This window comes from Amblyomma americanum, chromosome 4, assembly GCF_052857255.1.
Source record: "Amblyomma americanum isolate KBUSLIRL-KWMA chromosome 4, ASM5285725v1, whole genome shotgun sequence".
Classification (NCBI taxonomy): domain Eukaryota; kingdom Metazoa; phylum Arthropoda; class Arachnida; order Ixodida; family Ixodidae; genus Amblyomma; species Amblyomma americanum.
The window spans coordinates 206,377,914-206,489,725 of NC_135500.1; the positions used below are offsets into that span (position 1 = coordinate 206,377,914).

Here is a 111,812-nt window from a genome sequence, read left to right on the forward strand (position 1 = left end):
GTAATGCCGCGTCTTCAACAATAGCCGCTCGGCGGCTTCTCGTCACGAAGCTCTTACGCCACGCTGGTGTCCGACGCTCCCTTCTGACCTATTCTCGGTCCCGTGTTGTTGGCATTCTGCTGCCGTCTAGGCCACACCTGTTAAAAAAGCCTTCTGTTCCTAACAAAAACTGCAACGTGACAATATTATGCACATGTTTATGGAGTGTATTCGCGTTTATATCCTGGTCAGAGCCCGCGTAACTTGTAGTGCACATTTCTCTTTTATGGAATTCTGTAAAAAAACATTCACTCGCGCAGCAAAAGTGACATTGGAAGTCAGGGAGCACACACTATACCCCTCCTAAATCAGCTTTTCAAAAAGTGTGAAACTTTAGAGGCTCTCTGAGTAGCCTTCCAAGTTAGTTTATTTTTCTAAACCAGATTTATGCTCCCAGTGGCCATAGAGCTCCCAAGTCTCTCACGCTTATGAGATTTCTTGTAATTTTGATTTCAATAGGCATTATGTCGTGCATGTATTTAAATAAATAAGCGCCTTAGGATGTTGAATATTTATGTAGGCCCAGAGGCCCGTAGCAGAAAGCATGGAGAAAACTCCTACGGGTAGAACTGTTATACTTACGGCTGCCAGATTTCGTGCTACATTCAAGGGACCATCGACGCTTGAGGCACTTAGTTGGATCAGCGCTGATAGACAAAAAAAAAGAATAGAAAAGGTCGAACGCTTGCTCGGGTCTGACGAGGAGGATACGACAGGTATAGCAAGCTTTTATACGTGTGCTTTATTCTGACGCGGCAAAAAAAAAAAAAGAAAACAGGAAAGCCGAGCAGCCCAAGAGGAAATAAAACCACCAAATTACGCATATGATACAGGAAGGTGCAGGCTTTGTTGGTTGAACAACCGGATAGGATCGGATTGGATTGGATTGGATGTTGGGGCCGATCCGAAAGCCCGTGCCTGATCCGGTTTGCGGGTCATGTTCGTGTTTCTTTTAGATGCCCTCTGATTCGGGATTTGCATTGAATGTATTCGTCTCAGAAGGGCTGGGTCCCGTCCATAGCCCGAACTGAGCTCGGTACACAAACCTTATATGAATAATGCTACCGCGCGCAATGCATCTCCGTGCAAAGGAGGAAAAGCTTCAGCGTTATAGCACCGTCAACGACGGGAAGCATGAGGAAAGGACGAATACTTAGAAAACGCAGGCAAGCGTGACCTGGGAGATCTTTTCCGGCTCTGTCGACAAAGCAGGAAAAGTCCATTGTCGCTGGCTCGTATTGGGGAAGAGGAGGAGGAAAGCGTTTGCACTGCCCACGTGGGGTAGCCTTTGCGAGGGAGATGAATTAGTACAGTAACATTGCCTCCGAGATGAACGGTTAAATAAAAAAATGTAGGAATATCGCCCGCGTACTGCGGCTTTTATAATTGAGCTCATCGCCGCGTCAAATGTCACAGTCCTGGCGACTCGCGCAGTAGTGAGTGTTCTGTTGTTTCATTCAGCATACCCGACCCTGAACACACCGTGGCGCAACGGCAATTTGTTCGTTACATCTTGCGTATGTTCCAAGGCTTTATGTTTCTGACCGCACCCTTTGTGGTTAGCGTTCATAGTTGCTGTATGTGCCACAACTTGCAGGACCAGCAGGTCTCTGCCATTCTTTTCGTATATAAAAGTTTTACTCCTTTAGTACATGGTGAGTTTAAGAAAGCACGGCTTCTGACATGACCACCTGTGTTACAACTGTTGTAAGCTTGTTTCTGAATATGTTGCTTGAAGGGCTGCAGGTGTTGAACAAATTTGCCTTCTCATAGTTGACGGCGCCACGTATTTATGTGCAGCGGAAGTTCTGTAAGACGCTGCTTAGGTACGCGTCTTTAAAAATAAGAGCATCGCGCGCGCACACACACACACGCACACACACACACGCACACACACACGCACACACACACACACACACACACACACACACACACACACACACACACACACACACACACACACACACACACACACACACACACACACACACACACACACACACACGCACACGCACGCACACACACGCACACGCACACGCACACGCACACGCACGCACGCACGCACGCAAGCGGGCGGGCGGGCGAGCGGGTGGGCAGGCAGGCAGGCGGGCAGGCAGGCAGGCAGGCAGGCAGGCAGGCAGGCAGGCAGGGCAGGGCAGGGCAGGGCAGGGCAGGGCAGGGCAGGCAGGCAGGCAGGCAGGCAGGCAGGCAGGGCAGGGCAGGGCAGGGCAGGGCAGGGCAGGGCAGGCACAGAAAAAATCCGTGCCTGGACCTATTCAGCGGGTAGAGGGATCGCTACCAGGAACCTGACTCCTAGCTGGCCAAATACTTAAACGCCAAATCGGAATAGTGCTCCCATTATAAAATTATTGAATTTTGGAGAACAAAAGAGGCCGGATATCCGGAGCTTGCGTATGCCCAGCCCCACAGATATGCTTGTGCTGCTGTCAATCACGCCAACACCCCTTTTCTTGGAGCGTCCTTCACGGCACAGGATCCGGCGGCCGCAGAAGCAATTGCCATAGTCATCACCATCAAAATGAGCGACACGAACACCACGGCACTCAAATTTTTACCGACTCCCAAGCCGCCTGTATAGAGCCTGTACGAGTGGACGTGCCTCGCGCACAGCTCTCCGCGTACTGGGCGGCCATCTCCAGTATGATCACGTCATCACCTGGGCACCTGGACACGCAGGTCTCGATGGCAATATTAGGGGCAGACGCCCTAGCTCGAAATTACGCCAACCGAGCGGGCACACTGACTCTACTCTCTAACACCTCTCAACCCATTTTTCAACCCTCCTAGAGACCCTACGCCTAAATAGGCATCTCTAACCCCCCCCCCCCCCCCCTCCCCCGCCACATAAGACTTAACTTTCCCCGGAGGACTCCTACCACCTAAGACGCATCCAAACACTTACTTTCCCCAATCTTCACCACCTACACCGCATTCACACAACATTATACGCAGATACATGTCCTTGGTGTGGAAAAATTCCCACATTCATTTCCATTACATAGACATGCTCAGATAAACCGAACCACTTAAAGCCGCACAATGCAGCGCTGGAGCAGTGGGAGGTGGCGCTGGCCAGCGGCACCTTGGAAGACCAGGAGGTGCTGGTCGCCATCGCCAAATCGTCGGCGGAAGCCACTGGAGTCTTGGACTGGGGACACCACCCACAATCCGGTCCGGTCTTCTTTTTACAATTAAATGTTTATTCTTTCTCTCTCCAGTGGTGACAAAACTAGACCCACAAGAGCGTCATTTTAACTCAGCACCTATTTTTATATATTGCTAACAGCCTTCGGTGAAGCACCCTGCAGTTCTCTGGATGCCCATGATGGCTCCATTTCTTTCACGTTTATTGTTTTAACTACAGCCAGCCGCGCAGGCATGCTGTTTATTTTTTGCTCATTTTGCTTTGTGGCCAGAGCAATTCCAGGCACAGCACTGTCGAGCGTCATGACGCCAGTCTCGCCGAATGAAGGCTGTAGCGAAGACGGATCAGCACCCTTTGCAAATAATGCTATGTTTATAAGTAGAAGAAGAAGCTAGTACAGTTGAAGCTCGTTATAATGAATTTGACGGGTCCGGCGATTACTTCGTCATAGTCGTAACTTCATTACAGCTCATGATGATGAAGCTTCCAAGTAGAATCGTCATTCCTTCGTTATATCCAGTATTTCGTGATAAACCGCTTCGTTACAACGAGGATCGACTGTATTATATTTCCAAACAGCTCGTACCTTACCTGTCAGATCTCATTTTTTCTTGTGTGGCTGAGACATTAGTGTCTCGGCTTTGACAGCACACAAACTTACACAGTGACAGCTTAATAAGATATTGATCTATTATGTAATCAGAGAAGGGCATGACCCACAGCTCTGGTAATTACTCACCGCTACCCGACTCTTCAACCGTTTGCCATCATCTTTTCTATTAGGGCGAGGCCAACGAGTTCTTGCTGCCACAATATTCATAGGCAGCATTGGGCGCTGTACCATCCGGGCTATCAAACTCATGCGTCACCGCGCCAAGAGCGAGAATGAGAGAGAAAGAGACAGAGATAAAAGTTTTTATTTGTTCAACTGATAATCGTGCAGTCACTTTTATCTTCAACAGGAGGCACCATGCACCATCCGGCATATGCGGAACAGCTAAATGAAAGCAAATGGTCACTTCAGTGCTCTTCGCCTCCCGTGCGTGAGGTGCGGGGTTCGATCCCCAGTGCCACCGGGTACCCTATGGTGATAAAATGGGTACAAGCTTTCCCCTGGCCAGATGCTCGGCTTCTTTAGGGCGAAATGCTTGGTAAAGGGGCCTTTGACCCCACCTTGTGCTATGAAAACTACCTTGTGCCATGGCGCTCTTTGGCCGAATCTGCCATTGTGCCATATTGTCATCATCATCACTTGCTCTTAAGTGGGTGGAGGTAGCTACCCGGGGAACGAGGGTGATGAGAGATTGAAAATATGCGACATAGTTGTGAAGTTCGGACAGGGACCAAAGGCGGGACTGAAGGATGTGAGGTGTATTGGTTGTAGTTAGGACTTCTGGGCGGGGCTTGCACGCGCAATGTGTTTCAAGTGTAGTCGTGCGCAGTCTGTGCACATCGGATGTGCCGGAAATTATGGGTTTTCGGGAAGGTGGTGGAAGCGCGGTACGGTTAGCGCTAAGCGTTCAAGCACATTTGTGCGCTCTTCACGCAGTTATTTACATCAGCACACTTATATGCTCAGAACATTTCTTGGCAATCCGGCACGCATGTTTAGCATAGAAAGGCACCCAGAAAGAATCAGAGTGCAGGGAAGCTTTCGAAGAACTCTAGCCTCGCGAAAAAATTGTGGTCTCATCAATTGATAGAGCGACTTTTTTCAGTGGCCGTCTTTCTTGGTGAAATTCGATTTTGGTCATGAATCATTCCTCATAGTTTTTTTCATCTTTATTGCAGATAGACCTTCAGCAGAGCACATTTCGTATTCGTTGAGGCCTCTGAGATCACTGTTCGCGTTTCTAGTGGTCACAGAGGTCACAAGGCGAGCAACGCCTCGTATAATCCTATGAGGACCGTCTTTCCAGAGTAGCCCAGCTCCCACGCTGTCTCTGTCATCAGCAGCGGCGACACCAGAATGAGCGGGAGAAACTTCAAGGACAGGTGCACTGCGTAGAGCCTGCGGAAAATAAGAGGAAACTTCTGTGGCCTGGTTTTGGCGTACTTAATTGACTATCAGCTTGACCTGATTGGTTCATTTTCCGTCCTGAATGCGCAGAGGTTTTTCTTCTCTAGGCTTTTTATGCATTGACTTCTTTGTGCAGTACTTGAGAATTTCTATGCTTGGCGCGCAATGAAAAATGTTTTCTTGCCGTGCTAGGCCGGTTCTCGGAGCCGTGCCGCGTAAACTAACGGAGGCGTCAATTTCCTTTGACCCGCTATCCGTTCTGGACAATAGACGACATCTTGTGCGGGCAAGAATAACCGATCAGAAAGTTTGTGGAGTATTAAACCTGTAATTACCAGGCATTGAAAACATCGAATAAAAGACATGAACTTCCGGGATTTCATCACTACTGCTCCGTTCATCGCATAAACGTAAAAAAATGATATTTATAAAGAAAGAAGGCTATTACGGCGGGATTTAATTTAGCTAATTGTTATGGTATCTAACTGTCTAAGGACGATTGCAGAACATCTTAGGTGAAACACCCTGTATACGAAAGGAAATTCAGTCAGAGTTGCAGCGCATTCATCGCCTGAGATAAGTCCTTTTGAAATTAATTCACGCCATTGCCGATTGTGAAAGGAATTTAGTGTAGCGTGTCGCCTGGATCTAAGTCCAGTTTTGCAGGCTTTCAGGCGGTCAGGCAGTCTATAAATTCTATACGCTTGAAAAATGGAAGCAATATAAAGTTCTGAACTCCTTGGCAAATGCGTCTCGATCGCTTTCTAGCGATATTCCGTGTCGAAAGGCTTGACCACATCTGCCTCACCCTGCATCTAACCACCCGTTTTAGAGGCGACTATTTTGTGACACATAGTAACGTTGTTAACGATCGACCTACTCGAAGGGTAAGCTTTACGATGTCAGAAACCGTCTTGAAATGTGGTGAGAGGTCACTTTAGGGGTGGTCAACTAAGGGAGGAGTGCCTGCACGGAGCATGTGTAGCCGCTTGGTGTCTAGGGACACCATGCACACAGTCGCACACCTGCGGACCGGGCCCGCACACACACTAGCCATTGCATGGCTCAGCCGTATCTCGTGAGCTGCTTCCGTAGGCCGATCTGCCATTCACGAAAAATGGATTCCCCTTTTCTCTCCGATTTTCTTTTCTTGTCTGATAGTTCCAGGTGTGAACAGCTTTATCTTCACAGAGTACAACACACACATGAAGTCGAGAGAAACAGTGATTAACGTGAGCGAAAGGTCTTTCACTGCGGATATACGACTGACGTCACGCCTCAGATGATAATGTCGAGGCACACCGTGGTACACCCGTCCGCAAGTTGCACGCACGGGCCCAAGAGTGTTCGCGGGGTGTGCATGAATGAATCTTGTGTCTCCTCTCAGAGGAAGGCAGGGAAGCTCATTTACAAAGAAAGACAGAGCCCGTGTCAGCACTCGTGTTGTATCAGTGTCTCCTTACGTCCTGTCTTCGCGCCGCTTTCTCAGCATAATCCCGCAGAAACGTCATCAACGCCTTCGTTGCACGCAACGAGCAGGAACTGCACCCTCGAGGCCCAGGAGTACTGCCCCGGATCAGAACAATCTTGAGGGACATCCGTGTCGACGCAAAACCGCCGCATATGTAAACGGTTTGTTTGAGGTGCACACCCACAGTGTGCGCCGGTGCAACGGAGCCATCAACTGGCCAATTTTTAAAAACTGAGTGGTTATATTATAACCACAACTCGAAAAAAATAAATTTGTGAAGACGAATTCGCTCACATCGGTCGATGCCAGGCGAAGCACGGAAGCCATATAGTTTGGATCATAACAGTGAAAGGGCCGGTATAGTTTGAGCGCCACGCCACAGCAGAATACGCTTCATCTATAATTAAGGGCACGGGGTTAACTTCGGGTGAGCTTCTGTGTGCCGTTGTAGCTCCATTGACAGTGCAGATATCACCCAGGATGCCACTGTGATCCGAGTATCTCCCTCTACAGTACAGTGGCGCGGCTCAGCTTACAGATTTAGATGCCAAGGTTATCGATAACGATTACGAGCTGCCTTTTCATGTATGGCGGTCCCCTGTGGGTAGGTAATTGAGTCTTAGAGGTGAAGTGTTCACTTTATGAACAGTATGAAGCTTTCTGTACAATGAGATAATATTTCGCCAGGAGCTTTACATGCGGATGATATGACTAGTTTGAGCAGGCTTGCTGCAAATATGTATACAGATTGGACGCACTTAACACCATTTTCTGACTACTATAATCACGGATTTCTTAGGGATTCCTGCAGGTACAACTGCTTGAAGATGCGTGCTTACCGCTTCATTTGTCTCCGTGCGTCAAGAAGCTCGTCGTCCTCAGCTTTGAAGAGGTACTTGCGAATGCCCCGCACGTTTTGCTCCCAGTACGGTCCCAACTCGATGTTCTGTACGTCGATACTGAACAACTGCAAATTAAAAACTCTGAATTACTGCCATATTTTTTCTGAAAAGGAACCGGTTAAGCGAAGCTCGGCGATAAGTGACATACACTGTGATGGCATAACGCGCTTTAATTTACTCGCGAATCGCCATGTCAATGCGCAGAAAATCTATGCAAGCCCCAAAATTTTTTAAAAACGCCTTAAAGTTACAAAGTTACAATTTGCACTCAGTATTCATATGTTATTGCCATCGCTTAAGTAATCATTGGTAAGCTACGCGCTACTGTCTGGTCAAAACTGAACATTTAGTCTTTTGGAACGAGTCATAACCAACACTGGTTGATTGTCTAAAGCGATTAAAAGCTCATGCTGAAAATGTCCTGCGCCCATATCACTTTGCAGATTTTTACCTAATACGTGTTTAAATAAATCATTCCGATTACACCGAGGTCCAAATGCACTCTAAAGGCATGTGCTCCACTTACCTTCTTGTCCGCGGATGAAAGGTCACCGATGAGTCCCACGACATTGTTTGATCTGAATAGCCAGCCGTGTGTTGTAAAGTAACTTACAAGATCAATTCGTTTGCTAACCTTCTGGTAGCGCTGTACGAACCTGCACAGTAATGACGATGAAAAAAAGGAGAAACAAGCAGATCAGGCTACATCATCATCATTATCATCATCATCAGCCTGACTACGCCCACTGCAGGGCAAAGGCCTCTTCCTAACGCAGCCTCTCCAGAACACATAGTCCGTGAAAACTCACGGGAGACAACAGATAATGCTTGAGAATGCACCTCACGTTATAGTTGGAAACAAAGCATAAATGTAGTGCGAATTTTTTTTTCCTGTGCTGCCTTCGCCACCTGACTTCAGAGCTGCTAGAAGAAGCCAGCTTTTTAATGAACCTGGGGTAAAGCGCGCGGCATGACAGTACGAAGCAAGAACGGGCTATGTATACCAAAGGAAGCCGGTACGGGTCGTTGAGAAAGAGAAAGCGCTGAAGGAGTTGAGTGCAGTAGGGAAAACAGAGAACGGAAAACGGGTGCAGAACTGAATAGTTTGAAACACCCGAGTAGCGGCAGCACGGGGGTGACGGCGGCTGCTGCTGCATGTAGCATTGTGTGCATTAAAGTATCGGAGGCTTGACGTCGCCCTGCTGTCGGGCCCGCATCTGAAGCGTTGCCTCTTAAATGACGTCTCCCCGCCACCTCTGTTTCTGGGGAGAACCTCAACTATGGCTGGCCTGAGCAGTTCGAGATTGCATCATAATCGTAATAATATTTATTTAAAAATCTTCCTGAGGTCTTCAGCTTTCCTTTCACGTAATATTAGTACAAATAAAGTAAAGCTTGCATTTTTCTATTGTACTTTCATTCTTACTGGTATCTGTGAAAACAATGCCATCAAAAAAGAGAATGTGGCTGCTAACACACAGTTGCGCGAAAAATGCTAAAATTCGTGATTTTTCCCAGAATCGCGGAAAATTAGGGGCCTCATGCAGTCAAGAATACATAAAGCATTGTGCGACTCAAGACGGCGGCAAGAGAGAGACAAGTGACACGCGAGCGGTGTCCTGTATTTTGTAAGTTAGCGGTGGTTGTCTCTTGCCCTCGTCTAATTAGGTTGCGTTATATATTCACCAGCGGTGACAACATTCTCTTCGTCTTGCACACTTCGAACTGTTCGCGACGCTGGCTCAGTGGGACGCGTTACCAGCATAGTCAGGCACCAACCGTGGTTCGTGTCCCACCACCTTCAAGACGAGGTCTCCGACGCACGCGGGCAGATGATTCAGGCACCAGAGATTAGCGCTGTGCCACAGCCGATTGCCGGTGACCACGAACTTGGGGTAGCGAACCGCGCCGGGCAACGGATAGTGCAGAATGGCTCTCTGTATTGCACTGGTCCAGTCGGCCCACGTTTGTCGATGGACGGAGCCGCTCGCGCAGTGGTACACCCTCACGTTCTCGGGCCTGCACAGAGCATCTTGAGGGTCCCTTATCGTAATCTCCAGAGTGCGCCTGCAACTGGTTATGAGAGGCTTAGAGAAATGCTGGTAAGAAATGCAAATATGTTACTGTAATGTAGGATGCTCCAGTGCTGATGGTATAGAACGAGGAGGTCGGAGATCATGGTCCTTGATGGCGAGTATACAGAGCACGTAGCTACCGTCAGTGCGCATAGAAACACATGGCTAGCAGGTTTATTCACGGCCTACCGTCCAGCTACATGCTGCATAAGAAGCCCAGTAAGGTGCAGATGGCGCAGGACGTAGATTTGAAGTCCCGCGAGTAACTATGATTCATTTGCTGGTCTTTTAAGTTGTTTGCGCGTGTCTGCAGTCTTGTAAGTGAGCTTCGATACCCACCCAGCAGCTTATGGCGTCAAAAAAACTTCGCTAACTGGCTGTCAGCGTACTATAATAAACTCTGTGTAACGATGTAAGTTGGTTCCTTTCAACCGGCAATGTTTTCGAATGTGTATGCCACTCCCACCGTATGTGTGCGTGCGTGTTTTAGAGCGGCGCTTGAGAGTAGCTACCTGCCTGACTGAGAGAGCAGAAGTAAAACATGCGACTAACCTTGTATTGGCGATGTGCCAGGCGACGCATATGAGCATGTTGGCTGTTATGTCCACGGGAACGAAGTCAGCTATGCATTCCTTTTTCGCTAACATTGACGGTAGCAAGCCCAGGCCTAACTGCAAAGCGTTTAACGGAACAAAAAGAGGTTTTACATTTGCGCATAATTTAGTGCTAGGCAAGCAGAACGACACAGTTCGGTGTGTTCAAAGACAGCATTGCGAAAAACCTTGAGGGGGCACTTAAAGGGACACTGAGGAGAACCCTATCAAATTTTTTTTGTTAGCAATATCTGATAGTTCGGCATTTCATGGCTTTGTTGACGCTTGTCCGGGAGCGAAAGATGCATTTATTCCAAAGAAATTTGGATTCGAAGTTGAAAATTTTTTCCCGCCGCTCCGATTCAAACTCCAGAACTCTTATGACGACACGGAGAACTCTTATGACGACACAGAAAGAAGTGACGTGAAACGTGACGTAAACGGAGACTCCGTGATTTCTGGCGGCTAGCGGTGCGGTGCGCAACCTTCCATTGTAAGCCTCAGAGATTCGTGACATCCATGAAGTAAGGAAAATTCCTCCATGGTGGCGCCTCTTGTCTTATGAAGTCATCACGCTTGTACTTGCGAGATTGGCCTGTGGCGGCGATACCTGTATTTTGGTTCTTGCTATTTTCTACATTACAAGAGCTTTGTTTTCAGTAAGAGTGGCGTTTTTGTGATCAGGAGCTGGTATTCTATGGATACAAGCCAACTTCAATTTCTCCTCAGTGTCTCTTTAAGCTCCGCATTAAGGGTGTGACGCAATAGTCTTAGTGGGTCCCTCTAGCGGCCTGACGTCCTCATTGTGCATCAGGTTGAAGACATGGACACTTCTCTTTCTTTCGCCATCACAACGCTGAATCCACCCTTAACACTCCAATGCGATAACATTCAAGATCCATTCACTTGCAAGTGCTCCTTATCTGCGATATGTTTAGGTTCTGCCTATATGTCCATATATGTTTGTGGAATTGGTCGTTCTATACTTTGCATTCAGTAGATACCGCGTGGAGTCCTCATACCACTCCTGGCGTAGTGGTGGCGCGTATAAGCGATGCACCCCTGCTCCGGTGGGTGGCTGTTTCTAACACAGCCACCAGTGGGGCGATCAATCATTAACCTAATTGCCAGCTGCCACTCATATTTTCTAGCGCTTAGTGAACACAAGGGACAAGAACACAAATACACATGACGTACGCTGAGTTCAAACAATATCCAACTAGCCCAAGTTTCTGCCAGCTGCCACGTTGGGTATTTTGCTCACAGTTCAGTAAGCAGGTCTTGATGCGGTAACAAGGTCACGTGACGCAAGTGGTAGGTGGGTCTCCTGCATTTCTCGACACGTCGATGCCAGGGTGGCCGATGAAGGGGATCCCTAACGCTTGCGCGTTAATAAGATTTATTACAACACACAAGCTCTGTTTGTTAATAGTAATTTGAGAAATAAAAGGGGGAAAAGCTACAAAAGAACAAAAAGAGGACTCCGAAAACGTTTGCTGTTGATCGTTTGTGTTGCTTTCTTTCTCTCTTAGGAGACCTTGTGATTTTCCGCGTTATTTTTGAATTTCTCGATATCTCAACTTTGAGGGGCCCCCGACCATCCTCTGGTTCGAAATTCGCTGAGCTTCGGCGGTTGTCAGGCGTCATCCCTCGAAATCCCGGCCAGGACATTTTTCTTTTAAGAATTAATAACCGCCGTCACAACTGGTAGATTTCGCCAGGCTTCTCTGTGCCGTGCCCTCTTCAAGTCGGTTTCTCTCACCTGTCCGGGCGACTAGCCTTCTCCTCTCCGTTTTTAAGGGAGGGCGCATAGTACGTCACATGCCTACGTCAAAGCCCTGCGTCGTTAGGTTTTTTTCTGTCCCTGGGAGTTCTGGGAGTTGCCCCGGGGAAAAGCAGAAAGTCGAGGTTCTTTTTTTTTTTATCGAAATGCGGCCGCTGCTTGTTCAGATAGCCTTTGCTAAACGAAACAGGGGCGGTGACTAGCACTATTGTTTTTTGTGCATTCTTTGGGCGTCCTGACTTTCTGAGACAAAGAAAGGTTTTATAACGGCGGTGTAGTTTTCCTGCTCGTCGGAGGTAGCCATGCAGAGCAGCATTTGTCAGAACTGCTTTTATTCGCACAAATTTTATAATGAGATTCAAATAAATAGTTTTCATTCTGTACAGGCGAATGCATGCTTCTTTGCAAGCACTAAACGTCATCTCATGTGGAGCACTCGTATTTCAGTCCAAAGATCGCAGAAGCGAATATGCAGATTTGCGACCGTAGCGGTGGCTAAGTGGTCTGAGCATCCGCCTCGCATGCGGGAGGTGCGGGGTTCGATACCCAGTGCCGCCGGGTACCGACCGGTGATACAATGGGCACAAGTTTTCCCCAGGCCTGGTGCTCGGCTTCTTTAGGGTGAAATGCTTGGGAAACGGGTCTTGACCCCACCTTGAGAAAAATAAAACACCTTGTGTCATGGCGCTCTTTGGCCATAGATGCCCTTGTGCCATACAAATCCATAATCATCATAATCATCCTTTTCAGTATCTGCTGTATTAACGACAGCGCTTCCTTGCGCTTACCGGTGTGCACCTGTCGCCTTGAGACAGCGCGCCATGATGCGTCGCGCTACGCATGTAACTCCATTATGTGATGACCCCCATAATGCGCAGGTCCACACGGGACGGAGAGGCAAAGAGACACCGTATGGCTCAGTTTAAACAAACAGATATATTCAATAATCATACATGATTAAGATTCAGAGGCTGGGGCGTCCGAGCTTACGTGCCGACGACTTCATGGGGGCGATGGAGTGGCTCCGGAGTTGGGCTCGAGCGGTTGCTGGCAGAAGCTGCACGCCGTCGGGCTTCGGCGCTGAAGGCCCTCTTGGCGAACGATGTCGTCCTGAGCGAGCTTCTTCCGTACTCCTTCTCGATTTTTATATCCTCTTCTCCACACTCCCTAGGGTGAGGACGCCCACGCCGGAGGGGAAGGAGGGGGGGCTAGGGCTTTCACTTGGGCGCACAAACATACCACCGCACTTATTGTCTCGCCCCCCTCACGTGTTGAGTCCGAGGGAAAGAATGTTGTCTTCGCGGTAGCGCATAGCGTCGGCTGTGGTACGGCGCGCTCTGGATCGCTGACAGTTCCCTTGTCCTGGAATGTGCCCGGGAGGGCCGCCCCTGAAACCGCCACGCCAATTGGGGAGGATAAAGCCTGTTTCCCCGCGGCGGCGGCGGCGGGTCCGGTTGGGTCCGGTTGGGCTTAAACCACTTCGTTCTGGTTGTCACTCTCAACGAGCATGGCTGGGTAATTGATGATGCCTGTCATCTGGGTCTCCGTCTACGCCGCGCCGTCGAACGTGGATCCTCGTAGCACACACAAAGAATGTACCTCGTAGCACACACAAGGAATGTACCTCGTAGCACACACAAGGAATGTACCTCGTAGCACACAAGGAATGTCACACTCGCTCACCCTCCAGAAGAATGTTCTCCGAACATTTGAGTCCACGCAGCTCCCCTTGTCTTTCTGAATCGCCTCGCACAGTGCGTCCGACAAAACACTTTTCGCTGCACTCAACACCACTGCACAACACCATATGCCTCCGCTGTCATAACTGGCGTCTCCAGGGGCAGCACTGATCTTCTTTTACAGATAAACATGAAACTCAGCACCCAAGCCTCTCCTTTCTCGTCCAAACTGGACGAAATAAATTTACCACAGTTACAAAGGAGCTCCCACTTCTAGCACGATCACGGCACAGACAAAAATATAGATAACGAAAGGAAGTAGGGCAGGTTCTGCATGCGCTCCGCATGCTCTCCTGTGAAGGTGTTACTTAATGACAGAAAGGTTTAACTACCAACTCCGATAACTTAACACATAAGCACATAGCAATGTTATGAGCTGCGGCATTGCACAATTCTAACCAGTTCACAACTCCGCTCTGTTTACGCCATTAGTCCGACTTAGCTTTCCGATTTCGCAGCGGATATCGGCCTTCATGAGTCATACTAAGTAAGTCTGTGCCCCTTTGTCTGCTTTGGGACTCGCGAGGGCTCGTGGCAGGAGCCTCTCCTGGCGTTATCTGCGCGGCAACCTCGCGCGCTTCTTCTTCTAGCAATGCATGAAGTAAATCCGGTGGCATTCCGGCCGTCACCTCGGGCGCCTGCCGAACAAATGCAGGAGAGGGCGTTTCTTGCGAACTATCTGCGCGCTCCGCTTCACTTCTGTCCCCATCAAAATCCGCGCTTTCCCTTTCCTCATTTCGTGAATACTGAACCGGTGCCGACTTGAGGCGATTTGCGTGTATCCTTATCAAACGCCGGTTCACGTCTCGGACTCTGAAGTTTACCGGAGAAAGCTTCTCGACAACCTCGCACGGTCCTCTCCACTTCGTCTGGAACTTACGAGCTAGCCCAATCTGCCTTTGGCAGTTTTCAATGTACACGGTGTCCCCCACATCAAACGGCGCGTCTCTAGCACTGCGATCGTGCACCTCCTTCCTGCGCTTCGCCGCTTTCTTTAAGGACTCCTTTGCGATGTCCCTCGCCACTTGCAAGCGCGATTCTAGCTCAACCTTATAGTCGTCCAGTGAAGCGTATGGGACACGACGGGGGCCCTCTGGCACTTCACTAGGCTGGTCCGGGTCTCGGCCGTAGAGAAGAAAGAATGGCGATTCGCCCGTGCTTTCGTGTGCTGCGGAATTGTAGGCAAACATTGCATACGGGAGCCACAAGTCCCAGTCCCGCTGGTCGCGCGAAACAAAATGCGACAGGAACCCGGCCACGGTTTGGTTCAGTCGCTCCACCGCGCCGTTGCAAGCCGGATGGTACGGTGTTGTCTGCTTCTTAGCGATCTTAAGCAGCTCGCAAACTCTCCTCATTAGCTGCGACACGAAGTTCGTTCCCCGATCTGTCAAGAGTTGCCTCGGGGGTCCATGTCGGAGCACGATCTGTTCGACAAATGCTCTTGCAACCGTGTCTGCCTTCTGATCTGGGAGTGCTACCGCTTCCGCGTATTTTGAAAGGTGATCGACAAATACTAAAATGTACTTGTTTCCGGAAGTGGTCGTGGGCAAGGGGCCCATTATGTCCATACCTGTCCGCTCGAAGGGAGCCGAAACCTCAGGGAACGGCTGAATTGGAGCTGGTCTTCGTCCCTTGGGTGTTTTTCTTTCGAGACAGGAATGACACTTCGCACAGTAGTCTCTAACATCCTGTCGCATGCCACTCCAAAAGTACAAACGCTCCACACGCCTGCGTGTCTTCGCTACGCCAAAATGACCGGCGCATGGCGCATCGTGAAACGCGCGAAGAACCCTTTCTGTCCACGACCGAGGTATGACGACTCTCTCCCAAGCGGTTTTCTCTGGTCTCCCTTTCCTGGTTGGCCTCGTGCGCCGACACAGGGTGCCGTCTTTGCCAATGAAATAACCTAGCTGTTCGGGGTGAGACGGTGCGTCCTCTAAGCTTTCGATTATTCGCTTCAGGTCCGGATCTTTGCACTGCTCTGTGCGTAATTCGGCGGGGTCGACTACGGGGACAAACTCATCTATAGCTGCCACGGCAGCTGTGCGGCTGAGTGCATCAGCATTCAGATGCGTCTTTCCTGACTTGTGCTCAACTTCAAAGCAGTATTCCTGCAGGTGTAGATTCCATCTAGCGAGTCGCGAGCTAGGGTCCCTGACACTCATCACCCATTTCAGAGGATGGCAGTCTGTGACTAGCTTGAATTTGCGGCCGTAAAGGTAGCATCTGAAGTGCTTTACTGCCCAGACAACGGCGAGGCACTCCCTTTCCGTAGCTCCGTACTTTTGCTCTGTGGGGCTCAGCTGTCGGCTAGCAAAAGCAACGGGATGTTCTTTGCCCTCGATAACCTGAGATAGCATGGCACCAACTGCGAACTTTGACGCATCTGTGGCCATAACGAAGGGCAAACTAAAATCCGGGTGGCGCAACAGCGGTGCACTCATTAGCTTCCTTTTCAGGGCCCCAAAAGCATTCTCCACGTTTTCGTCCCAGCGAAAGGCGACATTTTTGGCTGTTAAGGCGGTGAGCGGCTTAGCGAGCTTGGCGAACTCCTCTATGTGCCTTCGGTAGTAACCGATCAGGCCGAGAAACTGCCGGACCTGGCGGACGCTAGTCGGGGATGAAAAATCCGAGACACACCTTAGTTTCTCAGGGTCCGGTCGCACGCCGTCAGCTGAAACAACGTGCCCGAGGTATTTCACCTCGTTTTTGAGGAATTGGCACTTAGAGGGCTTCAGCTTGAGACCCGCTGCTCTTAGTCGCACCAAAACCTGCTCAATATCGCGCAAATGGTTATCAAAACTATCACTGTATATGATAATGTCATCCATATACACGAAGCACAGCCTCCCCAGAAGACCTGCCAGGATAACATCAGCGGTTCTCTGCCAGACAGCAGGGCTGTTGGCCAGACCCATCGGCATTCTTTTCCATTCATAGTGCCCTGAGGGCGTGTTGAATGCCGTTTTCTCGGCATCTGCCGGATCCATTGCTATCTGCCAGAATCCCGCCGCCATGTCCACTACCGTGAAGTACCTGGCAGAGCCCAGCTGAGAAAGCGTCTCCTGTATATTGGGGATGGGGTATGGATCGATGCGAGTTACGACATTTAGTTTGCGGTAGTCCACTACCAATCGATACGAGCCATCTGGCTTTTCCACCAATAGTGCTGGTGCTCCCTAGGGTGACTTTGAGTGTTCGACAATGCCGCGATCAATCAGGTCCTGCACCTGCCGCTCCATCTCCTCACGTTGGGAGTAAGGAATCCTGTACGCACGCTGGTAAACGGGCGATGAAGTGCCGGTTTCTATCCTGTGCTTTATAACGCCACAGCAGCCCAAATCCAGGTTGGACGCGGCGAATACCTCCGAGTAGTCGTTCAGCAAACCAGCCAGAGCCTCCCTCTCCCTGGATTTTACGTGAGAAAGATCGAACGACACCTTTGGAGCAACCGAAGGACTAGCATGCTCTACAGTTGCGAGTACCGTATCGGTGGGCTCACGTTGCTCTATCGCAGAGGTGAAGAAAGCCAATGTTTTGTTCTTGGGAAGGCTCAGTGGCTGCTGGCTACAGTTAACCACCCGTAGGGGCACTCTGTGGGCGTCATTAACTGTCACGAGGCACGCGGCTGCCTTCAGGCCATTGCTGAGAGAGTCGACCGGCTCAAGCACTCCCACGGCGCCGCTCTCTACATCTGAAGGCACAAACGCGTACAAAATGTGCTCCGACCAAGGAAGGACGACCGCCTCCTCGACCAGCCGGACGGCAACCCGCGAATATACCTTCTCCAATGATCCCACTGTTTGACGGGTGTCAATATCGGTAATGCGAATCTCAGCCCCTCTCCTGTTCAAAAACGGAACTTTTGAGCCGCCCGCATTAACCTCTTCCTCAGAGAATGAGACTACTACCTTCCCTTTTCTCAAAAAATCCTGCCCTAATATACCTGGCACTCCGTTTGGCAGAGACACCGTGTCCGGGCATACGTAGCAGGGGTGCTCCAATGCAATTCCGCCGAGAGAGAAGTGTAACCGGTAGAGTCCACTTATGCCAAGAGGATCCCCCGTTATGCCTACAAATTTGGTTGCCATACCACCAGACGCTTCCAACACCTCGCGGTCCCCCTTCCTTCGAAGCGTGTTAAAACTGCTCTCCTTAAGCAATGTCACCTTTGACCCCGTATCTATCAACAATTCCATGCAACAACCATTTAACTTGCAACGCACAACAGGGCATGCCTCGTCGGCCACACAAACTACCACCACCTCATCATCCACTGCTCCCTCCCCACGCTCCTCAGGCTGGGGAGGACTAACTAGTTTTTTGTCTCGGTATCTGGAGCCCCGCTGTAGGCTTGCTTAGGGCGTGTCTCGCCTGCTTCTCTTTGTGGCTCCCCACGGCGCACGTTTTGGCAGAACCTGGCGATGTGTCCGCGACCCTGGCAAGCGAAGCATACGATTTCTTCAAAATCTCGCATACCGCGCCTGTAGCTTTGTGGCGGTCTCCGGTTTCCAGCGAATGGGCGCTGTTGAGCGCGCGCTTCAACCTGGCGTTCTACCTGCTGAGATAGCAGCTGTTCCAAGCGATCTAACCGCTCTGTCAAGAGAGCAACCTCAGGGTTGAGCACCGCTCTCTCTATGACGCGTACTCTCGCTGCGGCTGTCGTTAACGCCTCATTTCGTTCCTCATCCAATGCGGCCTCCACGGCTTGGTCGAAATTGCTCGGCTTGCGCGAGAGCACGAACCGGCGCACGGGGTCTTGCAGACCAGCCACGAACAAAGCGGTCATTTCCTCTTTAAGTAGATCCTCCGCGTATTTCTTCCTTAGCTGGTCTCCTTCCTCCTCCCTGCTTAACGTATCGCATGCTAGGCGCTGAAGCCGCGACGCAAATGTTCGCACGTCCTCCCCTACCATCTGTCCGGCGTCACGGAACCTCTGTACCCGCACGTGACGTGGTTCAGTGTCGAAATGCTCAAACGCGAGCTTCTTAAATTCCGCAAATGATTTTGTGGATTTTACTTTTTCGTCTCGCCATGCAAAATCATGAGCAGCTCCTGCCATCTTACACCTCGCCATTCCCAGCATTTGAGCATCGGACCATCCCCCCATTTTCCCAATCTCTTCTAGCATGGAAAAGAAATCGCAGATTGGAACCCCTGTCTTATCTCCTGTAAACGTCGGAATGACGCTTCCTAATGCCAGCATGCTTGCTCCGAGCGACGGCTGTGGAGTGGGAGCTCCCTCAGATAAAGACATTTTTTTTTTCAAACCCTCCGGTGCCTCAAGCCTCTCAAATGGGGGTAAAAGTCCCACAATCAGTCCCGTGATTCCCTTTTGATTACAATTTTGAAGTCATGAATGTCGCAGCATTCAGAGGACATTTGCTTTTGAGACCCCACTTCTGACACCTGTGTGATGACCCCCATAATGCGCAGGTCCACACGGGACGGAGAGGCAAAGAGACACCGTATGGCTCAGTTTAAACAAACAGATATATTCAATAATCATACATGATTAAGATTCAGAGGCTGGGGCGTCCGAGCTTACGTGCCGACGACTTCATTGGGGCGATGGAGTGGCTCCGGAGTTGGGCTCGAGCGGTTGCTGGCAGAAGCTGCACGCCGTCGGGCTTCGGCGCTGAAGGCCCTCTTGGCGAACGATGTCGTCCTGAGCGAGCTTCTTCCGTACTCCTTCTCGATTTTTATATCCTCTTCTCCACACTCCCTAGGGTGAGGACGCCCACGCCGGAGGGGAAGGAGGGGGGCTAGGGCTTTCACTTGGGCGCACAAACATACCACCGCACTTATTGTCTCGCCCCCCTCACGTGTTGAGTCCGAGGGAAAGAATGTTGTCTTCGCGGTAGCGCATAGCGTCGGCTGTGGTACGGCGCGCTCTGGATCGCTGACAGTTCCCTTGTCCTGGAATGTGCCCGGGAGGGCCGCCCCTGAAACCGCCACGCCAATTGGGGAGGATAAAGCCTGTTTCCCCGCGGCGGCGGCGGCGGGTCCGGTTGGGTCCGGTTGGGCTTAAACCACTTCGTTCTGGTTGTCACTCTCAACGAGCATGGCTGGGTAATTGATGATGCCTGTCATCTGGGTCTCCGTCTACGCCGCGCCGTCGAACGTGGATCCTCGTAGCACACACAAAGAATGTACCTCGTAGCACACACAAGGAATGTACCTCGTAGCACACACAAGGAATGTACCTCGTAGCACACAAGGAATGTCACAATTACCAAGACTGGAGATTTGGGGCACGAAAATGCGCTTGCAGTTTTCTGTATGCACCGTGCACCGAAAAGCGCGGTAAAACGACACAGTACCGGTAGCGCGCAGACTTATAACGGATCAGGGCGAAAACCAAGGATTTTGTACGATAACAATTCGGGCAATTAAAAAAAGTGGGAGCAACTAGCAGACAGCCAGACATAGTCCGCCATTCCCCTGTTAATACAAGATGATAGACCAATGAAATGTTTAGTGGCTGTGCCGTCACAGGCGCGCCTTGAATGCTACTGGAGTGGACCAGGGGATTAGTTTTGCCGAGAGAGGGCGCGAACGGGATATGACTCTAGCTGTCACCGCCTTTCGGGACACATATGAACAATATTTTGCACGGACGATTAAAACGACATGATCTACGCACTGGGCTTGTTAATTCGAAATGTTCAAAGATGGGCAAGGGGTGGGTAAAGTATGCGGATTGAAGAGGTTTAACCGTCTGATAAAAACACTTACCGATAAAATCATCTCTGTGCCGGCTGCAGACTTGTCTGTCCAGCCCTTCAAATACAATAGAAATAGTGTGGATGGTCACGATTTTCCCCACCAGGTTTCTGAGCTTAAAAGAAATTTTTAGCGCACGTTCCAAATCCAGACCTGCGCACGTTGCAGACACAAGCATGCTACGAATTAATGGTAGAGCTGCCAAAAACACTTTGCGTGGTATTTCGGCCAAGATTACTCCGGGTACAGCAAGTGGCTTTGCCAATTATTGCTATAGCTTTGTGCCAGTGCGGTAATACCCGCCGTAGTGATTTAGCTGATGCGTGACCTTCTGCGTGGTATCGCAAGTTTTCTTCATGGCTGTCGCGACCCCAATTCTATTCAAGCACGCTAAAAGGGCGCCTGTGTACTGATATTTTGGCTGAGGTTAATGACGAGCCCTGTACTGCAGCTTTCCCCCATAACTTGAGCCTAGATTATACGTCAATAAATAAATAAATAAATAAATAAATAAATAAATAAATAAATAAATAAATAAATACTGTCTTACCGGTAAGGGCTCCCTCCACGAAGCAGTGACAATAGAAGGCCGCACTATAGCAACGGGAATGGATCCTCGCTCGTCCCGCAGCAGTGATTCTGCTAAACGTTTGGTGAGGGTGTACGTGTTTGGCATTCCAAATAGCAGTCCATCCGCAGCGCCCATGGAATTGTCATCGGTGCGCCTGCATATGAAAATTTCTCCATGACTCTGATATTAACGGCATGCGCACCTCAGGTAGACACACCTTCATCCTTTTTATTGTGAGAATCTGGCCATGAATTGAATTCTGAACTGCGAAAATCATGTACCTTGTAAAGGCAGAGCTCATAATGGTAACTACGCTTGATTGTAACATATCGGCCTTTACTGTATACAAAATGCTGAATAAGTTGAAGGTCACTGGCCACGTCAAGGTTAAATTTCGAGGCGTTTCTGAACGTCATACTGATTCCGTGTTCTTTGAGGTGGCTTCAGTGTTTATTGTTCACATTCGACACCTCAGTGAAACAAGGAACCCATATCGGGTTCTGAAACGATTCGTATTTTTACCTTGACATGTCCAGTGATATTCAATTTGTTCTGTATTATGCCTGGCCAGACGTACATTCGTCACAACCTTCGGCTATACTAAAAATACTAATGCTAGAGGCAATAGCTTTCGTGCAGCGTAATATATCGAAGGCTAAAGGGGCATATCAATAAGAAAAAAAATAAATGAACCTACCGTGCACCGCTAGATATCTAGTCATTACGCTCATGAAAAGAATGAAGTTGTGCTAGAGTTTAAAAATCTTACAAAATTTTTTAACTGAGCTGAAGGAAACGTGAACCGAGTTTACAAAAACGGCGCAGGGGAAACGCTTTCGCCTCTTCTATGTTGTTGAATTCTATGGAGTAGACCAAGACTCTCTTATTCTTGTCGAGCTTGATCGCGTCATCATAAACTACGAATATCCCCTTCTCCTCGCGATTGCAGAAAACCACATTGTGCCTTGTTTCCTCTTGAAAAAAAAATGAATAGGCAAAAATAGCGCATAACGGCACTCAGAATTACATGACTTGCAACATATAAACGCTGAAGGAAAGAGCGCAGCTGGATATACCTACTCGACTGCTTCGATGACTTTTTCGGCAGTAAAACGTGGCTGGTATATGACCTCGTCAATTTCTGTCCCGTTATCACAGTTGCAGTATGTCGTTGACACATGAACAAGAGCCTGGAAGAACATACAACGACATATTCAGCCATTTATAGGGATCGAGCAAGTATACAAGCAATAATAGCGTGCTTTTAATTCGAGTGAAAAAAACAATAATTAAAGATGAGGGAGTAACTTACGGAAAGATTCGCAATTTTCTTGCAGAGCTCTAAAACTCGCTGTGTACCAAAGAGGTTGATGTTGACCGCTAATCTGTAGCGAAAATTCAGGCATAATTAACCATGCTGGAAGCGTATTGTGGCTTTAATTCAACTAGTAATGATGCACGAGCCCAGAGATACAGCAACAGAATGAAATGCGGGAATATTTTGAAGCACTTCCTCAATCTCAATTTACCATTCTTTGTCGCTTTTTCCTCACAGTTCTTTGTGGAGATTTAATTTCACTCTGCAGTAGGTTGCATCTATGTTACGTACCTTATGTAGGACTCAGAATGCGAATACGTGGACATGACAGTGAGAAGTTTCAACTTGGGGTTAGATCATTTTCCTTTGTACAGCTAGCCACCCCGCGCCTCATATGAACTTCTTTGTGAGGATGATTACATGTGTAGATTTGCAGATTTGCATAACAGTATTTGCCATAACAACATTTAATTTACTAAAAACTGTCATAGCTTCAGTTCGTGTCTGAATCGAAGGAGCTATAGTGGTAGTTGTACCTCGATTCCGCGCACCCAAGGTCCACTTGGGTATAGGCAACCTGCGTACCCTTGACGAAAATACAGGTCACTTATAGGATCGCGTCTAGTTGGCTACCCACGGCGCAAACTGAACGTGGTAGTTCTAGGTCGATTAATACAGCTCCATTTTTGTTTGCCCCACAGAGACTACGTTTTACAGGCATTATGCCCTCCTCTTAAGCGAATAAGTCCCGCTCTTCTTCTTCTTTTTAGAAAGCAGATACGAGCTTTATGCGGGTCTTTCTCCCGGGTAGATGGCAGCGTCGTCGTAGCGTGTACTAGAGAAAAAAAATTACTGTGGGCCCTTAAGTCTACTTAAGCGTTTTGAATGCGAAAGCAGTTTTTAAATTTATTTCTTTTTTAGTTTTAAAGGTCTAAATTTTTTCTTCCTTTCTAATTGTACACCTACTCATTAGCATGCAATCGTAAGGGAACGCATATACGAGGTTCACCTTTGAACAAGGGAGGGGAAAGCCTCTGGGTGCTTGCCAACAACAAGAGGACACGTCCTCTTGTCGAAACGTTGGCAAGCACCCTCTGGCTGTCCCCTCGCTTGTTAACCTTCTGAGTGTCAAGAAACCATCTGTCTACTCTTTCTTTACCAGGGTCACCTTTGTTCGCGAAGCTTCGGATGAGATTTCATTTTTCTTCGATAGCACGGTGACGCCATCTGGGATTTTTGGGGCCACTGCCGCTGGTCAACACTGACGCCGCTTTTCTGTGCCGATGAGCCATATAATGCTTTCGCATTCAAAACTGCCACGCCCACATGCTAGGTGAAGGGAAGGCCTGAAGAAATAAATACCGGTCTCAGCCACTAATGCCATCTGTACAGGGGTGTGGACGTTCTTGAGAATGCATCACTTCTGGCCCTGAGGTCCAGGTAAGCATGGCAGCCTCGCACAGAGGATGATGCATCGTTCAGCGCAACTTCCTCGCCCCCGGGAGGAGGGCGAGCATTACGAGTTGTTTCTCGTCCACTCACCTGAGAGGGTCGTTCAGCTTGATGTTTGCAGCTGAGTGGAAGACAACGGAGACTTCTTTAACTATGGTCTCGTGGTCAGACGCGCTGAGGCCCAGGTTTGGAAGTGTGATATCTCCTGACACTGCCCTCACCTTGTCAATAGCACCCGGCTGCTCTTGTTTGACGCGCTCAAAAGCCTGCGACGGGAAAAAAGTTTACCGGACGGAATGTTGGCGGCTGTTCTGCCATGCTGTGCGAAGTTCGATCCCCTGGGACGCCGGGTATACAACGGCAGTACAATGGGTGGGAGCTTTCCCCAGGCCTGTTGCTCGGGCTATCTAAGGTGAAACGCTTGGGAAATGGGTCCTTGATCCCACCTTGGGTATAGACGGAAACACTTTGTTGCATGGAGCTCGTTGGTTAAAGCTGCCCCTATGCCATAGAAATTAATCGTCACCATTCCGTTGTAATCTACTCCTTGTTCAGCAGCGACAGCGGTATGTGACACGTTCGGCAAAATTACCGCACAGTCGTCGCCGTTATCGGCGTAGTCCACACGCTGGTCAGAGGTAGATGGCCTGTTGTAGATAAGGCGGGCGTCTCTGTCGTGACAACCGAAGCGAACATTTATCGTGTTTGAACGTGACTGTGTGTGTGTGACAGTGCTTCACGGCTACCTTATTTCCACACCTTATACCTCATGTTGCACTTCCCAAGACTGGATACAAAACCTGGTTACTCCAGCGCTCACAGCAAAAAACATTCGCTAGCGCTTTCCAGTTGCACAAATGACAGTGCAGAAATTGGAGGGGACGCTTAAGCTCCACCTTAAGGGTGTAGGCATCGGAGCGGAAAATGACGCAGATAGAGGGCGCTGCAACAGAACGGCGACGAACTTTCGTGGATAGAAGGCGCCACAGCGAAGGCGACGGAGCGGCACAAATTGAGAGCTTCGCATAAAGTCCAGGAGTGTCGGGGTGACTGGTGAATCGCGCCAACAGCGCAAGAGACGAAGCAGGGCAACGGCAGTCAGAAGCTGAGAACCTGACGCGGGGCGTAAGCGAGTGGCAATGGCGCGGAAACGTCAACAAGCTGAGGGGGGGATCGTCACAGTAAATCACGCGTTGGCAAAGCACGCCACAACTCAACGGAAAAACAAATGCAAATGCACAAAACTTAACCCGCTAGCGCTGATCATCTGTGTTATCACGGGTGTAATTTCCTATTTATGATTTTTTAGACTTCACTGAATTGTAGCCTAAACCTTATGGCACCTTGGAGTTCGCTCACTGTCTCGTTTAGTGTCGAGCACTGGGGCAAAATCGAGAAGGAACAATGCGCTCCATCTTTTTCTCATTCTGCATTAAGTCCAAGGCAATGTTTGCAAAGAGAGTGTACAAATAACTACGGAGTGCGGATAGGGACATACAAAGTTATATGTGGAATTTTGGGCGTCATTAATTTCGTCACTTCTTGACCATGCCAGTATACGCTCACAATGAAGGTATGTCTGTCCCTTTCTTATGGAAGAAAATATATCAGATAATTTCTTTCTTGTTTGGCGGTTTGTAGCGCATGCTTATATGTAAACTATACATTATAACGCCCCATTACTGTAGCTACTAATTAATATAAGCTCTGCTCGCTGTTAAGAAATTATTATTGGGAAATGGTAATGAGGAATATGCAAAAAGACCATTGATTCGTTTGTCGTAATCCTTGTTAATTTCATTTAATACTAAACAGAAAAAAATCAGTTCCGTTCAAACAGCGGAAGCCTGGCTGTCCTGGGATTAGTAGGTACGTCCTTGGTGCGGTAAGGGAAGTGTCGCTGATTACGAACAAGCAAATTCTTAAGCGCTGAATTTTAAGCTGCCCGTAACCGCGCAAATGCACTAAAACGATCAGAAAGACAGAAATGCTTCCAACGCAGGTTTCAGGAATCGCGTCCCAGCATTAAATGTTCTCAACAAAGTCTGCTTCTATGCCTTGTAACGGCTGCCTGGGCCTCGTCAAGCTGTATACCTACAACTTTTAGTCCAGGCAGCCGCCAGAATTTTCTGGAAAATAAATGGAATTGAATTGAATTGAATTTCCGGACATGATCACTGGTCAACGGCAGCCGCGGCCTGCCTATTCCAGGAAACTTCGTAATATCAGCTCATTTGCCCTCTTTCACTGGAATCCGATCTGTTACCATAAAAAAAAGAAAACTGCTTGACATCAGTTCTGCGCCGTTCATGTCTCAGCCAACTCTATTTCCTACTCTTGAATTCGGCTAGGTTATCTTTGATTCCAGTTTATTTTCTAATCCTGGCTGCCCTCCGACTACTTAAAGGACAACTACATATGGCTTATAAATCGACGAGCTTAAAAGGGTCGAATGTGTGAAACATGCAGGTGAAGTTTTTTTCGGCTAGTATTTGAAATGGTGACGTAATCGCTTTTTTAAAATCGCGATGCCCTTCAAACTTCTCCGCACCACCCAGCGCCAAGTGAGGGGGGGGGGGGGCATGATGACGTCATCGAAGGTACCGGTACGTTTACAACGCATAAACGCTTGCTTTGAAGGAAGAAAACCAACGCTACTGAAGGCAAAGCCCGCTGAGAGTTGTTTGGCAGCATCAAACGAGCCACGGCAGGGTGTGGTTGGTGGTCACGGCAATTTGAATCTTACCTTCCGTGACGTCACACCAAACTTTCTAGCACGGCTCCTCTGCTTTGAGGAGAAGCCTAAGTTGAATCGTCGATTACGTCACCATTTTAAATGCTAGCGCAAAAACACTTGGCATGCTTTACCTACGTTTTATATAGATTTGAATCCTGGAATGTTGCGGAATTCTCAAAAAATGGTGCAGTCGCCCTTTAACATTACTTCCATTACTCCCATTAATCTCATTTTCACATTTTGGTGCGTTGTCCTCATTCTAATTTCAAAGTGTTCATTCAGCCTCGCAGTTTTCTACCGACTATTGATAAGCTTTGCTAAGAAGTGAGGTACTGACACGGTGCACTCGTCGTCGTTGTTCTGCTGGGGCCTCGAGCGCTGTCGCGTTTCTGGCTTACCGACGTCCACCGTCAACGCCCAGCGTTTATTCTTGTTCAGACGCCCAGAACCGAGCGTGATATCTTGAGCCTCGCGTGACAATATAAACTTGCTCAATTAAATGCTATTCGACGCGGCAGCTCAAAGCAGCTGTGGTGTGCGGGCTGTCAGGGCATTCCCCTCGTCCTCCGGTGCTGAAAGTGGTCTTGCTAGTACCACTTCCGTCCGCGATGGAACACTTTTTTTTTTTTTTACAGGGGCGAAAAAGCAAAGGCTTTCGTATTCTGATGTGTCAGTGCCTGTTAAGGATACGAGAGGAGTTGGGACTGATCCAGTGCCCTTTACCAACGCGTGCCTGATTGCTTTAATGTGGCTTTCGCACGTAAAAGCGAGCAAGAGCTGCACGTCGGCCATGTTCAAAAGTGCAGTCTCGTTTGAAGCTTGAGGTCCTTTCACAGATACAGAACATGGCGGGCAGTAAACACAGACATAAACGGCTAGCCTGCACCCAACCGTTGTGAGGTCAACTGTAACCTGTTACAACTCAAGAAAGAAGCGGCAAATGCCCCTCAGAGGAGGCCCTCCAGCCAATGGCGTCGACCGATTTACATGTCATGGTTAATCCCCTTTGGTCTGCTAGCGTGAAATCACAGGGGGTGGCAGATAAAAGGGGATTAACCACGGCGTCGTGATTATGGGTCGACACCATTGGCTGGAGGGCCTCCTCTGAGGGGCATCTGCCGCTTCGTTCTTGAGTTGCATCCGACTAAAATTGTCAATGAGTCATGTATATTATTAGACCTCTATCACACGCTCAGGACTCTCACAAATACATGACCCTCATGATGTCCCCACACGCCACGGCTGTTTTGACAAGTGACGCTGAAACTGTGTCATATATTACACGAAAGCCTGTTCAATTTTTTACAGCGACAGTTAGTGGATCATTCCAGACGCATACAAAGTAGACGCGTCATCAGCGGCGCTGTTTAGGCCAATCACGTGATCAGCGCTCGTCACGTGACTCTCCGCTGCGACGTCACAGCGTGCACGTAGCTGTCCGAGCGTGCTCTTCGCTCGTAGATCTCGTGACTATTGGACGCTTCTGATTGGTTAGACTATTAAGAGTGGTCAAGTTGCCCGTAGTTAGTAGTGAAATACACACGAAGAAACTTTTAATTACCAACGGTTTCGGACGGTGGACCGTCCTTCATCAGTGTAAGATGATGTCTGAACACAAAGATCCGCGTTTTCGTAGCATAATACTTTTATAATAGTTGTCATAATAGTTTCAGCTGTCATCCTTGGTCATGAGCAAGAAAACAAGGAGGGGTGGGGGGAGGAGAAAGGTGGCATATGGAAGCAAGCACGGAAATTCGCATGACCTCAGGCGATGCAGTCGATATATATATATATATATATATATATATATATATATATATATATATATATATATATATATATATATATATATATATATATATATATATATATATATATATATATATATATATATATATATATATATATATATATATAAGGTGTTTCGACAAGTCCGCCACTAATTATTTAAAAATCGGCTTTTCGTGGTAGGACGATAGCATCAGTGGGACAGTAATACCAATGTTGGCGGACGTTAGATAACATGTTAAGAATGATGTTAACCTGTAAAATGGTTAACTAGTTTTTGATAGATAACTTTTGAACTGCTACATTTAAGTGCCCGTTTGTAATTATACATTTGTAGCGGGCCGTTTGTAATAGCTTACAGGTTTTGGAATTTCAAAAACGCCATTACCTTCGGCGCTGCGGTGCAACACGTTTTTGGCCATCCGGAGACAATAGACGATCGATTTCGAAAAGCGCGCCGCTTTGCCGAGTGCAAAACAACGCTGGTTGGGGTGCGAAATTCACCTGTGAGCTGAGAATTGTTGCCAGCCTCTCCTGCGGCTCCTGTCCACGCTTGGTGCGTATAAGGAGGTAGACCCGCTTCAGTCCGGGACAAGACCGCAGCAGCTTTTCCAGGAGAACCTGAAAATAATGCACAGACATAGCCATCATAAAAAATAAATTAGAGCTTAAAAAAAGACGTGCAGTAGCATACTAGTCGGGCCCCGTCTTTGCTCTTCCGACACCCCTTGCGTGAACACCCTGACATCAGGAAATAATGTTTCGTTTACTTTTGATGTGAATCGTAAAGCAGAAAAATGACGCAGTATAAATGATAGGACATTCCAGGGTGTCTGAGAATAAACAGAATTAGCAAGTATTGCTTGAATAATCTTTAGCCCCCACCCCCATGTTTCAGACTGACTAATATAAACAGAACTTTCTGAAGCGGTGACATCATTTTCATTGGGGTCCGGTGAGCAGCCTTGGCGTGCAAGTGATGGGTAATATGAAGTGTTCCGCGATTATCATTAACGGCACAAATTTAACAACTCTTCCAAGCGCATGGCTTGAGTGTATTTCAGGTTAAATCTCCTAAGATCATCACTTCGCTATATCCATTAGGTGACCACAATGACTATTAAACACCCAGTAGATGTTATAGTGGTTTTTCACACCACTGCGCGCGCAATTAGCGCAAAATACGCGCATGACAAAAGCGACAGATATAGGAGTGGACACATACCTTCCCAATAAAACCTGTTCCTCCGGTGATGAATACTACTCTGTCCTGGTAGAACCGCGCAACCTGGGAGCCAACGTCTCCTTTGGTCCCCGCAGCCGTTGATAGGGTTTGCTGCCGCTGCTGGAATCCCAACGACGTCATGGCGGGAGCTGCTGGCGGCAGAAATATCAGCAGAAGTGTATCAACCACTGCATTCTATGCTGAGTGTGTTATGAAAAGGACAAAAGGTAGTGCGGAGTAAATCTTATTACGCGCAAAACGCAGGTGCTGTTGCCGACTTATGAAGCATGTTCGTAGGGCTAAGAAGCGCATTGTGGGGCGGCTTCCAGCTGACAGTCCGGGGGAAACTATTGCGCTAGTCTGTAGCTGCGTGGAAGTTTTTACGCGAGAATCCAAAAGCCTGGTAACGTGAGAGCTCTATGAACTGGTAAGATAACACATCCGCTCCCCGGCGCGGTCTCTTAGAGCAGCTGCGTTTCCGTTGGCGAAGGTTATTACGGGCCCGTGATTGCAGCGGACGTTGGCTTCGTCCATGTGTGCAGGTTTTAGTGGTCTAAAAGGTGCATAAACTGGCTTTCTGCGCATAAACCCCTGCACCCAGTGACCCAGCCTCTCCCAGTCCCTTCGTCGGAAGGAAACCATTGGCTAAAGGCTAACATTGTAAAAAAAGAAAATGAGTGAGACATCATTGATTTTCAACATGTGCACGCGCGTTTCAACAAATTTGATTTCAGGACTTTTGCGTTCATTGGCAGCAAAAAAAAAAAAAAACTGTAGAAACGGTGCCCAGGGCCGTAAAACGCTTCGCCTTCTGCACCTGTTTTCCTGGCTATAAACGGCCTAATGGAGATTATGGTTGGCGTTCTCAGTTATTTTCCGTGGATATACAGGTGCCCACAAAACTTTACGGATCACAGAAATCACAAAGCACCGGGATTTCCTCGCTACCTAGAAGTGCAGCCTGGCATTTAGCGGTCCCTTTTTCATGTCGCCTATAGAAGAGGCAAAGCGCACTTTTAGCTTCCTGGCAGCAAGCTTAGACTGCGCACTAAATAAGATTTGCTGTATTTGTTTTTTGTTTTCCAGAAACATTTGTAAGCACGTGTAAGTGTTCAGGTTCGCTATTACAACAGACAAATGAATGGAATGGCTTGTGCTATCGATGAAATCCATCGATAATTTTTCGAATACTCGTGATGCGACTACAAGTATTCTGCAGTATTCTAAAATAAATATTCCTGCTTGGGCCAAGCAGTGGCCTGCAGTATTCTGAAATAAATAAGTGACATATTGGCATGATGCGCTTTAATGAACTGCGTCACGCATGCATATGCTGGTGACTCGTACTGCAGGGTGCGCTCTATTCCTCCGTGCATGACACTTCTGTAACTGCTCTCCAGTTGCAACGTGTTTGTCGAGTAAGTACAGTTACGGCACTAGAGGCTGGGAACACGTAAGAGCGCCGAGATAACTGTACGCTCGTTTCAAGTCTGTGACGTGGCATCCGGACTCACGTACATTCTCTTTGTTCGCCATTATATGTCAATAAATTGGGTGCTACTATGTTCCTGCTGTGTCCCGGATTATTTCTAGCTGCGCGGTTCCTAGCGCTACGGAGAACAGGGCTCTGAGAATGCTGAAGACACCTTTCATTGCAGCTACTTGCTTTTTTGCGCTAATAAATGGATAGACTGATGACTGAACTAGTTTCTCAACTGAGAGAAATGATTAAATTGGCCACCATGTCCAGCAATCAGGATCATCTCATTTCGGTCAGTTCGCCATTTATATCGTGCCATGGCGTCAAGGTTTAAAATTCGAACTGCTTGTAGCTCGAAGCTAGCTCATTCGTTTCAGCAGTGTCAAACCTATCACAGATTTTGATCTGCAGTGTTTTTTCACGAAAATGAGTGAGCTTCGTGCCAGGTGCCTTGAATGAGGACTTCCGATAATGCACTCCTGTCGAAACTCCCAAAAGACAGCACTCTGCCAATGCCAGTCGGTCGCACATATATACGTAAGTGTAAGCCGTTATTATGCTGTCGACAGCCTCGGGGATGTTTCCAGCACAGTTTACGGAGTCTGCGCGTTGAATTAAATGAAGATGATTTCTGTGATATGCCTTTAGAACTAATGACTGTAATGCTTTGGCTCTGCGGGTTTATAAACAAACAAACAAACAAACAAACAAACAAACAAACAAACAAACAAACAAACAAGCAAATAAATAAATAAATAAATAAATAAATGCTGCAGCCCAGAACCACTGGTGAAATCTTTGACCAGAAAGCCCGTGAACGAACCCTACATCGCAATACGTGGAGGTGTGAGTCGTCATCCCTGCTTCATCCTGACAATCTGGAGCCCCATGTTACCCTCACCGGCCAGAATGCAAGACAGTATGACCCCAATATCGGCACCCATTCCTCCAACCGTCGTCCGTTCTGGTGTGCAACAGCAGCCTGACCCACCTATCTTCAGCGGTATACATCGACGGACACGACGTTCACGATTAGCTGCCCTCCTGCGAATGCGTCTGCAGTTAGAATAGGTGGAACGATACCGTCAAGTTGAGCAGCGTAAATTTTTACTTCACCAACGCTTCCCACCTTTGGTTTCTTAAACACAGGGCCGACATTCCGACGTGGTCTTCGTTTAAAAAGAGCTACGCGGACGTTTCGGCCGCCTTGCCATGCGGAAGCTCACAGCCGGGCAACGTCTCCGTGGTCGAGCTAAGCAGAACGGAGACACGTACGCTAGCTACATAGGGAACGTGGTGTACTTGTGCAAGCGGTTACTGTCAGCCCTCAAATGCCTGAGACAGAAAAGGCCAATGACATCATGAAAGGAATCACAGGAGACGCTTTTATAACGATCTTTGCGACGAATCCCTCAATTGAAGGTCACTTTCGTTTTTGGGCTGGTTGGCAATCCTATAGATAATAGCATTGAACCAACAAACCCGCCACCGTCGGAAATGTTACCAAGCGCTTCCAAGCTATGACAAATCACGGAAGCAAGGCGCTCATATATACGGCTGTCTAGACTGTCTGACGAGCCCTTGATTGTTCTTCTGCCGACGAGAACCAGCTTTTGCAGCAGTAGGTTCAAGGATTCATTCGCGAAGAAGCCGCCCGCCAGCTTGCTTATATGTCTCACTCTCGAGGCACCGCCTGCCCTGCTACAGACCACTACAGGCCGTGTTATTCAGGAGCAGGTAATTGAACTCCTATCGTGGAGCCATCAACTTCCTCCTGTGACAGCACCGCCCACGTATGCAGAAGCTGTGACCATGTTGCGGTGCACGCTCACTCCTGCCACCGCCGCCAGCTTCGTTCCTCACACGCCGCAACATCTCACAGACCCATAGCGTACCTTCGACAATCGGCCAAACTACTACGCTTGCGGGCTTCCAGGCTCCGTAGCACGGCTTCGACTTCAGCGTGCGTCTCGTGCAGATAATAATGTGCGCGCGCGAATATACGACACAGAGAACACTTGATCCTGCATTAACGCCAATACAGATGTGAGCAAAAGGGCACTTGTCAGGGCTAGTCGGTGCATTTCGCAATGTGATGTTTATTTACAGCACTTCCTGGTAAAACAATGCATTGATAAAGGGATTTAATTGATGAATGGGCCTCTTCGATTTAAAGCCCTCGGGCAGCCCGCTGGCTGCCAGCAAGATCGCCCCTGACAGGAAATCGCAACATGGTCACATGGTCTGACAGCCACCGGAAGCAGCCGGTCGGCAATCACGGCGGCAAGCCCGTCATGGATCACGGAGAGCAGATGTTCTCCGTTGCTTCGCGTTCTGCTGCGTCTCGTTGCTACGCACGCGTAGGGCAGAAATAGGCTGCTTGAGATCGAAAACAACGACCTGAAGTTACTGAGGGCTGCCGCAGACTGCAGGACAAACAGCTGATCGTCCTCGCACCCATAAACATCGGCCATGACAACGTTACCGTGTGCCTTCGGTGCACAGTGTGCTGTGTAAGCTTCGAGAAATTCTCAAAAGCATGCGATCAGCAATCGCAGTCTAACGTATTTCAGTCGACACCACATCGGAGGGAAAAACTGCCCTGCGTCGCTCATCAGACAACACGCCGTAGTCTCGGATTATCGTATGTTTGTTTCCTACACAATAAGTATGGCTGACGTATGACCGCAGACAATCGACCTTGCATGGTGATTAACTCCGCGCTCTGGTCGTTGCGATTTCTACGTTCGTGAACTCCTGAGGGCTGTAATCAGAGAAGAATCGGGATGCGTTCCGTTCTGTAGTCTGTCGGCCGCGGCTTAAAGGAATTCATGCACGCATAATCTCGACAAAAGCGATCAGCTGGTTGAACGTTCATGTACAACAAGCGGGTTTACTTTACAAATTTAGCTACGTAGCGTATTTGGAACGAGACAGCTTTACAGCAGAGGACTGGCATTCGAATGAAAGGTGCTACAATCCGGCATTGCGTGTCGGCACCTCACGTAAGTTTGCATGCATGGTGATCCGCGCTGGGAAATTCTTTTTATTTCTTTAATGATCCAAATGGGAGGAGATGCATGCGTACTGTTCTTCTCAGATATTTTAAGCATTTGTGGCAGAAGGCCCGGGCATCAAGCTGTACGACAGTTGGCGACGACAGAATCAGCACTCGCCTATATCGGCTGCCGTAAGTGACAACTGTGATGGCACATACTGTCTGCGCGCGCAGAGATGCATCAATCAGTGTGCTCGTGAAGGCTTTTAATAAAGGACATGTTTAAATCAGTCAAGCGCTTCTCAAACCATATACGCCTTTCCGTTGCGCAGAACGCAATGAAGACCATATATACGCTCTTGTATCGCGCTCAACCAACACATCGCCAAACACGTTCAGCACATGCATATATGCGCTCGTCTGATCGCTCTAGTGGAAGGCCTCGAACACCATTGCAATATCAGCCGGGCGCACGAAATTAAGAGCCGAAATATTTTGTGCATCAGAACTATACGCGATCGTAATATGAAGCGAGCATTCGCGCTGGCGAGGTGGTGAGACGATCGAACTGCGATCATACACACGTACGCAGAACAAATAGATAAAGAGCGAGAACTATCGCAAAATTGCTCATTGCAGGCGTCACAGACGATATGCACCGCGGTCTAGTCGAAATAAGCGCCTGCATTGCGCAAAACATCACATGAAGAACCGCGGTCCTTCTAGTCCATATAAAAATGGCCGCGCGCGCTTCCCGCTACCATACCGCCTCTCCGTCGTCTGCTAGTTGACCGAGCGCTGCCATCACAAACCGAGCGCTGCCATCATCTCTATGGCTGCTCGAAACCGCCCAGCCATAGAGAAACGAACGCGTTCTGGGCAGCCACCGAAGTGCGCGGAGCAGCCCGAGAAAATCGAGCGCCTGGCTCCGCGCTCTGGCAACCCGCAGGCAGCCCGCTGGCAGCCAGAGGCGGATAATCGAAGAGGCCCAATGTTTGTCCTGCGCAATCCTTTTAGGCTCTAGCTCAAATCCGCTTTCGTCTCCTCCTGCTTTATGCGCTTTCCCTGACGCCTGTTTGCTCAATTACAAAATAAATAAATTGGAATGAAGAAGATGATCATGCGCCGGCGCAACGACGACGAAGCTCTTGAGCCGGCTGGCTGTTGTGCCATATACCTGGGAAGAAGAAGAAGAAGAAGAAGAAGAAGAAGAAGAAGAAGAAGAAGAAGAAGAAGAAGAAGAAGAAGAAGAAGAAGAAGAAGAAGAAGAAGAAGAAGAAGAAGAAGAAGAAGAAGAAGGAGGAGGAGGAGGCCGGCTGTCGCTCGAGCTGGAGAACTGCTCCGTGTGACCATGTCGAAGCGAAAGGGGCCCGTGCTGTGGGCATGTTGCGTAGATTATGTAATCCCCGTTCTGGAATGCGGAGAGATGCACTTTTGCTGATATATGTTTTGTATGTCCGACCAATTTTAGAAATTGGATCTGTACTGTTTTCTGGTACGGCTGCTTACAAAATTCGCCCGCTGGTTCTTTTGGAGCGTGAAGCGCTTCGGTTGTGCCTTGGCCTCCCCAATTGTGTGGCCAATAAGGTGCTTTATCTTGAAGCCCGTATTCCTTACTTATCATCTAGATTTCAATTCGTATCTGTTCAGACGTACTTAATGATATATGAATCAGATTTACACCGCTCCTTGTCTGTTTTTTGTTGCCAGCCGACTTCCTTTTTTGGAGTCCACTGGCCTAGATTTCATACCTCGCAGGTATTTATGGTACAAAACTTGCTTGAAACTTTAATTGTTCTTTTGTATAACATCCTTCCGACAAAAAACAGTGGGTACTCTGTAGAAAATGTCTGTGATGACATTTTCCCGAAAAACGCTAAGCATTTACCACCCCGCATATTAAATGGATTTTTAGAAGCCCATTTACAAAGCCTACCTATTAGCTTAACGATAGCTACTGACGCCTCCAAATGTGATGAAAAGGCAGGGGCGGGAATATATTGCCCGCTTCTAGATTGGTCTTTTTCTGTGCGGCTTCCCGACTACACCCCAATTTTCCAAGCGGAGTTTCTGGCGGTGGTGATTGCTCTTCGCAAACTAGAGCCAGCTTTCTCTTCAGTGGCTGTCATTACAGACTCTCTTTCTTTGTGTTCATCCCTTGCTTCGGCCTTTGATTCGCCAATTCTAAACACCTTCCATTCCTTACTCCCTCCGCATTTGAGCCTTGTTCACATGATATATGGGTGCCAGGTCATAGCGGTGTGACAGCCAGTGAAGTTGTGGACTGCCTGGCAAAGGCTTCCCTCAATGGCCCCGTGCTACCTATCGTTCAGGCTACAGCGTACATTACAGCAGCGAGGTTCCGGCGGTAAAATTTGTTAAGAATGACAACTGGATCTCTTTTAAGACCTGATGATTACCAGCACCTGAGGTATTCGTGGAGCAGGCCAACATGCCATTCACGGCAGGTTGAGGTATCTCTATCAAGTCTCCGCTGCCGGATCCCACCCTTAAACTTTTATTTGCACAAGTCCGGGTTACCGCTTAATCCCGTCTGCGTATTTTGTGGTGAGCACGAAACCATAGACCATTTTTTGTTGTTTTGTCGCCGGTACACCATGATGCGAAGACGGTTTTTAGAGAAACCTCTACAACAGCTTGGCTTTTGTTTGAACAGCCCAGTCTCATTGTCGTTTGGAGCCACCATACTTGGGTACAGCCACAAGTCTGTTTTTACTGCCGTGCAAAGTTTTTTAATGGAATCAAGACGGCTACCTTGTTAATTTTTTTTGAATTTTTTCATTATTCTTACAATTATCATTATCATTTAACTACTCTGCTATAAACATCAGTCTCGATCTCCTGCGTGCGTTCTGCATTTTCCGTTTTATTTCGTTGTTCATTTTTATTTACTTCTTCTGTCCTTACCATTCATTTTAATTTTGTCCAGGAATTATTTACCTCAAAAACTCTCTGCGCCCCCCAATTCTTGGCCGATCCCCCTATGTGGGCATGTGCCATAATATGTGGACAAGAACAACAACAACGACCCTGCCTTTCGCCCTGCTGCTTCATCGATTACATGTGCAAGAGTCGTCGTCGCCTGCGCTTCCCACGTCCTATTAAGCCACCCTTCATTTGATAGAGGCGGCGGCGTCCGACTTGTACACGATCACCGCGGCGCTCCCACCACCGTCGCATCTTTCTGTAACCTCTGCCAGAGCTTCGACGAGTTGCGCAAGGAACTCATTTGTGGTCGCCCCCCTCCCGCACCTGCAGAGTCCATCTCCGGCCTGGCCTTCAACAGTGGTTTGCTAGGTCGCATTAAAGACTTCGTGCAGGATGAAGTCACCCGGCAGCTTTCGCTCCTCTTGCACGCACCCGTCACCCCCTTTCCTCACTCTTGATATCTGGCATGCCATCACGCAGGAGGTCGCCGATGCACTTCCTGGTCTTCGGCAGCCGGCTCCCGTGGCTCCCCATGTCAGCTGCTTCAACTCTGGCCCGTTTTCTCGCTTACCTGCCGCAGCAGCTCAGTACCTGTGGCCACTGAGCCCAAGGTCGCAAGATGAAGTCCTAGCTGGTGCAGCCCAATTTTCGTGGAGGGGGTATACAAAAACACTCGTGTACTGTGCAGTTTATCGCACGTTAACAACCACAGGTAGTTAAAACGATCCTGGAGCCCTCCACTGAACCACCGCCATAGCCGACATGCAGAACCGCAGTCTGTCCAAACTAATTCGAAGCCCTGCGCTGCGCCATGAGTCATAGCCCCTACGCAGCTTCGGGGCATCAAACTCAACATACTATCCTCCTTGCTTTTTTATCTTTGACGCACAGGAGGTGCCGCAAATTACTGGATTCCTCCAAAGGCTGGCTATAACAGTACTCTTATTTTTTCGCAGTGGAAAAAGGGCTCAGAAATCTTATGGAACCAACGGGCTTAAAGTCATGGCTGCCTGTGATGCCTTTGTTTGCGAAAGCGGTAATCATAGATGCCACATGGCGAGGAATGTTTTCCACAGTTTTGTAACCGCCGTCATGGTGGAGTAACCCAGCTTCGATGCTGCCTCCGTCATCAGCAGTCGTGATCCCAGGATCAGGAGGGGGAGGTGCAAAGTTAAGTGCACTGCGTAGAGCCTGCAAAAAACAAACGGAAAGAACAGTTGGCGGCATTGTTTGAAACTCAGCCTGCTCTCGCCATTTCATTTCATGTCCTAAACCTGCAACACCTTGTGAATTTTTTGTATTGTTCTTAGTTTTTGTCTTCTTTACAGATACGGCTCGTTACTTTTTGTTTCTAACGTACAGTGAACACTTTTCTTACTGTGCTAATTTTTGCTTCGCGAACAGTGACACATGTGCAAATAGTGCACCTGTTCCAGAGCTAGGGGTTGGATCTCTGTTCAGTAATGATATAGCTCTAAGTGGACCGCACACAGAATAACCCTTTCCTTCCAGGCGTTTGCAATAGCTCGGGCGGCTCCAGACACAATGCTTGCTGACGCGTTTTGTCAGCTTGTTTCTCGCCCCAGCGCTTCGGTATACTCTCAGGAATTGACGAAATCAGCTACATATACACAGCAAAAAGTATGCGCTTGTTTTCATGCGCAACAAGCTTATTCGGAATATGACTTCACAATCGAGGGACCTGCATCATGTCATCCAAAAAGCTCTGCAGGTCCTGACGCCATTACGCACAGCATGCTTCAAAACCTTTGGCCCACGCACACAACAGTACTGCTGCGTATATTTAAAGATCTCTCGGTCAAGGAGACTGTCCTAAGGATGGAAGATAGATCATGTCACCCCTGTCTTGAGGCCATGCAAGTCTACTGTGCTTCTCGACTCTTTTCTAACCACGAACCTGACGAGCTGCCTAAGCAAACTTGTATAGAAGACGACTGCAACATTGGTCGTGAATGAGTATGAAGTGTTCTCGGAGTTCATGACTGGCTTTCGTAGACGCCGATGCACAGTGGATGCGGTTATGAACACTGCCACATGCGCTGAATACTACCGAAGTTGCAGTAATGTCACCAGTGTAGTATTTTTGAATATCAGGTTAGCAAATTAAACGCCGCCAGTCATCTGCATGTACTGCTCACTATATTAGAAATTGGTGTGACTTGAAGGCCATTGCGACATATTTCAAATGCAATCAAGCAAAAGAAATCAAAATCAACAAGTACGTTGGTCCTGAAAGAGAAGTTTAGAACACCACTGCCGCCGCAGTACCCGAAGCGGTCTTAACGAATCTGACCACTAGGTACCTAAGCCAAGAAATCGCATTTGGGCTAACAGCTGAGATAAAGAGAGTTTTTTGTATGCGTTGCCTCGTGTATATCTTTGTGTCCTGAACAAGTAAATTGGCTAGTACCGGCCTCGCAGATGGAATGGCCGTGCGTGTTGACTGCACAGGCAGACCGGATGTGAGGGCCCCAAAATTTGGGTCTTCTGTTGTGAAGCTCTCGACAGATGGGATCCGGGCTTCTCTGCGTAGCCGTGCTGGACGCGGCCATGGCAGCTGGGGGATGCTGAAGGAGACGCATCTAGGGGAGGGCGACCACCCACTGATGATTCTATTTCAGGGAGCCGACAACAACTCAGTATTGTGCATAACGCAAAAGGTTCGGCAATACTTCGTTGTGTCACCATTTTTAGAAAGCGCCGGCTGTCAATTGAAGTTAGCCGGTGGCTTTTCTTATCTTGAGGCACGTCAGTTTTTTCGTTTCAGTCCGAGGCGCCAGTGGTGGGCGAAAATTCCGAGAGGCCTCGCAAGAGCAGCAAAGGACGCAAAGGCGCTTGGTATGCACGAAATCTGCTCTAGACGATACTTTGATTTTCAACTGCTGAATGAAGGGGCTATAGAGATAACTTTGGATGGCCTCTATGCCCCGCCGCTGCTGCACCGTGATCTCGAAGAATGTTTATTATGTACCAGAAGTCGGGTAGCCCAGTGGTTTACAGCTTAGATGTGAAGAATGACGATACCAATGACAAGATTTCCTGGTGTGAGGCTGACTTAGACAGCACCAATGCCTGTGAGTCAGCTCACTCTTGACGTGTTATCGCCACTTTCATTTCTGAACTACATGCTGCTTGTCACGAATGTAGAAAACTGTTCGCATTGGTGTAGCGTACTCAGCCTAAAATCGGCGGGTACTCGCTAAGATGTTAACTATAAGGATGGTTTCTTTCCAGTAATACACGTTCTTGGAAGCCGCAGCTGTGTTGGTGTTAGCTTTCTGGCCACATATGCTTTCCGTTAGAAATTTGAATTCCTAACATGCCACGAGATATTTCTCATGAGCGTCACGTGCCCGTTTTCTGATCGATTTAAACATGCCTGCTAAAGTCGGACAGTGTAATTGACGTGTCAGCTGCAGATATCGTTACCATTTCAGTTGTCTCCGTGCATCAGGTAGTTTGTCGTCCTCGGCCTTGAAGAGGTGCTTGCGTATTCCCAGCACGTACTGATCCCAGTACGGCCTCCACTCGATATTCTCAATGTCAAGGCTGAACAACTGCAAAGTAAGGATTCTTCTTTTGAGTTCACTCAGAAGACTCTAGTTTTCTGGGCTGCACGCACTCAATTGAGCATAGGGGGAGAGCGTGACGTATATTTCTGATGGTATAACGTAGCCTCACCTTGACGCGGACTATCCTGACATTTCTGCACGGCATACGCTGATAAAAACCAGAAACAAGATTTAAAAATTGAAACGTCCTATAAAAGAAAACTTTGTGTAATCAAAGAGCGCTTATAGTATACATGTAGTGCCCAGTGTTGCAAGGCTTTTCCTTATCGCTGAAATAGTCACTTCGTGCCACACAATGATGCCTAAGCTGAAGTTAATGCTTGGTCTTTAGTATATTGAGGAACAAGAAGTACCGACTGGCTGCTGTGGCAAAAGGCTGGCCCTGAGAACATCCAATGCTCGTCCATTTCGGACCTTAGCTGCTAATTATGTTTCAAGGCCTCCAGATCAAAGTGCATGTGCGACACTTGCCTCCTTGTCTATTGGTGATAGATCGCCGACGAGTCCCGCGAGATTATTTGACCTGAACAGCCAGCCATGAGTTGTGAAGTACCGTACAATATCCATGCGTTTGCGAACCTTTCGATAGCGTTGTATGAACCTGCAAAATAGTGAGGTTGGAAGTGAAAATCGAACATAAAGACGCGAGACACAAACAAAGCCCACACAGTCGGAGCCCTGCAACGGACTTATTAAAAGTGCCTTGCTGAAACATTAACCTCCTAACGGGCACAAAAAAAAATGCCTTCGGATGATTACAGCGAAAACGTATATACAGGGTTACCGAAAATAGCAAACACGCCAAGACAGAACTGCAAGTAGAAAAGCACACATATTCTAACAGCCGAACACTTTCATCCTGTCAAGAGAGCGGTTTTTATTCATAAAGCCACATCCACAACATCAAGAAACAGTGGTAGGCAAGAAGACGAAGGCAGGTTGGGAGCATCAGCCTTATAACCGTCTGGACAACGGCAGCTTGCAGGAGAATCCCATATTTTCAGCATTCGTACTGGTGAAGTGAAGCTGCTTTCCACACGCCGGCCTGGAAAGGCTCTTCAATAAGGTTTCAAGCCAGCAAGTATGCTTGACGTCGGCGCTTTAATATGCCAGCGAGAGGGAATTCGGTGTCAAGGACTGAAACACGCATATGCAAGTCGCGCATGAGCACTCAAAATCTGCTTTCTTCCAGATCGTGCTTCCCTTCATCTAGGCCGTATACCCTATACACTGTTTAGTTTCACAACTAAGGCACGCTCCCTGGAGAACATTCTTTGAGCTGGTAATGATTCCCTCTAAAACCTCTATTGGCACCATCATGTCCTCAGCAGGGCATACCTAGTCCACCAGCAATGTTATGCCATGTCGTCGTGAGTACTGTGATGTCGCTAGCGACTTTGTACCCTGCAGTAATGCTGACGCAACGAGGCGCGCCATCCACACGGCTGGGTACCAACCTTGGTTGCTGTCCCATCAGCTGCAGAGCCAGGTCTCCAAAGAACGCAGGCAGACAGTGCAGGCACCAGAGATTAGCACTGTACCATAGGTCGCTGCGAGTCACCGCCAGCTTTGGGTAGCGGGCCACGTATGGCATTGGGTAACGCAGCACAGCCTCCTGCACTGCAGTGGTCATGTCGCCCCACGTCTGGCATTTAAAAGCACCACTGGCACAGTGGTACACTCTCACGTGCTCGGACCTGCGCAAGGGCACGTCGCAATAGGCTCTTCGGTCACTGGCGCACCGAGAGGTTTAGCTGATTTAACGTTTAAAGGCCAGTCTATTACAGGAAAAGGGAGAGAGAAAGATATAGGAAGAATTCATGGCTAGAAAACGTTATAGCTGTGTCTTCGATTCTCCCCGACAGCTATTTCTGCAAGTAACAGGCAGCAAGGGAAGACAGATCATGACTGAGGATTAGGATTCAGGAAAAGCAGATGCCAGCCTGCACACAAGTAAGCGGGCAAAGTGCGCCTATTGTGAACCGAGAGTCAAGCTTTGTGCTGCGAAAACTGGCCAACGAGGTACGGATGGCTGGAAATACCGTGAAAAGCATTAAAACAAGTGATTGATGGTACTACAGGGTTCTGATAGCTCGTCCGGCTAGATAAAAGCACGACAGCTTGAGAAAACTGGAATTCGCAAATTGGAAGAATAAAAGTAACACGGATGAGGTGTCCGAACCCCTACGAGTTCCTTTTTCACACGTATAGACAAAAACGGCCTTTCGGCTTTTTGTTTTAGACGCGTAGAAGAGGTCCTTACGGATCCCAAGCGTCATCGGTTTCAGTTTTAATTCTTCCGTCAGTCCAATAAGTTTCTTTTCTCCCACAGTATACAAGTACTTCACCACCTAGCTATCAGCACAATAACTTAGCACCGCTGTTTGTGCAGTGCGCTATCAGTTCAACAGGCAGAGACATAAAAAAAAAGTGTAAACTGGCTCTTATGGCAGCAGCGTCACAGATTATGTGCTTCAAACAAAAATGCCGTTCTCTACTTTCAGCCGAATTAGCCAACATGTCGACTGCAGCGCTATCCACACATGCACATATTAGAGGGCACTACCGAAGGCTACCACGCTGTGCCATCCAGCGTCCGAAAATTGCTGTCGCACGGTATGCGGAATAAATTAATGTTCTGAAACTGCATCCCTTTCCATTTCGCCTCCATCAAAATGTGGTCACCAGGGCTGGCGTTCGCTCTTGCAACCTCGGGCTCAGAAGTCAATTCTTATAGCCACCGAGACGCCGCGGCGGTGCGTGCAAGATCAAGCATGACGCTATACCTCGTCATGGCGGTGTGCCAGGCGACGCATATGAGCGTGTTGGCGACTGTGTCCACAGGAATGATGTCAGCTATGCAGTCCTTCTTCACCAGCATTGACGGTAGCAGACCGGTGCCTACCTGCGCAATGTTTTGCAGAAAAAACAAGTTTTTGAAGTTGTACACCACACGGGCGCCTTAGCGTTTTTCCCGCGGCTGCGTTTTTATGGAGGAAAAACGCTAAGGCGCCCGTGTGCTGTGCGATGTCAGTGCACGTTAAAGATTCCCAGGTGGTCTAAATTATGCCGGAGACCTCCGCTACGGCACGTCTTCTTCCTTTCTTCTTTCACTCCCTCCTTTATCCCTTCCCTTACGGCGCGGTTCAGGTGTCCAACGATATATGAGACAGATACTGTGCCATTTCCTTTCCCCACCAAAAAACAATTGTTATTATTGAAGTTGTGCACGATGGAGTATTTCGCAAGCAAAACCGCCATGATTTGCTGCATTCGAAGCCAGCATCGTAAAACAATTTCAAAGGTACTGAACAAGGTCTATTTGGTCAATTTCGGACTGAGAAGTAATACAAGAAAAAAAAAAACGCGAAAAGGAAAAAGGAGAACGCTCTGAGAACGTTGTTGGCGCTCGAGTGTGCTGCGTCCATGTCTAATTCACATCTTTTCTTTTTCAAGAGCCATTTTAAATTTCTCAGTATAGTTGCATTAAGCATGCGCCTAAATTATGCTCAGATGTCTTGCAAATACTTACGCCCGCGATGACGCCGGTGCAGCCGGCATAGTTTTCTATCCAGCCCTGCAAATAGTAAAGAAATGATTTCAACAGTGAGGCTCACGACCAGCAGATTTTTTAAACTGCCATGACTCTCTCCAACGCCATGCGCATTCGTCACAGATAGAGTCAGGTTACTAATCAACGGACGGCAGAGTTTAAGATTATTTTTTCTGTGGTACTCTGTCAGGGAATACTGTGCGAATAACGCGTCATGTGTTCCTCATGGCTATGCTCATGCCGCAAAGCTACAGCAATCTCCGTGGTGATATACCGTGTGCTGATCAGGTTCTGACTCTGAGCAGAAAAGATGTTGAGTGCGAAAAGGTGCTCGAGTGTTGAGTTTTATTTCCGGCATTGTCACCTCAATTCAATTGGGGACGGAATGAGCCCTCCCCGTTCAGAGATCGCGGGCCACGTTATGGAAAACTGAGTGACAGAAATTAATTGGCAGGCCTTTATTGCAGCTTGCCTCATATCTTCGGTATAGATTTGTAGTGTCTAAACGATATAATCAACGAACGCTGTGTCCTTACCGGGAAGGGCTCCTTCCAGGAGGCAGTGACGATGGAAGGCCGCACTATAGCGACGGGAATGGATCTACTTTCGTCCCGCAGCAGTAATTCTGCCAAACGCTTGGTCAGGGTGTAAGTGTTGGGCATTCCAAACAGGAATTCGTCCGCATTTTCCATGGATTTATCCTCTGTGCACCTGTAGAACGAAAATTCTTCATGCTTCGCCCACCTTCGTTATCGACACATCAAGTACACTATGGGCGACCCTTCGGTTCCGGATCTAAATTTTTTCTCGCTATTTACATCAGGCGCAGACACTTCATCCGAGGCCACCTCCTAATCTCATTTCCCATATATGACGTCGCCTTGCCTACGGCTGCATTTTCCTTGTCTTGAAGTAATAATAATAATTGGTTTTTTGGGGAAAGGAAATGGCGCAGTATTTGTCTCATATATCGTTGGACACCTGAACCGCGCCGTAAGGGAAGGGATAAAGGAGGGAGTGAAAGAAGAAAGGAAGAAGAGGTGCCGTAGTGGAGGGCTCCGGAATAATTTCGACCACCTAGGGATCTTTAACGTGCACTGACATCGCACAGCACACGGGCGCCTTGGCGTTTTTCCTCCACAAAAACGCAGCCGCCGCGGTCGGGTTCGAACCCGGGAACTCCGGATCAGTAGTCGAGCGCCCTAACCACTGAGCCACCGCGGCGGGCTGAGTCCGTTCTGTTATTTTAACGGGTGACTCGGTACTTGTTCTGAGCGTTACATGGTCCACCTAAGTTCATTTCTTGTTTCTTGAGTCAATCTTATAGTTACAGCTTGCCGGGCTCTCCTTGACTTGACTTAGAACCTTTCCGCTAGCTTTTCAGTTATTTCTAAATGGCGGTTACTTTCATGATAACACTACAAAATACACTGCGGGGTTATGGTTTAACATCTCAAAGCGACTCAGGCTATGAGGGACGCCGTAACGGAGAGCTCCTGATAATTTCGACCACCTGGGGTTCTTTAAAATGCACTGCCAAAAGCACAGTGTTCGGGTCTGTAGCATTTTGCCTCCAACGCAACGCGATCGCTGAGGCCGAGATCGAATTCGCGTCTTTCGTATCTGCAGCCGAAAACTAGCTGTTATCACTGAGCCACCAAGAAGGCCGTTATAGTGTTAACGTGTGGGATATGGCTAAACTGATATTCTGATCGGGGAGTGTCTTCCAAGAGCACTTTGCTTAAATTGTCATTATCCCAGTTATTTCGCTGACATAATACGAATCTGCGGTCGCTATATCCCTTACGAAAATGACTTGCAATGTAAATTAAAAGGCTTTTGACTCAACTAATATATCTATAAAACAACCAAACACATGCCTTTTGACTTTTTATATTGTGTGGTGATTAAATTGCCCACCAAGTTTTAAAAAGTTTGCGAACCGAACGCAATGAATATTATTGAGCTCTTGTTTCGGTCTGGATGAGATTGAACTCAGTGTTAAAATGTTGTATGCTCCATATTTCACGATGAGTGTACTGAATACAGAAGACAGCCTTCTGAAGGCACGCTCAAAGGCATCCGTATTCACATATTCAGTGCAACTGACCAATGTATACTGCTATAAGAAAGGCTGCTGTCGTCCCAATTAGTACCGAAACGTTATAATATATTTATTTCTTTCGGTCTTAAATTATAAATTAAAATTTTCGGAATGTCTTTTTATACCGGCTTTGAAAGGTCACACATGAATGCAAACGTGATGCTGAAGTATTAAATCGAGAAACAAACAACACATATACAACTATTTGTGATAACATTGCAGTAACTGTTTAGATCAAGACCTCCAATATTTGATAGCAGATAACACCTAACAGCAGTCTTAAAGCAGCAAGTAACGATCCTGCTAATGGGGCACAAAAACCAAGCTACAGTTGTGCACTCGCCTGACTGTAACGATTCCCCGAGCTCACGCAGAGTTGTTACTAAGGACAGTTCTCTAAACAAATTTGCCCAGCATATACACAACCTATAACAGACACTTAGCGACAGGCTCAACAGCAAATGTTTTTTAATTGAAGTGCATTATTACTGCATTAGCAGTGGAAAGAAATGTGTTGAGCAGTACTTGAAATAAATATGCTGTATAGCTAGACCATCTTTTTTTTGCGTTTCTCCAGTTTTAAATGTTATGAGCATAAGTTTCTCTACTCTGGCCGAAATGCTGCACTTCCCAGATAAATGTACTGGTTTGTTTTTAACTTTCCACGGGAATAAATAGAACTGTGCGCAATATATTTTTCAGCACATTTCAATGGATACAGAAATGAATTGTGGTAATTGGTTATTAATTTATTTGTAGCCATTTGACTTCGAGACTCCAGCCAGTTGATTCTCACTTGACTTGAACTCCATAAAATTTTTGTTTTAAGTGACATTTTATTAACTCCTCAAAAATCCGATGAGTAGTCAAATAAAGTTTAATGTGGATGTCTTGAGATACAATTGGCCTAGACAGGGTTTTTCAATGTAAATTTTTATGTCTCACTGCCTACTGGATGCTTCTAGTCCTTTTCCAGGCTGCTTAACGTTAGCTCAGTTTTCTTCATATAAATTTCGGTCTGCCCTTTATGCTTTTCAAGTTGCATAACGACGGAGTCTTTGTGCGCAAAAAGCTTCCGTCCTCCACTCGCTTGCTTAACTCGCGACATATATCTGCAAGGAGCAAGAAAACTTCAAAATCAGTTAAGAAGAGTGCGCCGGGAACTTTAATCCACGGTTGTCCAAGACGGGGACACGAAAGAACAGCACATGACAAAACAGCATGCGTCAAAGCAGCCCACAAAAAACAGCACAGAGAAAAAACAGCACGACGACAAAACAGCACAGCGGAGTACGGTGCAGTGCTGTTGGAGGGGTGAAATATCATAGCCATAGCCGCAAACGGTAAATATGAACACATACGGCATAACAACCGAGCCGTCACACGTGCCTTGGATCCACGATCAAAGACGCAGCAGATCCAGGATAAAATAATAGGGTGAAGTGACAGACCTGAGTATTCAGACATAACGCGGTAAGTAACGCGATCGAATGCTTTGGCGAAATCTAAGTAAATAATAACGATTTGAAGTGAACAGTCCATATTTAAGTGAAGGTCTGTAGTAAGTGCAAAGAGTCGTGTTTCGCAAAAAACCCAGCCTTGAAGCCATATTAATTGAAAAAAAAGAAAGAGTTACGATCGAGGCGAGATGCAGTATGTGAGCGTAATATATCGTCAAAAAGTTTGCGCGAGATACTCGTACATGTGAGTAAAATGGCACGAAAATTCGAAGGATTGATACAGCCTTCAGCTTTGTAGGCTGGCTCAACGCTACTTAGTTTCCAGTTGTCCGAAATTTGATTGATGTTAAGAGATTGAGACAAAATCAGTTGCAGGATTTGGCTTCCGAAATATTTTGATCCTCTAAATATCTTTGCGGAGCTATCGTCAAGAGCGTTCCCCTTTGGTTTTCTATGGAAGTCTTAACTGCTCTATGCGAGCGATGGAAACAATATAAAAGAAAGATTTCGCTGCACATCGGAAGGATGGACCATGACCTTCAATGTTTACTTAACAGTAGCTTACAGTTTTCCTATAATCAAGAAATTTCTCCAAGAATGTTGGACATGCGGGACAAGAGTGCAGCTAGACATACTCACCGAGAAGCTGCGATAATTTTCCCGATATCCACAGATGGTTCGTATATCTCCTCTTCCACTTCTGTCCTCTTTTCACAGTTGCTGTATGCTGTTGACACATGAACAAAAGCCTGGAACAAAGTGAAGTGACCAACTCAAGAACCCAGGATGTGAAGAACGAATCAAGGTACCAGCCAGCACTAATAACGAATTATTACGCTGAAAGCTAGATAGAATTGCACTGTACAGAAAGATTTGATTACAAAGATCGAAGTAACTTACGCAGAGGTTCGGAATTTCTTTGCAGAGGTCCAAAACACGCTGCGTACCCACGACGTTTAGCTGGACTGCCAGTCTGCAATACAATACTGCCACAATTTAGTCCTGCTGAGAACGCACTGCAGATCTCATTCGTCAATCGAGGAACTGCGGAGTTAATTTTGCTGAATATACGCAAAATTAAGGACGAGGAAATATTGAAGTGGTATCGTATGTCCATCTCATTCCGCTCAGCATTACAGCTTCACAGTATCGCGTATAGTTGATGAAGTTGGCACACGTTCACGTTGGAATAATAGCAGCAGAAATGAGACAAGACGACAAGATAAAACCCGTTGGGACTAGCGCCGCCCCATCAGCATTTCTCCTGTTGTCTTGTTTCATTTACACAGTCATATCCAGTATATACAACCACCCCTGCTTCCCAGCAGGAGAAGGCAAATAGGCCCTGACGTTAATTTTTTCTGAAGTCGGAGGAGCAACGACTCAGGCATAGCAACTACTACACCGTTTCTGGCCGTTGCTAAGAGCGCCCGGACAAGATGGCCGCCAATACTCATCCGACATGGAGAAACCGAAGCCACCAGACAAGTTTTCCCCGTTCTTCTGCATGATCTTTCTCGTTCACCTTTATCAAGACCTGCCGCCAGGAGGCGCTACAGTCGCTCATGCCAAAGCATATTGCACCGCAGTTTGGTGTTGATGCTTAGGCACCATGAAAAGATAATCTCCGGAATCAAGTGACCTCCGCCACGCATTTGTCCCCGACAACAATATTAAATTGTCTCCTGCGTTTTCGTTCCTCCGTGCTCCCCCTCACGTGATGAATGTGCTTACTACTGGTCCCACACAGTTCCGCCCATCGGTAATACAAGACCACACAGCGCGCACCCTTGCGAAAGTCCTCTATTAGCCCACTTGGATAGCATACACATTGCGCAGTAAGTGATCGCGGCCGTTTTCAATTTTGAAAAGTCCAGCATGCACGCCGCGGTGGCTCAGTGGTTAGGGCGCTCGACTACTGATCCGGAGTTCCCGGGTTCGAACCCGACCGCGGCGGCTGCGTTTTTATGGAGGAAAAACGCTAAGGCACCCGTGTGCTGTGCGATGTCAGTGCACGTTAAAGATCCCCAGGTGGTCGAAATTATTCCGGAGCCCTCCACTACGGCACCTCTCTCTTCCTTTCATCTTTCACTCCCTCCTTCACCCTTCCCTTACGGCGCGGTTCAGGTGTCCAACGATATATGAGACAGATACTGCGCCACTTCCTTTCCCCCCAAAACCTATTATTACTATTATTACTTCAGAGTTAGTGTCATCTGCCAGAGCGGCGAAGAGACAGCAAGAGCTCTCTCCGCTACGCTCTGCGAATGACGGAAGCGCTGGTTTTACTGCCAGATTAGATCACGTGACCACACAGCCCAAATTAAGGGAGTCCACATCCTTGCCGGCGTTGATAACGTTTTCGTTTGCCACACAAAACAAAATGAACAAGAATCGAGAAGGATCCTCAGTCTGCCAGCCAACATTTTATCAAGAAGATTTGTCTTCGGGTGGAGAAGTGGGGCCTTCATGGGCACGGGTATGCCTGAAACATCCCTTGCGAAATTATCAGTAGACACTCCATAGACTCACTGGATTCTTAACAAGGGATGAGGGAAAGCGTGTAGGCGAGTGGGCGTGCTCCAAAAGAGCCCGCCTATGGTCACGTGGGCCAGGCCAGGCGAACAGTAAGGAAATGTTTCTTTTTTCTGAAATAGCTACATCATACCCCTTTTGGCAGCATCGTTTCTATGGCTGGGACTTCTGGCGTATGACGACAAAGCCTGATAGGTTCTCCGTTCACTCACTTGAGAGGCTCATTGAAATTGATGGTGGCAGCTGAGTGGAAAACGACGGATACTTCTTCAACTAAGGTGGCCCTGTCGGACGCGCTGAGTCCCAGGCTCGGAAGTGTGATGTCTCCTGAGACGGCCCTCACTTTGTCAAGAGCACGTGGCCGATCTTGCTTGAGGCTCTCAAAAACCTACGAAAGGAAAAGTAGATCCGGCGAAATGCTGATGGTTATGACTGCGACTATATGCGGCTCCAGACAGCTTACACCCTGTTTTTGGGTTTCGTTTAAGTTTAGCCTGTAATTTATAACGTGCCGGCCTGTTCAGGCGGTGGCATTTAATACCGGGCATTCTACAGCGAAACCGGCAGCCCAATGAGCGCAGCATGATTCCCCGGTTCTGCATGCAGTCCAACCCGCCGCGGTGGCTCAGTGGTTAGGGCGCTCGACTACTGAGCCGGAGTTCCCGGGTTCGAACCCGACCGCGGCGGCTGCGTTTTTATGGAGGAAAAACGCTAAGGCGCCCGTGTGGTGTGCGATGTCAGTGCACGTTAAAGATCTTCAGGTGGTCGAAATTATTCCGGAGCCCTCCACTGCGGCACCTATTTCTTCCTTTCTTCTTTCACTCCCTCCTTTATCCCTTCACTTACGGCGCGGTTCAGGTGTCCAACGATATATGAGACAGATACTGCGCCATTTCCTTTCCACAAAAACCAATTATTATTATTATGCAGTCCAAACGAACGGCGAAGAAAGCGTAACTCTAGATTTATAATAGGACTCTGCGAGCATGTATGCAGATATATGCACAGTCGGCACTGAAACATTTCGTCACGCTTTCGCTGGGGAACACATTTGTAGTGGTGCTGCCTTGGGACCCTCTCATCTGTTGCTGATGATAGCGGATGGGTCATGCGCATTCCCTGATACCTGGAGTCATGCCAGACGATTCGATTGCGAGACTGCGCGGAAATAATTCCTTTTCCGCAAACCCGCTTCCTGTAAGCTTTTGCTGCGAACCGCGTTCCCTGCATGTTTTAGGACCGCAGTTTTCCCCTTGAAACGCCATCACGTGGCTGCAAGTTCTTAGTCTAGCATAGTTAGCGCTACTTCCGAGAATTAACAGTTGAATGGTGCAAAATTAAAGAGATCGTTACTTGCGAAGAAAGAAACAACAGTCAAATTAGCATATACACTAATTAACTAGCGTATGAGGACGCGCCTCTGGTTTCGTCAAACGGTACGCTTTCTTGCGTTCAGGCTCGTGAACCTCCCGCTTCCTGCAAAAAAAAAAAAATACGTAGTGAATGGGCTTGGTGTTTACTTGCTTGTTGGGGAGTATGCACCACGTTTTCTTCAAGTAGCCCAGACATGGCTGTAAACTCGCTGGAGGAAATAAGAGGAACCATATCGTGACCATAATGAGCGCAGCGTTGATCGCGATTAACAGTAATGCCTCGCACGCTGCTCTCCAACTTAATCTGTCCTGTTTTCCATCCTATATAAACGAAAATAAACGTATTCGTCGTATACTACAACGATCAGTTAAAATACATTAAAAGAAAATGCTCCATACCCGCTTTATAGACCTTATTTTCCTTTCTGAAAGCAACTCTAAGCCGTGAACACGTTTGACTATATAGAAGATAAATGCGCGACTCACAAACATCAGCAGTCATACTGGACAGGCGCAACATCAATCTGTATGAAACACTTAACCTACGCTCTTAATGCACTGAGAGCTGCGGATAAAGAGATATTGACACGTGCTTAAGCGAATCCTTATTTCTTTGGCCTTTGCATCACTTATTGAAAAATAAAACAGCTAAAAATGCCGACTAAAGGCCTCAACTGCGGTTGCTCCCTCTAGAACTTAGCTATTGCTGTTTGAACAACTGAATTTCAGCTCAAATATGTAGCATTCCCCACTGTGAAACGACGCTGACGAGTTACACATGCATGCCATTTTCAGTCAAGGTACTCTCACTGGTTTGCATCCTAGAGCAGCTGCACTGATGCAAGAATGCCGATGTCATGGAGCAGCGAGTCAGCATTGCACATCGTACAGTGTACCGGCATATGGGCACAGCTTTTTTTTTTTTTATCGCGTTCAGGACGTGTGCACTCTAGCCAACAGAGTGGACGCACTACCTCCTGAGCTGAAACCTCGACGGGAGTGGATTTGGATTAGTGTGTAAGAAACATCGACTCTGTTAGGGATAGCTAAGTACAGACTTACGCCTGATTCCTATTGAAAATAAGAAAAAAAAACGCGAAAGAATAGTTGCCGAGGAGGATCATTTCCCGCACGTCAGCCCAAAGTAAACTTGTTTACGAGCATTCAGCCTGCATTGCGTTTCTTTCTTGTTGCAGACGTGTGCTGCTAAGCATTGGGTAGCCGATACGCGTGTGTATTTCAAATTTCGCGCTGACCGGACTAAGCTTCACACGACTCACATGTACATCATTTCTAGTCATCTTCAGTCGCCGTAAAGGAGTCGGACTTCTTCAGGAAAGGCACACGAACACCATTCGTTCACCGATGGCTGTGGGGCTACACATTCCTAAACTGACTGATTTATTGTTATTGGTTCCTGGGCTATACTGCTGGTGCATGCTCGGCTTCCTATTATTTCTTCAATTTGGTCTGTGTATATAAGCATTAATTATCACATATTTCCCACGCAGGAAGTAAAAAAAACAATTAAAGGTAGCATCGCAAAGAAAAATAACAGCGTCCTCTGGGTGGAATAATTTGTGGAAGTTGCACTCGCCACAGTGCATATATAAACAATCAGGAAAGTCCTTGAAGCGTGTCATGCACATCCAAATAACGAAGCCGTGAGCTAATTTCACCTTCGAGCTGAGCATTGTTGCCAGCCTCGCCTGTGGTTCCTCTCCGCGCTTGGTGCGAATCAGGAGGTATACCTGCTTCAAGCCGGGACATGACCGCAGCAGCTTCTCTAGGAGAACCTGAAACATCGGTGCATCAAGTGAAGAAATGGTCGATAGCACATAGATCGGCAAATAGAAGATATAGATAACAGGTTGGCATAAAGATTCTGCACTGGATGACTGTACTAGTGGTGTGGACGCCTACCTTCCCAATGAACCCGGTTCCTCCGGTGAGGAATACCGCTCGGTCCTGGTAGAACCGCGCAACCTGGGAATCACCGTTTCTGTCCGGTACGAAAGAAGTTGGTGGACTTGGCTGCCGTTGCTCAAAGCCAGGGGACCCCATGGAGGACTGCGATCGGCACGCTAAAACGGACATGCCAGCAGAGTTTGTAGCAGCCGCTGTCTGCCAAAGCGGTGCATTCGCATTGTACATGTAAACTCTAAGATCGGCAGGCTGCAAGAAATAAGATATTTACTAAAAAAAATGGAAATCCCACACCATGAAAAACGCTGCTGCTGCTGATGACGGAGGAAAAACTTTTGTACGGCGAACAAGCGCATTTTTAAAGAAGTGCTCACGGGTATACGTAGGTTCTAGCAGAAAGTCCAGAGGAAACTGTTATGCCACTGCCTCTTTGTGAGTGCATCAAGTCCTACCGCGAGCGGAGTCGCGGGCCGAAGAGAATACTGTGCATACGCATTCAAAAGAGTGAAATTATAGGTATGGTGAGTCTAGAGGGGGATGCGTGCTGCGCGTGGGCCGGGCTGCGCGTGCGCAGAGAGATTCCTGCAGGCGACCGCCAGCTGTGTGCGCCAACTTCGAGCGCGTGTACAGTCGTGCCATACCTTTACCGTAATTACCCTGCGTCTGCCTCATCTGTCTTGCACGGTTTGGCTTTTCTGCCTCTCAGATTGTGACACGCTCTCGTCGCAGTAGCAGAACAGGCTGAGGATGAAATTATTGCACACTAAAGCACAACAGTGGCCCCGAGGTCTATGAGGCGAACAGAGCCTATGAACAAAGCACAATCTTTCCTAGTTTCAGCTTTAGTACACCGCCAGTGTGGCTCATTTTCGTGCGCACTGGTGTCAGTGAAGTATTTATTCGTAAAGTGGTTCAAACCAAAGGAATATCACTGCCCAGTCGAAATATACGCCATGTATGTGCGTGTTAGCGTTTCAATTTGGCCGATTATTTGGTGCAGACAGAGGATATTGCTACGAAGGCGAAGAAATGGGCAGTGGCGCGGGACGGAGTGCTCGCGCTAGGCCCTGAGCCATTAAATCATATTTTACGGGGTGGAAAGCCAAGGGACAGGACGACATGATGGCAGAGAAAAATATAACTTAATGGCTCAGGGCCTAGCGCGAGAGCTCCGTCCCGCGCCGCTGCCATTTTCTTCGTCTTTGTAACGATATCATAGTAATTTCAGCCGGAAAGCATAAAACACGTGTTTACGATATTTCCTATAGAAGGCTCTTACTTTCCTGCCCCTATTGTTTAGAAATTAGAATGGTGATAAAAAAACTGTGCACCGTACGTGTCCAGACATTTTTCAATACTTCTTTTGATAAAACGAAGAAAATTAATTTCAGGAGGCAAGCTGCGGGTCACAAGACATCTTATTAAAAAAAAGAAACGTGCCATAATTGATAGGGTGCTTGCCCCAAGGAAACATTCCCTAATAATATTTTTCTTGTACTTTGCCGCTGGAGGAGCCTTACGCGCAACCCTTGAATGAGTAGTCGGATAGGAGGCTGCTGTATTTATTCTATGAATTAATTTCAACTTTTTAATCTGAAGAAAATTGTGGTAAGTGCATTTTTTAACGGGATAGCGTTAGTGCCCCCCTCCCCCATGAGAAAGAAATGCCCGGCCTCGGTGTCGACCGTGTGGAGCTTCACAGCCGGAGCAGCCCGAACAACCGGTCGCTCCAGCATCCTAGGTGGGTCAACTAGGTCACGTGGCCTTGTGGCGTCATCACCTGCCATCGCAGGGTAATGGGGCATCGCTTAACCGCTGCACTACTGCGCCAGGAATGGTATGAGGACACCCTGGGGTCTATGAATGTGAAGTACAGAATGAGAAATCACGTGTCATACCTGAAGGAGGAGCTTAGGTGACCTCTCTAGTTTTTTTTTTATGCGGAAAATGTTATCCGCCTTGCCCCCCTACCTAGTGCTCTCTTGTTTTCATCATATCCTTAGCTGAAGTTTACGGGACGCCACTGTACGGATAAATATTTATTTGGGCACTATCAGCTAATCAGTGAAGATGTCGGAAGGTATGAGGGTAGATGTCTTCTTTCTTCATCCGCTGCTAACGATTAATACGAAGAGAGTTGTTAGCGATGTAGTGCTGCAATAATTTGCTGCCGATACTAGTTCCCTAACCCACACTCAACCATGTCGCACCTACCTGCCCTCACATGTGCCCAAAAACTTTTCAACTTCGTACCTGGCCTGACCACTAGTTTTAGGTGTAAACACTGAGCGGTGTCAACGGCGGATCAGCTGGTTTCTCATGGATAAATTACGAAGGTGAGCGCCATATTCTTTAAAATGATGATGCTTGTTTTGGGGATGGTGGTGACGTCGGTGGTGCTGGAGGTGGGGACGGTGGGAAGGTAGTGATGGTGGGATGGTAGCGATGGTGATCAACTTTGGCCAAAGAGTGCCATGTGACAGGATGCTTTGGCCTACGCAAGGCGAGGTCAAAAACCCAGTTTGAATGTAGTTCCGCCCCGAAGAACCAAGCACAACCTTGTGTCTACTGGAAACTGTTTGGAACCTGGAGGCACTGGAGATCGAACCTCTCACCTCCCGTATACAAGGCGCACGCTCAATACACTTAGCGACCGTGGTGGTATAAAAGAAAATTGCGTTCAGTGCGCCAGAGGAATTCACGTACACACTGTTTTGCTTCCTGTAAATGGGTAAATCTAGGTCACAGTTGGCCGTCCCGGTTTTTTTTTATGCGTACGGATTACTCAGTTCCAGCTGCCTCAGCAGGGGAACAAAACAGACGGTTGTTGGCGACGTCAGAATTTTTCTTTCATTCTTTTAATGGCCGTGGTACGAGTGGAATCTATACTCGCAAGATAAATTTTATAGTTACGGCTCATGAAGGTATATTTCAGGCGGTCTATCGCTGCTTGTTTACTGCGTGACTGATCATGTCACTTCTATGACGGTGCATGCTGTGCAATCTCGAATGTCGCGGCATTGCAGTTTGAACATCAGACCCCGGACGTGCGAGCAGGAATGCGATACCACCAAATTAATGAGGCAGTTAAAAAGTTCGGAGTACGCAAACTGTAAGCATAATTTCATTACCTGCCGGTTACTGCGTGGAAGGTCAGCCTCGTTATGTTCGTGTAGCGTCTTGATCATTTCCTATAGCGCTGTAGTGATGAGCACTTTCAGCTTGCTGATGACCCCAGCCTATCATATTTTCGGTACCATATATATATATATATATATATATATATATATATATATATATATATATATATATATATATATAAAGCATAACAGTTAGTCAAGCAAAATGCAATACACATAACTCTCCTTGTGAATGGGGAAACACAATCATACTAATGAGCATAAATACCGATTAAAATAAAACGCACAGCAACAACGAAAAAGAACGAACAATATAACACAAGTGTGTTAACTAAGCGATTTTTCTTAAGTTTCTGCGGAAAATAGAAAGAATTTCTTACTTAAAGACAGTAACAAAATGAAGAACAATTTAAAAAATGGTCTCTCAGTTTTTATTTTCTCACAGCGGTGACAAACATGCGTTCCGGCGTCGTTAAACTTGTAAACAGTATTTGAAGGTTTTTGGTTAACACCGTATGTAGTGCGGTTCATTCTCAACTGCGATAATTTTACATAACATGAATTATTATTTTTAAACGCATTGGCGTAGTCTGTATTCGCATGAATTGCTGATTTTAATTATTCGGTATTGATAAACCAGAGCCTGCCTGTATTAGGCGAATAGTATATGAGCAATTATTTTGACTGCTTTTTATTGTAAGCTTCGAAAAACAATGCACAAAAGGGGGCAATATGCGAGTAACCTCCAAAGTTCTCGCTTCGGACACTCGAGGTCGCGGTGGCAATGTCGCTATTGAAACTCGTCGAGAGCGTGCTATCGGGGTCATGGGCTGAAATCAGACTCGCCAGTTATTTAGTGCAAGTGCCACCGCCACCACCAAGGCAAGACAGTGCGCCTATAGATTCTCCCGCAGGGAGTAGAGTTGCGCGACTGTTTTCCCCGCGCAGCTCGTAACACTATTCGCGGAGCGGCGATCACGTGATCACGCTGACGTATTTTGTTCCAAACCAAGTCTGCCCATGCCCAACACATGAGTCGGAGGGGGACAGCCGCTTCCAACTTGAGCATAGTCTCCTTTGTTATCCGACTGAGGGGGTATTGTGAAGCCCCCACAGGGATGAGGAGGGTGCTTCTAAACGGCCTTCTGGTGAGGCTCCTGCCACACGAGAAGCAGCTTTCCCGCAGAGCTTGGAACAAAATGGCGGACCTTCGCGCAACCTGGTCCCTACTACAACCCCTTCCGAGAACGGCAAGTCGACTTCTGCAATGAATAGAAACAGGTTTGGGAACGCCCCTCCTCCTCCCTGGGGTGGCTGTACAATACCCCCTGTGTCGGACAATAAAGCAGACCATACTCAGAATGGGAGTAAATAGACACCTTTAGCATACCGTGTACCGTGTTACTGTTACCGTCGCCGGAGTACCGGGAACCCGCCCACCGCCGCTGAGCACGCATTGGTTGATCCCGATGGTGCAGACGCGCGCGCCGCTGCCGGGTACCTGGCGCCATCTGGTGCCGACAAGGCGATTTGAGCATGTGCATTGGCTGCGCGCGGGCTCCCGATACTCTGGCACCGGTAATGGTAACACGGTACACGTTATGCTAAAGGTGCCTAATATGAGTGCGGCTGGCCCCCTGCGCCGCATGCACTGGACGAGAGGCCACCCTCCCGCTTGACTTGATGCGGTGCATGAACGGTGGCGTGTCGCCTCCGCGAGATACGCATATAGTGCAATATGCCAGTGTCGTATTTATGTAAACTCGGCTAGAGATTACACAAAATGGAACGTCCCGCTGCCAGCGTCTGTTGGCGTTCAGCTTTGGGTGAGTGAGATTGCGGCGCTATTAAGTCTTCATCACCCTAAGTTAAATCGCTCGCGTCTACATCATCATGCAGGCGAGACAGAAAAGCTTGGCCGGAGGCGGCAGTTCTCTGTCAACGAAGTACGAGACCATCGCAACGCAGCGAAACTTGCCAAGTAAGTAGCTGCAGTGAAACAACGATCAACCCCAAGCTACCCGACAACTCATCGACACATTCAGCGCCAAGTAATGCCCTCGCATATACGCATCATAATAATTGCTTATCTGCTCTCACAATTTTTTTTTACTTGTAGAGTGAGCAAGCGTCATAATGGCGACGAGGAATTCGAGTATGTCTTTTCTTTTGTAAAAATCTTGTGCGCTGGCTTCGATCGATCGTATTGTTGTTCTCCTGAGTGCTTAACGACACCCGATGAGAGACAAATTTCCTTCTAAGAATAGCCCGACGCAGTCAGCAATTATATTTTCTGTAAAATAATTGTACAGGCACTCAAATCATGAGCGTCTCTCAATTCATAAGGCGAGATTGTAGGCGAGCGAAAATATTTTTGCTGAATGCAGCCGCAAAAGCCAGAGGGCGCTGTGGAAAACCTGCCAACATCCCCATAGGGCATTGTGGGGGTACAACAGGTATGAAGTCCTCAGAGGTATTTGGAAAGGAATAATGGTGCCGGGGATTACTTCCGGGAATGCGGTTCTATGCTTAAGGGCTGAAGTTCAGTCGCGATTAGAAGTAAATCAGAGAACTGTCGGAAGATTAGCACTAGGTGCCCACGGGAAAACCACGAACGAGGCGAGGCAGTACAGGGGGATATGGGCTGGGCAACGTTCGAAGCACAGGAAGCTCAGAGTAAAGTACTATACGAAGAACGCCTGAGGAAATTGGATGATAACAGGTGGGCAGCTAAGGTATTTAAATACCTGTAGGGAAAGAGCGTTGACACACAGCGGCGGAAACGAACTATAAAGCTGGCCAGTAAGTTTGCCAGAGACGAGGAAGGAGAAAGAAAGAGCATTAGACGACAGGTTAAAAACGTCGAAGGTAAAAATTGGATAGATTCAATGGAAAAGAAGCATAGTGTAGAACTATATCGATGCTGGAAAAGCCACATCAGGAAGGAAACGTTTCATGATAACTCAAGAGGCAGTGCCCTCCTCTTTGATGCTAGGTCAGGGTGTCTTAGAAGGCGCAGCTGCAGAAAAAAATTTAACGAAGAAGATGACACATGTGCTGTGTGTGGTAAATCTGAAGAAACAACAGAACACCTCATCCTAAAATGCGATGGTATCCATCCCGATGTCGATGCAGGCACAGTCACTCATCCTGTGGCCTTAGGGTTTAGAGATAACAATAGTCATGTAAATAAATCTGCAGTGGAAATTAGCAAAAAGCGATTGGAGGATTGGTGGCACAAAAGCAGAGAGGTGACATAAGTTCTAAAGTGTAGGAAGACGTTTTTTTAAAGGAAATGGCGAATTGTATTAACAACTTACAGCAGAGTAAATAAAAATAAAGGGAAAAAAACTGAGCATAGTGGCAACAACCACTGCCCCGTTTCAAAGGGGACGCTCCTACCTTCCATCCATCCATCCAACGTTGTGAAATGAAAAGAAGAAAGATGCAAATGAATAAGCATGAAATAAGACTTCGTTGCGGCTTTGGTTACACAAGTGGTCAGTGCGAGCTGCTGATTAGAGTGAAGTGTCAATTTTGTGGCCGTAATCCACAGTGACGTATTAATATGCAAAAAAAAAACGGCCGCTATTGGCCACAACGGGACAGGTGAAGCTAATACAAATTAACATTCGTAGTGCACACAAATGTTATCCGCGAGGAGCGTACACCAGCAGCACAAGACAAGCTAGAAGTAAAGTGGTGCGAATGCAGCGAAATATGTAACCAATGCTGTCATACGGACCACTATGACTCATCTTTGCCGCGCACGTTCGCAGCAATTTTGGGCGAAATAATTTTTCAATGAGAGAATATTTATGTACACAGTTTTTTCATATAATGTAAGATTTCACTACAACAATCAACACATATGCTTATCACCCACGGCAGACTTGTATTTTTTTCCCGTTAACGTTTTTACTATCCTCAAAAGCGTTCCCCGTTGATTTTCTATGGGAGTCTTCAGCCAGAATGCACAAAACACGTGTTTACGATATTTACTATAAAAGGCTCTTACTTTCCTGCTCTTGTTGCTTAGAAATTAGAATGGAGGTAAAAAACTGTGCACAAATCGCGTTTGCAAAGTATGGACAATTTTCCTGGTTTATTTCTAACAATGAAACGAAAAAAATTAATTTCAGGAGTTAGGCTGCGGGTTGGAAGACAGCACACTTATGAAAAAAAAATAATCTGCTATAAATGATAGGACATTTGCCTCATGGACACATTCCCTAATAATAGTTTTCTAGGCAATCCCTGCATGAAGAGCCGGATAGGAGGCTTCTGGAGTTATTCTCAGAATTTATTTCAACTTTTCCATGTAAAGAAAATTGTGCGTGCATTTTTTTTAGCTCGAGAGCGATAGTAACTCCTAGTCAAAAAGTTGCCTGGCGTGGGTGTTGGCACCGATCGTTTGAAGCCTCGAAGCTGTAGCGGCCGGAGCCACCTTGGTCACATGCGACCTTGTGGTGCCATCACAACCTGCCCACTGGATTATGACCAAACCGACCACCGTGACAGATAGCATGACTGGAATAAAGAAGAAGGTAAAGGAACAACGCCGACAGCAAAAACACTCAGCTTTTGGTGTTGTTACTTTCCCTTCTCTGTTTCCGCGCATCGGTCGTTCAGTGTATTTATACGCTCACGCATTAAATACAATGAGTTGCTAGTCAGTGCTCGTGTCTACTCCTCTTTCGACTCGTCTTTTTGCTCTGTTTTTTCTTCAAAGATGTGTGGTCACCAACCCGCCTAGAAGCACTCTTTGTTGCAGCCAAAGTCGTGAAAAGGCGCATTTATTGACAGTTAAAAAAATAAAGAAAGGAGGAAATGAATAAGCATGAATTTAAACTTAGGTGTGACTTAGGCTATAAAAGCGGGAAGCACGAGCTGCTCATTAGAACGAAGTGTCAGTTTTCTGGCCGGAATCCAGAGTGACGTAATAATACGTAAAAGACGGCAGATATCGGTCACAACGGGACAGGTGAAGTTGCGACGAAATGACACTCGTAGAGGGCACAAATGTGATTTGCGAGGAGTGTTTACCAGCTGCACAAGGCAGGCTAGAAGTACAGTGGTGCGAATACAGCGAAATCAGTAAACAGTTCTGTCATGCGATATCATATGACTCATCTTTCAGGCCCACTTAAAACACATGGACAGAGGGAGAGCAGACACCACGGACGCTACTCTCCCTCTGTTTTTATGTTTTACCTGAGATGCAAGAATGAGTCATAGTATCACAAACAACCATAGCACAGCTGTCTACGCTTATTGACATCCTTTTCAGTACAGTGAGCTCTTTTCTCCCTCCTTTTTATGTGTGCAAATCCTGCATCGACTCACTACTCTCCCTATTTTCGTGTGCTTTATGTGCGATGGAAATATGGACCACACCGTTACAAACAACCAACTAGCCCATCTGTCTACGCTGTCTCACGTTGGTGGCATCATTATGCACAAGCGAATAGTTCGTTCGATGAAGAAATGCCTCTCTGGGTTCTCAGATCTATGTTGACTAATCGGCAAACAGCAGAAATCAGGAAAGACAATAACTCGTGTATTATTACAATAATGGCAGCTCTAATTGATTGATTGAATGATTGACTGATTGATTGATTGATTGATTGGTTGATCAATGAACATCGCAAAAGAAAGCAAAACCTCTGAACAGGCCTTTACGCCTCGAACTTTTTGAGACATTGATTATGCAAAGTTCATATCCAAGAAAACCCATTCCGACTAGTGCCCCGGATGTGATGTAAACAGAGTATTTCTTCCTTCCCTTACAGGCCTTATTTTACAGGAGGACGGGTAGATCTGACCTTAAGTCTGCGTTACGTCGCTGTCAATTTTTCTCTTTTCAAGAGCACCCGTAAGCTGTTTACTTTTTATATGAACCCGCAGGGCGTAGCAGTCTGGTGCTACCGATCTACTTCTTTTTACTGAAGTGTGTCAGCGTAGTGGCGACCGCAGCTGACGTCAGCAAGTCATGAGGCAACTTCTCGAAGCTGTTCGCTCGAAACAACTGTTCGTCATATGATGCGCCATTATAATAAATGCATCGTGTCGAGCAACCATGACCCGCTCCAACTCACAGGCCCGTTGTGAACTGACCCCGCATTACTCTGACATCATCCGTACAGCTTCCACAAAGCTTCCTCATTTTCGCGATTCTCTACAGGCGTGCTGTGCTGGACTCCTTCCCGTCCGCGGAGCATGTTCTCTTTCGCTTAAATTCGGGCGCACTGAGTCTCGCCGCATTTGGTTTTCCTTTCTTTGCTATTTCTTTGTAATTCACTTGTCTTCGCATTTGGACTAGTTTTACGTCATTGCCCATTGTTTAATTTTGTTTTGTGCATGTAGTGCCTGTCACTGTACTGTTCTGTGCGCGCATTTGCTGGGCACGACACTCTTGTTTTTTTTTTTTTGCTCTGATTTCGTTCCCTGAAACAAAAAGTGGTTGGAAAGCTTCAGCTGGTAGCGATATATGAGCGATAAAAACACGGCCGTGCTGAGAGGCTGTACTTTCCTGCAGGTGCATGAGCGGAGTTAGGCCTACCCTGCATTCGCGACTGTTCACACACAGATGTCGCTGTTAGTGAAACTTCGATATATAATGGTCGGATCGCAACGGCCCTTAGCCATCACAAAAAGTTCGAAATTTCGTAACTGAAATGTGCTTTTACGGATCGCTGTTGCGAAAGAATGCCTGCGCGTGTATACAACGACATTTTGACCCGAACGTCATAAGCAGTAAAACAAAAATGGAATCATTAAGAACGCAAAATGCTACGATGTTGGCATTGCGAAAGTGATGCATTATAGGGCTACTTCACCGCCCAACGACCCAACGCTGTCACTTTTTGCCTCATTCAAAGTAGTCATACTCAGCTGTCTGGAAGTCTGAGTTCAGCAACCTGCCCCAGCAACGTGGTCATCTTCTTTGTCACCCTAAATCCGCTGCAGAACAAAAGATGAGCCCCTGTTTGAACCAATCACTTCAGTGATATGTCTACATGCCGCAGCCATCAACGTATGCATTGCCGTAGGATCTGTGCACATCACCCTGCATGAAGATATGAATATGAGGAAAATTTTATCCGTGTGGGTTCTGCGTATGCTGACGGGGGAACACAAGGCTTCAAGCCCGTGTCGTAATGTGTCAGGCAGTGTTGGCAGTGATGATGGTAAGAAATGTTGTTTCGTTCCATCAGTTGTCACCGTGACATTAGTTCTGTTTTTAATCATTTTCAGGCGGATAACGACCACCCAGTGGAAGCGGGCGAACTCGGAGCCGTCGAAAAGGTTCCGCCTTTTCGCGAATGCTGTGCGAACGGTGGTGGTCAATATTTTAAGACTGCGAAGGCGTTACGCTCACTCACTGCGTCCCAGAGAGTAGAATAGTAGTGGCTGAAGCCCATGAAGATGTTCTGCGATGGAGGTTTGTTCCAGTAGTCGTAGAAAAGTAGTCAGAATGAAGTGCGCCTGTGTTTTCTTGTTTTTTGTTTTGGATCGAGGCAACGCTACTGACTCATCAGATGGCTCGTGTTCAAAAGCCCCCTCAAGGCACCCCCCCTGCCCTCGTCTCATATGTGTTTTCTTGGGGTTGGATGAGAGCGAGACTCTTACTGTAGGAGCGGCAGTAACGTAGCTGGAGCTATGCATCCTAAAGTTTTTTTTTTCCTGATTTCCTTATTTTAGTTCCTCTTTGAGGGGCAGAAGCAAGAATAAAGAATAAAAGCGACGAAGGAATACCTGCCCCATCATTTCAGGCTTAAATCAATAATCGAAGTAAATGAACAGGAGCCAACGAAAAAACAAAAACAAAATAGAATCTGAAATCAAAGGCGAATTAGGAAAAAAAGTCACTGATTGCCACGAGTGGGAATTCAAAGCGAGGACCAGAAGACGCGCACAAGGTGTTGGCTGATGCGGCTGCCTGTATCTAAACGTCGGTATATACTGAAACATTCTAGTCAAATATGTTTCATTGTTTCTACGGATTTACCACGCACTGCACACGTGCCAGTCATCACCTTCGTTAAATTTTTGTAGCTTCGCAGTATAATATATTCTAATCTTGCTTCAAAGACTAGGCCGCTGCCTCTTGAGTTGTAATAGATCGATTATTTCCTGATTCGCCTCTTCTGTTTTCTATACAGGACAAGAGTCTGCTTATTTTTGTTGAATTAATGCTGCTTTTACACCCTTCTTTTTTGTCCTCCCGTCTAAAGCTCTTTATTCCTCCGTCCTGGTTCTGTGCATACTTACTGGTTAGTTTTGCGGTTCTTTTCTGCCACTTTGAGTCAACGATCTTTCTGTACAAATATTAAAATACCTTAAATGCCCACCTGTTATCATCCAGTTTCCTCAGCCGTTCTACATAGAATATTTTACTATTACCTCCCCTTGCTTCGTATGATGACAAGCCCATGTCTCCTGTACTGCCTCAGCCCTTGTTTCCTTAGAGGACGCCTCGAAATGGCAGTCTACAAGAACACGCTACACCTCTCAGAAGCCCCTTATTACTCAGGCCAATCTGTATGTCGTAGAGCTCGTTTATCATAGTATTCGCGAAACTCGACATCGAAACCAAGATTTTCCCCAAGGCTACGTCGCTAAGGAGGTTAATGATGCTGGCGCTGCATATGAGCAGGGAAGCTAAATATTGGGGACGTCGTGCAACATTTGGATCCTGCACAATATTCGTGTTCTGAGCAGTGTTTAGTACTCTGCCTGGACGTCAGAGGACGCGACAGTCTGCTAACCTCTGAATTCGTGCCCAATCAGAGCACAAGATATTGGCGCACAGGTTCAAGGTGGGGAGTTGATCCTGCACAATATTCGTGTTATGAGTAGTGTTTAGTACTTTGTCTAGACGTCAGAAGACGTGAGACAGTCTGCAAACCTCTGAATTCGTGCCCAATCAGAGCACAAGATATTGGCGCACAGGTTCAAGGTGGGGAGTTAAGCGAAATAATAATAATTGGTTTTTTTGGGGAAAGGAAATGGCGCAGTATCTGTCTCATATATCGTTGGACACCTGAACCGCGCCGTTAGGGAAGGGATAAAGGAGGGAGTGAAGGAAGAAAGGAAGGGAGAGGTGCCGTAGTGGAGGGCTTCGGAATAATGTCGACCACCTGGGGATCTTTAACGTGCACTGACATCGCACAGCATACGGGCGCCTTACCGTTTTTCCTCCATAAAAACGCAGCCGCCGCGGCCGGGTTCGAACCCGGGAACTCCGGATCAGTAGTCGAGCGCCCTAACCACTGAGCCACCGCGGCGGGGCGGAGTTAAGCTACCGGTATAATCAAAACGCTCTGCTTGTGTCGTTCTCTTTGGCTGGCTGGCAGAACAATAATATAACCTTCGGCTGCGACATTCCACTTCTAACCTAAGAAAATACTCCTGTCTTTGCATACAGTGCGGGGAAAGCCGTCAGGCGGCATTCGTTACTGTTTAAACAGCAAATTAAAGCCGTTTATGGCATCACACTGTCCCATTTCTTTGTTCCCAACAGCACGCCTGCCGGGGTCGGATTGCGCACTGTTGCGCTCGCGATCACGGGATGCAGTGGCGGTTTGACACTCAGCCTTGGACGGGCGGAGAATATACATAGTCCTTCCCAATTTACGACCTCACAACATAACCAGCTGGCTGTAAAGTAGAAACACCACACTCACGGGAGAGGTCAGGCTTGGACATGTTGCTTGGCCTGCGGTTCACAGAATAAACTGCGGCCTTTCTAAGCATCGATGACTGCATCAACGCATAACGGGACCGCTTCGCGCGGAGTGGTTCTTTCCAGCAGGATGCAGCTCCGATGCTTGTGAAGCAGAACAATGCTCAAAAGCAGAGCGATATTGTATTAAAATAGCATAGAAATAGCGCAGAAAAGAAAAAAAATAGACAAAATGGCCTGTCGTCCGACCGCGATTCTGCGTTTCAAGCTGCTCGTTTGCGGTAACATGTGTTTCACTCGCTAGCTGTTTGCTCTCTAGTTCTAACGACTTGTGTGCGTCACGTGGTATGGCAGCCATGGAATAAGGCAGGCAGAGCATACTCGGCAGCTTGGGTGTGCAGTTTGCCTGGGAGCGTCAGCCTTGTCCCTAAATGCGGCGCGTGGGTGTTTTCTCTGTTTTTGTATCTAAAGAGTACTTTTGATCCCAGAGCAACGCTTGTATGGGCATGACAAAAAAAATAACTGTCTCGCTTCTCGTGAGAGTGAAAGGAGAAAGAGAAATAGGTGCCGTAGGGAAGGACTTCGGATTAATTTCGACCATTTGTGGATTTTTAACGTTCTCTGACATCGCACAGCGTGTTTCGAGTTTCGCCTCCATAGAGACGCTCCCTCCGCTGCCGGGTTCGAACCCTGTCGCTCCGGCTGAGCGACTTGTGTGTAGCAGTGAGTAAGTACTGCACACAGGTGTTTGTACCTTTCAAAAAGACAAGAAGAGCATTCGCACTGGCCTGCCATCACGTTGGGCTTTCTGGACTGGAATTTTTATCTTTAGAATGATCTGGTGCGGCTAACGGTGCAATCCGCGGTGTGGTCACAGGTGTGGTTGTTCATTACGATTAGGATGCGGGGGTTGGCCGCTATAATCCGCTCGCCGTCGAGAAGAAACCGCGATTTTGCACCTAAACTTCGAAACCTAGTAACCTAGTAAGTGCTGCCGTGGATCCGGATAGGGCTCCCATCTTTATTTATGTTGAGCAGTGCTAACGGACACATGACTTTTGACGCCGTTGAGAACTGTCTCGTTTCACTGCATACTTGAGTGTCCCTTGATCGAAAGCGTGAAGATGGCAGTGAAAAGATGAAGAGAAAAAGAGGCCCTTGAGTGGAATGCCCTCGATTCATTTCAGCTACCCGGAGATCTTTAGCGCGCACTGACATCTGCCGGCTGCCGGGGTCGGGACTCAGCCCCGTATTCTCGCGCTCAATCAGCTCAGAACTAACGTGGAGCCTGGAAAAGCACACAAAAAGTTATGGGGCATGGTTTGTCATGCCAAATTTGACAGGCTTCAAAAGACGCTGTCGGAGTATGAAAAACATGGCACCAGGCATTGAATACATCGCGTCAGAACTATGACTTTCCTGAATATCATCACTATAATGGTACCTTCATCGCAAAATTTAATGAAATGAGTAATTAAATAATGAGAAGGTCATTACAGAAAAAAAAACTATCGGGACTCTCAGTCACCTTAGTCTTAGTAGTTACCAAGAGTGGAATGCGATAGAATTGGATTCCATATTGGTTGGAGCTTCTGTTTCGATTTCTGTGTGTATCTACGTCAATTTCTTTGCAATTAGTCTGTCCATCAACGGCCATGTTTTTGTTCTAGCTGCAGTAGCAGGTATGCGCTATGGTCACCTTTGCATCTGCCAAACGCACTTGTAAAAGCAGCTGCTCTTTTTACTGTTACGGACAGTTGCAGAGAGACCGTAGTCCCAAGTGGCACTGGCTGACTGCCGAGCAGTGGCGAAACGGGATTTCCTGGTCGTCAGCAAACCAGAGCGGCCAATGGTTATCGTCTTAACTCCAAACTATGGTTGGACGCATTCCAGGTTGGGGGAAGGCGGCAAGTGCCTGGCCGAAGCACGTGCTCAAGGCTGAAAGCCAAATACATGCGTTAGACGGTGTCGGAAAAGGAGCAGTCGCGACGCTGGGCACTTAAAGCTCCTCATAAATTCAGTAAGCGTTATAATTAAGATTTCTTTAGGCTTTAATCTTAGAATGGGCAGTTCATTTTGATAAGCAGTTTGGTTCAGCGGTTCACGAGAGTTTGATTGGTAGCAGCGCAGAATTCTTGCTCGTGAATGTTTTGAAATAATTGACTAGCAATGCTAGCAAGCTCTCAGTCCTTTGTGCGTTGAATGCGAAAGCATGCGATGGAAGGTGTCGGTTGCTATACAGATACCTGTTGCTGACGCATCCATAAGAACAAGAGGGTGGTTACCGTGGAAAGCCATGGGCAGGGATACCGAGAACCATCCAGTGGACGGTTACCGTGAAAGAAGGCCTCACGCCGAGCGACGCGATCTCGCTTGCGCAATTACACGGTTTGTGCTTAAATTTTAGAGGTCCCTATTTCAGGATACAGGCGCGTTACTTAAATTGTACTAAACAGAAGTGTTTGAATGCTGCTGCCTGTCAGTTTTCAATATAAATATGCACGCTAACTGCAGTGAATTAAAAGTTAATAAACGAATTTTAGCTACTCCAGTTGCGATGTACATTTTTTTTCTAACTGTTTGTGTCCGCCTGGCAGCATAACCCATTTACGAGTACTGCTATTGGTATTTTTGAAACCGATAAAGCATAATTTTGAACACCCAGTATATGCCATAAAATTGAAAGATTGAAAATTGGTTGTTGGGGAAAGGAAATGGCGCCGTATCTGTCTCACAGCTCGGCGGACACCTGAACCGCGCCGTAAGGGAAGGGATAAAGGAGGGAATAAGAGAGGAAAGAGAGAAAGAGGTGCCGTATAGAGGAGGGCTCCGGAATAATTTCGACCACCTGGGGATCTTTAACGTGTTGTCGCTGTGCTTTTTCTTGAGGAATTTTCAGATTTGTCGCACTACTTCATATATACATAACCATTTGCTATTGTGTACATAGTATTTTGTATCTTTGTATTTTTGTTATGGTTGTCAGGAGGACCAAGAACGGGTACTGAGAACCAAAAATGTGCAGAAGCTGTTAAGCGTACCTTTTGTGTGGCAAAGACGGTACGGTGCGCAAGGAAACTGCACAGACGTACGGTAATAAGGGGGCACTCAGTTATGGATTTGAGGATACCAGGAATACTTGTATCATTCAGCTCGGCTTACGAATTGCCACAAAGCGTTTCACAGAACTTCGGCTCCAAAGCGTAATTACCCGCTGGCTTAGTTCACGCAGCGGCCCTGTGCCTACAGATTCTTGTACAATTTACTTCACATTTCCATAACACCACCTGTGCGTTTTGTGTGCCCAGTCAGCTTAGCATGATGCTTTATACTGCGGATCTGCAGGTACAAGAAGTGCTGAATCTATACTGTCGTGCTCCATAGTCAGAACAAAAAATGACATCGGCTAAGCTGTTGCTTAAAGTGAACAATTTAACGCGTTTATGCTGCTGTTCGAGTTTGCGAGCATGGTGTTCAATCATTAGCAAACGTGGCAAGCAGCGTCCCCATCGAAGGTCTGGGCAGGGCCCAGAGGGCCGCGCAGTCAACCACCGTTGTGTCTGGGCCAATAGCAGCAGCAGAGCAATGCAGAATGGTTTTTGCTGCCAGTCGAGGCTGCCTTTTCCTCCCGATTTCGCCCTTCCGGGGGCCGGGAAAACAGGAGCACATGACTGAAAAGGCAGGGGGGGGGGGGGGGGGGGGGTTATAAGTAACAGTTATAACTGATTTAGCTCATTCTTTGTTTCGTACTAAATGCGTCGATAGCGGTAGATTGCTGCCTTTTTACGCAACTTGGTATATTACAAGAGACAAGAAACAATCTAAGGGACGGAAGGGCTCGAAAACACATTCTCTTCTCGGGGTCTCTCGCTCGTTCTGTCGTTTACTCTTGCACCTCCAAACGGAGGAGCTCTTCGCTTGCTTCGACCTTTCGCCCCTCTGCCTCCTATCTGGGTTCCCAGAGTCCCGTCGTCCGAGGGAGAAACCGCCGCCGGCTAAAAAAAAGCAGGAATTGTGTGGGTTAGGTGTTGCTAAGCAGACTTAAACAAATAATATACAAAAGAACACACAGTCTGAACATGGAGAGGAACAGAAGTTTCAACTGCCACGCCCGCCGAAGCCACGACTGGTGCTAATTTATGACACAACTCTGTGCCCATTACTGCGACATCCGTCCCCTCTCTCGTTCACACATAGCTGTGTGAGCTCCCTCCTGTGGCCGCGAAGAATACACTGAGGAATATCCAGCAGCCATAACGCTTTATTGGGGTCTCCCCAAATGCTGGCCTCCCTCTGCATAGCAGGCGGAGGGAAGGCGTGCAACGCGAATGGAGTGGCGTCACATTGATTGCTGTGGCTGTCAGCGTGGCTCCTCCCCAGCCACACGCCAGAGTGTCCAAAGGTGTATTTTTGGGGAAATTCAGTTCTTTTGCACGTATTTTTTCGCCACTAAATGGCAGCTAGACGGTCTCCAGAACGCAGCTCGAAGTCGTGGCGACCCGTGGAACCTCACCCTTGGTCACAGAGGTTACCGGGCGAGCAGAAGTTTCCACAGCCTTGTGACCACCGTCATCGTGGAGTAACACAGCTACTTCGCTTTCGGCGTCATCAGCAGTCGCGACACCAGGATGAGCAGGAAGATGGGCAAGGACAAGTGCACTGCGTAGAGCCTGGAAAAGACAAGTGGAAGGCACGGTTAATTTAAAACCAAGAGCGACCTCACCGATTCATTACCAGCACTAAGGCTTCATAACATCTAGATTTGTGGTATTGTCTGTATTCCTTTCTTTCTTTTTTTTTGCAGATAGCGCTTGTTCTCTATTTCTAACGCACAGAGAACAGTTGTCTTGTATCGATTTAGCTTCGTCAACTGTAAGATGCGTGCCAACTTGTGCACCTGTTGGATTTTTTCGCTCGTCGCCTTTTATTTCCTTCTATTCTGGTCTGTTTGCCTTTGGCAGTTCTGTACACGGTTCGAGAGTTTTCATTCCTAATCCAAAAATTATTTGTCAGAAGGAGTGTAAAGTATTTTTTTTTCTAAACACGATGAATCTGTTAGTATTCACTACACGTTAATAATTAGAGAGGCTGCGCTCATAGGGAAATCTCTCCCTGACAGGAAGATTTCCCTCATCAGGAGTTTGCAGTCTTCAGGCGGTTAGCGTGTTGTGGCACCACCGCGTCCACGAACACAGGGGGGTGGAGCCCACACACGCTCACTGAACCGTGTCTGAAGAAGTGGATTAAACAGCGCTACGGAAGACGAGACAAGAGAAGGACAAACACAGCGCTGGTGTTTGTCCTTCTCTTGTCTCGTCTTCTGTAGCGCTGTTTTATGCAGTTCTTCAGAAATGTACCAATTAGCTCGCATTTGCCCTCTTCTGGAATTCACTGAGCAGTGCATGCTTTAACCGCCCCTTGTACACGGCTGCCGTCGGCTGTCTATACTCATGACAATTTGGACGGTTTAACTCTCCACGTTCTGACACTTTCTCTATCCGCTTCTTCTCCTTTTTCGCTACGAAGCCTAGTTGCTCAGGTGTCAGCAGCTTTTGTTTCGAAATGCAGCCACACAAATACACACTCGTAAGCACCGGTAAGGGAGACATAGATACAGTGTAGAAAGTTGACTGATGATGCCTGCCTGGCTGTACGCTTGACATGCCGCTCCAGATGACAACGTTGGAGCCCGACGTGATATACGTGCACGCGTCACATACACGCGCAGTGCAAACACACTCAAGGACGTTCACAGAGTATCCATCATCGAAATGTCAGAAACGCATTCGTCGCGTTAAGTTCTGCGATAGCGCTCCGACAAGGAGCAGAAATGTTTCGCCCATCGATGCACGCGTGTACGTTCAGTTACTGGGCCGTCAAGCAACACTGATGACAAATCGAAGCTTGTATCGCTAGATGACTGAGTCCTAATAACAACTCCCTGAAAAACGGAACTTTTATAAGCTGGAAGGGGTAGAACAATGAAATAGGCATCGTCAATTCCGGCCGTTTTCTCAAAAACTTGTGTGTGGATCCATGAGCCTAGGTTCCATCGCAATTCACTTTCATGCGATGATTATGGAGTCATTTTCGGTCTTGACCGCACGAGTTTGGACCGAGTTACAGTACAAAATTTTCTATTCCTAAATGCAATTTCCTGAACAAAAAATGCGTCTTTTGCTGCCAAACAAATATCAACATAACCAGAAAATCCACAAAATCGATTTTTACTTCGAATAAAAGATGGATGCAGCTGCTGTCCTCACTGCGCCTTTTAGAAATGTGCCCGTGATGACATATAACGAATGCATGTGTAAATTATTTGCTCGAAGTACGCACACGCATTGCGAAAGAGTACAGTACAACCTTCTACTGGCAAATTTGGAAACTTTGAGCGCTTAGCAGAAGCGTTATTCAAACGAATGCAATGAAAACAAGTGCCAGCATGGGTTTCAGGCCACGTGAAATGCAAAAGTCGTAGTTGGCACTCCAACGAAAGGCCTGCATTGCATTGTGTGAGTGCCTTGCAAATCCAGGCTTAAGTCCTTAGTCCCACCACGTCACTCCTCGAAACGGTTGTCGAAGTATTCGCAGATGGCCTGTATACGCTGGGTTAGCTACAGTCAACGCGCAGATATATGTTATGCAACAATGAGCAGGGAACCACTACAGCACAGTGACGTGATGTAGGGACGGGAAGACTGTCGATATCGATGACCAGCTTTTCTTGCATGGTGGTTGACTCAAGGTAGGGAGGAACCAGGAGAAAGACAAATGCAGTGCACTGGCAGCAGCAAAACGCACGCCGCGAAAGATTCCGAGCGGCAGGTTTTCTGCCACGCGACGATTTAGCCGAGTAAACCGCCGCGGTGGCTTAGTGGTTAGAGCGCTCGGCTACTGATCCGGAATTCACGGATTCGATCCCGACCGCGGCAGCCGCGTTTCGATGGAGGCGAAACGCCAAAGGCGCCCGTGTGTTGTGCGGTGTCAGTGCACGTTAAAGATCCCCAGGTGGTCGAAATTATTCCGGATCCCTCCAGTGAGGCACCTCTCTTCCTTTCTTCTCTCAGTCCCTCCTTTATTCCTTCTCTTACGGCGCGGTTCGGGTGTCCGCCGAGATGTGAGACAGATACTGCGTCATTTCCTTTCTCGAACAACCAATTTTCATTTCGGCCGTTAATCCGCTGCTTTCCGCGTGCTCTAGAGCGTGAGAGACCAGTGAGGGACGTCCGGCTTTGTCACCTGGAAAAAGGGTTAGTGTCACCACGTCTTGGCTGCTAGCGAAGTTACCTTCCAGCGGCGGCGGCGCATCCGCGCATGCTTCTCTATAAGCATGGCCCTCGACAGGCTTAGCATAGACATGTCTAGCGCGAACGGCGTGTTCGCCCATACTCGTCATCGTTGGTATAACTGTAACTTTCACAGCGCACGTCGTGCTGCCAGTCACGTTCGGCGTGTTTTTCCTCGGGCATGTTCGTACCTTCACACTGCAGTGCCACATGTCAGTCAGCTGACTATTGGCGTGTAACCGCCTCTTACTAGCGCGGGTAGAGTACTGTTGTTTTCATTTCTTTTTGTCTTGCCCCCACCTAGCCACTCTATACTGCCTGTCATGAATGTATAAAATTGGGTGTGTTGGTGCAGCATGCTGAGCTTAAAATAGATGGGCGCTCGTTAAAACGTGAAGTATAAGAACCGTTTCTAACTCTAATAAACGTTCTGGGAAGTCTTTCTTGCACTGCAAATTTGACTGGCTTTTGATTTCACGGGATACTTATCAAGAGCTTCACATGCCCGTTTTATGACAGGCTTAGGCATGCCTGCCATAATCGGACTGAGGATTTTTACATGTCAGCTGCAGATGCCATTACCATTTCAGTTGTCTCCGTGCCTCAGGGAGTTTGTCGTCCTCGGCTTTGAAGAGGTACTTGCGAATTCCCAGCACGTACTGCTCCCAGTACGGTCTCCACACGATGACTTGTACGTCAAGGCTGAACAACTGCAAAGTAAGCATTCTTATTTTGAGTCCACTGTGCAGACTCTGCTCTTCCTTACTGAACGTGGGAAAGAGAACAGTCTAGTGACGTGACGTATATTTGTGATGGCATAACGTACCTTCATCTGCTGTCAGACCATTCTGACGTTGTTCCACTGCAAATGCTGATAAATGCCAGAACAGATGTTTAAATTTAAAATGCCCTTTAAAAGGAAACCTCCTCTAATCAAAGCCTGCCGTGGCGTGCATGCAGTGCTCCATGTTGGCGGCTTTTGTCAACAGTCGGGGGGTTACTTTACGCCGCAAAACAATGCCTAGTCTGAAGTGAACATTTATAATCCATCTCATAAGTTTCTTGCTGCACTATGTAAGCTAGAGAGCTTCTGAGCCAATCAGGAGGTTGCGTTAAACGTGTTTCACCGCTCCTTCTCGTATGCTTATCGTCTGCTCAAGGCGCATGCAGATTTGCTTGCGAAATAGTGTGTATAGACGCTATCTACGTACCGAGCACTCAAGGACTGAAGAAACATAAGGCAGTTTCATGCACGCTTATGTACGCTAAACGCAGGCATTTTGAAGGACGTTGCTCTGTTTGCCACACCTGCAAAAGGTGACGCAAGATAATTTCTGCCTATTGGTGCCATCTGGTTTTTAGAAAAGAAACCATTTTTGCCAGCAAGCCGGCATTTTTTTTTAGGCTTACGAACAGCCCAATCGTCACTCAGAATAAGAAACAAGACAGATTTTTCGCTCATGGATTTTAGTGTACGCGAGATAAGAAGAAACCAAAGCCCGATGCCCCGTGTATGACCAATGAACGTACTTTTCTGAAAAACCCAGTGACAGCGAAGCGAGGGATCTTGCTTCGAAGCACACCGCTATGCTCGAAATACTATTTTAGAGTACGCAAGGACAAGGCAACAGTCGCACACGCTGAACTCGGGGATATTAACGCACTTAACCGGAGCGTACGTTAAGGCTCGATTTCAAATGGCATTTGGCGCATGCGCACTTTAAAACACTCCATCTCATGTCCTTATGCCGATTTTATACTGGCACTACACTTTGGAGCGTCAGAACGTCGCATCTGCACTGATCGCAGATTTGTTAGGGCTGCAAGGAACTACTGAGATGGTCTACAGTCTTTAGTAACGGGACGCAAAAAATACTAATTGATCAACTGGTGTTATAAAGGGCTCGCGTTGTGATAATTCAGTGCTGGTTCATTTTGTACCTAAGCCCCTAATTATTTTAAAATAATGAATTCTCCTGCCGCCAGGATCAAAGAACGTATGCGGCACTTGCCTTTTTGTCTGTTGGTGACAGGTCGCTGATGAGTCCCCTGACATTATCTGATCTGAACAGCCAGCTGTGAGTTGTGAAGTAACGCACAACATCCATGCGTTCGCGAACTCTTTGGTAGCGTTGCATGAACCTGCAAAACAGTTAGATTCCAAAAAGAAATCACATATAAAGACACGAGGCCCAAACAAAGTGCCTTATACCCACATTAACCTTCTAACAAGCTCCAACTAGGCGCCTTTGGATGATTACAGTGGAAGCTTATAGGTTGTTCAAAATTAGGCTTTACAGATTTCAATAAACATCAACAGCAGTGAACAAAAGACACCATTGTTAATGGTTCATGGGCCTGATGGGCACACGGAGTAAGAAAAATTGCCATCATAACAAAATTAACAAAAATTCTATAAAAAGCTTCCCTCATAGCCCAAGCCGCTTTGTAACGTTAAACGCTTATTAGCCAAACCAAACCAATCTAAATACCTCTTTTATTCACTGCAGTTAGTATGCATGTTTGTATTGAAAACTTAGAGGCATTCGAACACTAATTTATTTTTTATAGGTTTAGTAAAAAGCCTTTGTCCTCAGATATGGAGGTCTAAAATTTCAGCCCAAATCGCGTAAATAGGCATGCGAGACCACGACATAGCGGCACTCAGCATGCGGCTCCTCCCTAGTGCGACGCAGCTGTTGCGTATGGCGCTCCGCCTGACAAGAATGGGTTATGTTTATGATACAAAATATAACAATGTTTGTTAATTTTAGTGTTATAATGACATTTCGGGCAAAACGTTAAATAATATTTACTTTCAACGTTAAACTCATGTTTAAGAGGCATAGTACCACACTGCTAATTAGTTTTTAAGACTAAAATAACGTTCCAATGTAGCATGTAATGCTAGTACAATTTACACAACAATCTTACAACATACTATCATTATTCGGTGCTTACTGGGTATAAGTGCTTTACAACAATTCATGACCATTTATGTGTTTATTAAAGGTAATATATCCTCAATCTGACAAAAAAAGCCAAGGTAAACACTGGTTGCTTTTACCACACAAGAATGCAATATTGTATCACTGAAAAGGTCAGGCATTCATCCTAGTAAATAAATAACATCGCCGAAAAAAAAGTGTGTTAGCAAATGCCCACAGAAAAAATTGCCCGAAATTTTCAAAAAACAAACACCGGAAAGTCCAACCCCTAGTCATAAGCACCTAGGCCATCAGTAAGGTTATGCCATGTGATGTGTATCATGATGCCGCTAGCATTTTTTGTTCGGACCGGCAGACTTTGTGCTCTGTAGCGATGCTGACGCAACGAGGCACGCCATCCACATGGCAGGGTACAAACCTTGGCTTCTCTCCCATCAGCTGCAGAGCCAGGTCTCCAACGAAAGCAGGCACACAGTGCAGACACCAGAGATTAGCATTGTACCATAGAGCGCTGCTCGTCATCGCGAATTTCGGGTAGCGGACCATGTATGGAAGTGGGTATCGTAGTACAGCCCCCTGCAATGCTGTGGCCAGGTCTCCCCACGTGGGGCTTTTAAACTCGCCACTGGTACAGTGGTACACGATCACGTGATCCGGCCTGCGCAAGGGCATGTCTCAGGTCACTCCTCGGTCACAACCGGTTGAACAAATTGACGGGTTGAAGGACAGTAATTCACAGGAAGAGATAGAAATAGAGAGAGCTCACGATAAGAACATCATTACTTATGTTTCAGATTCCCCTCTCCAACTTTTTTTGTAAGAGGCGAAAAACAAGAGGAAGACAGAGGGCCATCGTTACTTAAGATTAGGATTCAGGAAACGCAGATGCCGGACTGAAGACAAGTGTTAAATCAATCGCGCTGTATCAATTTCCGAGCCAGCAGAGAAGACAGCTGACAGAGAATGGCAGGCACACGCGCTCGGAGGCTGCTGGTCGCCATATTTTGCTAGGGTGCACACATGAAAGCACCTCTTTTGTAGCGAAACTAGTCAGCAGCGCATTTCAGGCGGTCCGCGCTAGTCACTCCTGCGCTTGCGCCGTAACCATGGCAACCAGCTGCGCCGAGTCGCAAGAGTTCGCCGCGTTCCGTAGCCTCGCCGGTATCCGCGCAGCACCGCGCGTGACGTCACCACTTAGCTAGGCGCCTCACTGCGCATGCGCGGGGCTCTGAGCTGCGCACCGTCACCTCGCTGGTCTCCGCGCAGCACCGCGCGTGAAGTCATCACTTAGCTTCTGGGGATCTGCCCTGCAGTCACCCCGTGTAGACTTTCCCGCGACGCACCGTGCAGCAGCAGCCTCGAGGAAAAGCACACTTCCTTGTTAGTTACCTTACCTAACGAGAGAAGGCGCCAGCGTCGCAGCGGGGGAGAGGGCAGAAGGCTCTTCGGCAGGGATCGTCGGCGCGAGCGCACGTATGGCTAGCGGCTCCGCTCTTCGCCAGCGGAGCGAGGAAGCGGCGGGAAGACTGGCTCCCGTATGGGCTGTTGTACGGTCGTTTCGGAGCGCCTTCCGCCACGCCCGCTTCGCGAGCGGTCCGCCAGTTTTCGGCCGCCATGCGGACGTGAGGCGGAAAGGTGTTGTACGATCACTTTGGCGCTTGCGAGCGAGGCGGATGGTCCCAGCATGCCGATTGGCGCGCCCGGCATATCCATCTGTCCAATAGCATTCTCCGGCTGATGGCAACCTAGCCGGCGCGAGCGCACCGCCAGCATCGCTCCGCGCGCCGAAACGGGCTCCCGCATCCCAAGGGACAGATCGGTATGCGCCCGACTACCTTCTCCCTTGCCTCCTTTCCTGCCCCCCTCTCCAAACCCCGATATCCCTGGGCACTGCGCTCCCCCCCCCCCCAAATAATAACCTATTTTCGTGGTCACGTGGTACTTTTTTCCGTTCCTCGGCGACCTGCACCTAGGCCTAGTAGGCTGCGCTTCGGCATCGCCATGGTGTGCGTGTTGAAGTTCCTGCTGTTGTCGGCGGCTCTCGTCAGCAACCAGATGAGCAGCTCTTGTGTAGAGATTTTGCGTGGGTACATGGCGTGGTACTCGCAGCAGAAATTCAAAACGCTTGCCACAACCACAAACAGCTCGAAATAAACACTTCGTGACACCGCCATTGCACAGGTCTTGCGTCGGTTTGCAGAGCCGCAGCAGGAATTACAAGCGCATGCAAAAACCACAAACAGCTCGAAATAAACACTTCGTGACACCGCCACTGCACAGGTCTTGCATCGGTTTGAAGAGGCGCTCTGTCAACTCCGTCAGCGTAGATGATTACAGAATTCAACTAGTGGAACTATCGCTCGCCACTGCTGAACGCGGCGAAGTTTGCAGTCGCTCTGAACACTGGTAATATCAAGATGTGGCAAATATAATATGCTTCGCGACATCGCTGCCACTGCCCAGGCCGCGCTCCCCAGTTCAGTCGACGGATGGCCATTTTGCCCCGGCAGGACAGAACCGAGGCGGAGGGAGGAGGGGCTCGGACGTCACTGACGTCACGGGAAAAGCAGCCAATAGCTGCAATCCGGTCGTCGGCCGGATGCGCTCGTCCGCCAGAGAGTTGAAGTTCACCAACTTTCCATCCGTTCGCCGAACGAGGCGGATCCGCCAGGCCCGCTCGCGAAGCGGACGTGGCGGAAGGCGCTCCGAAACGATCGTACAACGGCCCTATTTCGTCCCGTCCGGCCTCGGAGTATATCCCTTGCCCTAGCGCGGGCGAACATTCGCTCGGAACCTTGCTAGTGAGTCGGATGACATCGATTCATTAGCGTGTCTTGTTGCTAGCTGGCGTTATTGTTGCTGTAGCAATAAATGCCTGTTTGGGTCAGCCAATGTGTCGTTCCTCTGTTCCCTCAGAGCAAGGCCCGCCGTGGTTGGCGTGCGCTCGGTAGCGTACGCGATCGCGGGGTGGGGTCCGGGCGCCTTTAAAGCGTGTCAGCCGCGATAAAGTGAGGAGAACGTATTTATATCTCCCAAACAAAAACCCCACAAGCTATGCACCTCACTGCGCTTGTGCTATGCTCTTAGCGGCTGCGCCATGGCGGAGGATATAAGCCGCGTAGGGGCCGCTCGCCTTGGGAGAAGGCGCAATGGAATAATACGCGACTGGTGGAAGGTGAAGACGCTTGGCGAGACATTCTTCAGGTATCTCGGGCGTCTCCGACACGAGCTTAGCTCTGAGAGCTTCATTCTCACGTAAACGGGCAGCCTCACGCCAGGCAATGACTTCTGGGTCTGTGGAAGCAGCTTCCCGTCGGCTCTGAAGATACCTATACACGCGGCCACCAGGCGCGTCTTCTTCCATTGCGCCTTCTCCCAAGGCGAGCGGCCGCTCCGCGGCTTATATCCTCCGCCGCTGCGCAGCCTCTAAGAGCATAGTGCATGCTCCCTTCCTTTCCTCTAAATCATCGGCGTCTAGAACGGTGTCAACGCCAATGAGCACAATGAACGCCGAAAGCTTTCGTTTTGTGTACCCTGGATTAGCTGTAGCTGAGCTAATCCACATTCATTTTTTTTACAAATCATCTATAGATCTCAGTTTTTGGGCGTCTACTCATGGCTCGTTTTAAACGCAAATAAATGGGCACAGCAACGATTATACACGACCTAGATTAGTGTTCCATGCTGCGCAAGCAGCCCAGCAAGGTGCTGATAGAGTTCCACAAGAAGCGTTAAAACGAGTGCTTCATAGGACTTTAGGATTTCGCGACAGATGTTCCGGCTAGCAGAAGGCACGACCTCATGAGAAAACAGGCATTCGCCTAATATAAGAATAAAACTAACATGGATGACGGTTCGGGGCCTGTGCGGGCCCCTTTGAAAGACAAAATGGCCGTTTTTTTTACATGCGGGTCCCGAAACGTCATTAATAATAATTGGTTTTTTGGGAAAGGAAATGGCGCAGTATCTGTCTCATATATCGTAGGAAACCTGAACCGCGCCGTATGGGAAGGGATATGGGAGGGAGTGAAAGAAGAAAGGAAGAAATAGGTGCCGTAGTGGAGGGCTTCGGAATAATTTCGACCACCTGGGGATCTTTAACGTGCACTGACATCGCACAGCACACGGGCGCCTTAGCGTTTTTCCTCCATAAAAACGCAGCCGCCGCGGTCGGGTTCGAACCCGGGAACTCCGGATCAGTAGTCGAGCGCCCTAACCACTGAGCCACCGCGGCGGGTCATTTGTTTTAGTTTTCATTCTTCCATGATGCGAATCTCTGTTTTGTCACGCCGTCAAGGAATGCTCCACTAGCGAGTTCCCAGCATTATACCCTCGAACATTGTGTGTACAGTGCGTTATCAATTCAGCAGACAACGACATGAAAAGTGTGTAAGCTGGCTATTACCGGTGCGGTGTGAAGGTTATGCGTTTCACACAAAGATGTGAGTTTGCTCCTAGGTCATTTCGTGCCAAACGTACTAGAGTTCGCGCTCGACTCCCTTCGATCTTCTCGATAAAATTTGTGGCTCTTTATTGAGCTGGCTAAAATAACTTCCCTTAAGAACTGTAGTGAAAAAAATTTTCCTCGTCATGTGACACACCTTCGAATTTTTCATAGTGCGAAAGTTGGTGTCACAAAAAAAATACAAAAAATCAAATATTTTACGTTTGCGCTTGAATTTTTTAAAGAGATAATGAGTATGCATCGTGGGTTTTAATCGCACAGCCAAAAAATTTGTAGCTCCAGGTTTTTGGTTTCCTTTATGTCATTATTTTCCCCCAAAACAACGTTTTTGTTATTTTTATACTTTTTCACGACATTTGCGACCGACATCACATGTTTTGCCGCTTCTCTACAGTATCTACTCTCTCACTAAATGGTTTAAAGTATGCTACAACGCAGTATATTTCAGAAAAAAAATGTCAAACTTAAAATAGAAGTATGCTGTGCGGCGTTTTCAGGCGTAATTTTCGTACTGAGGTGTTCCTAATAAAAACAGAAATTGTATCTTAGTTGATGTCATGTTGCATTAAAATTTCGCTTAGTGAATTTTATGGGAGAATTTTTTATATTAAGCAAGAAAAAAAATTAAGTTCAGCGCTGCGCCTCTCGCCATGGTTGCCCGTACTACCACTGCACTGGTCGGCTGCGTTTGCCGGTTCCGGAGAGTCGTACGCTGCCCGGGAAGCGCGCTGCAGCAAACGTTTAAAGAGATACGAGTGCTCCAGGGGGCTCTGTGGCCTCAACGAAGCCTGTGTGTTGGCCGGCTGGAAAATCAAAATCGGTCCACGGCGCCATGACTGCTGTCGCGATGTCGCAGCGGCAGAGTACGCATGACGTAGGGAAAGGAAATTCTGTCGTCGCCACTGCTACATGGGCCGATCGCTAGGCAGCGCAAAAGCGGTGTTGTGATAGCGGCAGCAAGGTGCCTTTAGTAGGCTGCGCGCTGTACGTAAGACATCAGCTACTTCGTGGCTTCGGCAGTTGTTAAGGAGACAACACAAGAACCTATGCAAGTAAGTCAACCTGTGGCCTTTGAAAATCGTCATGGAGGTGAGCCACCACATTTCAGTTATCCTCCGGCCATAAGCGTAATTTAGACCATACGTTAAACAGGAATTGCTGCGCTCCTCGCGACGCGACGTACGATGGTGGGCGTGTGCCGCTGGTACACGAAGCGAAGAGCCTTGGCTACGGAACAGCGCTTTTTAATTGCAGCATCCGTTGCTGCCGCTTCAACATTCAGTCGCCTCGCGTTATCAAGAATGTATGACCCCACTATTACCTCATCAGGATTGATAAAATCAATGATGAAAATCTCTCTTTCGTATTACACAAGCGCAGAACTATATTTTGAAGGTGCTCATATTATTGACAACTGATTGAGATATAGGCCACATCTTTTCTCTTCTTGCTAGCCGTCGCGTTGGCTCATTGGTTATGGTGCTTATCTGCTGACTCTACAGAAGCGGGTTCGATTCTAGCCGAACATGGAAATGTCAGCGGCGCCACGGTGTGTTCTGCAATGCAGTGGCGGTACGGGGCAACCATGGCTCGAGGTGCAGCGCTGAACATTTTTTCTCCCCTAAAAGAAAAAAAAAGGCTCCGATACAAAACGCTGAGCAAAATTTTAGTTAAGATAGCTATCAATTGAGCTACAATGTATACTTTTATTAGGAAAGCCTCTGTACGAAAATTATGCCCGAAAACGCTGCACATCATAACTTTTTTTAAGTTCGAATTTTTTTTCTGAAATATACACTCTTTTATCACACTTTAATCCAATTGATGAGGTAGTACATATTATAGAGAAGCGGCGAAACATACTATGTTGTTCGCCAATATCGCGAAAGAGTATAAAAAATTACAAAAACCTTGTCTTTTGGGGAAAAATAATGACATCAAGCTAACCAAAAACTTTGCGCTACACATTTTTTGCCTGTGCAGTTAAAACCTGCGATGCATACTCAGTATCTCTAAAAAAATTTCAAGCGCAAAACCAAAATATTTGATTTTTTTCGCCCGAGTTATTAAGAGAAATTATTTTAGCGGATTCAGTAAAGAGCCACACAATTTATCGAAAAGATCTGAGGGGGTTCGAGCGCAAACTCTGGTACGTTTGGCATCGAATGACCCACCTCTCAAATGCAGTTGCCAACCCACACGTAATCCACCGCCCTGCGTATTTGAGCGCACTGCCGAACATTATTACGCTGTACAATCGAGCGTCCAAAAGTTCCCGTCACATGCTGAGTAGAATTTAACATTCCGAAACCTCAGGTCGGCTATGTGTGGCGGCGTAGTGGAGGATTCTGCATTAAATTAAACTACCTAGACTTCTGTATATAGCGACTAGAGCCGCGATTTGATCTTGCAACATCGGCCTGAGTAGCCGAACCTTACGTAGCCACGGAGCCACTGCGGCAGGGCGGGTAGTATGGTATAAAGCATGCCTCTAACCTGTTAATGGCGATGTGCCATGCGACGCATATGAGTGTGTTGGCGACTATGTCCACAGGAATGAAGTCGCCTATGCAGTCCTTTTTCCCCACAATTGACGGTAGCAGGCCAGTCCCTACCTGCATAATGTTTTACAGAACCAACAAGTTTTGACCTTGTGCGTGACAGAGCATTGGGCATGTAACGACATGATTTGCTTCATTCTTATGCAGCACCGTCAAATAGAATTGAGTTGAAGGTTTAAATGGTTCGTAGTAAACCGAGAAGTAATGGAAGGAAGAACAACGCCAAAACAAAAAGGAACAGGCGCTGAGAACGTTCGTTGTCCCTGGTCGGTGTACAGCGTCCTTGTATAAGTCCTTGTTTTTCCAAGCGCTGTTTTAAACCTCGAAGTATGACGGCCTTAATCATGTGTGTGAAAATGTTCAGATATTTCACCAATACTTACCGATGCAATGACGCCAGTGCAGCCCGCAAAGTTGTCTATCCAGCCCTTGAAATGAAAAAAAAGAAGTTAGGCTCAGGTACAGCATATTCGGAAACTGCGACGACTTTCTATCCAATGCCAAGTGCACTCGTCGCGGCTGCAGGCACGTTATGAACTAGCGGCGGAGTTGACGAATACGTTGTCTGCGGTATTTCGGCACGGAACACTGTGGGAATGACACATCACATTGTCCCTCATGGCTATGCTTATGTCAGTGCTGGGGTATCCTACGTAGCGATATATACCAGGCCCAACAGGTTTTGACGTTGAGCAGATAAGGCGCAGAGTTTTATTTCCAGCCGTGTCGCCTCAACTCAACGGAGCACCCACGTTGCGAGATTTCGGGCCATATTAAAGGCGCACAGCAATTAACTCCATCCAGTTATCTGTAAAATTTGATTCTCTGGCACCATCTGTCTATTCTGACGCTTTTGTCCAGCAACACAATACGCATTTATCGGCGAGAAAATTGGATTTAGAAATCTCCCCGCAAGTCGATTCAGGCTGGTTACGTCCTTGCTGGGGAGGAAAAGCTGACACGGTTTTGAAGTGAGTGGAAGTGTAGTATGCCCTCTGGTATCCGCGCTTGCAAATCGGCAAATTTTATGTGCGAAATAGGCTGTGGGCAGACACGCATGTATTTTGTTTTTGGCTCTCTTGTAGCTTATAAAAGCTACATTTTCGTTGAGAGTGAGCTTTTTGATATTAGGCCGCGGTGCCCTATCGACAGAGGCTAACATCTACTTGTCCTTAGTTCGCCTTTAAGAAAACCCGAGTCGCGGAATTTAATCGGCAGGCCTTCACTGCAGCTTCACGATATAGCATGGGTTGAGATTTGGCATGTCGTAATCAATAAATCAATCAATCATCCAACCAATCAATCAGTCGATCAATCAAATGTCGTGTTGCCTTACCGGGAACGGCTCCCTCCACGAGGCCGTGACAATGGAGGGTCGCACTATAGCGACGGGTGTTGATCCACGCTCATCCCGCAACAGCGATTCCGCCAAGCGCTTGGTCAAGGTGTAAGTGTTCGGCAACCCAAACAGGAATTCGTCCGCATTTCTCATGAATTTGTCATCCGGACGCCTGGAGAGGAAAATTCCTTCAAGCCTCGTCTATATTCAACATCAACGCAGCACGTATGCTATGTGCATTTTCTTCACTTTTTTTGTGCAAACTTTGTGTCACCAGTTGCGTCAGGCGCGCCTACTTAATCCGAACACACCTCCTAATCTAGTCTCCTCAAGTGACCTTTGCCTGCCCGCATCTACATTTTCCCGTCTTGAAGCCCACTCTGCTACTTGAACTGGTTACGTAATTACAGCGCTATATGCTCCACCCAAGCCCACTCCTTGTCCCTTGAATCACAATCTATAACAGCTTGCCTCTTTTCGATTCAACTTCGTCTTTCCGCTAGCTTGCCAATTATTTCCAAAAGATAACTATTTCTAAGATAATACTATTATATTCATGACGTGGGAGTGTCTTTCATTTGCACTTCAATTCTGGTCCTGCTAGTTATTTTCTTAGCATCTGAGGCCTTAAGAAAGCGTTTATGAAATCAAAGTTAAAATGCTTTTGACGTTGCCACAACAGATCTTTGTGAGATCCAATTACTTAATTATTTGTTTACTGATACTGTTGACCCTCCCTTGAGGGTCGTTACAGCGAGGGTATACAATACAATGTACAAGAGACAAGACTTATATTTCATAACGTCAAGTTGAAATCCATCAACAAAAATTGTCGACTGAACGTTGGAACCTATGCTCCTCCGGTTGCTCGACAAGTTCAACAGGTAAAACAGTCAAAATTTCGATCACATTCGGAAAAAAAGAGTAACGAAAAACATCAGCACGTGCGTCATAAGTCTTGATTGATCTATTGTGCTTTGTTCTCGCGCTCCGTTTCCCGGGGATTGAACATATCTATCTTTTTTTTATTTAAAAATGTCCTTGCATTATTTGAAATAAAAGCATTAGTCTGGATTTTTGCCTTCGATTTTCAAGTGACTGGAGCCCACATGAATTCTATATTTCCACCGCTATGTACGAGGGTGGCGCTGGTGAACACTCTCAAGGTTCGGTTACACGCTAAACATAAATACCCACGAAAGCAGCAGATTGGACAGCCGTCGCCGTAGCTCAGTTGGTAAGAGCACCGGACGCGATATTCGGAGGTCGTGGGTTCGGATCCCACCGGCGGCATGGTTGTTTTTTCTGCTGCTTGATAAGTAATTTTCTTTAAAACTAATTGATTGGCAATAGATATTAAAATAAATAAATAAATAAATAAATAAAAACATTCCCCTATGCACCTTGGTTTCGGTGACTGTTGGCTTTCTTAAAAACGAGCCCCTCACTTCATTTGCCTTGTCTGCTAATAGCTTAACGAGGGTCTCGGTTCTGGCAGTCTTGATGCCAAAGGTAGCATAAGAGGGTTCTCGCACAGTTTCCGCCCTCGCCGTTAGATGACGTTCTACGCCACACTTGCGGTATTACAGGACGTGCTACGTCCACCGCTATGGACGAGGGTGGCGCTGGTGAACACTCTCAAGGTTCGGTTACACGCTAAACATAAATACCCACGAAAGCAGCAGATTGGACAGCCGTCGCCGTAGCTCAGTTCGTAAGAGCACCGGACGCGATATTCGGAGGTCGTGGGTTCGGATCCCACCGGCGGCATGGTTGTTTTTTCTGCTGCTTGATAATTTTCTTTAAAACTAATTGATTGACACTAGATATTAAAAAACAAATGAATAAATAGAAACATTCCCCTATGCACCTTGGTTTCGGTGACTGTTGGCTTCCTTTAAAACGAGCCCCTCACTTAATTTGCCTTGTCTGCTAATAGCTTAACGAGGATCTCGGTTCTGGCAGTCTTGATGCCATAGGTAGCATAAGAGGGTTCTCGCACAGTTTCCGCCCTCGCGGTTAGATGACGTTTTACGTCACACTTGCGGTATTACAGGACGTGCTACGTCCACCGCTATGGACGAGGGTGGTGCTGGTGAACACTCTCAAGGTTCGGTTACACGCTAAACATAAATACCCACGAAAGCAGCAAATTGGACAGCCGTCGCCGTAGCTCAGTTGGTAAGAGCACCGGACGCGATATTCGGGGGTCGTGGGTTCGGATCCCACCTACGGCATGGTTGTTTTTTCTGCTGCTTGATAAGTAATTTTCTTTAAAACTAATTTATTGGCACTAGATATTAATAAATAAATAAATAAATATTGAAATAGAAACATTCCCCTATGCACCTTGGTTTCGGTGACTATATATATATATATATATATATATATATATATATATATATATATATATATATATATATTGTGTGTGTGTTTTCTGTTGCTAATATTGCTTCCTATTCTGTGTGCCTTTTTAATGTTAATTTTGTTCAGGCATACGCAGACCACCAGTATTGTTTTCGGAACTATTGCGATGTAACTTCTGGCATGACGCCTATTGTGAGATTAATTTGCCTTATTTCGATATGGTTATGATACAGTTCGTTGTATTGTTATTCTGCGTTGTTGTATTTTTGGTTGTATTTCCATAGTTAATTCCAGTGCCTTTGCTTTACCCTTACTATTAGTTGTCTATTTTACGATCTTCACCAAAATGATGTATATCTTGAACTGTTATTACTAACCCTATTTTTCCCTCCTGCAACAATCCCAAATGGGATTAGCAGTATATATATATATATATCAAGAAGCCAACAGCCACAAAAACCAAGGAGCATAGGCGATATTTTATTATTATTTTACTTTTTGTGGTGTTGATGAAGGGAGATTATTAATACCACAAATAATAATAATAATAATAATAATAATAATAAAAATACCCCATATGCTCCTTCTTGGTTTCTGTGGCTGTTGGCTTCTCTGATCTTTATAACGAGCCCCTCATTTCCATTGTCTTGCCTGCTTTTACACACACACACACACACACGCACACACACACACACACACACACACACACACACACACACACACACACACACACACACACACACACACACACACACACACACACACACACACACACACACGCACGCACGCACGCACGCACGCACGCACACACACACACACACACACACACACACACACACACACACACACACACACACACACACACACACACACACACACACACACACACACACACACACACACACACACACACACACACACACACACACACACACACACACACACACACACACACACACACACACACACACACACACACACACACACACACACACACACACACATGGATGGGCTGTTAAGAGCTGTCAGTCTGATGTTTTTAAATATGTCTCAATGTTGTACCGTCACGAATGCTGAGCAGCTTTGTCTTAAGTATTCCTTGAGAAGAAACCGAACTGTGTGTAAATTAACCGCTGAGCGCTATTCAACTGATATCAAGACAAGATGAGTTCTAGTCAATTTGATCTTAATTTACTGCTAGAAAGCATGCAATCGTTGGCAATAAATGTTTTTCTAGTGTTTTAGCTGTAGCAGGCACAATTCAAAGTGCGCTTAATTTCTAAGCTTCTTATGCGCACATCGTTTATGAAAGATTATGACACTTGCTGTTTTCAGTTTTACATGAATAGCGTCACTTCCAGTTATGCGGTAGAGCAATGCTTGCAAGACATCTGGATGTATTCGTATTTTTTGCGCAACCCATTAATGGAAATGTGGTCAGTTGTAGAAGATTTATTACATTTCAAACTGAATACAACACACATTGGCACCTCCTAAGAAATCGAAGGCAGGTATGCTGATTTAGTAACCTTTTGCCGCAAGTGCACAAATCTACCTCTAAGTTTGTATTGCTAATTACAGGCGCATCGCAGAAACAAAGACCCACCGCAAAGCACTGAGACCGGCATAGCATGTGGCGTGTACACAATGGCTGCAATTTCTTCCTCGTTTTTTTTAAACTATTGCCGCTGGTGGCAATAGAAGTGTCGTCGAGAGGATATTGGCATTTCGTACCACACTGCACACTGTAACGCTGCAACACTGCAACAGCGGAGAGTCGCGCGCAGTGCATGGCGTTTGAGAGTCTCTTCCCTGCACTTAGTTAAATTGCTCGATTGCTCTCTTCCTCTCTTTCCTCCCCTCAAGTTCTCCTCCTCACCCATCTCCCTCTCTGTGCCTGTCACGCCGGACGGCCGACCGATATCGGTGGGTGAGCGACCGTGCGTGACCGCGTGTGACGCACGCCTACCCTACACATCTACCCACACCCCATGACTGGTTACAGCGTGCGGCTACTCCAACATTCACAGCAAAAGGCATCCACAACAGGTTGCTCGTGGCGCTAATGTTAGTGCAGTGGCATAATTGTAAAATCCCGAACGACTGCCGAGAGTTTCGAAGGCTCCGCCGGCAGCAGCCTTTCACGGCATCCGAGTTATTGCATTACTACAAGGGTAAACGTGTCGTGATTTTTTTTTTAAGTAAAGCCAACCAAATAAGTAATATTAAAGAACGCAACACTGTCAGTGCAACGACTTACAAGGTCCAAGCTTAGGCGGGACAAGTATAGCCAGAAATACTCACTGAGACGCTGCGACAACCGTTTCTGTATCCACAAATGGTTGGTATATTACTTCGTGAACTTCTGTCCTCTTTTCACAGTTGCTGTATGCTGTTGACACATGAACAAAAGCCTGGAAGCAAACAAAGCGACCTACTCAAGGTCTGAGGAAGTGCAGAACGCATTGAGATAACGGTACTAAAAACGAGTTATTATGGTGAAAACTTGATAACAACGAAATGAACTGAATAGTTAGATTAAAAAGCGCGCAGTAACTTACACAGAGGTTCGGAATTCGCTTGCAGAGGTCAAGAACATGCCGCGTACCCAGGACGTTTAGCTGGACTGCCACTCTGCAATGCAGCACTGCTACAATTCAGTCCTGCTGAGAATACATTGCGGGTCTCATTCGCCTATTAAGGAAATGCGCTGTTAAGTTGGCAGAACAAACGCAGAATAAAAGACGAGGGCTTATTGAAGCGTTTTGGCAGTTGTCATCGCTTTTTAACCACAGCCACGCGCAAAGTTGATCAAGATGGGGCACGTTCACATTGGAATAGCAGCGGAAATTAGACGACATAGAAAAGGAGAAGTCGGCGAGTCTAGCACTTTGGCACAAACGCACTTGCATCAATATCACACTCTTACCACCATAATCTACTATCTCGTCAAGGCACCACAGGAAGCGATGCCCTTTAACCACCCTCTTCTCGAAGGAACATCAGCGGAATGTTCGCCGCTTTCATCGGCGCAAACGCTCTTCCACTCGGTTTCCTTTTGTCCGCTGACACAGTCACCTGCTCCTCTGTTTTTCCAGTTGGTGTGATGATCGCGCATCCCCTTCTCATGCATGCTCTCAGAGCTTCACTAGAGCGCCGTAATACCGTTCACCGGTGTCCCATGTGCTGGGCGCCCGTAATCAGCAGGTCGCAATCCTGGATCTGCTGCACAAAGTGCCCTTTCCATCGAAACCTCGCCGCTACTGCACAGCTAGTGTCGACAACCTGAGCTTCGAATTCGGCCCCCAGAAGCTGCATTGTTTCTGCCGCTGTGACAGCTGGACATGGGGGGGGGGGGGGGGGGGGGGGGACAAAAAGTCGAAGACGTTTTCGACTCACTCACTTGAGAGGCTCATCGAACTTGATCGTGGCAGCTGAGTGGAAAACAACGGAGACTTCTTCGATCAAGGTAGCCCTGTCGGACATGCTGAGTCCCAGGCTCGGAAGTGTGATGTCTCCGGGCATTGCCCTCACCTTCTCTAGAGCACATGGCTGCTCTTGCTTGAGGCGCTCGAAAACCTAGCAAGAGAAAAATACATTGGGGCGGAATGGTGAAGTCATGAATGCGTTCGACCCAGCGAGATAAATACGCGGCTCACAAAAAATAAGAAGCATATCTGAAAACAGTGGGGCGTAACGTCCCAAAGCGACACGTGGACTATAAAGGACGCCGTAGTGAAGTGCTCCCGTTAAATTGAGACTGCTTATGGCTCCTTAGCGTGCGCTGACATCGCACAACGCACGATTCGACATCATCTGAATGCGGCCGCTGCGGCAGTGATTGAAACCAGGTCCTCCAGCTCAGCAGCCAAGCGCCCTTACCACTGCGCCAGCACGGCGGGCACATATATAAGAGGCTATGCGGGACAAGCACAGAATCATTGTGAAAGAAGTATTTAAACTCTGTAGAAAATGCACTGACACGTAAGCACAAAATGACTTTACCCCCCCCCCCCCCCCCCCCCGCCCCCTATTTGTTTAAGCCGATCGTTATTTCTTTTGTCTTGAATATGTCACCTATTGATAACCTAAACAGATAAAGTGGCGCATTCGGGCATCACCTGCGGCTTGGCCGCTAGAACCCAACCATTACTCCTACAACGGGTGTATGTCAGGGCAAACACACAGCTTGTAATTACTGCAGTCACTGCTGTGAAATAGCATTGACGCGTCACCCATGCAAGCTGAGTTCTGTCAAAACAATCGTACTGATTTATGCTCGACTGTGGCGGTTATGTTGCATGAACGTTGATGCCTTAAAACAGTCGGTAGGAAGCACAGGGTGTACAAGCTGCCCGCAAATGAGTACGGCCTTTTTATTTTTTATTTTTACTGGCTTCCAGACAGTCCGTACTCTGGCAACTAATTGAGACCTACACGAGAGGGACATTTTCTGACAGTGCCGGAAGCCTCGAGCTCGTTATGGACAGCTAAGTATACAGACTTCGTAAATTATTTGAGCCGACTTCAATCCCTTCTTAAAGCAAGAAGAAAGTAAAATATACAAGAAAAGAATTGCGAGGAGATTGCTTTCACGCGCCATTTCGAGCTCGTTTGGAACTGAGTACAAGTATGGACGTCAACTCATAATAAACTTGTTTACTAGCACTGAGCCTTTCCTTTGTTCGTATCTATTGCACACGCGGGTTGATAAACTTTGAGGTAGCCCGGAAACGGGCTTTGTTATCAACTTCTAGGTTGAGAGCAAGAAATTCCGCACTGTCCGCAGATACGCGCAATATTTCACCGTGATCATTGCGCGTCGCCACAAAAGACGTCGGACATTTTCAAGAAAGATAGGAAACCCCATTCATTCACTGCCTGCCGGCTGTGAGGCCACACGTGTAACTTGGCTGATTTTAATTTCGTTCCTCGGTTGTACTGCTAATGTATACTCCACTTCCTATCTCTTCTTCACGTTGGTCTGTGTAAGTAATTATGTGTACATCATACGTCCGCAGGAAATAGGAGAATAAACTTAAGATTGCATCGCAACGAAGGAAGAACACCAGCAGTATTGTTTGGCTAGAACTATTCGTGGAAATTTAACTCTCACTCGCGAGAGTAAATACGCACGTTTAGGCAAACATTCAAAGAAGCCTCGCTGTGTGATAGGTTGCTAAGCCCGATTAAGATAACCTTCAGCGAACCTTACCTGTGAGCTGAGGATTGTTGCCAGCCTCGCCTGTGGCTCCTCTCCGCGCTTGGTGCGTATAAGGAGGTAGACCCGGTTCAGACCGGGACAAGATCGGAGCAGTTTTTCCAGGAGAACCTGAGGCAGGGGCACGGAAAGAAAGGGAAGGAGTGGCATTACCAATATATATATATATATATATATATATATATATATATATATATATATATATATATATATATATATATATATATATATATATATATTTTTTTCAGCGATAGATTAATTAAGTATTATTATCCCACTCTTAATCACAACACAAAAAAAAGGAAACATTCCCCTATGCACCTTGGTTTCGGTGACTGTTGGCTCCCTTCATAAGTTTGGCAAACGAGCCCCGATTTTCATTTAACTTGTCTGCTAATAGCTTAACGAGGGTCTTGATTCTGGCAGTCTTGATGTCATAGGTAGCATAAGAGGGCTCTCGCGCAGTTTCCGCCGTCGCCGTTAGATGCCGTTCCACGTAGCACTCGCGGTAACACAGGACGTGCTACGTCCGCCGCTATGGACGAGGGTGGCGCTGGTGAACACTCTCAAGGTTCACTTACACGCAAAACATAAATACCCACGAAAGCACCAAATTGGACAGCCGTCGCCGAAGCTCAGTTGGTAGAGCACCGGACGCGATATTCGGAGGTCGTGGGTTCGGATCCCACGAAGCTGGCTCCAGACTTAACGCACCTACCAGGTATCAGTGATCACCTTCTACTGGCTATCCGCATAGTACACTGCGTTTCAAAGTGCATAAATAAATTATAAATTACAAACGCGCGAAATATGCCGCTATTCATTACGAATTATGTGCATTTAATGATCGTCTCCTGAAATATCTCGGAAATCGTTCCACCGAAGAAAACTGGGAATTGTTCAGAAAGAGAGTACACCAACTAAAGCATGGGTATATCCCTATAGGCGCATCGTCACCTCTTATTCGCAAACGCCTTGTTACAATTCACACCTCGGGCAATTATCTAGCAGGAAAAACGTTTATACCGCCTCGCGAAGGCTAAACCCTATGACGCGCTGTGGATGGCGTCCAAGTCAGTTTCTGACGCGTCTGTGAAAGTGGTTAAACTTGCACGGAATATATACGCGATAGCCTTTAGGGTTCCGTTCGGCAGTAAACTCAGTTCCATTGTCGTCGGCGGCGGCTGCGGCCTGAGAGAAAAGTCCCCAGAGAAGCAACCCAGGTGACAGGTAGGCCACCTAGGTCACGTGACCTTGTATCTTTATCACAGCCTGCCCACCGTGGCAGGTGGCCGTTAAATTAATGACTGGCCGCTAGATGTCGCTCAGGAAGAGCAACCGGTTCTCAGAAGCCCCGCCCGTGGCTGTGCTTGAAATAGCCACCTGCTGGGCAGTGACGCGTCGTTTACCCGCTCCACCAATGCGCCGGAAGTGGCTTGAGGACTTCCGGCAATCTGTCAGTGCAAAGCAAAGGGTGACAAATGCCACATATCTGGGCGTTAACCCATTAACGATATCGCGTCAAACCCTCGAAGCGGAGCTGAAGTGTACCCATTAGTTTTTTTTTTTTTTCGCCTCCTCGATAGCTTTTGATAAAGGCTGCCATAAATTGTTGCTTCAGTAGTTAGGTCGTCTTTATCTCGATCCTTACAATTATCGATGGGTTAAATGTTTCGTTGTTAACTGTTGGCAGTTAGCAATTTCTTATGGCACTAGCTCACCGCATACTAACGTTCTATTTCATCTGCTCAAAGAAACCGTTACAGAACCACTTATGTCCTTTATTTATATCAATTACTTTCATTTTACTGCACCTTCTGTAATTGATCATTTTGCAGATGGCTGTCTAATCTTTCGAGAGATAAGTGGCGATAACGACATTGACACTGTCCAGTTCGTTCTTATACTGTTCTCGAGCTGGTGCGTACCGAACGTATAAAATGGCATCAAACACTAATGAATGTAAGTTCATGCGCTGTCCCCGCATCTCTTGACACTTCCCTTCATGTTACCCGAATGGCATTCCTCTTGATTCCTTCACAGGATTATCTTCCCCGGACATCTGTCGAGTGAAACCGAGTTCCTGCGATATTGCAGCCATTGAAGGTAGTTATATGTTCTCGCAATGCACTAATTAACTTTGTTTAATCTCGATGATATTGAAGTGCAGGTTGTTACAAGGAATTGCCCATGTACCAACATTCACTGTGTTATATTCGCTGTTTTCATCCTATGCAACTCACTCCGCTCTCTAAGACCTTTGGCCCTGAAGATGCAATAATTAAAGAATTAAACAAATTCTTCAGAAGGAGACTCGTTAGGCAGTTTTCACAGAGTCGTGGAGGAGGAAAGGCAGCAGTTTCCACACAGTCATGCGTTACATACATGATATCGTCGGACAGCCAATAAGACAGCGAAAATCGAACAACTTGCTGCATAAAATGCCCCCTCAATACGCACTTTTTTTACTTATGTGCGGGCTGGGGCGGTATTACGGATCGCTCTCAAAAACAGTCTCAATTTTGAGATTGTGACGTCAAAATGACGACACCGCGAGATGCCGACCGCGGAATCAGCCAATTAGCACCAAGGTTGCGGTGGCTATTAGCAGGGATCCGCCCCGGAACCGTTTATTCGCACAAGGAACCGTAGGCTAATGTTTTCCTGTAACGACGCAATGAATAAAACGAGCAATGTTTTATTTTCCTAAGAAACTCTACTTAAAACTCAACAGCACCAAGCAAAACAAGCAGTGTTATAAGTTTTTCAATTAAATTTGCTGTTCAGTCACTTTTGTTGCCGCGAAAGTGTGCTGTCAACGGTAAAGCGTGAACATGTTAGTCTAAAAATAAACAGAAACGCAATGAAGAAAACAAATATTTTATTTTAGTAATAAACTGTTTTAAAAACTCAACAACATATAAGAAAATTAGAAGCATTTTCAGTTTTGCAATTAAATTTGCTGTTGGGTAACTTCTTTTGCCATGAAGGCGCGCTGGCAGTGGTAGAGCGTGAACATGGCGGCCTGCAAGAAAAAAGCTGATTTAATGGCTAGTTCCCGATTTTTTTTTGCGTGTCGTCTAATATCAAGGTACTTTACGGATGTCTTAAGTGCGCAGAAAAATCTGATTGAATGCAGTGAATGCTACAAACCTGCCGAGATCAACTTACAAGCAGCGCTCGGCTCGAAAATCGACGAATGCAACTTTAGTCTGTGTTCTCGGTCGGCGCCTACTATCGATGACCGAGTGACGTGTGGTTCTGCTTATTTTTCTTTAGAAAATACCAGAAAACCATGGATTATCACACACAAGCAACTGCCGACAGAGGGCAGCAGACAGGTGGAGCTGCTGATAGCTTGCAATCTCGGGGCGGGAAATGAGAGCCGACACGGTCTGCCTCTGTGGCAGCAATCACTCTTCTGCCTCGTAACCAAGTGATGCCGCCAACATCGGTGGTAAGCACTTGATGTTCCGTTGGTATTTTTGTAGCTCCATTCGGCTGATGTTCAGTTCTTGCGGTAGTTTTTTTTTCCCTGTGCAAGATGCAGAAATTGTGATGTTTATGCTCCGCTTAGTTTCTTTAGAGAGAAAGGAAGCACTTGATAACTTTGCTATTGTCGCCAAGGAGAAAACGAGCTTGTTCAATTAACGTTATTTGCTGATCTTGTAGTAGATCCAGGGTCAACCAGGAAAGAAGTAGTTTGCTTGTATGGTTTGTGTAGAGGCTAATTGCAACTGGGCAGAAAGTCAGCAAGTTTGTTCATGTTCGCTGGTACACAGCGCTTGAATTGCATATGATCCAGGGCAGTGAGGTAGGTAGGACAGGGCAGTGATGTATAATATGTTATTGTATTTTGCTCAGCAGGCGGAGTGATGTTGGTATAGCTGGATTTGGTGAGGGCAGTGTTTGAAGGTATTTAAATACATTGCATAGCTTCTAACATGCACTTCCTTTCAGGTCGGAAGAAAACATAGTTTTTTTTTTAAATTATGGTCCATCTTATCTGAGGCACCCTGTATACAGGCTGCTCCAGTTAGAAATGGAACAACCAGTTGAAAATGACTAGGATATTAAATACCGAGACGAAAAATAGGTTGAAAATAGCTGCACTTGTCACACATATTATGCGATAGCATAAGGAGCTTGTCCGGCCATTCGGCATTGTCACAGTCTCGTGTCATGATGGACAAGACGTCATAGCCTTGTGTTATCGCAAACCAAGCTAGGTGTCAGTTATGGGGCATAACTGAGAGCTCATAATTTCTCATAATGGAGCTACCTGTATATTCTTAGAGCTGTAGAGCATTTCCACTAACGGTGTTGCATGATTTGTGATTGTAAACTAACCTCTACTCACACACAATCTCCTTGGTAATGTGTCTGTGATGTTTACACATCTTTGTCTATCAGTGAAGATGTTCTAGTCATTCAGCAGTCATTGTAGCCACTGTACCTTCAAATATTTATTATGCATTGTACAGCGGTATCCTTGCAACCCCTAGCCACATACCATTAAGCTAAAAGCTTAGCTTTAGTATTTACACATCTTCTATGTGCCAAAATGTTTTCTAGTGCTGAATATGCGTTATGTACACTGTACAATGTGGTATTTATTGCACAGGTAGCCTCTGTATGAAAGAAAACAGGCACTTTGAACTCAATTTTTCAAAACATTTTTTTTTCTTAACTGCACTCGTAAATGCCATATGGTAATTGTACACCAAGGTAAACTATGCTTGTATGTACACTGCCTTTTCTGCAAACGAAACACTCGTGTCACATGCTGTGCCTAAAAAAATAAACGTGCTCAGTGAATGTATTATTCACTAAAAAACAGCTTTGGTGTTGCTTTTTGATTCCAACAAGCATCACAAAAATTTCGTGCCTTATTCCAGCACTACACTTTTGGTTCATGCATGTTCGTCACACAGGTAATGACCACAGGCGCTCCACCAAGTTGGAAGGAGATAGCAGAGAAGGGGCAGGTGGGCTGGCATAAGCATTGACAAAAGAGAGAGTTCAAAATGATACTTTTCACAAATTGGGCGAGCTTCTTCAACATCTTTTCCGCCTTCAGGAAGAGACTGTGCAGCACGCTGCTGAGGGTCTGGGAGGTATACTGGCAAACACACTGAAAATGAAGTGGCAGCCGTGGGGGGGGGGGGGGAGGCTTCTGTCCTCACACAGGTTGGCCAAGGGCAAAACCACATCACACAGTTGCTCACACACTTGCAGATGTGTGTTGTGCACTGACACAAGACAATGACAGTAGCAACAGGAACAGTGGCTGATATGACTCTCTACGCCAGCATGGTGAGTCGTCTCTGGACGCTAGATTTTCGATCACAACTGTCGCTGCACCATCCCTAGATACGCCTGCCTCTGGAGACGGGTCGTCCTACAGAGGCCGAAAGTTCAACACCGCATTGCTCTTCTCTGGAGGTAGGTGAGGAGTGTTCCTGTCTCTGCGAGGTAGCCACCATTTAGAGGTGGCCCGTGGTTATCTTGGTCAGTGGCAGTGCCGCCTGCACCCTCTGCTGACATGGGCGCATCCAAACAGGGGTTGTGAAGTGCAGCACGTGCGGTGGTGATGCGCACTGTTCACTCCCACTGGCAGTGGTGCATCCGGTGCCTTTGCAAGAACCGGAAGCAGCTCTTTGGCGCACCAATACAGCCCTCAGCCACAAATTGTGTGAAAGCATGTGGCGTGTTGTACAGGCCTTCTGCTGAGTCGAGTCTGTGATGCCACGCAACTGGTGCAAGCAGCCATGGCTCCAGTGGGTAGACATAGTCTCCTGCATAACAAAGAATGACGCAGTTAAGCATGTCCTTTCTCAATGATCTCAACAGCCTTACAGGACGCTCTGCTATACAGTAGAAGACTCATGCCAAGTAGCCCACATCCAGGCTTTGCTGAATATGACATTCAAGAGCATACAGAGACGCAGGATTGAGATGTATAAGTGAGCACTGCTTTAAGGTCAGTCTTTTACCACTATATTGATATAAATGATGCGCTATGGTTGCTTACAAAACACGAGCGTTGTCAGGTGCATATTGCTTTAGTTTCTTCAACAGGGAAGGCTATGCATTTCAAGAATGTAATATGTGTCCTGTGTTTCTGCTGCAATTATAATTAACAAAAGGGTGGCAGTACACTGTATCATACTGTAACGTGTCAACATTGATGTAACTAGCCAGACTCATTCTTGTAGCTTTAGCAGATCCTAGCAAATACATAGTGCTGGATCGCAATATATGTGACAGAAGTCGCCCGACGGTTGACACGGCTCTTTTACTGCTTATGCAGAAAAAACTCACCGTCGTCCAGCAGGCCTTCCTCCGCCTTGGAATGCCGCCCGACGAACGCGTCGTAGAAGGATGCGGGTCAGCGAGTGTCCACGGCCAGATTGCGCATGTTCGCATCAGAGATCTGAGAAAAAAACACGCACAGCCCGTACTCACTCTGGCTGCCGAGGCCCGCTCTTGTAGCTGAACTCATGCGGTCAAAAACAGTGGCCGAGGTATATCCACTATCACGTTCGCAGCGTAGAACCGCTTGCGGCTCGTTCGCAGCACTGCCCCCAGACTCCTTGATAGTGATGAGTGCCAAATCGACACACCCTACGACGCCGGGGATGCTGCCGCGGCGAAAGTTTAGGCAAAGGAAGCCCTCCTTCGCCGCCGCCTTCTCCTGGGGTCTCCTCGGAAAGCGAACACACCCCTTCTGCGACCCAACGTTGACATTGGTCTCCGCTACCCGCCGCAAACACTTGTTCACAGCCGGTTGGGCTGCACCGACGTTTTCTTCATTTCCAACGGCGCCTTGAAACCCACCGGTGGCGAAGAAGCGCAGAGCGCACAGCACCTGCCGCTCCACTGACAGCGCACTGCGAGTTCGTCGCACAGCCATTGCGCAGTCTCCTTCTTAACTCGAAGCGTCGAAATAACTCGTCCCGCGCGTCAAAGTCGTCTTCATGCATCCTCCTACACCGTGGCTCGCGCGGTCACCCACGTGTACGACGATGTAAACAGCCGCCATTTTGTGTCTCAAACGCTTTGAGACTAGATTTCCCAGTCTAAAAAATGGTCTCAATCTTCCCGCATAATTAAGTGGGCAACTTGAACACTTCTGGGCCGTTTACGACGTCAGTCAGTGAAGTAAAAAATCAAAATGGCCGCCGTCCACGGCCGACCAATAGGAGAGGGGCGAATGAGACTGTTTTAGAGACAGTTTCGATTGAGAGCGATCCGTAATTTTGACCCTGGTGTCTACAGCTTGGTTGCGGACGACCAAGTGGTTGTTGAATTCTTCCTCGTCCACTGCCACAGATCAACGTGCCCGTATCGTGGCATACAAATTCCGAAACGTCCACCCGTAGCACAGAGATACACGGACTGTCCCGCAAATTGTGAGGCACCCAGTCTCTATACGAATGCTTGCTGATCCCGACCCCGCTGCAGAGTTGTGTTAGTTGCCTTGGCGACGATGCGAATGTTTTTGACAACCCAAGATGACTTAGGCGGTGACGTCAGTCTGCGGGGAATATTTACAGCTCATGCAAGGAAAAAGTGCAGCGCTTTCGCGACTTGATAGTTTATAGAGTTTCTCCCAAAGCTGCTTTCCTTTGGTATCTTCGCTCTTGGCCAGCAATGTGGTATCTCTGCGCTTGACCGCATGCGAAAGTCTAAAGCGGCACCACGTCTTATCAGCCACTCTATAGAAGCAATGGTTTAAGGAAATAGCACTCGCCCCACGCCGACTACACAGTGATTAATTGGTTTCGCTGGCTAAAAACGAAAACTTATCACCGTCGTCTGTGACTACACATTCTTGTCAGGCGAACCGTCATACGCAGCAAGTATACGTCACATCAAAGAGGAACTTCATGCCCAGCGCCGCAGTCTCGCATGCGTAATTACATTGTTTGGGATTAAATTTTAGACGTGCATATCTCAGGACACAGGCGCGTTACTAAGATTGGGCAAAATAGAATTGCCTATGAATCCCGGTACCTCTAAGTTTTCAATGTCAACATGCATTCTAACTGCAGTGAATAAAAAGTTCATTATTGAATTTTAGTAAATTACTCATGCTGCGATTACATTTTTTCTCACTGGTTTTGTCCGCCTGGCCGCATAATTCATTTACAGCAAAGACATTTGTGTACTGCTCTTGGTGTTTTTTTTTTAAATTCGTAAAGCCTGTAGTTTGGAACACCCTGTATACTGATGCTGCCAATTGGGCGTGTTAGTAGAGTCGCGAGTAAAAAAACATTAGCACTAGTGACGTGCAACGGGAGCGGCAGATTGCAACGCTCGGCGCTGAGGTTACGAACACGACGATAACAAAAGTGCCAGGTGTGTTCGCAAAGCATGGCGCCTCGGCAGCCGCGCAGTGTGATTTTCACCCCTCTGCCCCTCTGGTGACGTCACTGTGCTAATATTTTTTGCTCTCGACTGTACATACTTTTGAAAAAGAGCGGCAGCGCGAAAACTAGCACTAACGAAAGGAGATGGGGAGAAGACTAAGACGAGCACCAAGTTTACAGCAATTCTCATCGTGGACGTTTCACAAATGTATATGCTCTCCGACTCAAGGTATCGCCTACGCATGCGCAAGTATGCCAGCTCTTTGTCTGAGAGGGAAATGTGTAAGTGATAACCTTGACTCAGGCAGAATAGAAATTTGCGAAACGTCCACGGTAAAAGTTGTTGGAAGTTCAGAGCACGTCTTCGTCCGCTGTACTGTTTTTCGCGCTGCTCTCTTTTTTCAAGATTGTATAAATGTTTGTGCCCTTCCCTGATATCACCATTTTCAAGGCCCTCAAGCCTTCCTTGGCTTGACTTTCTTCGCAGAGTAGTATTTTGGCCATTGCATAGAAGTAATTGCTATTATACTGTGCATCGTGCTTTCGCTAGCTCACGGTAACTACCGGGCGTGCTTGGAAACTGTTCATGCCGTCGTTATTCGCTGTCCTTGAGAAGCAGTCTCTGCCATGCCAGTATAAATATCTGCGTAAGCAAATGTAGTTATACCCGTTGGCGAAGCGCTCTCGTATCTCCCAGTTAATTTATTGCGCTCCATAATTCAGGAGCCGAGAAAAGCTGTGACGGTTGGTGCGGCTCTTTCCGCATACCTGACTAGAGCTGCGTAGCTGTGCTGATGCCGTAAAATGACTTGCATCGGGAATCTTTTTTTTTTACAAGCATATTCCAGTTTTTTGCCTTTGTCATGGTACGGTATCAGGATCGGACGAAGGATTAGCATCTATTTAATTAGCCGACCAGGCGTGTGGAGGCTTGCACCACTGCGCGCTGACTTCGCCTTTATGCGGGCCCTTATCTTGCGGCCCTTTTGCCGTAAATTCAGTGGCCACAAAATGCTGCGAAGGCAAAACCTTATTTAGGTGGTAGGGAGAAAAGGGAAAACGCATCCCAGATGCGTCCCAATCGCCGCCTTCTTTTTCATTGTTCAGAAGTATAAACGAACTAATATTACGGAATTATTTGCTACCTTACTAACGTTGTGCCGGATAACATTGAAAAGTCCAGATGGAGCGGAAAACAGAAAAATGCAGTGGTATAAACAATGTCCAAATGGCACATTTTGCTCCGACCCCGGCGGCAGTATGAGACGTCCTTTGTAAATTAAACCATTACTAAGTCTTAAAATGATTTCACATTATAATGTCTCCATGGGCACCGACACGGAGTTTTTCGAGCTTATGAACATGACAAACTCTGTATTTCAGCAGAGCCACTCACTGATTTATTCAACCGACATGCAACAGTATGCAGTTGTATATGCAGGATTTCGCTGTAGCCCGGCAATGCGGTATTTTTCAGTTCCCTGCCTCCATCACAACATTTTTTCCGTATTAGTGTCACAACTGTTGATCCCCCGCTTGGTTCCTTCCGAACTGACATACGATTTGGTTTTATTCGCGATACCTGAACACGAGTTTTTGAACGTGACTGCGTGACACTGAACATAGCTTGCTCCAGTCTTAACTTTCCTAATGCTCTCCAGAAAATAAAACTTGTAGCTTATCAGGTGCTTGTAAGGCCGCATTTGGCATACGCTGGTGTCGTATGGGACCCCCACCAACACTATCTAATAGATAAATTAGTACTTATACAAAACCGGTTAGCCAGGCTTATATCCAAACAATATTCCAGAGTGGTTTTCGCCATTTATATGAAAAATACTATCAGACTAGAACTATAAGTTAAGAGGCTCAAAAAAAGTAGGCCTAAGCTGATGCGTTCTATTTATTATATTTTGACAAAAATCGAGAGGCAAATATATATTCAACGCCCCCACTTCATGTCGGCCAGAAGGGACCACGAGAACAAGATTCGCGAAATTTAGTGCGAAGGAAATTACATGAAATTCTCCCTTTTAATAATAATAATTGCTTTTTGTGCAAAGGAAATGGCGCAGTATCTGTCTCATATATCGTTGGACGCCTGAACCGCGCCGTAAGGGAAAGGAATAAAGGAGGGAGTAAAAGAAGAAAGGAAGAAAGAGGTGCCGTAGTGGAGGGCTCGGGAATAATTTCGACCACCTGGGGATTAACGTGCACTGGCATCGCACAGCACACGGGCGCCTTAGCGTTTTGCCTCCATAAAAAACGCAGCCTCCGCGGTCGGGTTAAATTCTCCCTTTCCCTTTTCCGAAAACAATCTCTGAATGAAATGCGCTTCCAGTGCATGTGGCTGGCGCCAGCAGGAACACTTGTTTCTTTACTGAACGAGATGGAATTCCATTGTTCTTGTTTTGTTTTTGTCAGTTTGCTGTTCGCGCTTTTATTGTTTTTACTCTTTGGAATCGAATAATGTGATATTATCTATTGCACTGTGTAGCCCACTCCCCTGCTGTAATGCCTTGGCGCTGCAGTTTAAAAAAATAAATAAAAAATAATAACATTCTGGTAAAGCCCTCGTGTTCTTTACTCGCCGGAAAGAGTGTGCTGCTTAAGTTCTAAAGGAATAGCGCGGTTTTTTATATTCTCTATTTTTCTATACCACTCTGTGGAAGGCATGTTTAAGGATACCAAAACGCTTCGTATCTTCGAACCAGTAGTCAAAGAACGTTCTTTCTTGCTCAAGTTCGGACCAACCAAAGAACGATAAATCAAGAGAGAAGCTTTAAAGCAAGCATTAAAAACATTATTATTACTTAGGCCCGGCGCAACCTTGCAATGTAGCGTTTTGCCTCACGTGTACACCCGATTGGTAAAATAATATTCATATCAACGCGAGGCGCTAGAATTCTTAAACTTTGCATGAAGTAAAACCAATAACCAAAGGTAGAAGAAACTTACGTTAATTCTAGGACGTTTGGTTGGCTGAAAAAGATTGCATGGAAAAACTTGCGCCTTTGCGACCGCCATTGGGTTTAGCAAGGCTCATTTCGCATTTTTTTCCTCTGCTTGTGGAACAGCAATTTCACCACGTTTAAGTTGCTTTCTAGTGGACATCTGCACGTTTCATTTCATCTATATCTTCAATTCATTTCATTTAGCGTTTGGAAGCTAGGCGGCGCTAAACGAAAAACTGTCTCGTTTTGCCACATTCTCCCTAAGGTTCTTCATCGCACTACGCACGCCACTGCACGTGAACACCTACCTTCCCAATGAACCCGGTTCCTCCGGTGAGGAATACCGTTCGATCCTGGTAGAATCGCGCAACCTGGGAGTCACCGTTTCCATCTGTAACCAATGTAGTTGGTAGGCTTTTCTGCCGTTTCTCGGAGCCAGGGGACTCCATGGAGGACTGCGATCGGCACGCTGAAAAGGAGATACCAGCAGAGTTAGCAACAGCCGCTGCCTGCCGAAGTAACGCATTCGCGTTGGACATGTAGTGTCCCTCAACAGGCAACAAAAAGTAAGACGGGCATTGCAGCAAAATGAAAATTTCACGGCACACAAAGCGCTGGTACTGTTGTCGACGAAGTACATACGTTCGTAGGGCGAATAAGCGCATTTAGAGAGGTGCTGTCGGTTACGTAGCTTCTAGCTGACAGTGCGGAGTCCCCCTTTGTGAATGTTTTTAATGCAGCTGTGGGAGGAGCCGCTGGCCGTGCCGGCAGTGACACACATGCATTCTAAAGCGTGAAAGAGAAGGAGCTTGTGAACTGTTAACACACACACACACACACACACACACACACACACACACACACACACACACACACACACACACACACACACACACACACACACACACACACACACACACACACACACACACACACACACACACACACACACACACACACACACACACACACACACACACACACACACACACACACACACACACACACACACACACACACACACACACACACACACACACACACACACACACACACACACACACACACACACACACACACACACACACACACACACACACACACACACACACTCTCACACACACACACACACACACACACACACACACACACACACACACACACACACACACACACACACACACACACACACACACACACACACACACACACACACACACACATGCGCGCGCGCGGGTTTTCGCTCAGTGGGGCAAGTAAGAGTAACCCCTTAAAAAAATAAAAGCCATTCAACCCCAAAATGCTAACTTTTCGCTGGAAATCTGTGAATTACCTGGAAAGAGCTTGCTTCGCATGCACTCCGGCTTACCGTGGCAACGTCCAAACTGAGATTAGTCGGGACTGTGCCGTCACGTTCACAGGCTCAAATCAGGCGCGCTTGTCTCTAGCCACGGCCGGTCTTGACGCGCGCTCATCTCGAGACCGGCCGTGGTCTAGCATTTTCTGAATACTGGTCTTTTATCCCTCGTTGTACAAGCAAGCGTCATAATGGCGACGAGGAACACACGACTCTTTTTTTTATCTTTATAACGTGCTTCGTGCGCTGCCTTTGATGAGCTTGTACTGTTTTGCTGAACGTTTCGCGACAACCGATGGGAGAGATATTTGCTCCTAAGAATAGCCCAACACAGTCAACACTTATATACAAAGAAAAGAACGCTATGCTCACTGACGTCACGAGCGTCACGTCATTCATTAGGCGAGCCTATCGGCGAGCGGAAGTATTAATGAAGATTGTGGTCGGAAAATCCAGCGGGTGCTGTGGCAAACCGGCTGACATCGTGAAGAGGCATATTTAATGGCCGCAAACCAAAGAGAAGAAAGAAACAAAGGAAACAAGCATGAATTAACTCTTAGGTGTGGCTTGAGTTATAAACTCAGGAAGTACGAGCTAGTCGTTAGGTCGAAGTCCTAATTTTCTGGCCGGAATGCAGAGTGACGTAAAAATATGCACACGACGGCAAGTATAATTTACAAGGGGTAGGGTAAGGTTAAAGCGAATTAACTTCGGTTGTGCGCATATCAGTGCAGTGGTGCGATTACAGCGAAATCAGTAACCGTATCTCTTCATACGTTGGTGACATCATTATGCACTAACAGTTTTTGCTTCGGTTGTGAGATTGCATTGATGTGTCAGTCGAGTTCATTACACGCGTGCCAGTGCCAATGTCATTCATTGGAGAAACGCCTCGGTTCTCCAAACTACATTGACTGAGCGGCAACCAGTGCAAATTGGAAAGACAGTAAAGTCTCTACGGTTCCAACAACGACGGCTGTTACTGACTGACCGAACGACCAAGCCAAAAACAAGGAAAAATCCTGGACAGTTCACGCCCCGAACTTTCGAGACATTTATCCATCAGAGTCAAACTCCTGGATAACCCGTCAACTCCTATAGCAGCGCTGGATGCAGTGAGAGTAGAATATTTCTTTGTCCCTTCTTCTCTCCCTCCTCGGGTGAACCAGTCCTACATACGCGTTGTGTGAAATGAACATCGATACCGCTTTTTACGTTAACGCTAATAGGAAAATTTGACAAGCTGTAGTTCTCACTCTGCGGTGTCAAAACTGTACCCGGTGCGGTAACTCAGTAGCTAAGAGGTATATATCTTGATAAACACGAGCGCTCAAGCTGGAGTCCAGGGGCTTCGTCTTGTTTTTGCGACGGGGGCTGAATTCGAAAACGCTCATGTATTGACATTTCACAGCACTACGTTCACGAACACAAGACAGTCGAAACAAATACGAAGCCATTAATTTATGATGTGCTGTGGATAGCGGGTTGCAAAAAATAAAGCTTTTAGTCTTTCATAAAATTTGTAATAAATTTTACAGGGTTTGCTAAAAACATACACGTAAGGTTGAGTAGAATGGGAACATCACTCTCAACTTCTATTCTTTTCAGGAGCACGCATAAACGTTAACAGTTCCATACGTACCGACAGGACGCAGCAGAGTGGCGTGTTGCAAGTATAAATCTTTTCACTGATGTGTGGCAATTTATAGCGACGACTGCAGCTCACGTCTGCAGGTCGAGGACCTACTTCTCGCACCTGCTCGCGCGAAACAACTATACCTGGCTCGCGCTCATGGCATCGGCAGCCAATAGGTGCGTCATCTTACAGAGTTTAATGCGCCGGCCAACCGCAGTCCGTACTAAAGCACAGCAGCTTTAAGAATTGACCCCACATTACTCTAACGTCATTTGTGCAGCCTCTACAAAGCTACTTCATTGTCGTGATTCAATGAAAGCGCCTGTTAAATGCCTCCTCTCCATCTGTAGAATGTGTTCTATTGCCGATCAATTCAGTAGCATTCCGTCTCGTTACATGTGGCTTTCTTATTAAATATTTTTCCTTGCTATTCTCAGCCGACATGCGTGCGGACTTGTTTTAGCATCACACGCCAAGGCACCGACGAGTCGCCCCTTGTTTCATTTTGTTCTACATGCACGTGGCGCTGCTCGCTGTACTGTTCTGGGCACGGCTTTTCACGGTTCTTTTTTTTTTTTGATAGTGTTGTTTATTGCCTCTGGGCATAAGGGGGGTTAGGAAGAAAAGATAAGAAAGTAAAGAAAAGAGTGTGTTGGCATTAAATAAAATAAGCAGGAAAGATGTGCCGATCTAATGAAGGCGAGGAGGGAGCGGTGATGTGGCCCCTGCGCCCATTCAATATATGAAGACGGGTTGTCTGGGTGGAGACCCGCTGCTGCCAGGTGGCGAATTCTAGTTGGCTTCAGTGCCGGGCAATCCCACAAAAAGTGGTGAATGTCAGCCTCAGTGTCTTGTGAGTTGCAGACTGGACATCCTAGGTGGGGATATAAGTGGAGAAATTGAGGCCACGTCCGAGTTACGGCAGGAGTGAGGGGAACTCCGACCCTGATCCTCCGGAGCACAACCTCCTCTGCACGGGTAAGACCGCGGGGGAGGGTTATCGCACACGGAGGGACGAGAGCACGTGTGCGGCGCCGGAGGTGTTCCTTTCTTGTGGGTAGGAGGGTAGCATCATCCATACTGAGGAATTGAGGCATTGACGTGGGTACAGTTGGCAAGCGGGTTGCAGAACCTGCAGATCTTTGTGAATTGAGTAGGTCACGTGGGACCCACTCAATTCGAATGGCTTGCGGGATGCGAGCCGCCAGGCGATGTATATTCTGGTACATTTCTGGGCTGCGGCTGACGCGTTGGAGTAGACGAGTTGCTTGAAGGGCGTCAGTACGGATGATAATATGAGCTGTAGGGAGCAAATTAACTGCGACTACAGAGCGAAGCGCATCTTGTATAGCAAGCAGCTCAGCACAGAAGGTAGTAGGGGGTTCCGCGAATCGAAACATGGCCGCCTTGTTAAGTGCAGGCTGGCAGGGACAGTAAAGGGCAGTCGTCGTTACACAGACCTGGATACTGGCATCAACATATATAATAATTGAGCCGCGGGGTAGGTGACTATCTTGTTCCGCGATTCGCTCGCGAAGGGACGATGCCGCATAAGGTGAGGTTGGGCGACGTAGATCGGTAGGTTTGTTGTCACTTAACTGCACAAAGTCCCATGGAGGAAGAACTGACAGTGGCGGCGACAGTATGATGTGTGATGAAGCAAAGGTCCGGAGTGCTCGCGGTGAATGCAAAAGGGTGGCCTTAAGGCCACGAGCATCACGGCGCTGCTGCACAAGCTCGTCAGGGGTACTCAACTCAGCATTTTCTTGAAGTGCCATGATCGGCGTGATGCGTGGAAGGCAAGTGATAACTCTCATTGCCTCTCGATTGATGGCTTCCAGACGATGGATCCCACTGAGCTCTCGTTAAGTGTTGGAACTGTGCTTGGTAAATGAGGCGCGGTTGCAAAACCGCTTTCACCAAATGTCGTGCGGCATGGGAGTGAGCGCCGCCGGTTTTGGGAGTAATACGTCTGATTAGGCCCGAAGTCTGCAACGCCTGCTTTTTAGCCTGAGAAAGCCAGGCAATACCCGTTCCGGAGCGATCTATCGACAAACCCAGAATTTTAAATGTCGAAGATTCTTGAACTGGGGTTCCAGGTAGTTGGAGACGGATTGGTGTGGCAGCGAGTTTACGACGTCCCCAGCGGTTGGCCACTGACATGAACGTAGTTTTGCTCACTGAAAGCTGTAGGCCGACAGACATAATTGCGTAATTGGCGGTAATATCTAAGGCTGACTGTAGGGCCGCCGTTCGAGTTAGCAGGTCATAGTGAGTGCTCCATAGCGTGATATCATCAGCGTACAGTATAAGAACTTAACGTCAGGGACATCATGTAGGCACAGCGTTTACAGCGCAGCTAATCGACCATATATTTACGTTGAGCTGCACTAGCCATCGCAAGACCACCGCTTATCATCCGCAGAGCAATGGGCTAACCGAACGCTTAAACAAGACCATTGCGGACATGCTGTCAATGTACGTAGACGTCCAGCACAAAACTTGGGATGAGGTGCTACCGTACGTCACATTTGCGTACAACACGGCCCTCCAGGAGACTACACGCTTTACTCCCTTTCGTCTTGTATATGGACGTGAAGTCCAGAGCATGCTTGACGCGATGCTACCATGCCTCGATGACGACCAACTCGCACCCGATGTTCATGAAATTGCCCAACGCGCTGAAGAAGCCCGTCAGCTTGCCCGCGTACACATCGGCCAGCAGCAGGGCACTGATGCGCGCCGTTACAACCTTCGACACCGACAGGTCGACTACAATCCCGGTGAACAAGTTTGGGTGTGGACACCTGTCCGCCGCCAGGGCTTGTCCGAGAAACTACTCTGCCGGTACTTTGGCCCCTATAAAGTGCTACGGCGTATCAGTGATGTTACCTATGAAGTGGTTCCCGACGGTGCCGCGCAACCGAGACGTCGACAGCCCAACAGCTCTGACATTGTGCACGTTGTGCGGCTTAAGCCGTACTATGCCCGATAACGGCTTAGCGGCCCTCCGTTGTGACTCTGTGTGTGCTCCGTTTTCCGGCGCTGCCCTTCTTTTTCGGAGGGGGGAATAATGCCACCTAGTGTTGCCAGGTGGCGCAAGCTGTCCGCGAAGACGATGAGGTTGCGATCGTGCTATCGTGGATCGGCCGCCATTACCGTCTCCTCTTGCCGACTCCAGCTGTTGAAGCGTCTCTCCGTGAGAACTCCGTGACAATATCATCAGCGTACAGTATAAGAACTTAACGTCAGGGACATCATGTAAGCTCGATACAAGAGGAATGAAGGCAATATTGAACAGTGTTGGTGACAGCACCGAGCCTTAGGGTACACCGTGAACAGATTCAAATGATCCTATGGAGTCACCACTGAGGCGTATGGCAAATCGTCTGCCTTCAAGGAAGGATTTTATAAAATTGCATTCTCGAAGAGGGAAATGCAGCATGTCAATAGAATGCAAAATGGCAGCATGACTTATATTATCGCAAGCCTTTTCAATACCCATGGCGAGGACGGTACGTACACTATGGCTGCGAGTTGATGACAGAACTTGCGACGCCAAGACAGCCAAACCATCTTCAGTGCCGATGAATGGATGGAAGCCAATTTGGGCGGGGTGGTAGAAACCGTGGTGCTCCAGCCACCACGAAAGTCGCGTGGCTAAGATTTTCCTCTGTCAGCTTGCACAGTGTTGATGTTAGAGAAATAGGCCTGAAGTTGCCAAGGTCCATCGGTGCTTTCCCGGCTTTTGGAATTGGGATCACAATGGCCAATTTCCAGGTCTCAGGCACAGAGCCGTTTAGCCATACTGTGTTAATGGTGTCGAGAAGTTGAGAGAGGACAGCACAAGTCATGTTCTTGTACACCTCGTATGGAATGGCATCCGGACCGGGCGATGTCTTTCGTTTAGCCTCATCTATTGCTGCAAGCAACTCAGGCATGGTAAAAGGAGACGCAATACCCTCGGCATCTGGTGCTGTTGGCAGTGTATCTACGTGAGCTGGAATCCCTTCCAAGTTAGACTGGTTAGCTGGGGGGGGGGGGGGCAACACATCATATTTTGGAAAGAATTTCCGTGCCGCTTCTCTGGCGAAATCATCCGGAGACAAGTTAGCTGCGAAGCATGCGGTGCTAGCTGCGTCGGGGCGACGGTGACCGTGTTCCATTGCATGGAAAGTTCGCCAGAGAGATGGATTCGACGTCTTCGCAGAAAACTGCTCGCACCACGCATGCCACTGCCTTCGTGGTAGATCGCGTTCGCATTTGTGAGCCTTGGCAGTAATATAGTTCAGTCTTATACATGCCTGTGTAGATGTGGGATCACGTGACGCTCCCAGCTCGGCCTGTCGGCGAGCAGCCCACAAGTTTAGCAGACCGATATCCATAACCAGTCGATCGATGTCTGCCCAGGTGCAGGTGGTAGCCCTGTTTAACGCGCATTGTATGCGGTCAACAAGCGATGGTAACGACTCTGCAAGGAGATCCTGGAGAATAGCGCGGAAACAAACCCAGTTGACCAACGTGCACTTGCGGCGTAACCGGCGAGCACGTGATGGATGGACACCGATGATTATAGGGTGGTGTTCACTGCCCCAACAGTCAGGCTCAAGGTGCCACGAGGGAGTGCCGGGGCCAGACCACCACGTCAGATCAGGAGCATAGGTGGCACTGTGACTGTGACGCATAGCCCGCGTTGCTGATCTGTGGTGATTCAGAGGAATAAACAACGCATCCGCGAAGGCATCCCGCATAGGCCTACCGCGGGGCCTCGAAGTAGGGTACCCCCAGTCTGGGGGTGGGGCTTTGAAGTCACCTCCGACTAAAATCGGACACCCGGGGTATCTCCTACGCACAGTCAATATTAACCAGCCCAGATTAATATGGGAGGTAGCGCCA

The 111,812-nt window shown here is 47.4% G+C and overlaps 2 protein-coding genes and 1 non-coding gene across 3 annotated transcripts; all 3 read right to left on the minus strand.

Moving 5' to 3' along the window:
• Positions 1–4,972: 4,972 nt before the first annotated feature.
• LOC144129978 (uncharacterized) lies at positions 4,973–54,136 on the minus strand. Its single transcript, XM_077664028.1, has 25 exons — positions 53,951–54,136; positions 53,574–53,734; positions 53,330–53,446; positions 50,490–50,665; positions 48,643–48,715; positions 48,382–48,491; positions 44,715–44,889; positions 44,158–44,202; positions 43,412–43,530; positions 42,083–42,322; positions 41,097–41,226; positions 40,483–40,610; positions 38,075–38,223; positions 29,606–29,754; positions 28,885–29,001; positions 23,946–24,121; positions 22,398–22,470; positions 22,166–22,275; positions 21,065–21,239; positions 20,527–20,571; positions 10,226–10,344; positions 9,378–9,617; positions 8,125–8,254; positions 7,536–7,663; positions 4,973–5,216 (listed from the first exon to the last, which is right to left on the minus strand). Exons 2-25 carry the CDS (start codon positions 53,712–53,714, stop codon positions 5,075–5,077), a joined length of 3,207 nt encoding a protein of 1,068 aa, XP_077520154.1. The 5' UTR covers positions 53,715–53,734; positions 53,951–54,136; the 3' UTR covers positions 4,973–5,074.
• An 11,798-nt stretch (positions 54,137–65,934) lies between these two features.
• TRNAS-ACU (transfer RNA serine (anticodon ACU)) lies at positions 65,935–66,006 on the minus strand. Its single transcript has one exon. It is a non-coding gene; the product is annotated as a tRNA-Ser (tRNA).
• A 4,663-nt stretch (positions 66,007–70,669) lies between these two features.
• On the minus strand, positions 70,670–99,099 carry LOC144129979 (fatty acyl-CoA reductase 1-like). The gene is made up of 13 exons (XM_077664029.1): positions 99,063–99,099; positions 93,978–94,048; positions 92,589–92,705; positions 90,777–90,952; positions 89,935–90,007; positions 89,678–89,787; positions 85,004–85,178; positions 84,051–84,095; positions 83,603–83,721; positions 77,060–77,299; positions 75,706–75,835; positions 74,276–74,403; positions 70,670–71,074 (listed from the first exon to the last, which is right to left on the minus strand). Exons 1-13 carry the CDS (start codon positions 99,097–99,099, stop codon positions 70,993–70,995), a joined length of 1,503 nt encoding a protein of 500 aa, XP_077520155.1. The 3' UTR covers positions 70,670–70,992.
• Positions 99,100–111,812: the final 12,713 nt, after the last annotated feature.

What these genes read in the sequence shown, in the direction of transcription:
- LOC144129978 (XM_077664028.1), bottom strand. Translation starts at nt 53,714, where the DNA reads ATGGGGTCCCCTGGCTTTGAGCAACGGCAGCCAAGTCCACCAACTTCT. An exon ending in AATTTCAATGAGCCTCTCAA is followed by an intron (nt 48,716 to 50,489) that starts GTGAGTGAACGG and finishes ATTGTATTGCAG; the next exon opens with ACTGGCAGTCCAGCTAAACG. An exon ending in AGAAAATTGCGAATCTTTCC is followed by an intron (nt 22,276 to 22,397) that starts GTAAGTTACTCC and finishes ATGTTCTTCCAG; the next exon opens with GCTCTTGTTCATGTGTCAAC.
- LOC144129979 (XM_077664029.1), bottom strand. Translation starts at nt 99,099, where the DNA reads ATGAGTTCAGCTACAAGAGCGGGCCTCGGCAGCCAGA. An exon ending in TGGCACATCGCCATTAACAG is followed by an intron (nt 77,300 to 83,602) that starts GTTAGAGGCATG and finishes GCCCTTGCGCAG; the next exon opens with GCCGGATCACGTGATCGTGT. An exon ending in CTGATGGGAGAGAAGCCAAG is followed by an intron (nt 75,836 to 77,059) that starts GTTTGTACCCTG and finishes ACTGTTTTGCAG; the next exon opens with GTTCATGCAACGCTACCAAA.